This window comes from Arvicola amphibius, chromosome 4 (genome assembly GCF_903992535.2).
Source record: "Arvicola amphibius chromosome 4, mArvAmp1.2, whole genome shotgun sequence".
In the NCBI taxonomy this organism is placed as follows: Eukaryota; Metazoa; Chordata; class Mammalia; order Rodentia; family Cricetidae; genus Arvicola; species Arvicola amphibius.
Genome location: NC_052050.1, coordinates 116932797 through 117076975, shown reverse-complemented (window position 1 = coordinate 117076975; position 144179 = coordinate 116932797).

Below are 144179 nucleotides of genomic sequence, written 5' to 3'. Positions count from 1 at the left end.
TGTCTTATATACATACAGAAGTTACAGAGTAAGACAACAGTGAGCAGAGAAGGAGAGATGGATTGAATCAAAATGGTTTGCAATCAAGTATTTATGTGGGGCAGTAACACTTAAGTCACAGCACTGGTTATGTGACTGTGGTTAACATTTCCTGATAGGTCAAATAAAATTGGATTAGAAAATGGTTTTCAATGGTAAAATCATTTTTGCTTTATAGTTGGAATCAAAGCTTCTTTTGAATACATTAAAGAGGTAGAGTTGAGGATAAATTAAGGAGTGTTTAGCGAATGTATTGAATAGCACACCCTCTGAAAAAGTAACAGAGAAACTCTGCTGTATTTTTATTATAAAACCCATGAAGAAGAGATGAGAATACACATCTACCTACACAGCAAAGTGGGTATATGATATTGCAATGAACCTGATTTAGTTCACAAGTTAAGAGAATGGCAGCACCTGCCCTGCCTAGGAAAGTTTAAAGCATTCCTTCCAATGCAGCAAGGAGAGGGCAGTAGGATGGAACATCATAGAAAAAAGTGGGTGGGTCTGTTTGTATGAGAAGTTTCTTTTTATTTTAAAATTCTATTTCTTTTCTCAGTAATATCAGAAACTAAGTTATCAGCCGAGACTGCTGGGTATGAAGATTTCCTGTAAAGACAGAGTGTGAAGAGGTCAGAGAATAAAGTGAGAATGTGAGGGAGATAAGAAGATGAAAAGCCATTGCTAGGTAACCCTGGGAGCCCAAAGAAAGGAAACATTTATGAACTTGAACACAGTTGCCTTCTGGCTTCTTCTGAAGCAATATAAAGCAGAACCAGAGATCTGTACAGAAAGCAGAGAGCTGGTGTTTGCCAAGGTGAAGTGATTCTAATATAATCCTAAAAGTGATAAAACAAGCCAGGTCATTTATTTTGAATGCAAAGGAATAATAAGAATGAATTATGCAGTCGGGCAGTGGTGGCACACGCCTTTAATCCCAGCACTCGGGAGGCAGAGGCAGACGGATCTCTGTGAGTTCGAGGCCAGCCTGGTCTACAAGAGCTAGTGCCAGGACAGGCTCCAAAGCCACAGAGAAACTCTGTCTTGAAAAACCAAAAAAAAAAATAAGAAAGAATGAATTATGCAAAATGAATAGTGCATGGAGATACAATAGGACATATATGATGATGAAACAAAGAATTTTCATAAGATTTTTTTTAAATTTGGATACTAAGAGATAGAAGCATTTTAAACCACATTCAAAGGTATAGTGATAAACAAAAATGTGACTTAAAATTAAATCGAGTGGTTTTGATACATATACAATAATAATTAAGTGAGAATTAATGAGTAAGTTGGACAAAGAAAAGTATGTAAAGGAAATCCAGAAATTTAAAGACTGCAATGAAAGTATCACTAAGATTATGATCAAACAAATGTTCAAAAATAGGAGTTAACAGTAAGATAATTACTAACAATTCAGGAAACTAAAATCTGACCATATACGGCTGCAGTGGAGAGGTGCATGATACAGACCATGTAATATGAAGAAGGCACGATAAAGTTCACAGTTTTAAAATGGCTCCATAGTCTGGCAGTAGCATAGTCTAAACAAACCCTAACCAGAGATTCTTCAGGATAAAGAAGATATAGTGCAGGAAAAACATCTTTAAAAAGAGAGTCAGGACATTGCAGGTGCAGGCTAAAGAACGCCTTGGAAAGAGAAAAATATAGTGACTCTTTTCCTGAGGCTCTCAATTTCAAAAAGATACAGAGGAAGATATGAGGAACTGAAATAATAAATTAAGGGCTTGCTACATCCAGATAATTGTATAACTAGAGCAAAGGACAAGTGAAATTGGGTGGGGCATAGCAAAATATTTCAAATATAACTGTAGTGGTATTTATTTTTTTTATTTTTGAAAAGGGAGTAGAAGTGTAGCTTTCATAGGCTATGGTGGTATTCATTTCAATATTAAGTTTAATAAAATAATCTGGGATCTTATGTACTTTTATTTTAGAAACATAGATTCCTATGTTTGCAACTCAAGTTATCTTTAATGGGAATAATTACTTAAAAGTTTAATACCTTTGGCACTATAGTGAACACAAAAAAATCACTTTAAAAACAATGCTGCTCCAAAATTAGAGGTGGTTGATATTCCTTTTTAAATGAAAATTTCTGAATGAACATCTAATATTGGGTATTTATACTAAACATATTTCAGTCTTTCATGACCTTTTCAGCCACAGTAAAACCATCTTTACTTGTAATTTCATTATATTCTATAAAGGTCTTTTTTTCTATATCTTAAGGAGTTTTTGTCTCCAGAGATAGCAAAACCTTCAAAAGACAATATCAAAATTTGAGGCCAGTTTCATGTATGAATGCCAATGCAGAAATCTCAAATAAAATATTAGCAAACAGAAGGTTTTATATTCAGAACATACTTAAAATTAAGAAATCATACCAAGTAAAATTCACTTCAAAAATGCAAGGTGCATCAATATCAGTAACTATTTACTATAGTTTACTATATTCATTGTCCTAGTATAATAAAATTTATGATTATTGCTGCAGATTCTGCAAAGTTATTGGTATAATTCAATATATGTTCTGAATTAAATGACAATAAAATGAATATTATACAATTCTATGAAACAATTTGTTTTGGGTATATATCAACACAAGAGCTACAATAATATTTAATGAGGCATCCCCACTAATATTTAAAGACAATTTTCTCAGAAACCAAGTATTTAAAGCTACATTAAATTTATTAGCTATTGAGTCTAAGGTTTTGCTTATATTTCTAGCAAGATAAGAGGGTTATCTGGTACTGTTTCATGAATAATTGGAATATAAATGGTATTAAAAGTAACACATACATTGTAAAAAAACTATAGCCCAGTAGTATATGACAGAGGCATACATTTCTCTGTCCCTCTTGTCTACCTTTGGGTGATCTTGTGTGATGCATACGATCTCACTTGGATATACACTGACTGTTTTGCTAATGAATGATAAACAGATCTACTCTTCTTAGAAAACCCACCATCACTGTATATGTAAAAACTGCTTCTGTTCACAATTAACACTATGCAGGTAACAAGAAGGCAATCCCTTATTTCTCTACCGTAGTCAAGAAAACATATGGAAACAAGGGGAATTGCAAATGGCTGTATCACACTAGGCAAGAGAAAAGATGCACACCATATTTGTATTTTTGTCTGTGTTTGGTTTGCTTTGGCTTTAAAGACTCACTGTGTAGCGTACAATTCCACCTAGCCTTGATAGCCTTTAGTTTATTGTCTTCCTACCATAGTCTGTGGATGACAGACTTGCTACTAATCCTGACTTCACATGAGATTTTAAAAAGTAGAACAAAATTGTATCCATTTAGAAGATAATAAAGTTTGCTTGGATAAAGAAGAAATAAAAGGGTGTTAAAGGGAACATATTTAGTATTTTCAGCATTTGTCTATAGCAATAGCACTGGGCAGCACATGTCTGAAGAATCAGCAATTTGTGGCTAACATGGGCTTTATGGAGAGTGTGAACACATCTGAAAATATCCTAAGAAATAAAATGAGATAAAGAAAGGGAACCCCCGTTTTGTTAAATATTTGATAGCAAGTTATGCAACTTAGTTTCTAGGTATTGAGGCAGTGGTTACAAAATACACCATCATTATCATTAGTGGAGAAAAATTCACCTTTAAAAACAATAAAATATTAAATAACGAGGTCTTTTAAGGAATTTGCAAAATATGAACAAAAACTGTTTTGTTACTGTTCAAATATTCCAAAATATACTAAACAAATATAACAGAATACTATGTTCTGTTTCATGAGAAACATACCCAGCTCTGTAGCGATAACAATGTTGTGTAAGTTAAAATATCTTTATGACATCAGTTTTATGAAAATAACTAGCTTTTTTTTTCTCCATGCTTTACTACTTAACCATGAAGCTCATCTGGAAAAATTAGCAAAATGGGAATTTTTGTTTTAAAGAATAAAGAAAACAGGGCTATATTAGGGAGGCTCAGTCCAATAAGCTTAATAATAAAAAGTTTAATGCTGTACAATTAAAAGCACATCTGTGCACAGAAATACCCTTCTTTTTCTCAGTCCTTAACTCCAAGCACACTGTCCTTCTATATCAATACGGCTTTATTTACCTAGACTCTGGCAACTGTTCTATAAGACTACAACCCCTCTTAAAAGCTCCTAGGCATGGATGTTAACCTTATTTTGACCTTACTGGCATAATGGATTTAATTCCTAACTTTCAGGAAAGGAAGAAGAATAAACAAGAATGATACAAGGTCAGAGGTCAAATATAAATGTGAGATAAATTCTACAAAGTGTGTTTAGTTACACAAAACGTGGTAGTAAAGTCAAAACTGAAAATTCTGCCTGAAACAATTCCTGCAATTCAGCAAAGTTACGGTTGTAGGAATACATTTCTATGAAAATAATATTTACATGCTCCCAATCTAAAGAATTTTCCCCTTGGAAAATTATTCCTTGCAGCTTTGTAGAAAAGTTCATGAGATGCCTTCAGTACTGTGCTTTTCTGCTCTCTCTTTAACATTGACTTCATCTGTTCTTGAATTTTCTCTCCTCAAACTGTATTTTGGTTTATTATAATTTAACAGTGATCTAGAACACAAAACTAGTGCTAATGAAAATTATTGAAGTATCAATCAGTGTATTCTGCCGTGATAAGGAGAAGGGTAGATCAGGCTAGAGGAATCCAAGTCCTCCAAGCTTATCTAGTATTCTGAATGTAAAGCGAGAATGTTGTTTTTACAGGATTTCATAGTATTTTATAGGATTAGCTTTTTGCAAGAAGCTTGCAAAAATCAATCATGAGGTAAATAGTTAAATAACTCCACTTTCTTAGAAGCATTTAAGAGATATTGAATAACTATTCAAAAATAGCATTTCTTTTCTTCAAAATCCTCTTAAATGTGGATATTAGTGCTGTATTCTTTCAGCAATACAACATTGCCGATTTTTTGTGTTAGCAATTCCTTTAGCATACAATGTTAAAATAAAGACTTGTGTACCAATTGTCTTGGTGATTAAACCGAAAATATATTTTCTATAGATGAAAAGAAAATTCCTACTTGAGCATTTGAAGGAATTACGGGCAGATTCAAATGGTAAAAGGAAAGGATAGAAAGCTTTGAAAGTACTAAAGGGATACCTTAAATTGTCTTCAGCTTTGAAAATTGCTCCTTCTTTTCTGACTCATGCTTTGCGACCAATTTGGATATGAGTCTGATTCTGATGATTCTTCTCTTTAAGAAGTTTAAAGTTTCCAAAACATAGAAATGTTTAGTAAATATAAGAATTATATACAATCACAACAGCTACAAGAATTAGGAAATAGTGATTAAGATGTAAACTATTTCAACTCTTTGAAAGCTTTTTATGTGACATTTATCAGGCATATAAAAACCACAGTGCGGATAACTGACATCATTGAAGATAAAGTCTTAATTGCCAAGGGGCTTAATTTCAGCCTTCTGCTTCATTTGATTCTCTCTGTAAAATGCAAATATTGCAATTGCCTGTCCTTTTGTCCAAGGGTATGGCCATTTCTTCCCCTGCAATGCCAAAAACTATGAAGCTTAGAAGTGGCTCTAAAAATTTTATGAATATAAAGAACATTGAAAATTTCATTAAAAAGGACTTATTATTTCAGAATGTATAGAGAATATAAAGTTCCCATTTTCCGTGGAAAACAACAATACAAAGTATCAAGCAATTAACTCTTTTATCTTCCACCTTTCCTCCCTTTCTTGTTCTCTTTGTTTCTTCGTACCCTCCAGCTCCTATTTAAAATATATTTGTAATTTATTTTAACTCCAAAATGTTTTCCTTTGGTCAATTAAAAAAAAACAACATAGCAAATGCTGCTTATTTCTGAGATGACATAGAAGAGAGGTTAAGATTGTTATACACAGGTTGCTTTCATTTAGTGTGATATATTTTATTGAAAAAAGCATACAATTTCCTTAACTACTGAATAGTTCTGACATATTTGCGTGTCATAATAATTTTTATTATAATCATATATATCATATGTATTATAATTATTTATTATAATATGTTTATTATAATATATAAATAAATAATATGTAAATATCATTATCATAGATTGCTTCCCTCCTTTGAGAGCTTGTCTGACACCATCTGGTACCCTGATACCTAGTCCTCAGGAAAGAGGCATTCAGATCGGATCCAGCTGAGAACCTCTGAGTCCTGTGTCTGCAATGCATGGTTTTTTGAGCCAGGTAGATTTATCTTCCACCTCTGAAAAAGGGCAATAGCAATACACTGAGATTATTTGAAAAGTCCTGAAAAAGCAATTAAGATGAGGCCTTCTTTTACTGATGTTGGGGTTTGTGGAGGCATTTATGGCTCTTTAGTTATCATCATTCATCTATAAAGGATATTGCCTTTTAAACTACATGTATGTTTATAGACAGATGTACATGTACATAAATATTTTCGTTAAGTAGTTAATAGTATATTTTATGACTTTTCCAGATATGCTTATAAGAGACCATTAGGAAAAAAACATCACTGTTCTAAATGTAGATTTATTTGATCAAATCCCAAGTGATATGTCTCCAACACAATCCTGCACCTGAAGCACAGGGGTCATTATAGAAGAGGAAACAGAAATATATATGTGCCAGAGGAAAGTGTTCTGTGAGTTTGCATTTCTTAAAAATGATAGAGAAGTTATTCACATGAGTCTCCCCAACAACTTGAACAAAAAAACCAGAAATAGACAGGCTAATACAAAAGGGGTAATAAAGTGTTGTAATAGGGCAGCTTGTTTATTTCCTGGCTGCCCAGACTCCAGAAATAATCACACAGAAACTGTATTAATTAAAACACTTCTAGGCCCATTAGCTCCAGCTTTTTATTGGCTAACTCTTACATATTAATTTAACCCATTTCTATTAATCTGTGTATCGCATGTGGCTGTGGCTAACCAAGAAAAGTTCTGGCGTCTGTCTTCAGCAGGGCAGGCTACATGACTTCTTTCTGACTTGGCATCTTTTCTCCCAGCATCCCACCTAGTTTTCCCCACCTAGCTCTGTTCCCTACAGACTCAAAGCAGTTCCTTTATTGACAAGTAATATTCACAGCATACAGAGGAGAATCCCACATCAGCAAAGTTCAAGAGATCTCAGTCCAAGACAAAAGACTACGTGCAAGTGAGAAATCAAGAGAGAAACAGAAACAGTCTTCCTAAGAAAAGATCACACTATTGGTGTTCCAATATCAAATGAACAGCCCTGAAAATACACATTTAAGTAACATTATATGACTGGGCTTCTTAATATAAGAGTTATTGCACTCTGGTGAGGCCTATTAATTACAAAGGGTTTTATGCTTAATGAATAGTCAAATACTAATTTATGTGTGTAGAAACAACACAAGTTGTGGAAAAGCCGGACATTTAAATTGATGCACATAGTGTCTATGATTATTCTAGAGAGTGATAATTTGTTCCTACTTAAATTGCATATAGGAAAAATAGAAGGAAATGGCAACTGACTGAAACTTAAAAATTCACTGAACTATTTTTTTAATGAAAAAATCCTGGAGGATTATAGTAACATTACAACACATTTAATGTTGACTTCATCAGCTAATTAAGAAGACTTTAGATGTCTTAATCTTAGTTGAAGTTGACAAGGCAAGCATAGTAACACATAATTTGGAAAATAAAGATGAATGTAGGCAGCATTTTACATAAATACTAACGTGTTTTTTAAATGTTTTAAATTGATTTTATTGAGCTATACATTTTTCTCTGCTCACCTTCACTCCTCACCCCTCCCCTTCTACCATCACCCATTGTCCCCATGCTCCTAATTTACTCAAGAAATCTTGTCTTTTTCTACATCCTATGTAGATTAGATTCATGGATGTGTCTCTTACGGTCCTCATTATTGTCCAGGTTTTCTGAGACTGTGAATTGTAGGCTGGTTTTCTTTGGTTTATGTCTAAAAGCCACCTATGAGTGAGTAAATATGTTTGTCTTTTTGAGTCTGAGTTACCTCACTCAGTATAATGTTTTCTAGATCCAGTCAGGTGCCTCCAAATCTCAAGATGTCATTATTTTTTTCTGTTGTGTAGTACTCCACTATATAAATATACCACATTTTCCTTATCCATTCTTAGGTTAAGGGACATTTAGGTTCTTTACAGGTTCAGGCTATGAAAAACAATGCTGCTGTAAACTTAGCTCAGCACATGTCCTTGTGGTACAAATAAGCAACCTTTGGGTGTATACCCAAAAGTGGTATTGCTGGGTCTCAAGGAACGTTGTTTCCTACTTTTCTGAGAAATCACCATATCCAAAGGTGACATACCAGTTTGCACTCCCACCATCAATGCAGGAGTGCTCCCTTTACCCCACAACTTCTCCAACCTGAGCTGCAATCAGTGTTTTTGATTCTGGCCACTCTTTTTTTTTTTCTTTTTTCTTTTTTTCTTTTTTAAATTTTTTTTTCTTTATTAAAAATTTCTGCCTCCTCCCCGCCTCCAATTTACCTCCCCATCTGCCCTCCATTCCCCCTCCTTCTCCTGTCCGAAGAGCAATAAGGGTTCCCTGCCCTATGGGAAGTCCAAGTTCCTCCCCCCCTCCATCCAGGTCTAGGAAGGTGAGCATCCAAACAGGCTAGGACCCCTCCCCCCCAAAAGCCAGAACATGTAATAGGATCTAAATCCAGTGTCATTGTCCTTGTTTTCTCAGCAGCCCTCATTGTCCGCCATGTTCAGGGAGTACGGTTTTATCCCATGCTTTTTCAGTCCCAGTCCAGCTGGCCTTGGTGAGCTCCGATTAGATCAGCCCCACCAACTCGGTGGGTGGGAGCATCCCTTGCAGTCCTGACTTCCTTGCTCATGTTCTTCCTCCTTCTGCTCCTCATTTGGACCTTGGGTACTCAGTCCGGTGCACCAATGTGTGGCTCTGTCTCTATTTTCATCCATTGCCAGATGAAGGTTCTATGGTAATATGCAAGATATTCATCAGTATGGCTATAGGATCTGGCCTTTTCCGGCTCCCTCTCCTCAGCTGCCCAAGGAACTAGCTGGGGATATCTCCCTGGACACCTGGGAACCCCTCTAGTGTCAAGTCTCTTGCCAACCCTAAAATGGCTCCCTTAGTTAAGATATATACTTCCCTGCTCCCATATCCAGCCTTCCTGTATCTCAACCATCCCATTCATCCACGCTCTCCCCATCCTCCCCTTCACACTTTTCTCTCCCCATCTCCCCTTACCCCCATCCCACCCCACCCCCAAGTTCCCATTTTTTGCCTGGCAATCTTGACTACTTCCAATATCCAGAATGGGGCACTGAACTGAACAGAGAATTCTCAACAGAAGAAGTTCAAATGGCCAAAGAACACTTAAGGTCATGTTCAACCTCCTTAGCAATCAGGGAAATGCAAATCAAAACAACTTTGAGATACCATCTTACACCTGTCAGATTGGCTAAAATCAAAAACACCAATGATAGCCTTTGCTGGAGAGGTTGTGGGGTAAGGGGTACACTCATCCATTGCTTGTGGGATTGCAAATTTTTGCAACCACTTTGGAAAGCGGTTTCTCAGTAAATTCGTGATCAACCTACCCCAGGAACCAGCAATTCCACTCTTGGGAATTTACTCAAGAGATGCCCAATCATATTACAAAAGCATTTGTTCAAGTGTGTTTATAGCAGCATTATTTGTAATAGCCAGAACCTGGAAACAACCTAGATGCCCTTCAGTGGAAGAATGGATGAAGAAACTGTGGAATATATACATATTAGAGTACTACTCAGTGATAAAAAACAATGACATCTTGAATTTTGCATGCAAATGGATGGAAATAGAAAACACTATTCTGAGTGAGGTAACCCAGATCCAAAAAGATGAACATGGGATGTACTCACTCATAATTGGTTTCTAGCCATAAATAAAGGACATCGAACCTATAATTCATGATCCTAGAGAAGGTAAATAAGACCCAAAACAAAACAGATAGTTATCCTCCTGGATTCTGGCCACTCTTACAGGTGTAAGAAGGAATCTCAGAGCTGTTTCTATTTGCTTTTTTTCTAATGGCTAAGCATGGTGAAAATTTTCCTAAGTGTCTTTTAGATTTTTCTGTTGAGAGTTCATTGTTTAAATCTGTACTCTATTTTTTTCTTTTACTTACTAGATAATTTGTTCTTTTGATAACAAATTTCTTCAGTTCTTTGTGTATTTTGGAGATCAGACATCTACCTGATGTGGGGTTGGTAAAGATCTTTTCCCATTCTGTTGGCTGCCATTCTGTTGGATATTCTCCTTCTGCCTTTCGGTTAGTTTGTGTAAACGTTTGTCCATTTTGCTGATTTTTCTTGAAGAACCATGTCTTTGTCTCATTGATTCTTTATATTGTTTATATTGTTTATATTTGTTGATTTCAGCTCTCAATTAGATTATTTCCTGCCATCTAGTTCTCCTGGGTGTGTTTGATTCCTTTTGTTCTTCAAATGATCTGTATTCAAATGATCTGTTAACTTACTTTTATGATTAAGATTCCACTCTGTATGCTGTCAATAACATTTGTTAATAAAGAAACTGGCTTGTCCTGATAGGGTAAGGGGGGGGGACTAAATTGAATGCTGGGAAAAAGAAGGAAGAGTCAGGAGAATTCATGGAGCTGACACCAGAGACAAACACACCTGAACCATGCCAGTAGTGTCATGGTAAAGTATAAACTAATGGAATGAGTTAAATTAAGATGTAAAAGCTAGCCAATAAGAAGTTACAGCTAATAGGCTAAGCAGTAAATTAATTAATATAGTTTCTGTGTGGTTATTTCAGGTGTCTGGGTGCTAGAAAATGAACAAGCGGACTCCTACTACACTGGTGTGGGATCTTTCTAGCATCTCTCTATAGACATTTAGTGCTATAAACTTTTCTCTTAATACTGCTCTCAGTGTATCCCATAAATATGGGTATGTTATGAGGTTATTTTCTTTGAATTTTAGAAAATCTTTAATTTTTTTATTTATTCCTTGATACATTGATGATTAATATGTGCATTGTTTAATTTATGTGTGTTTGTGGGATTTCTGGAATTAGTGTTGCTGTTAATTCTAATTTTAAGCCATGGTGATCCAACAAGTTACATGGGATCATTCCAATATTTTTGTATTTCTTGAGGTTTGCTTTGTCACCTAGTATGTGATCAATTTTTGAGAAGGTTCCATGAGGTGCTGAGAATAAGGTATATTCTTTTATGTTTGGATGGAATATTCTATAGATGTCTGTTAAGTCCATTTGAGTCATAACATCTGTTAGTTCTCTCATTTCTATGTCCATTTTTTGTCTGATGGACTTGTCCAGTAGTGAGAGGGGAGTGCTGAAGTCTTCCACTATTAGTGTGTGGGGTTTAATGTATGATTTAAGCTTTAGATGTATTTCTTTTACATATGAGGGTGCCCTTGTATTTGGGGCATAGATGTTGAGTATTAAGATTTTGTCTTGATGGATTTTTCCTGTCACTAATATGAAATGTCCTTCTTTGTCTCTTTTGATTGATTTTGTTTTGAAGTCTTTTTTGTTAAATATTAGGATAGCTACGCTAGCTTGTTTCCTAGTCCATTTTATTGGAAATTTTTTCCCAACCCTTTACTTTAAGGTGATGTCTGTCTTTGAGTTGAGGTGTGTTTCTTGTATGCAGCAGTAAGGTTGATTCCTTTTTCATATTCAATCGGCTGGCCTGTGTTTTTCTATAGGTGATTTGAATCCTTTTATATTAAGGAATATTAATGACCAGTGACTGCCAGCTCCTGTCATTTTAGTTTTCATCATTGGTGATACTATTGTGTGTGTGTGTTTTTCCCTTTTTTTTGGATTTGCTGCTATGAGATCATCTATTTTATGTGTTTTTTGTTGTTGTAGCAAACTTTCTTGGGTTAGAGTTTCCCTTCTAGTGCTTTGTGTAAGGCTGGGTTTGTGGTTAGGTTTTGGTTAAATCTGGTTCTGTCGTGGAACATCTTGTTTTTTCCATCTATGGTTATTGAAAGTTTTGCTGGTTATAATAGTCTTTGTTGGCGTCAGTGGTCTCTTAATGTCTGCATAACACTTGAGGAGGATCTTCTGAATTTCATTGTTTCCATTGAGAAGTCAGGTGTAATTCTGATAAGTCTGCCTTTATATGTTACTTGGCCTTTTTCTTTTGCAGCTCTTAATATTCTTTCTTTATTATATATATTTAGTGTTTTGATTATTATGTGGTTTGGGGTCTTCCTGTTTTGATCCAGTCTTATGATGTTCTGTAAGTTTCCTGTATCTTCATATGCATATCTTTCTTTAGATATGGAAAGTTTTCTTCTATGTTGTTGTTAATTATATTTTCTGTGCTTTTGAGATTGACTTCTCCCTCTTCTATACCTATTATTCTTATGCTTGGTCTTTTCATGGTGTTCCATATTTCCTGAATATTTTGTGTTAAGATTTTTCTTAGATTTAATGTTTTGTTTGACTGATGACTCTATTTCCTTTATTATATCTTCAATATTTGAGATTCTTCTTCCATCTCTTGAATTTTGATATTTATACTTGCACTTGTGGTTTCTGATCATGATATCATAATTTCTTTTTCTATAATTCCCCCCATTTGTGTTTTCTTTATTGTCTCTATTTCAGTTTTCAAGTCTTAAATAGTTTCTTTCATATGTTTCCTTAGTTTTTCTTTAAGGGATTTGTTGGTTTCTTCTAATTTTTTTGTCTTTCCCTCTATTTCTTTGAGAGAATTAATCACTTTCTCTCTCTTTAAAGGTTAAACATTCTCCTAAAGTTATTTTTAGATTTTTTTATGCTTCACCTATATTTGGTTGTTCAAGTCGTGCTGTTATAGGGCCACTAGTTTTTATTGGTGTTGTCTTTGTTTTTACCTTTCCTATCCATCTTTTTCTCTGATTGGAGTAGTTGGTACTGTCTCGGTCTTTGGGTATCAGTTTTCCAGGTGCCAGTGGATCCAGGTCTCAGATGGTTGCTCCTCATGGTACAGTCAAGGCCATGGTTCCAGTCACTCCATTGGTCACTCGGTGTTCCTGAAGGTCACTCAGCATTCCCAGGGGTCACTCTTAAATACAGGGGGTCTTTCAGGCATGCTCCCACAAAGGTTTCTTGCTAGGGGCTGTTTCTCCTGTGGTTGCTGCCTTGGGTCTCCTCTTGCAGAGGTCGCTGGCTCAGGCCTGCTCTGGTGAAAGTCACTGTTTTGGGCCTGCTCCACTGAAGGTTGCTGGCTCAGGCCACCTACCTCAGAGGTCACTGATTCATGTCCAGTCCCTTGGTGGTCTCTGGCTTGGGCCTGCTCCCTGTAGGTTGCTCTCTAATACCTGGTCCTGCATAAGTCTAAGATTCAGGGCTGTTCCCTCAGTGGTCACCCCCTTGTACCTGCTCCTGTGGAGTTCCCTTCCCCAGGCCTGCTCAGGCCCAGGTTTCTGGTTTAGGCCTGTTTCTCTAGATGTTCCTGTCCTTGGCCCACTGTTGCGGGGGTTCCTGACTTGGATCCGCTCCCATGGATGTCCAACAGAGTTCCCTGGATCAGGTCTTCCCTCTTGGAGGTCCAGGACTCTCTTGTACCTAGACCCACAGAGGTCTCAGGCTCCTGCCTACTTGAAAAAAATAGAGCACTTTGTATCTAAGAATGATAGTAGTATGTTCCCTTGTACCTGCTCCTGTGAGTTTGCTGCCTCAGGCTTCTAAATACTAACTTGTAGAATCATATGTAAACTTTCCCTACATATACACTACGTGCTATTATAAATATGAAAATTTTATACATATTATATATACTTTCAGAATTTTAGTGAAATTTTATATTTTTCACTTTGACATTCAAACACTGGATTCATTACTAATTTCACATTCCATATGATGAGTGTATATTATTTCTTCTAGATCACCAACATGTTTAACAAAATACACAAATAAAATGAGTAAAGCCACATTCATATAATGTGAAAAATTATTTGTCTTTATTTTAATTTTGATAACGTGCTCAGCTAGACAGGCACTGCAGTCTGCTACAATGGGAGATTTTAATATACAAAATATAGGGCAAATAGAGTCAGAGATAATTTAAACTCTATGGCTACCCTCTAATCTCACAGGACACAAGGAAATTTTAGCATGCAATCAGTGTGTCTCATCAGAGAACAGACTAGAGAACACCTGAACCTTATAGTAATGAGAATTAGAATCCATTTATGTATCCTGACAGTATGGATGTGAAGAACTGGCCACAGTTTAGCCAAGGTCAGCATTTAATGCTTCATGATCCCAACTTTTTTTTTCAATTTCTTTGTATAAATATGCAAGGCTTTGAGAAAACAAAATATCATATGGATATTTGAGACAAAATTAATGGGAATGTCTGAACAATTAACTATGGGATAATGCATAACTGCATATTAACAGTTAATGAATTATACATAGATAATTTTTATAATTTTTAGTTTTCATATTTCAATCTCAACTTTTTCATGTTAATTACCTTTGCTATTTTTTACATACTTATGCAAACATAAATTGGATATGTAAATCTAACAGACTTCAAATACATAATTTCCAACAATAGTATCCTGAGGGAGGTTCTAAGTCTGTACTTTCATATACTAAATTAAATTTATAATTATAATTCATGGAGAGAAGTATTTCTTTTATGAAATACCCAACCTTTAAAAAGGCAAGGATAGCATCTGTAGGTAAATTATTTGTTATAGACCTTTCAGACGATGAATAACTTCTTTAAATATCAGGAAAGTTCATTGACACATTATTTGCAGGGATTTGCTAAAGCCATTTAAGAGATTAGAAAATAGAAGGTGGTCATTACCTTCTCCTGGAGTGTGCTCTGCAATGGACTTTACTGTCCTTTTGAATGCATGACCACTGGGAATAGGCATGGAGGGATAGTACAGGTTATCATATGCTTCAAAAGTGTTGGGAGAAATTTTGAAAATAATAGAGCACTTTGTGTCTAAGAATGATGGTAGTATACATTACAAGTTATTTTCTCTGGTTTCGATATAATGTTCAGATGCAACTTAAAAAATAGTGGTGCCATCTGTGTTTGTGTAGATACAGATACAACACGGCTGCACTTATTTGAAAAACAACAAAGAAAAGATTTAAATCAGTCACTTCAAGGAAAGTGAGAAAGGATAGGTATTGTTTTATGATCAAAAATTTACTTAGGCTTATTTTTCCATAATGAAGACATGTTGTAGCATCATTAGTAAAAGCAGTGGTCACGAAGAATAAAGTTTTCCACAAGAATGCTTTATTCTACATGAATAGAATTGTGATCAATTTATCTTATAGGAAAGCAGGAATTTGTTAACAAACATATTAGGATCTATAAATACTAATTTAAAAAGCTTTCTTTGTCCATGCTGCCTACCTCAAGACTGCCAGGTTTGAAAAGCACAAATTCAATTAATCTTGCTATAAAATGCACTATGTTAAGAGAGATTAAGTAGGTGAGCAATGGCTAAATATCCATCTAGGGAAAGTGCCACATTCCCGAGAAAGCAAAGGTCAGGTATGCAGATCCTCAAAGTGGCACATATTCACATTTAAATAATAAATAAGTTTATGTATTTATATTACTACTCAGCTCCATTGTTTCTATTTGCTATATGCTAATATTCTATAAAATAACATTCAGTTAAAGTGGGCTATAGATTTAGAAATTAATATTGATTTAACACTTAGAAATACTAATATTTTAAAACAGTAACTTTTCAAAACATTAATGAATCTTTCCAATATAGTGTAGTTTTGATTTCCAGAGGAAAGTCAAGTGTGCAATGGGAAAGTTAAATCTGAGAAAAACACAAGACAGAGCTTCCAGTTCTATCTCTCATTAGAGAAATATGGTACACAGATAATACTTTTGGGGTGCAAGATACTACCTAAGATGAGGGTCCACAGAATTTAAATAACATAATTTGATAAGTTTAAGTAATTCTTGAAATGAGATAATCTCCTTTGTTTGTCATCCTGTCATTTAAAAAAAATCTCACTAATGGCTCTGGTGGCTTGTGACTTTAGTCCCAACACTTGGGAAGTAGAGGCAGGAAAATTTCTGTGAGTTCATGGCCAGCCTGGTCTACTGAGTGAGTTCCAGGACAGCCTCCAAAGTGACACAGAGAAATCCCTTCTAAAAAATATCAAAAAAATTTCTACTCAATTTTTCCTTTAATAGTAGAGTTTTCTTTCAAATTCTCATTCAAAATGTTTCAACAAAATTATTTTGAAATGCTCATGGGAAACATTTCAGAGTTCAATCAGGTTCTATGTTGAAAGAGCTTGTACACTCAGTGCATCCCAACTCATGGTATGATAATGGAAAAAATTCTTTTTGTGAGCAATATAGCAAATAATAGTAATTAATATTGCTTTACTCCTGAATAACACCTCACATCAAAATATTTCCAAATTTTACAATGACTTATTGAGTGATTTGTAGAATGTTTCATACAGAGACATAAAGACAAACTCATCACATTCAATACTTGAGAGCTATGGTTCAGTGCCTCAGCCTCAGGATACACACCATACATGTTTATGCAGAATCTTGCATTTGGAGTATAAGTAAAATTGTAGCATGAGATACATGGTTAAATTAATAAGAAGATTTATACATGAAAATATTATTATTTCTCAGTCAAAAATCACAGGAACAAAATTTGGAGTCTATGTTCACAGTTTGGTATTGGTTTTTAAACATATTGCACCTCAGGAGTGGATTTCTTTTGGTGAGGGGTGGGTATGATTGAGGAGGAGTAGGGGGAAAGGAACTATGATCAGAATATATTGAATGGAAAGTACAGAAACTATTTGAATAAGAATTAAATTCTAAAATAAAAATTCCCTTCTTTGAATTCAATTTGATCTTGATTTGTGCACAATATACTAAAAGAATTATATAAATGAATATGACCAATTCATATTTATAAATGGACATGTGTGTGTGTGTGTGTGTGTGTGTGTGTGTGTGTGTGTAACATATAGCAAACATTGGTATCTTCTCTTAGATCTGTTTTCAAGGCATGTTTAAAAAATAAATACATGAAGGACCTCAAGTTTCTCTGAGTTTTAATAAAGAGCTGAAGTGGAAACTGCCTGCATCTAATCTTCCTCACTTCCTGAAGTGCCTATAGAAATCATGACTTCTCAGATGGGAAACTAAATTTTCTGCCTCAGCTCAGTTCAATTTGGGAGTTAAGAATAAATTTGTCCATAATTGCTTCTTTCCCCTGGCCTTCTATTCTAGATTGCTGCTGTATGGAAAGAGCAAGAACCATCCACGGCAGCACAAATACAAAGTTTGTGAAGCGATAAGCTCTGTTCTTGCTTTCTATTTTGTAACTTCTAATTCTAGCATACAAGGGAAAATTTTAGATAAGTTTTACAGAGGAAAAGCATTGGTTTACTTTTAGATATTTTGGGGGTAAAAATAAATGCTTTGGAGATCAGAAATAGGGCTAAGAGCTTTAAAGATTAAAGCTGTTGTAGGTTTTTCTGTTTATAGGGCTGTTGGCTATTGACGAAATTGATGTGAGTTTTCTGGATAGACTTTTCATGAACATTTTCACTGGTTCTATGAAAATATTAATATTAAAGGAGATCCATAGATTTATTGATGTTCATTTATGTTAGACACCAATGAAAGTTCCATTTTTTTTTTTTTTTGGTTTTTTTGAGACAGGGTTTCCCTGTAGTTTCTAGAGCCTGTCCTGGATCTAGCTCTTGTAGACCAGGCTGGCCAAAGTTCCATTTTATCTCCACAAAACTAATAAAATCCAATGCATCGTGTTAATAACACTGTGCCCTAAGAGAAAAGATATTGTGATTTTATAATAGCTAAATTTATTAAATAATGAGTCTATGGCATACATATGACAGGCGTCAATATGTGCAAAGGTAATCTAGTTTACATATAACCTTTTAGAAGAATTTGAGAATAAGTATTTAAATTTTCTGACATTTCTAAGTGACTTGCATCCTTCCAATCCCTGTGCTATCCACAGAGAAGGTGGGAAGAGAATAATCAAGCCCTGGTGACTAGTGATTTCCAGTTAGAGTCCGTTGAGTAATCATGATGGCAAATAAGTGTCATCCTACAAGATGCTGTATTTTCCACAAATAGCTAAACATTAGCGACTGTGGCTTGATGATTGACTATTGACATCCACATATATGGCAGGTCAGTCTGTGCAACTTAATTTGAGAAATTTACATAAAAATATTTCATTTGTTTTTTGAGAAGAAAAATAATTTCTTTGGAAGACATATTCTCAGGTCCAGAGATATTGAAAGTCAGAAAGTGTACAGTTGTTCTTCTTGCAGCAATAAACGGTACAATATGAAGATATATGTAAAAATTATTTTAGATAAAATCTTCCCATGCTGAAAACACACATTTTAAGCCCATGCAATGGAATAATGCTAAGAAAACAAGCACAGACTTACTGTTGAACAATGATCCATTTATGCAAGAATTAAAACTTCCAATTATTTTTCATAAATGCAAAATGAATAATATTTTGATGTAAGAATAATTCCCCATATTTTGTATTTTATATTTCTGTTGATTTGAGGCAAGTTGTGTGGAGCAAGATTTATTTTATATGCACATCAATACATAAATCAAACATTTCATAGACATTCTGATGCTCTGTAAAGAATCAACACCCTCCTGGGCAGTAGTGGCACACACCTCTAATCCCAGTACTTGGGAGGCAGGAGGATCTCTGTGAGTTTGAGGCCAGCCTGGTCTACAAGAGCTAGTTCCAAGATGGGCTCCAAAGCTACAGAGAAACCCTGTCTCAAAAAACCCAAAATCCAAAGCCAAACAAACAAAAAAAATCACAAGCCTGAGTCAAGTTTGTCTTGGCCACTGGTACAATTTCTAAAGGTGCTAGAGGAGTGTCAACCAAAGAACTAGCCAAAAACCCTGAAGAAACTGAGACTGTCTATTGTATACAGGTTTCCTACGCAATCCATTATAATTCAGTTGCAGCAAGTACACACTTCCCCATCATATTCATGGCCAAAATCTCAGCCATAATAGAGCTTCCATTCTCTCTACATTTCTTCATGTAGCAGGAAAAACACAGAGAGCGAAGAATTATGTTTAGCTTCCAAATATATTGAGCCAGTTATATTCTTCTTTTGGTGATTCTACACACTAAAGATTTTTGATAGTTGATTGTAGAAATAGAAAGAAGTTGCCCTTTTCAGTAAGAATTATAAGTTTACATACATTTACATGTTTCCCTTGTTTCTTACACTAGATTAGAAACTATTTTTCAATAGTGTAAGAAAGACACATATGAAGGGTATCAATCTCTCAGATATTGTTTTCCAACTTACCTGTAATTGATTTTCCTTTAGTTCATCTAAGGTTCTGTCTAGCTAGTGGTTTCTAATATAATATGTACTAACATCAGGTATCTACATAACTAACAGTCATATTGCTATTTCTTTCATTGTAAGCAACAGTCCCTCCTCAAAGAAAATCTTCCATAGATTGTACTGGCCATGTCCCAAGCAGATCTGTGTACAAAGCAGTGACATGGGGAGAGGTTGTTGGGAAAATAATTGTAATAATTAATGTATATTCTTAGGGGAACTTATTACTCTTTTTTTCAATTTTGAATATTATATAACATAATAAAACTTTTAATAGATTGACAACAGTCCCTCGTAGTGACTGGTATTCTATTAGAAACTCAATAGTGTATTTATTGGTGTTAATAGCTAGAGCTTAGATACAGTATTAAATAATTCTGCTAGCTATTTTGTGCCCGGGTTTATTATCAGGGATCAGCTGCTTTGAGAAAGATATTGAATGATACACTATCTGCTATAATCCATATGTAACTACACAGTACACCATGTAATGGTATTGTTATTGAGAGTTCTATTTTGGAAATATCAATTTTAAATATTCATGCAAAACATATAAGCACATGTATGCCCATTGCAGTAGTTATTTTCTGTTATCAATCTTTTAATTTTTTTAAAGTTCCTTATAAGCCAAACAGCCCATTAAATATAACCCATTAATCACTGTGAATGTTGATCTCAGGCAATCTCTTTTCTTATTAAATTTGTTTAATCAGATATTTTTGAAGCTATATTTATTAAGAGAATTTTCTTTACTCTTGTCATTCTGAATAGAGTTGCAATGTAGCAATTTCATTTTCAGAATAATAGAAGTGTATTGAACAGGTCATTAGATAAACCAGGGATGAATTTTTCTTATTTCACCTTGTCACATAAAATCATATGTAGCTTTACATGTGAGATAAAGAATAAAGAGCTAAGACATAAGTATTGCCAGGAGATCATTTGGTTGCTTGTATGTAGTGATCATAGGATCAGCATGTTGTATGTCCTTGAAATCTATAATATCCAGTTAAATATATAATATGATTATCTTTGTCTACCTTTATGATTTGGCAGATATGCTATCAACCTTTCTCACTGGAGTTTATGTGTGCACAGACTTTTAATCTTCAGGACTGAAATTCCTTTTATGTAAAGGTCCAGTGTAACATTGTGAATTACAAACACATCAAAAGAAGGTGTACAATTATGCTAAGATCCTGTCTATTTCAACTGGAAGTTTTCTCTTACTTTTAGCCAGACACCTGACCAAGCATCTTTACTTATCCAATAACTTCTATTAATTTTACTTTGTGTCTATGAAATAACTGCTTGAAACCAGGACATGTTTGTGAAGATTCATTTATTTCTAACATCTACTGCACACAGGAAGGTCATGGACTCACTTAGGTACTATCAGAATTCCAAATGTTATTCTTACTGCTTGAACATCTAAATGTATCTATGAAGGTTGTCTACAAATTCGGTACATCAAAATAAGATATATCAATTGCTCTTCTAACAAAATGCTGTACTTCTGCATCTTGGAAACTCCTCCCTTGTTTCAAGTCCCTGAACTGTCATGGGATTTTGTAAGTGTCCCATTTCTGACTCATATTTCTTATGAAAGATCTTAGGGTGACTATAAATTTTTACTCATTAGCATATTATAATTTAAAAAATTTCCAGAAATGGACAAAATCTCTTCAATATTTTAACCAGGGTAAAAATCTGTGGAAAGGAACACATTCCTCCAGTGTATATTTTTAATAAAACAAAAGAATTTATAACCATGACACAAAAGACTGTTGGTATAATGTTATATTTCATACAAAAGAAAGTGTTTGTGATTATCTTTACTGGTTGGAAAATAAAATAATATATTTTCTAGGATAGCTAGTAGATCATTTTCTATCTGATATTCTCCTTCCAAACACCAATGTATTGTCAACAATAAGCAAATATATTAGAATCTTATAATCTGTAGTTAATTTCCATTATTATAATCTCTGGGTATCTGGCGCAGTCAAATATGTTAATTGGGCAGGAATTGGATACATATATATGGGTATATGTATCCACTATATACATATGTATCTAATGTATACATATTTAAAATACAAGAGGAAGTGATATTTGCTATTTTGCTAGAGATTCACTATGGATTTATGTTTCTTTTTGCTGAGACAATTTCATGTCTTTTGCTAGGTCTCAACCCTAAGAATATCGCTCACACATCATCATGGAAATAAGCCAGTAAACTGATATATTCTAGCGATATAATTTGCGTATAAGAAAATGATCACTGGATCTTTTCAGTTTTATGAGAAGCACAATGAAACTATGTTCAGACTAAGGTTCAGTACATCACCTTAGCCTTGTCCATAATTAGTCTCATAGACTATCAAGTCCTGAGTGACTTTGGTTCATTGGTTCTAGGAGATACTGCTTGGGGTATGTGGTTACTTATTTTCCAGGCCTTTGCGTGAGCTGTGAAGCTATTCACAGAGAAATCTTGTTGACTGAGAATTCACTTAGCTTACGTTTAGCTTAATTTTGGCCAAATATTTTGTGACAGATGGACCAAATGACTCCTTATGAGGCTTCCAGCATTTAATTCACATAGATAACGTCATCATTGATCCAGGGCTACAGAAAACCAGAACAATCTGGTAACCAGACTTATACAGTGGTGAATTGAACTAATCATGTTAGATTTATTCCTGTTGAGAGCCTAACAGTTTAAATAACATAAAATACAGTTCCTTTGGTTTCTCAGAATTACAGTCTTCAGGAAATTATCTATCTTCAAGTGAGATTTTTAAGGATGCATCAGCTTTCCACACAGACTCATTTTAAGAGTTTTCCAATCCTATATTATATCAACAAAAATTATTTGTAATAGCCAGAACCTGGAAACAACCTAGATGCCCTTCAGTGGAAGAATGGATGAAGAAAGTGTGGAATATATACATATTAGAGTACTACTCTGCGGTAAAAAAAAATAACATCTTGAATTTTGCAGGCAAATGGATGGAAATAGAAAACACTATCCTGAGTGAGGTAACCCAGGCCCAAAAATTCATAACTTAAAGATAGCTTATTGGATTTTCAGTAGGCAAATATTTGACCATATTAGTAATCTTGATCAAGAAATATACACATATTTTGCTTGTTACCATCACTATAATCTCATTGCTTCCTACTATCCTTTTTTTTTTGGTTTTTCAAGACAGGGTTGTAGCCAGGCGGTGGTGGCGCACGCCTTTAATCCCAGCACTCGGGAGGCAGAGGCAGGCGGATCTCTGTGAGTTCGAGACCAGCCTGGTCTACAAGAGCTAGTTCCAGGACAGGCTCTAGAAACTACAGGGAAACCCTGTCTCGAAAAACCAAAAAAAAAAAAAAAAGGACAGGGTTTCCCTGTAGTTTCTAGAGCCTGTCCTGGAGCTAGCTCTTGTAGACCAGGCTGGCCTCGAACTCAGAGATCTGCCTGCCTCTGCCTCCCAAGTGCTGGGATTAAAGGGCTTCCTACTATCTTAAGAAAATAATGTGTTTAAGTGTCTGCAATTAGTATACTAAATGCTTGTTCAACAAGTTTGTAAGTAGCAGAGCTATTCACCAGGCCTTTAACTTACCTTTGAATATTTTCTCTAAGTATACTAGAAGGCATGTGAGAGAATTTTAACTTCATCAAGTATGAGCCATAAGTGAACTTAGGCTTTAATTAACCAACCTAAGTGTCTGATAAAGATCTTTCTTTATGTTGAGAACAGATATTGACAGTCAAAATCATAGATAAAGAACAGAGTTGAATAATTTTTTCTGATTTAATATCCCTGTTTAAATATCAGTCATATTCTAACATGCAGAATAATTCAACTGTATTTGTTCTATTCTTTGTGCCATAAATTGGCAAGATGTTATAGTTTATTTTATGTAAAAATTGTCTTCTCCAAAATTAATCCTTGCTCTTCTCGGTATAGGGTTGACTATAACTACACATTTGTACTAAAACCAAAGCAAGTGAACAAAAAACAGATAGTGACGTAATGTTCTCAGGAGTACCCGGACCTGTCCCAACAGAGTCACCAGTCCCAAATAATATCACTAGTGACTTATGTGGAAAAAAAGGAGATAAAACATTATTTTATTAATAAAGTTTTGGAACACTAGATAATATGAGGTTGAATTCTCTCTGTTCCGGGTGTTTATAGATTTGTGTCAAGTTAACAACAAAAGCTAAGTTGACATCCAAGAGTACATTTAGTGATGACTGTATGTGTGTGGATGTATGATCACCCACTTGAGCATACACAACATACAAGGGGCTAATGACCATTTAAAGCAGTTACTGTACAACACTAAGAAGAAAATACATAGTATTTTAAATTCACAATTGAGGTTTGTTTTATTTTTTCCCATAAATCCATGGTTGGAAATCCGTGGTTGTAATCTTAAACTGTCTGCCCTCTTTTTGAAAGTTACATATAACACATTGAAACACTTAGGCCTATATCTTGGTTATTTAAATTGCTGAAGTCCACCAGTCACTTGACAAATTATATTCAGCTATGTACTACCACTGAAATAGTTTGTGTCGTTGAAAGAAATAGATCACAATGACCTACATCTTCCTTATTTTAAAGTTACATATATTATATATATGAATGGCATTTATATGATATAAATATTTACCAGACTATCAGTTTAAAAAAATTACTGAGATATTCTCTTAGGACACTGTCCACTAGTGTTCTGTAGCTGGGAACCCTGGGAACTACAATGGTAACCTGACAGCCAAGAAAAGCATACTTGTATAATAATTGTGTGTTAGTGTTTAGAGTAACCAACCATTCTTTTTGAAGTTGATACCCATTCTGAATGATGGAATTTTATGTGTTGTCTTTAAACATGCTCAAAAACTCATGACTGGGAAAGTCATAGACCTTGTAGGAAAAACTGTTACAGCCATTTAACTGACTTACTAAAGTGTCATATAGTCATATAAATACCTTGGTTAATATCCTTAGACAAATTCTATCTCAGCCCAAATCAGACAAGCTTCTCTTGGCAGTGAGCAACAGTAAAGGCAAAGACTTATTATTAAGTTATTAAGATTAAGTGATGCTGGAATGCTCACGTTTTTATCTGTAGACAACTGCAGGCTCAGGGATGATCATGTAGACAGAATGGAAAGAAAGTATGAGGTGGGGGACAGGGAAAAGGGCTTAGAAATGACCCCTTCTGACTATGATATTAACATGGAAATCATGAACTCCCATATGACTATGCCCATAGGACTTTGGTGGATTGAAATTCGTAGCATTTTCTGCTGAACTCCTGGTTACTTAAAGGTTCTGTGAGAGAAGCAATAGCTTTCTTGGGTGGACTATTCACTAAAGAGCTCACCTGGCTCCAATGGGTAGTTACAAAGCTACAGTCAAAGAGAAAGTTTTGGATAAACTCAGTGGGCAATAGTATGAACCATAAAGACATAGACATATGTAGTAAGGAGGCTGCTTATTCATTTCCCGGATACGCAGACTCCCAAAATAACCACACAGAAACTGTATTATTTAATCAATGCTAGGCTAATTACTTAAGCGTATTGATAACTAGCTCTGAAATCTAGAATTAACCCATCTCCATTATTTTATATTTTAACATAAGGTGCATGGCCTAGCGCAAGGGTTCACTGTGTCTGGCTCTGGCAGCGGCTCCATGGCTTCTCCCTGACTCTGCCTTTCTTCTCCCAGCATTCAGTTTATTTTTCCCTGCCTATCTCTCTACTACCCTATTAGGCCAAGCCAGTTTTTTTATTAAGCAATGGTATTCACAGCATACAGAGGGAAACCAACATCAGACATAGAAAGTGATTTTTTTTTGTGGAGGATAAGAAGTTGTCAGGGGTGGAAGGGAAATAAAAGAGCATGCAGGATTAGAGCAATCAATGATCTCAGTGTTACTCTCCTATGTGCACTGTGAGATAAGGAATAAAACTCTTGAAGTGCCCTAATTGCAGAAGCTTGTTTATAATTTGTGGAGAGTTAAAATAAGGCCTATGGACTAAAATATGAGTTAAGTATACTAAAAGTCTGTGCTTGGGTGCCATAAGGGAGCCAAAAATCAGAAGCAAGATTATCCTAGTTTGTTAAGATTCTCTAAAAGACCTTTGCTTCTGTAGGCATTCTTTAAAGCTAAAGACACTTATTCTAAAAATGTTTATGGTCAAAAAATGAAATCAGTAGTGTGTTAGAATTGGTAATTTGTACTGTGTAAGCAAGTTCAACTGTTCACTCTGGAAGTAGACCTGCTGGGCAGTTTCAGAAGAGATTAATCTAATTTCTCCAAACTCTTTATATTTTATAGTATAACTTCTTATAAAATCCTTTGTATACTATTGTATAGCTTATAAAATCCTTTTACGCTATTGCAGAAAACACACAATAAACACATATTTTATTGAACTTCACAGGAAGACTGATAATGTCATTTGGTGACATGACATAATTCTGCAACTGAGTGAAGTTTTGAATCTAGTAATGTCATTTCCATCAAATTTCTGGATTGTCCATGACAAAGCCCACATTAGGGTAATGACAACAGGTTGTAAACCACCTAGCCATGGTTACACGGATGTCGCTATATATTTGTGTGTGTTTACCGCAATGTAAACTGAGAAGTCAGATAAAGGCTGTTGGTAAATATTTGCAGTCTGTTACATAGATAACTACTACATCCACATTTGGGTATATTTTTAGATTTCTAACAAAATACACATGCTCACTTACCATATTACAATAAGAGAGGTTTATTTAAAGCAAAAATCAAGTATGATAAAATATGCATTTATAGTCTCACATTAGCCCACACTCTGGCTTACATAATTACCCAAATCATTTTTCTTTGAGCATTATTGTGGTTTGTATTTGTACTGAGTATTTTTTTCATGGTTGCAACAAAGTACACAATCAAAGCAACTTAAGGGGGTGGAACTCATTTTGACACACAGCTCGAATGCACAGACCGTCACGGAGACACTATATCAGTGGCAGAAACCTGAAGAAGCTGGTACATTTCATCTGCAGTAAACAACGTGGTTGTTCAGGTAGATTTCTCATTTTAAATCCAAGATCCAAACCCAGGGAATGGTGCCATCCACATTTATTTTTGTGGATAGTCTCACTTCAGTTAACTCAGTCTAGAAACTCCTTCACAGACATGCCTTGAGGTTTGTTTCTAAGGTGATATAATTACCATCAAGATTACACTCTGAATTAACTATAAAAACAAGGCTGGCCCATTTCAGTCAGCTATGTGCTTCTTTAGGCCATGCAAGCCATTATTTCTGTTGAATGCAGACAATTGGGTGGGCTGTGAATTTTGTTCTCATTTAAAGGAAAGTAGCAGTGTTCCGTGCCTGTGTGTGTTTCTCCAGGCCAACACGAGGAAGTGCTGAAATGAATATTCAGGAGGATAAACAGACACAGAAGGATCTACTTAGTATGCTATTGTTTGTGATTTAAACACGTTATGAGAAAGAAAGAAAATGCATAGTTGCACATTATAATTATGCATAGAAGAGAGAAAACCATGAAAATACACCAAAAACTTTGTAAAACACAGTTAAAATTCATTAGAAAAAAATATAAATAACAAATGAGATAATACAGAATAAATAGCTAAAGGATAAATAAATCTTTAGAGTTGATTTGTTTCTTTAATAGATTTTTATTGATTTGCTTTGTGTAATTAACTAAAGATTATTCATAGCGTTGAGAATCAAAGCTAAGACTTGTATGTAGAAGGCATGCACTCGGTTACTGTGGTACATCTTCGGTCCTTTGTGTTATTTTTTTCACTTCTTAGAGACAGAATTTTGGTAAAAATTTAAAGCAAGTTTGGAACTATGTTGCTGAGAACAGATGATACTTGAATTACAAATCCTATTGTCCCTGTCTCACTGGAATTATAAGAATACACTATAATGCCTGGTCAATAGTTAGATGTTTTAGCTATATATGTATATGTCTTATACACACATACACACATATATAAGCAAACATATATGTGTGTATGTGTGTATACATATATATGCATGCATGTAAATGTGTATCTTAACTAGCATAATAATTTTTAAGATAATGTGGTCATATATATATTATAGTGCTTAAAATTTATGATTTAATGTAACTCCTGACTAATAAATCATTATTGACTCTTTCCATAGATTAACACTCAACACTGAAAATAGTGAATGAAAGACCATATTATATAAAGCAGGACAAAATTATTCATATTGGAAATATGGCTTTAGAATTTATAATAATTTTCCTTTATTGGTTTATTAATCAATTAGTTTTGTGACAGGGTTGTAGGTACCCTAGGATGAACTTAAACTAATGATTAATGATTCAACTATTTATTTATTTATTCTGTGTTTGTGTGTGTGTGTGTGTGTGTGTGTGCATTTATGTGAGTGCATAGCACATGTGTTTGAATACCCACAGAGGCCAGAAATGAATCACATCTTTTGAAGCTGGGTTCTAGAAGTTATGAGCTGCTCAGCCTGAGTGCTGGAAACAGAACATTGTTCCTCTAGATGATCAACATGCTTTCTTAATCATGAATTCTTCTCCAGCATCAAGTCTTAAATGTGTGAGATGACTAAGGGTTTTGAATCCCTTATCTTCTGGCTTTTGCTCCCACATGCTGAGATCATAGACTCTCAATTATTCATTGTGGAGGTTCAAAAATGTGAGCTTATTTCCACCTTATCTGAAGGTTGAGAACTTTAGCTTGTTCAAAGTTGTTGACAACAAGTATGGGTATAAGCCTGACCTAGGGTGTGCTTATGTGGTATTTTGAACATTTAGATTGCCCAGACTGATATATTCCCCTCCATCCTGACCAAAAGTCAGAGAATTTAGGCATATTTCTTTTCCTTCTTTTGAATTAGGAGTTTTGACCTAGGGAGTGTCTGCTTTCAGGAGACTTGGTCTAGGGTGGGTTCACTGCCTAAACAACAAAATGCTTTTCTCAAAATTTAATGACTTGATATGGCAAGTATTAAAGAAAGTAACTGTTCTATTTGTTCTTGGTACCATGTTAAAGCAGTCTTTTGACTTCTCTCCCATGTTCTATTGGGGTATAAAAGTGTATGGAAAAGTAAATGCAGGTAAATTTCAGTTTTCACTGGAACTCCTTCCTAGCACTATACTTTGCTTGTTTGTTATATTCACTCTCATCTTGGAACTCTTTACTTATTTTTATAATCCCCATGATCCATATCCTGGTAAGTGGTACGCTTGACAATTCTCATTATTGAGAGGTCTTATAATTCTTATACTTGTATGTAAGAAATATTTAATTTTGCTGCAGGGGTTATTCTCCCCGGATACTGCCTCTCTCTTCCTGTCCCTTCCCAGCTTGCACCCAGAATCCTCCCCCCCTCCCCCTGCCTCATCCTCCCGTCTTTGGGGCCACAAAATCCCACAGCTCAGCCTGTTTGGGCTCTGGGGACCTGGAATTGAGTGCACCCAGGCCGGTGGGAGGTCCCCTCCTTCATTTGACTGCCCGGAGCAAGGTAGGCCTTTGTCTGAGAGCTGCTTGGCCTGCAAGGGGACCTGAAAGTCTGCAGGAGGATCCATCGTTCTTTGGGGTGAGTGAGGAGTGAGTGCCCGAACCGCGGCAGCTGCCTGGAGAGGGACCACCGACTCTCCACAACTCCCCCTGCCACCAGCACACTTCCTGCTCTTCCTGCAGGGGTTATTCTCCCCGGATACTGCCTCTCTCTCCCTGTCCCTTCCCAGCTTGCACCCAGAATCCTCACCCCCTCCCCCTGCCTCATCCTCCCGTCTTTGGGGCCACAAAATCCCACAGCTCAGCCTGTTTGGGCTCTGGGGACCTGGAATTGAGTGCACCCAGGCCGGTGGGAGGTCCCCTCCTTCATTTGACTGCCCGGAGCAAGGTAGGCCTTTGTCTGAGAGCTGCTTGGCCTGCAAGGGGACCTGACAGTCTGCAGGAGGATCCATCATTCTTTGGGGTGAGTGAGGAGTGAGTGCCCGAACCGCGGCAGCTGCCCGGAGAGGGACCACCGACTCTCCACAACTCCCCCTGCCACCAGCACACTTCCTGCTCTTCCTGCAGGGGTTATTCTCCCCGGATACTGCCTCTCTCTTCCTGTCCCTTCCCAGCTTGCACCCAGAATCCTCCCCCCCTCCCCCTGCCTCATCCTCCCGTCTTTGGGGCCACAAAATCCCACAGCTCAGCCTGTTTGGGCTCTGGGGACCTGGAATTGAGTGCACCCAGGCCGGTGGGAGGTCCCCTCCTTCATTTGACTGCCCGGAGCAAGGTAGGCCTTTGTCTGAGAGCTGCTTGGCCTGCAAGGGGACCTGAAAGTCTGCAGGAGGATCCATCGTTCTTTGGGGTGAGTGAGGAGTGAGTGCCCGAACCGCGGCAGCTGCCCGGAGAGGGACCACCGACTCTCCACAACTCCCCCTGCCACCAGCACACTTCCTGCTCTTCCTGCAGGGGTTATTCTCCCCGGATACTGCCTCTCTCTCCCTGTCCCTTCCCAGCTTGCACCCAGAATCCTCCCCCCCTCCCCCTTCCTCATCCTCCCGTCTTTGGGGCCACAAAATCCCACAGCTCAGCCTGTTTGGGCTCTGGGGACCCTGGAATTGAGTGCACCCAGGCCGGTGGGAGGTCCCCTCCTTCATTTGACTGCCCGGAGCAAGGTAGGCCTTTGTCTGAGAGCTGCTTGGCCTGCAAGGGGACCTGCACAGTCTGCAGGAGGATCCATCATTCTTTGGGGTGAGTGAGGAGTGAGTGCCCGAACCGCGGCAGCTGCCCGGAGAGGGACCACCGACTCTCCACAACTCCCCCTGCCACCAGCACACTTCCTGCTCTTCCTGCAGGGGTTATTCTCCCCGGATACTGCCTCTCTCTTCCTGTCCCTTCCCAGCTTGCACCCAGAATCCTCCCCCCCTCCCCCTGCCTCATCCTCCCGTCTTTGGGGCCACAAAATCCCACAGCTCAGCCTGTTTGGGCTCTGGGGACCTGGAATTGAGTGCACCCAGGCCGGTGGGAGGTCCCCTCCTTCATTTGACTGCCCGGAGCAAGGTAGGCCTTTGTCTGAGAGCTGCTTGGCCTGCAAGGGGACCTGAAAGTCTGCAGGAGGATCCATCATTCTTTGGGGTGAGTGAGGAGTGAGTGCCCGAACCGCGGCAGCTGCCCTGGAGAGGGACCACCGACTCTCCACAACTCCCCCTGCCACCAGCACACTTCCTGCTCTTCCTGCAGGGGTTATTCTCCCTGGATACTGCCTCTCTCTCCCTGTCCCTTCCCAGCTTGCACCCAGAATCCTCCCCCCCTCCCCCTTCCTCATCCTCCCTTCTTTGGGGCCACAAAATCCCACAGCTCAGCCTGTTTGGGCTCTGGGGACCTGGAATTGAGTGCACCCAGGCCGGTGGGAGGTCCCCTCCTTCATTTGACTGCCCGGAGCAAGGTAGGCCTTTGTCTGAGAGCTGCTTGGCCTGCAAGGGGACCTCACAGTCTGCAGAAGGATCCATCATTCTTTGGGGTGAGTGAGGAGTGAGTGCCCGAACCACGGCAGCTGCCCGGAGAGGGACCACCGACTCTCCACAACTCCCCCTGCCACCAGCACACTTCCTGCTCTTCCTGCAGGGGTTATTCTCCCCGGATACTGCCTCTCTCTTCCTGTCCCTTCCCAGCTTGCACCCAGAATCCTCACCCCCTCCCCCTGCCTCATCCTCCCGTCTTTGGGGCCACAAAATCCCACAGCTCAGCCTGTTTGGGCTCTGGGGACCTGGAATTGAGTGTACCCAGGCCGGTGGGAGGTCCCCTCCTTCATTTGACTGCCCGGAGCAAGGACGATCCATCATTCTTTGGGGACACCAAACACCTCCGCGCTCCTTTTGAAGGAAGAGATGGGCAGGCGCCAATGCAGGAGCTCCTCCAACAACATGAAAGGCAACATGACATCACCACAAGCCAGACATCCCGAAACAACAAGAATTGAACACCCTACCCCAGAAGATATAGAAGAAACCGACATTAAACAGTACTTTATAAAAATAATAGAGGACCTTAAACAGGAGGTAAAAAACTGCCATAAAGAAATGGAGATGACAAACAAAAAGGTAGACGAAATAAATAAATCTCTCAAAGATACCCAAGAAAAACAAGAAAAACAAGAAAAAGCAATCAAACAGGTAAGGGAAACAGTACAAGACCTGATAAATGAAATGGAGGTATTGAAGAAAACACAATCTGAGGGACGACTGGAAATGGAAACTCTGAGTAAACGAACAGAAACTTCAGAGACAAGTATTTCCAACCGAATACAAGAGATGGAAGAAAGAATCTCGGACTCTGAAGATACTATAGAGGAAATAAACTCACAGATTAAAGAACTAAACAAATCTAACAAATTCTTAACACAAAACATTCAGGAAATCTGGGACACCATGAAAAGACCAAACCTAAGAATAATTGGGGTAGAAGAAGGAGAAGAATTACATCTCAAAGGCCCAGAAAACATATTCAACAAAATTATAGAAGAAAACTTCCCCAACCTAAAGAAGGATGTTCCTATGAAGGTACAAGAAGCCTACAGAACACCAAATAGACTGGATCAAAAGAAAGCATCCCCACGCCATATAATAATCAAAACACAAAACATACAGAATAAAGAACAGATATTAAGAGCGGCAAAGGAAAAAGGTCAAGTAACATATAAAGGGAAACCTATCAGAATTACACCTGATTTCTCAATGGAAACCATGAAAGCCAGAAGAGCTTGGATAGATGTGCTACAGACACTTAGGGAACATGGATGCAAGCCTAGACTATTATACCCAGCAAAGCTTGCATTCACCATTGATGGAGAAAACAAGATATTCCAGGACAAAAACAGATTTAAACAATACGCAGCCACAAATCCAGCCTTGCAGAAAGTAATAGAAGGAAAATCACAAACCAAGGAGTCCAACAATGCCGACAATAACTCAGGCATCTAGCGACCCTTCACCAGCACAACTAGAAGAAGGGAAACACACAAACTCTACTACTAAAAATGACTGAAGTTAACAAGCACTGGTCATTAATATCACTTAATATCAATGGACTCAATTCACCTATAAAAAGGCACAGGCTAAGAGACTGGATACGAAAACAGAATCCAACATTTTGCTGTTTACAATAAACACACCTCAACCACAAAGACAGGCACCTACTCAGAGTAAAGGGTTGGGAAAAGGTTTATCAAGCAAATGGCCCTAAGAAACAAGCGGGTGTGGCCATACTAATTTCCAACAAAGTTGACTTCAAACTAAAATCAATCAGAAGAGATGGAAAGGGACACTTTATACTCATAACAGGGAAAAATCCATCAGAATGAAGTCTCAATCCTGAATATCTATGCCCCTAATATAAAAGCTCCCACTTATGTAAAAGAAACACTTCTAGAACTCAAGGCAGCCATCAAACCACACACACTAATAGTTGGAGACTTCAACACTCCTCTCTCACCAATGGACAGGTCAATCAGACAGAAACCTAACAGAGAATTGAAAGACTTATTGGAGGTAATGAACCAAATGGACTTACAGACATCTATAGAACATTCCACCCAAATAGGAAAGAATATACCTTCTTCTCTGCGGCTCATGGAACCTTTTCGAAAATTGACCATATACTTGGTAACAAAGCAAACTTCCACAGTTACAAAAAAATATTAGTAACCACCTGTGTCTTATCGGATCACCATGGATTAAAATTAGAATTCAACAACAATGCTACCCCCAGAAGGCCCACAAACTCATGGAAACTGAACAGTCAACTACTGACCCACACCTGGGTCAAGGAAGAAATAAAGAAAGAAATTAAAGTCTTTCTTGAATTTAATGAAAACAAAGACACAACATACTCAAACCTATGGGACACAATGAAAGCAGTGCTAAGAGGAAAGTTCATAGCACTAAGTGCCCACTTAAAGAAAACGGAGAAAGCGCTCATTGGTGACTTAACAGCACACCTGAAAGCTCTGGAAAAAAAAGAAGCAGACTCACCTAGGAGAAGTAGAAGACTGGAAATAATCAAACTGAGGGCAGAAATCAACAAAATAGAAACACAGAAAACAATCCAAAGAATCAATGAAACAAGAAGCTGGTTCTTGGAGAAAATCAACAAGATTGACAAACCCTTAGCCAAACTAATCAAACGGCAGAGGGAGAACACGCAAATTAACAAGATCAGAAATGAAAAGGGGGACATAACCACAGACACAGAGGAAATTCAGAAAATCATTAGATCTTACTACAAAAGCCTGTATGCCACAAAATTGGAAAATGTAAAAGAAATGGACAGTTTTTTAGATAAATACCATATACCAAAGTTAAACCAGGACCAGGTAAATGCTCTAAATCGTCCTGTTAGCCGCGAAGAATTAGAAACTGTTATCAGAAACCTCCCTACCAAAAAGAGCCCAGGACCAGATGGTTTCAATGCGGAATTCTACCAGAACTTCCAAGAAGACCTAATACCTATACTCCTTAAGGTATTTCATAATATAGAAACACAAGAGTCACTGCCAAATTCCTTCTATGAAGCTACAGTTACCCTGATACCTAAACCACACAAAGACTCAACCAAGAAAGAGAATTACAGGCCAATCTCACTCATGAACATGGACGCAAAAATTCTCAATAAAATACTGGCAAACCGAATCCAAGAACACATTAAAAAAATTATCCATTACGATCAAGTAGGCTTCATCCCAGAGATGCAGGGCTGGTTCAACATACGAAAATCTATTAATGTAATCCATCATATAAACAAACTGAAGGAAAAAAACCATATGGTCATCTCATTAGATGCTGAAAAAGCATTTGACAAAATTCAGCACCCTTTTATGATAAAGGTCTTGGAGAGATTAGGGATACAAGGGTCATTCCTAAATATAATAAAAGCTATTTACAGCAAGCCGACAGCTAACATCAAATTAAACGGAGAGAAACTCAAGGCTATCCCACTAAATTCAGGAACACGACAAGGCTGTCCACTCTCTCCTTATCTCTTCAATATAGTGCTTGAAGTTCTAGCAATAGCAATAAGACAACATAAGGGAATCAAGGGGATTCAATTTGGAAAGGAAGAAGTTAAACTTTCATTATTTGCAGATGATATGATAGTATACATAAGCGACCCCAAAAACTCCACCAAAGAACTCCTACAGCTGATAAACTCCTTCAGTAACGTGGCAGGATACAAGATCAACTCCAAAAAATCAGTCGCCCTCCTATACACAAAGGATAAGGAAGCAGAGAGGGAAATCAGAGAAGTATCACCTTTCACAATAGCCACAAATAGCATAAGATATCTGGGAGTATCGCTAAACAAGGAAGTGAAGGATTTATTTGACAAGAACTTTAAGTCTTTGAAGAAAGAAATTGAAGAGGATACCAGAAAATGGAAGGATCTCCCCTGCTCGTGGATTGGGAGGATCAACATAGTAAAAATGGCAATTCTACCAAAAGCAATCTATAGATTCAATGCAATCCCAATCAAGGTCCCATTAAAATTCTTCACAGAGATTGAGAGGACAATAATCAACTTTATATGGAAAAACAAGAAACCCAGGATAGCCAAAAAAATCTTATACAATAAAGGTACTTCTGGAGGCATTACCATCCCTGACTTCAAACTCTATTACAGAGCTACAGTATTGAAAACGGCTTGGTATTGGCATAAGAACAGAGAAGTTGACCAATGGAATCGTATAGAAGACCCGGATCTTAAACCACAAACCTATGAACACCTGATTTTTGATAAAGGAGCCAAAAGTACACAATGGAAAAAAGAGGGCATCTTCAACAAATGGTGCTGGCATAACTGGATGTCAACCTGTAGAAGAATGAAAGTAGATCCATATCTATCACCATGCACAAAACTCAAGTCCAAATGGATTAAAGACCTCAATATTAATTTGAACACATTGAGATTGATAGAGGAGAAAGTGGGAAGTACTCTACAACAAATGGGCACAGGGAACCGTTTCCTATGCATAACCCCAGCTGCACAGACTTTAAGGGCAACATTGAATAAATGGGACCTCCTGAAGTTGAGCAGCTTCTGTAAAGCAAAGGACATTGTCACTAAGACACAAAGGCAGCCTACTGACTGGGAAAAGATCTTCACCAACCCTGCAACTGACAAAGGTCTGATCTCTAAAATATATAAGGAACTCAAGAGACTAGACGGTAAAATGCCAATTAACCCAATTAAAAAATGGGGCGATGAACTGAACAGAGAATTCTCAACAGAAGAAGTTCGAATGGCCAAAAGACACTTAAGGTCATGCTCAACCTCCCTAGCTATCAGGGAAATGCAAATCAAAACAACTTTGAGATATCATCTTACACCTGTCAGATTGGCTAAAATCCAAAACACCAATAATAACCTTTGCTGGAGAGGTTGTGGGGTAAGGGGCACACTCATCCATTGCTGGTGGGAATGCAAACTTGTGCAACCACTTTGGAAAGCAGTGTGGCGGTTTCTCAGGAAATTCGGGATCAACCTACCCCAGGACCCAGCAATTCCACTATTGGGAATCTACCCAAGAGATGCCCAATCATACAACAAAAGCATATGCTCATCTATGTTCATAGCAGCATTATTTGTAATAGCCAGATCCTGGAGACAGCCTAGATGCCCTTCAGTGGAAGAATGGATGAAGAAACTGTGGAATATATACATGCTAGAATACTACTCAGCGGTAAAAAACAATGACATCTTGAATTTTGCAGGCAAATGGATGGAAATAGAAAACACTATTCTGAGTGAGGTAACCCAGACCCATAAAGATGAACATGGGATGTACTCACTCATATTCGGTTTCTAGCCATGATTAAAGGACATCGAGCCTATAAGTTTGGGATCCTTGAGAAGATAATAAGAAGAACCTCCACCTGACGATAGATGAAGAAAATGACAGAGCCCCACCTTGGAGCACCGGACTGAGCTCCCAAGGTCCTGATGAGGAGCAGAAGGAGAGAGAACATGAGAAAGAAAGTCAGGACCGTGAGGGAACCTCCAGCTGGCGACAGATGGGGAAGGTGACTGAGCCCCACATTGGAGCACTGGACTGAGCTCCCAAGGTCCCGATGAGGAGCAGAAGGAGCGAGAACATGAGGGAGAAAGTCAGGAACGAGAGGGGTGCGTTCACTCATGGAGACGGTGGGACAGAACTAATGGGAGATCACCAACTCCAGTTGGAATGGGACTGATGGATCATGCGACCAAACCCGTCTCTCTGAGTGTGGCCAACAGCGGGGGCTGACTGAGAAGCAAAGGACAATGGCTCTGGGCTCTGATTGTTCTTCATGGACGGGCTCTGTGGGAGCCTTCTCAGCTTGGTCGATCACCTTCCTGGACCTGGGGGGAGTTGGGAGGACCTTGGTCTTAGCATAGAGTGGGGAACCCTGATGGCTCCTTGGCCTTGAGAGGGAGGGAGGGGAGGTATGGGTGGAGGGGAGGGGAGGGAAGGGGGAGAAGGAGGGGAGAGAAAGGGGAGAAGGAGGGGAGGGAGGGGGGAGGAGGAGGGAAGGAGATGGAAATTTTTAAATATAAAAAAAAATAAACCATGAGGAAAAAAAAAAAAAAAAAAGAAAGTAACCATTGATGGGGGGGGAGCATGTTCCAGCTCTAGCAAGCAGCAGAACTTGGCTGTTTCAATCACATGGTTTTGACTGTTGAGTCAAGGATACAAGAAAGGGGTTACAAACTCTCCCTCTGATAATAAGGAAAACCACTGAGGCCTGGCATGTGGCAGGGGTTCCCACTATATAAAGGTGAAGCCTGGATTTCCTTGGGACCCAAGACGTTAAAGATGCCAGAATCTTGGGATAACAACTGAGAACTGTTAACAGGGAGTGAAATCAGTCCAAGAGAAAGAAGTGTGTTGCGGTCAACAAGTCAATGGGAACTGGAAATCTGAAGAGTGTTTTGACATCAGACATGGAGATGCAGAGTTTGGAGTTTGCCCAGCTGGTTTTTGGTCTTACTTTGATTCAGTATTTCCTCACTATGTTCCCTTTCCTCCATTTTGGAGTGGTTAATGTATATCCTGTGCCATTATATATTGGAAGTATGTGATCTTTTTGATCTTGACCTTATAGGAGATGTCAGTTAAAAGACTGCATGAATCCAAAAGAGACTTTGAACTTTTAAACATTGTTGAGACTGTGATAGATTATGGGGACTTTGAAACTGGACTAAATGCATTTTTTTTCCTTTTTTTGTTTTTGTTTTTTCGAGACAGCATTTCTCTGTCGCTTTGGAGCTTTGTCCTGGAACTAGTTCTTGTAGACCAGATTGGCCTCGAACTCAGATATCCGCCTGCCTCTACCTCCCAAGTGCTAGGATTGAAGGAGTGTGCCACCACCACCTGGCTGGACTAAATGCATTTTTCAATGTGTTATGTATGCAAGTCCATGGGAGCCAGGGAGAGGAATGTAGTGGTTGAACAGATATGGCCCCCAAAGACTCATGTGTTTGAACACTTGGCCCATAGGGAGTGGCACTATTAGGAGGCGTGGCCTTATTGGAGGAAGTGTCTCACTGTGGAAGCAGGCTCTGGGGTCATATATGTTCAAGCTACACCCAACACACTTTCTCCTTCTGCTATTGGGAGATCAAGATGTAGAACTCCCAACTTCTCCAGAATCACGTCTGCCTGCGCACCGCCATGACCCTCCATGACGATAATGGACTGAACCTCTGAAACTGTAAGCCAGCCCCAATCAAATGTTTTCCTTTATAAGAACTGCTGTGTTGACATTTTGAAGCCCATTCTCTTTGGATGAATACCTTGCTCAGCCTAGATATAGTGGGGAGGGCCTTGGTCCTGCCTCATAGCAATGTACTAGATTTTGTTGACTCCCCATAGGAAACCTTACCCTCTCTAAGTGGATGGGGAGTAGGGGAAGGGGAAAGGGAGGAGAGGGAGTAGAAACTGGGATTGGTATGTAAAATGAGAAAAGTTTTTTAATTAAAGGATTTGGATCCTACTACGCATACTGGCTTGGGGGTGGGGCTAGCTAGCCTGTTTGGATGCTCACCTTCCTGGACCTGGATGGAGGGGGAGGAGCTTGGACTTCCCACAGAGCAGGGAACCCTTACTGCTCTTTGGACAGGAGAGGGAGGGGGAGTGGAGGGGGAGGGGGGTAAATGGGAGGCGAGGAGGCGGAAATTTTTAATAAAAATAATAATAAAATAAATAAAAACAAAAAAAAACAAAAAAAAAACAAAAAAAAAAGAAATATTTAATTTTATTATGGTTAGATTATGTGAAAGTATACTATTTTAACTAACATTAATATATCATGCTAAATGTGTTTTGAAGGTAAATAAATGAAGGTGTCACTCATATTGCCTTGTGCAATTATTGCAATCACTTTCATACTAAATAAGTACCAGAGTTTGTAATTCTATTGTTTTTACTTCGTATTTTCTTGAGGCACAGTTTGGTTATTAGTTTGGAATGGCCAGGAACTCACTGTGTGATGTATGCATGTATAGTACGGAGCAATTCAATATTTGTGCCCTAATCTTTCTGACTCTGTCATGTGTGCTGGTCCTATACACATCGTTGCTTATAATTAATATTCTATAAATAAAATACTGTATATGTTTGATATTATATAAAACTAAACATCTGATTATTCCCAAAATATGTAGTACATAGATAATATTATATGCCTTGGGATAACTTTAATGTTTAAATCTATTTAGAAAGAAATAATAGCTAGATTAGTAAAGAAATTATTGTGTTTGGTGGTCAAGCTAATACTTTTTAGTCTACTTCTATTAGTTTCATTTTATTTGTTTACAAAATATCAACAAATTATGAATTTTGAGAATTTAAAACAGGTACAATTTCAATATTTTATGGTTTTCAAAACTGAAGAGCTAAAAACAAAAACATTTTTTCATGTATCTATGAGCAAAGTGCACTTCAGAAAATTAGATATGTATAGTATCATCATTTGTATAAAAATAACTTCTCAGAACTGGGTGTCTTAATGGTTAAGAGAACTGACTTATCATCAGGGGTCCCATATCTGATTCCCAGTATCTATAAGATGCCTTAAGACTATCAGTGACTCAAGTACCAGTATACAATACCCTCTTCTGCCCTCTGTGGGCACCATTGTTGTGAACAGACATACCTGTAGGTAACATTAATACAATGAGGTATGTTATTAAAAAATAACATTGCATTTCCAGTACTGAGGATTAAACCAGGGTTTTCCATGTGGAATGCAAACATTCTATCTTTGTGTTGTGTCTAAGTCCAAATCAGACCACATTTTCAAATCTTTTTTTGTTTGTTTGTTTGTTTTTTTTTGTTTTTCGAGACAGGGTTTCTCTGCAGCTTTTTTAGAGCCTGTCCTGGAACTACCTCTTGTAGACCAGGCTGGCCTCGAACTCACAGAGATCCGCCTGCCTCTGCCTCCCGAGTGCTGGGATTAAAGGCATGCGCCACCACTGCCCGGCTTACATTTTCAAATGTTATATCTTGTGTCATGAGAGTACTATACTTTAAGGTTATAAGAACTCATTAATTATCATAAATATTATATTTCTTCTTACAGAACATCTCCAAAATTAGAGAAGATAAGCTCTATATTTTCATAACTGTTAAAATAATAGACTAATTATGACACCAAGTTACAATAAAATAAATATATCATAAGGATTCTAATGTCATATATATATATATATATATATATATATATATATATATATATATATATTAGAAATGGTTTCTTTGTAAAATATAGTGAGTAAAATCTGATATTTGTGGATGTAACACAAATTCAACCCAGGAGGTTATCTGATGCAACAAAGAAGAAAGGAAGACATTGCCAGTATGGATGTGTTTAACTATTAAGTCAGGAGATACTGATTTTATCTTACTAGTTCACGAGTCATAAGTAAGCACAATTGGGAAAAAATGGAAAGATATAATTAGAGTAATATTCCAAAACACAACATATATGCTCTATTTTGGCTTTTTCATATTTTATTTCTTGTTATACTGAGACTTTCCCACTTCTCAATGAATTTAGTACAAGTATCTGGTGGCAAGAGATCACATTAATCTGCCTCAAACCTCTTTGCAATATACGACATTTCAACCAGTTCTGGGGGTGGCTGGAGCTTTGCGGAGATGCTCTAATCTTTTCTAAAGGAAGTAGATTGAATTTTTTAGCTGACTAAGTTTCTAGTCTCGTTCATGATGGATAGATGTTTTTTGAAGAAGCCTTTGAATTCTCCTACTTGAATTTTCAGCGTGAGAAAACAATAGAACCACTCTTTCAGTAGGCTGTTTGGGGATATTTTGATCCTGATTCTCTCCGTCATAAATCAATTTTCAGTAATAGTATACAGAAACCTTTGAGCACATCATGCTCCCCAATGTGTAGAATACATGCTCAGAAAAGAAAATTAATTGAGCAATATCCTAGACACTGTCACACTCATATTGCTTAATAAGGTGAGCCTCTGCCTCTGGAGAACTGGGGGCTTCCTGATGCTCCCTGAGTTCAGATTACCTGAGCGAATCTACTGCTGCAAAGAAACATAGCAATTTTATCAGGGAAATTACATCCCAGGAAGAAGAATTATTGCACTGCGTGCTGTGCTTCCTCTGTGTTGCATGATTTATATAGAATTTTAACACAATATATCCCACACATTACTTAAACAGTGTTATTTGATCTTCAGAAGAAATTAATCTACATGAAATGTAGAAGCCCCTGGCAGTATGACTTTTCCAGGGAAAGTATTTTATGGCCCAGGTTACAGATTGAGAATACATTGTCCATTTTTACAGTGTTCCACAGTCGACAACCTATACTGTGTTCAAAACAGTCAATGAGATGTGAATATAAAACCTGCTTTAGTGACTGAAGCAGTTTGGCATAACATCGTAAAAAAAAACTCATTGGTCCTGTCAGAGCTAAAATGTATGTGTAGAATATCCTGAAATTTAGGCATAGTCTATGATTCTTTTATTTTCCTAGCCTGACTTAAGTTATTATATTCCTTGGTATCGTTTGTTTAAAAATCACTTTTGGGTTGTGTGCTTTGTTTTCTTGACCCCCTCTGCGTCTTTACCCAGTTTCTAAATTGAATATCTTTGAAAAAAAATATTTATTTCTCTTTAGAAAAATGCCTCCATGTGTTATATATACTGCAGAGTATATAATTTTTATTCATTTATTCTTCACAATACAGCACGGCTTTGGACTCCTGATCCTCTTACCTTGGCTACCTGAATGCTGGCATTATAGACATGTGTCATTATAGCCTACCTAAGAGTTACCTTGTGTAGTCTATAGAGGGTTTTTAAATGGCAAAAGGGTGAAGCTGAGTACGAGGAGTGAGAAGTAGTGGAGGTAATTGGTGATACCATGTCTGCATGATACAAACACCATCATTTGCTGATATTAGTGATGAGCAAACCTCACCAACTTTCTTCACATAGTCTCCTGAGAAGATATCACTTTATTCCTATTACAGGTGTTTATTCTATAAAGACAATAAATCAGTGTTTATAAAAGTGTGGGGAAAGGAAACTCCTATTGGACTAGTGTGCGCTAGTCTCCGCATTTTATTAAATGCTCTGGTAGTCCTCTGCAAAGCTACTAACATCCTTTTTACTGTAAAGAAGAAATGAAGGCACAGAGGGAAATACAACATTTTGAGTGTAACTGAATGGCAGAACTCTGTTTCATAATGGAGCGGCAGTATCACTCAAATTTTGACCACTAGGACTATGTCATCTCACACTGACATTCAGTAATTCCGCTTAAAATTGTTGTATTTGGTTTATGAACTGAAAAGAGGTTTTCAGTAGAATTGTTGAGAAGAATAAATAATATGTGCTTTTTTAAAGATCAAGTGTAACACATCATTTTTATTCTTTAGCCCTTCTATAGGGCAAAGTGAAATATCTAAGGGAGGTTAGTAGGCTATTGCTGTAACTGATAGTACAAGAGTTCACTTTAAATCTGCAATTTTATTTTTAAGTAACTCTGTTTATTTCTTTTAGACTTTTTAATAGCAATGAGTATATTTTATGCAAGAAAGTAAATAAAAAATAAAATTACATCTATTATAAGAACAAACTAGAAAAAGTACTTTAAATAATGCTTAAAACATGTATGGAAACTCTGTGTTAGATAAGTACATGAAATTAATAGAGTCGTGTTGTCTTATAGATCCAGGAAAATGTTAAGGGACTTTTCTTTTTTAGTTTTGTGCCATTTTTAAAAGCCCAAGTAACAGAAACATCTTATTATCTGCAACATTCAAATTAAGATTATGTTTCTTAAAAGTACAAGTAAAGAATACAATGAAGAGTTGTTAGCATCCATTATTTTTTCTGGTGAAGTATTATATATAATATAAAATTCAGAATAATTTTAATGCATTATAATACATATAAATCTAAGCATCTTGGATTAAGTTCAATAGAGTTTATAAGTCAAATTGTTCTAAAATAATTTAACTGGGGAATATATAATATATATTAGGTTATATAGTATATATTATATATAACAAAATACTTTTTGAAAATTACTAGAAAATAACTAAGAATTTCCTAATTAGTACTAAATAGATAAAAGAAAATTAGATACTTTCAAGAAAAAATATTTAATGAGCTCATATTCACTTTCATATGCCCACATTTCTCTTTTATTTAATAGTTTTCATTGAGTTATATATATTCCTTCACTCCTGTTCTTTTCTCTCCCCTCCCCTTCTACCCTTTCCCATGGCCCACATGCTCCCAATTTACACAGGAGATCTTGTTTTTTTCTATTTCCCATGTAGATTAGAACCACATATATCTCTCTTAGGGTCATCTTTCTAGTCTAGGTTCCTTGGGTTGTAAATTACAGGCTGCTTTTTCTTTGTTTTATGTCTAAAAGTCACTTATAAGTGAGTACATCTTATATTTGTGTCTCTGGGTCTGCATTATATCACTCAATATGATGTATTCTGGATCCATCCATTTGCCTGCAAATTTCAAGATGTCATTATTTTTTTCTGCTGTGTAGTACTACTTTGTATAAATATACCACATTTTCTTTATCTTTTCTTTGGTCAAGGAGCATTTAGATTGTTTCCATGTTTTTGCTATTAAAAATAATGCTGCTATGAACATAGTGGAACATATGTCCCTGTGGTACAACTGAGCATTCTTTGGGTATATACCAAAAAGTGGTATTGCTGGGTCTTGATGTAGGTTGTTTCCTAATTTTCATCCAAAGAAGCTGTACCAGTTTGCACATCCACCAGCAATGCAGGAGTGTTCCCTTTACCCCACATCTTCTCCAGCGTAAGTTGTCTTCAACTAGGCCATTCTTACAGGTATAATATGGAATCTCAGATTTGTTTTGATTTGCATTGATCTATTGGCTATGGCTGTTGAGCACTTTCTTAAGTGTCTTTCAGCAATTTTAGAGTCATCTTTTGAGAGTTCTCTGTTTAGGTCAGTATCCAATTTTGTATTTGATTTTTTGTTCTTTTGATAACCAATTTTTGAATTCTTTGTATATTTTAGAGATCAGCTCTATGACCAATGTGGGGCTGGTGAAGATCTTTGCCCATCCTGTGGGGTGCCATTTTGGCTTGTTGACTGTGTCCTTTGTTTTACAGAAGCTTCTCAGTTTCAGAAGATTCCAATTATTAATTGTTTATCTCAGTGTCTGTATTACTGGTGTTATATTTAGGAAGTGGTCTCCTGTGCCAATGTGTTCAAGTGTACTTTCCACTTTCTCTTTTATACGGTTCAGTGTGGTTGGTTTTATGTTGATGTCTTTTATACATTTAGACTTGAGTTTTTTTTTTTTTTTTTTTTTTTTTTTTTTGGTTTTTCGAGACAGGGTTTCCCTGTAGTTTCTAGAACCTGTCCTGGAACTAGCTCTTGTAGACCAGGCTGGCCTCGAACTCAGAGATCCGCCTGCCTCTGCCTCCCGAGTGCTGGGATTAAAGGCGTGCGCCACCACCGCCCGGCTAGACTTGAGTTTTGTGCATGGTGATAGATATGGACCTACTGTAATTCTTCCATGTGTTGATATCCAGTTTGGCCAGCACCTTTTGTTGACTATATTTTCTTTTTCCATTTTATATTTTTGGCTTCTTTGTCAAAAATCAGGTGCTCATAAGTGTGTGTACTGATATCCAGGTTTTCAGTTAGGCTCCATTGATCCTCTTTTCTGTGTTTATGCCAATACTGGGTTGTTCCAATACTGTAGTTATATAGCAGTATTTGATGTCCGGGATAGTTAAGACTTCAGAAGTTCCTTTATTGTACAGGATTATACTGCTATCCTGTTATTTTGTTTTTGTTTTTGTTTTTGTTTTGTTTTGTTTTTGCTTTTCCATATGAAGTTGAGTATTGCCTGGTTATGTCTAGGAAAAATTTTGCTGGGATTTTGATGGGCTTTGCATTGTATCTGTAGATTGCTTTTGATAGGACTGCCATGATAGTTACATAAGTGATTCCAAAGATTCTACCAAGGAACTCCTATAACTCATAAACACCTTCAGGAATGTAGCAGAATACAAGATTAAGTAAAAAAAAATCCAGTAGCCCTCCTTTATATAGATGATAAATGGACTAAGAAGGAAATCAAAGAAACATCATCTTTCCCAATAGCCACAAATAACATAAACCATCTCAGAGTAACTCTAACCAAATAAGTGGAAGACTTGTATGACAAGAACTTTAAATCTTTGAAGAAAGAAATTGAAGAAGACACCAGCAAATGGAAAAATCCCCATGCCTTTGGGTAGGTAGAATTAACATACTATCCATTTTTAATACCCAAATTTCCTTCTTAAAAACCAGACAGAGATTATTACATTTTACTTTTGAAAACTTAATGCCATATATATTTTCAATGTGATGTTTTAGTCAACAGCTAGTACAACACTAATTCAATACCTCTGTCATTAAAGCAAGTATTAACTCCTCAGTTTGGGTAGGCAGTGCCGGACATTCCTACTCACCTATTGGTGTTGTCATCTTGGGCATATGAAAAATCCTTTTTTTTTCCACTAGGAAAAGTGATATTTTAAATAACAGCAAATTTCCTAATTTACAGACAGAATGGAATTGAGTTTATTTTGAAACACATACATTTGGTTACTTCTAGCGATTTTGATTTTGACACACATTGGGCCTATAGAAATGAAAGGGATCATAGGTAGAGAAAAAGAAAAGAGATACTTTGTCAGCTTTGTTAAGTGTAGCAACATAAAAGTTTTCTTTGAAGCACTGCCAGGCAGAATTTAGCTCAGTGAAACGACATAGGGCACATTGGTCCTAGACAGGACAGGATAATCTCATGCTCAGTGACCTCAACCTTATCCCTTTGTATTGGACACTGATGACAGCCTTGATTAACATAATTTACATAAATTAATAACATAATTTCAGATTATAATAAACAAAATACAGCATGTAAAACTTTATAATCAAAAACAAGTGAGAAGTAAACCTATGTTGCAATTATTTGAATGACTAATAGATAAAAGAAAATTTACTTTTAGAATATTTTTAGAAAAAAAAGTCAATTCCTAAACCTGAAATCATATAAACTACCCTATTGAATAAATCATCTACAAATGATGATGGATTCTGAATTATTATGTGAAATAGCTAAATATTCATATAATACAAATTCTGGATTATCATTTGCTGTTCTATTTTTATGTGTTTACGGTTACTACTTCATTCAAAAATGCAAATATATGCAATGTGATTTTACTATTTTGCAAATGGTGTTTACATTTTCTGGCTGCTTGGAATATTTTCAAGAACCTCTATTATCTTAGACAGTTTTCTAATATTTTGTTAGCTGGAATAAATTGCTGACAACCTAGAGCATCTAGATACAGTCTGAAAAGGACTCCAAGATAACAAATATGCATATGAATTTTAAAGGAATTATCATATAAAAATGTAATTAAAAGGTTCCACTTTTAGTTGGCCAAAGAAAGAAGTGCATGTATACTTTAAATAACTATTTTCACTCTCCCCCCCCAAAAAAAAAAAACATCTGAGTGGCATGAAAGTAAGTGGCATCAACTCACTTTGAACTTAGATATAAGTTGTCTTATATAAGTTATAAGCTTTTTTTACTAAATTCTATGTGCAGATAATGTAATTATTACCCTGTACATATAACTTATTGCCTCTACTCAAAGCTGCATATGGATTCACAATGTTTTCAATTAAACCAGAAGAAGCTACTTTAGGTCAATGTGGTAATTTTCATGATGTGATTAAATTTTACTAGAAAAATAGCTCATTAAATTACTTGTATTTTCAAGGGTAGTCCATGAAAATATTCCAGAATCCGAAATACAGTTCAAAACCTGAAACACTTCTGCTTGCAAATATTTGTCGTCAGCGATATTGCGTGCATAATAATTTTTTAAAACTACCATTGTGTTTTATTATAGGTCCCCAATGTGCACAAGGACTTCAATAAGGAATAACAGGTGCTGTCTCTCGTGTAAGAGATGCTGGAAAATTGGCTTAGGAGTTTGCCATTAGAGACAGAAGAGCTTTAACGAAGGGCTGGATCAGTTCTACGGTCCTATGAACAGCAAGGCTTTGAGTAAAGCCCCGAATATATATTAAACTTCTACGTGTAGTACACACTGTTGTTATTTAATATACAACAGGAGAGTTTTAATTTCTTCCAGTCTTTAAGATAATTGTTCATTAAATGTGTTTTTTCTACTATCTTATTTTCTGCATTTTATTTTATTTTTTACACTTTAATTTATTTTATTTTACATACCAACCCCAATTCCCCCTTACTTCCCTTCTACCACTCCCTCATCCACTTGTCAGAGGAGTTAAAGCCTCCCCTGGGGAGTCACAAAGTCTGGTATACCAACTGAGGCACAACCAATACCCTTCCCTGTGTGTCAAGCATGAGCAAGGTATCACACCATGGGGGAAGGGCTCCAAAAAGCCAGTTCATGAACCCAGGATGAGTCCTGATCCCACTACCAGTGCCCCTCCTCCCCTAATATATCAAGTCACATAACTGTCATCCACATTCAGAGGGCCAAGTTCATTTTCATGCAGGTCACCAGCTGTCAGTCCAGAGTCCATGAGCACCCACTAGCTTGGGTCACCTGTCAGTGTGGTTTTTCCAATCATGATCTTGACTCCACTTGCTCAGGAACTAGTGGTTCTACAACTGAAAGACTTATTTTATTTTATTTATTTTAAATACTGCCTTCTTTATGTATCCCTTGGTACCTGGAACTGGTTAAGTACCTGGAAGGACTAGAGCAGGCCTCCATCCTGAGCTGTAGGTCAGAGTGCTAGACCTACAAATTCAGACAACCATGACAATCTCTGGCCTAGTTTTGGAATTAGAGGATGTAAATGCCATGTTGGTAAGAAATAAAATGATACCTGTCCTGAAATATATTTCTTTCATTTACCATATTACCATTCTTATTATTATTTATATTATCTTTCTTCCTTATTATTCTCCTCATTTTTATAAAATCCATCTGCATTTCTCTCTGCTCTTTTTCAGTATACATTTCTTAAATTTACAGTAGTTTTATGTTATAAGCATATTACAAGTTTACTTTCTTAAAATGATTGTAAACTGATTATTTAAAGTTGTGTCTACTTATTGGAGAACGATTACTTTTATCTCAGTGTGGAATAATTCAATCAAAAAATTAACATATTCATTGCTTCAAACACATCTAGTTTGTTGAAAATATTTGAAATTAGCTCTTAGAAATATGTAATAATCTTTAAGTATATCATTCTTCACAATCTATAATTTCAGTAACTTTTGAAGAGAACAAAATAGTACAAGCAACATTATAGAATAACATTGCCGACATCAGCATTAAATAATAATATTTTACATTTTACATTTCTTCATGAATCTTAAATTTGGCTTTATTAGTTGGTAAGTTTCCAATACAGGTGGCTTGTTATACACAATTTATTGTCTTAAACTATTAAATTTCCATGGAAGTCCTATTGTTTCTAATCTTGTAACTATTAATGTAGCTTATATTTATACCCATATTTTTAATCTTCAATATAATGTTTTATACTTGTTTATAATTTTGAAATGCTGGGGATTTATTTGTGGTTGTAGAATTTCTACTACTATCTTGTTCAACAGGCACAACAAGATGAAACTTGTTCTAGTTTTCATAAAGTATAGAAGGTAAATAAAATACACATTAAAGGCAAAATTCATTATATCGTTTTTGAATTAAATTTTCTGGTTCGTTGTTATTTGTCCAGGGCTAAGTAATTAGTTTTCACATTCATTTCCAATGTGTAAATTAGTTATTTCAGATTTATTATTTAAAAAACAGAACAACAGAAGATGGAAGCAAAAATTTCCTTTTTTAATCAATGAAGGAAACTACATTGACCAGTACACTGTCGTGGCTTAGTATGATGGACAGAGTTTGTGAGACTTGACGTGCCATGTTAGAGGACAGGGTCTCACAGATTCAACCGTGTTTGGGTGACAATTCAAGTAAAATGCCCTGAAGACCATATTTTGAAGAAAAGAGGTACCATAAGGAGCACAGGATGTTGTGTCCCTATTCATTCAAGGGACATTTGCTGCAATGCTTGTACTCAATGAACTCCAGGGCTCCCAGGACCTTTACACTCATTCTGAGAAGATTAGATGCCTCTTAGTTGAGATGTGAGATCGGAAACACGGAAAAGACTCCATTCTTCTAGTCAACACTTCTGCTTTTGGGGGCATCAACTAACCATGGGTCATTTGCTCCTGTTTTTTTCCTTGCTGCTTAATCTTCGAACATTAAAACTGCTTGTTTAACTTGCATGACTACTGTCTTACTAGACACCAGCAATCCATATGGTACTTCTGCAAATATATCAACAACAAAACCAGCCTGTACAATGTTTCTTAATTACAAGATTCATAAACCAAGATCTGTTAATTCTCTCTCTCATATTTGGCTAAAATTTACAATTTGCTACTAAAAATTGCTATACACAGACATTTTTAAACCTAAAATTTCACTTCAAAGTCTTGCTAAGTGTGTATTTTTTTTTGTAATTTGCCTTGTAAAAATGACAAGTTAGCAGATATTTGCTCAAGGCTTACAACGTCCTACATGGTTAACTGTATGTTCTGACAAATTATCTAATTTAATTAATACTACTTTTTGTAAGAATTCATCGTATTTTGTATTAATAAAACTCAGAAAAGGCAAACCTTAGAGAATCTCTTTGATATGTCATTATGTAATGTTGAAGAGCATGAGAAAATGAAATTCATTCAGTCATAAGTTGGCATTGGCATATTTCATGATTACTGTGAGGCATTGCAGACATTTTATTACTGAGCAAAATTGTACTGACTCATAAAATAGCAAATGTAATATATAATATGAAAATTTAGGAGCTCAGGCTTTTAATATTTTGAGCCTTTTATTTGTTCATTTAACGATAATTTAAACTATGTATGTACAATCACTGAGTAATTACGCCCCATTGATCTTTTGTTTATAAATGTCAAATTATAGAAATGTCAAAGTTTTAAATTTCCAACATTTTATAAATGACTTTATAAGAAATATTTATTTAATAGTGAACTAAGGAAAATATTTGAAAGTTTGGTGACAAAACAAAAGCTATTAGAAGATGAGAAGAAAAGCTTATATCATCCTTAAAGCATGTTGATTTTGAAAGAACCTGATTTTCTCAGCAGGGTCTCAGTATCACAGAGACCAATATGACTGAGAAACACATGGTGGCCATCTCAGGTAATTACTGAACTTTACCGTATGAGCTTGTTTTCATGTCTCTAGTATTCACACATTGAATGCTATTACCATCATAAATCTCAATATAGATATGTTATATCAGGAGCATATGAGAAGTTCAAGGAAAAGAGACAGTAGTGTAGATATTGTGCCGTCTTTCTGTTAAACTGTACTTCTAAACACATTGTCAAGTGTATTCCTGTCAGCACATAAGTAGAAAACACAGTGCTTACTAATATCTCTTCTAAGCTGCAGCAAGGAAAAAATTCTTCCCAAACCTAGGTAGTGTGTAAGTGACAAAGAAATGAATGTAATTTACAAATAAACTTGACAGAGATGTTATAATCTGTTTACTCAGTGAATTATCCCAACTGTCCCATTCCCCCAAGCTCTCCCCATCCACCCTTCTCACTTCTCTCTCTCCAACTCCCCTTACCTCCATCCCACCCCCAACCTCTCAATTTTTTCCTGGCAATCTTGTCTACTTCCAATATCCAGGAGGATAACTACATGTTTTTCTTTGGGTTCACCTTCCTACTTAACCTCTCTAGGATCATGAATTATAGGCTCAATGTCATTTGTTTATGGCTAGAATCCACTAATGAGTGAGTACATACCATATTCACCTTTTTGGGTCTGGGTTACCTCACTCAGGATAGTGTTTTCTATTTCCATCCATTTGCATGCAAAATTCAAGATGTCATTGTTTTTTACCACTGAATAATACTTTAATGTGTATATATTCCACACTTTCTTTATCCATTCTTCCATTTAGGGGCATCTAGGTTGTTTCCAGGTTCTGGCTATTACAAATAATGCCACTATAAACATAGTTTAACAAATGCTTTTGTAGTATGATAGGGCATCTCTTGGGTATATTCCCAGGAGTGGTATTGCTCGATTCTAGGGTAGGTTGATTCCAAATTTCCTGAGAAACCGCCACACTGCTTTCCAAAGTGGTTGCACAAGTTTGCATTCCCACCAGCAATGGATGAATGTTCCCCTTACTCCACATCCTCTCCACCAAAGGCTATCATTGGTCTTTTTTATTTTGTGAGGAGTGGAGGAGGTAAAAATTTGTAATAATAATAATAATAAAATAATAATAATAATAATAATAATAATAATAATAAATTTTAAAAAAGAGTTTGCATCTCTACAAACAGAAGCATATCAGAAAAGTAGATCCAGGTCACAACATAACAATGAAACTTTCAGAAGCTTAGAAAAGATAATATATTTATATAAGGAAATTTTTGGACATCATAAAAACATCATAGATGCAATAACATATGAAAGATAAGAATCAAAAATAGTGTATATGATGATAAGTATCTGAATAAAATGAGTACTGGAAGAATAAATGGTCAGGAAATTACTCATCTTTACTCCCAGAAAAAATATTAAAGAAAATATATATATAAAGATATTAAAATTTTCATAGTATAAAAGTCACCTAATTGAGAAAGTCTAAGAAATGTCTGATGATGAAAAATAAGCTCACTGAAGCATATCATCACAACCTAGAAAACGTATTCATAAAAAGAATAAGTAAAAACTTTCAGGGTAACAGCAATTCTTAGAAAGTTTAAAAGCACACTAATTCACTAAAAGGTTCAAAATATATCCTAGAGTTAGCCTTCTAGTTATTACTTGAATATTGGATATATTTTCTTACAAAACATGTGACAATTTCACTTTTTTATTTGTTTTTTGTTTTTTGTTTTTGTTTTTGTTTTTTTGGTTTTTCGAGACAGGGTTTCTCTGCAGCTTTTTTTTTTTTTTTTTTTTTTTTTTTTTAGAGCCTGTCCTGGAACTAGCTCTTGTAGACCAGGCTGGCCTCGAACTCACAGAGATCCGCCTGCCTTTGCCTCCCGAGTGCTGGGATTAAAGGCGTGCGCCACCACCGCCCGGCTTATTTGTTTTTTGTAAGACAGGGTTTCTCTGTAGCTTTGGAGCCTGTCCTGGAACTAGACTTTGTAGACCAGGCTGGCTTCGAACTTACAGATATCTGCCTGCCTCTGCCTCCCCAGTGCTGTGATTAAAGGCATGTGCCACCACTGCCCAAATGACAATTCTACTTTTATACAGTGAGAGAAAAAATACTATATGTATGTGTGGGTGTGGTCTAGAGAGAGAAGAAGGGGATTAAATGAGAGATAAAATCTGAAGAATTTGTCGCATTGTATGTCTATGGATATCATGGAGGCAAAGGTTTACATTAAGTCCTGATACTGTTCTCAAGTGTCTGACCTTATTCTCCAAGGTCAGTGAAAGTTTGTTAGTGTAAAGAACTTTAATTATTAATTCCTCATTGTGTAACCGTCATTGTGCTCAGAACTTTACACCATATATTACCAACTTATTTATAATATCCTTAACCCATGAAGTAAGATTACACATGCCATCAATAAGTTACCTCTACAATAATGCTTGAGGAATACATACTGATGAATCAATTATTGTTAAGCAATAGGAGGCTGATGGAGTGAAAATGGGCTTCAGTGGAGCTGCTGAGGATCTTGTGTTTCTAGAGCTTTCCCTGCATTCCATGGCAGACTTTGTACACTGACAAGCTTTGACTAGAGTCTGCAAGGGAACGAGAGTTTTTCTTTTGCAAATACAGTTGTACTTCAATGCAGATGTAAAGGACAAACCCCTTGGTAAGACATTCAGAAAGACGGAAATCTTATTTTATGGACAGTTAAGAAAATGACTGATTATGCTATTTAACTGACACGAGCTATATAGGCCTTAAAATATCTTTAGATATAAACAAGTGTGATGTTTTGAATAAAAAGTGTCTCTCATAGATTCAGGTGTTTGGACACGTGGCCCCTACCTGCTATGGACCATTTAGGTAGGAGGTGGGTCTTTCCAGTGTTAGCATACCTCCCCGGGATAGTTCTTGAGAGCTGGTAACGCCCCCTACTTCCAGTGCCATTCCCTGCTCCATTCCTGTGGATAAAGTTCTTATCTCTCAGTTTCTGCTGAGGTGACCTGCTGACATACCTCCCCCAGCATCATGGACTCTCCCTTTAAATGTGCAAGTCAAAATAACATCTTTATCCCTAAGTTGCTCCTGGCCATGGTATTTCATCACAGCAAACGCAGTGTCAACCAATATAACAAGCTAGAATAAATAGTGCGGGAAGATGATGGCATGGAAGGAGAGAGGTGTATATGAAAGGCTGAAAAACAGACTTGGGTGTCAGTGCGTATAGCCTGGAGTGATTGAGAAAAGAAGGTGGGCAAGCTGGGTGAGAGAGAAAGGTGTACACTTCTATAAAGATAGCTCTTGCCTTCCAGCCAAATTAGTGAAAGTACATGAAAACATATCTTATGTGTTATTAAACATTTAAATTTTGATCATCATATAACTCATTTTGTTTGCAGCAAAGGGAGTCAGGATATGAGCAATAGCACTAAGTGATAAGCAGGATTCAATGATTCTTTCTTTCTAAGGCCAAAAGGCTACTCAGTCTACATGCATGAATGTCATCTATTAAGAAGGATCAGAACTCACAAGATTAATCAAATGGCAAGATGCAATAAGCCTGCTTTGTGGTACAATGCTACTATGTAGGCAGATAAGTTAGGTACATTTAAAATTAGAAATTTATTTTTCATTCAAGATGAAGAGTATTTACTTTCAAACCTTGGGGTGGTTTTGAAAATATGTGCATTAAATATGTTTCAGTTTACTCTTCTTAAGTGTACCCACTTCCATTATACTTATTCCTTACAGTTAAATATTAAATAAATTTGAAAATTTTTTATTTCCTATTATTATGTATGTAAATTATATGTTTATATAGTGCAGGAGTACGTGTGCCATGGTCGGCTTGCAGAGATCAGAAAATAACTTTTCAAACAGCATTCTCTCCTTTTAGGCTGCCATGCCAAGTGTTCTAACCACCAAGTGACCTTGCCAGCACGATAGCAATTTCTTGATTCCAGAATTTTACATTTTAGATCTTACAAGTGAATCCAATTCTATATAATTATTTGGAATATTACTTGTTTTTGTATTACTTTTCTAAACTAAGATTGTTGGTCTTACTTATATGTCATGACGAAAGTTATTTGCCTATGTTAAGGTTTATGGAAAAACTGTAATAGAGGAATTCCTATTACAGATATATAAATAAGGTTCTTAAAACCATATAGCCTTTTTCAAGCTTCAAAATTACAGTACAGTATACTAAGTTTACTTCCCTTAAAAGAAAATATAAAAAGTTATTATATTATTACTATTGTTATTGTTATTTTCTCTGTGGGGTCTTAAATGCTATCACCGTGTTAATGTAACTATACTATTATATTTGAAGAAGTGGGACAAACTATATATTCCTTTAAAAAAATAAGATAGTTCTGAAATTTTAGTCCCTGATACTGGCTTTAAATGTTCCAAATTATAAAATTGATTCATCAAACCTAAAACGAAATATCAAAGGTACATGACCAATTATCTCTGACATTTCATTTGTAGTTAAGGCTATAAATTGTTCATGATGAAGTCCTGAGAGAGATGCTTAAATGTCAAATACTGGAGTTCTGGGTTCTATGTTAATTGCTACTTTCACCCGCACACTCTTTCACACTTGTTATTCTCTGCCATTTAATATTATCTTAGAACGTTTGACTTTTTAAGTCTTAATTTAAATTTGGACAAATAACAGAGAGAAGAATGGTACATGTAGAGGGAACTGAGAACAAAGAATTAAAGTGAATATATTGTCAGCTCTGATTATAATTTCTTTCATTCAGTCTTATGGTCAAGGAGCATAAGATATTCAGTTAGGTTTCAGAATGTGTAACAAGATCTATAGGCTTCTCCACATTTACATTTGAACTGGAGATGGATTTTCACTTGTCACTCCAGTTTGAATATTTAAATAATCCAGTATGAATATTTAAAGCTGGTTGTTTGACATTCACTTGATTGATAAAGTTCAGTATAATCAGTTAATGTTCAAAGAATATGTAGCCTGAACAATTAGCAGCTAACATATGTCTTAGAAAAATAACCATACCTAACTAATTATTTGACAGAAAGATTAATTTATATATAATAATACATTTGTCTATATACTTAAATATTGGATAGGTTCATTTTTATATTTGTATCTATTGTAAATTCTGTATTAAATATTTAATTCAGAAAATCAAATTGAATCTCAATTTTAAGAGTATTAAAAGATTTTATAAGTCTGTATGAAATGGCATGTATGAGAAAATTTCCATATAACTTTAAACTATATTTCTGGGATCATGGATTCGCAATCAAAAAAATACAATATATTATTCTGATGTAAGCAAAATTTTTTTCATCAGAGAAGTAAACAAAATAATGAAATGGTCCAAATGATCTCAAGCATATATAAGACTTTGGATTGCAGAATATGTCAAGGATTGTTTTGTATAATATCTACGGCAAAGCTTGAAGTTGATAACATTTGTATAACAAGGATTCCTCCTAGAAAAATCAAGTTTACCAACTATACACAATGTTTTCCAAATGAGTTAATTTTTCTTTCTCAATGAGTTAATATTCTAAACAAACATAAAATGTAAGTAGTATTTTCATCTTTGAGAAGTCATTGCTAAGTAAATCATAGTCCAAACCATAATAAAGAAAAAGATTAGCAAGAGAGACTGCATAATTCCTGGAGCATTAGCAGCGCTTTAGAGTTCATTGTAACCCTGTAAAATATACACAATAGATAGCAAAGATACAATTGTTTCAAGGGAAGGAAGTAAGAAGGTCTTTGGGAACACCACACTTAAAATTAATTACCTATCTTTAGTGACTATGGAAAATGTAAAATGGTTCATAAACATTTATCACTGAAAGGCTGAATATAAACCAAGTTATATCAAAGAGTGTTGTGAAGACAACAGGGTAAATTTGAAATGCATGAAAAAGTCTACTGCAATTGAATGGAGTGAGATGCCATCTTTAGGCAGGATTAATGTTAAAGTAGCAGAAAAGAAAGTTTGAAATGATAGAAAGAGTTTAGGCTCGTAGGCTTTTAGATAAAATAGTGGCGGTTTTTCTTGGGCTATAAATGAGAGAACATATTCCAGATCAGATCCTTGAAACAGATCAACAGTAGAACATTTCTTTTAGTCTTATAGATTCAGCTATGTGTTAATAAAAAAAAATAAGGCAGAAAGATATCTATACAAATGTAATCACTCCTTTAGTGTCTGGAATTAATGCTTCAAGGAAGATATATTTCTGACCATAATATGACTTCATTGTGAAAAAGTGACTCATTATCATAGGATCAGCTATGGGACTCGTTCCTGTGGTTACCTTGCTCAAGAGCTAAATTCCGAAAGGGCTTTTGGGGATGGTAAAGTACCCATCTGTATAATCAATATGCATGAGTCTGGAACAATTCAATTTTAGACAAATTTCTAAGATTCTCTGAGCCTGATCTGTCATAGATCAAATTTTTCCTCACTCTCTTTCTTTTATATAAAGACATAAAAATGGGCAGCTATTACTTTCTGCTCCAGAAGGAGACAAATGGACCTTTTTTATTTTAAACTGCTTCCTAGCACATCCTTTTTAATGTAGATAGATCAAACTAACAAGGAATGAAATCTTAAACGCTTTCATGTACATCGACTTCCACACTGGTCACTGGGGTCTTCCCCACCATTAGTTTGAATGCATTAATCTGTTTTAGTTCTGGCTTGGTGCAGCAGAAATCCCACTCTGACTTTTCTGGGTACTCTTTTCTCTTACACTTGATTAGCAGGGCAGTGTTCCTACACGAGGTGAATGTGACTGTACTACTCAATGCAGACTTAAAGACATATTCCCCTCAAATGAGTTTTTGAAAGTTTTGAAATGTGAACATGTTTTAAAAATGAATTTGATTGATAGCATATAATTGTGTTACAGAGAAATTTCCAAGACATGTTATATTTACCTGTATCTAAATTTTGAGCTCAGAAAGGAATTTAGAAGGAGAGACAGTAATGAAAAAGTAAATCAGAGGAAAAGCTATATACAGTCATATAAAGTAGAAAGTTCAGATGAGGTTATTTCTCCACTTCCTTGCATCTGTGTGTGCATGTGTGTGTTTCTTGTGCATGTGTGTATACTAATGCATGCATGCCTGAGTCCAGGCAGTAATTTTCTATTAAAAAATACAGTTTTAATAATTGATGCAGAGTGTAATCATGCTTCGTTTACATCACTACAATTGCTGGATCTTTACCATAGCCTCTAAATATTGATACAGATTTAAACTACCAAAATTGCTTGTAATTGATACTGATATGTAAGAATATTTATAGGTTATATTATATTCATATTAAATATATTGTTTAATTATTATTTATTAAATATCAAACATTATTTTAAATGTGCTTCCAATTTTATTTTTCAATAATTAAATAAATCAACGCAATATGACAGTGGAAAACAAAATTAATTTGAGCTGCTATTACTTTGAACAATGATAATAGCAACGTGGAGCACACAACATTATAATAAGGTATTCAGTTAGGTTATGTGTCCTAACCATTTTCCTTCAGGACCATGAAACTATACCAAAGAAATTTATTTTGTAGTTCATGTTGATAATATTAATGAGCCTTGTAAGTATCTCAAGTAATGCTGTGGTAGACATCAGTTGCTTGCTGTAGAAGTGAGGGGATCTAATATAGTGCTAACAAAATGATCAACACTTAGATGGAACCGTAAAGTGTGAGATATCATTACACAAATCATCATGTATGACTGGCATATTCCCTATAAAGTTTTTCTAGAGAAGATAATATTTCTAGAGAGTGAAGAGGAGGTAAAATTATTGCCTATGTATTTTTTGTATATTTTTATTTATTTAAAAGTGAAGTGCATATCCAAAGAGTTACACATATTAATATATAGATTAATTAAATTCCAAAGAAAAATAGCCATACCATTTTTTTCTCTGTCTCTCTGATACTCAGGTCAAGAAATAAAAAAAAAAAAAAATGAGACCATCTCCAAAAACACCACTATACTTAGGGATAACACTTTTCAAAATTTCTTTTTACTTTTATGAAACACAAGAACATTTCAAGAAACAATATTTATTGTTTTTAACCTATATAATAGAGTATAGCTATAAAACTATACTTATTAACTAATTAGTGGCACATTGTTAGTCTCTAATTTTAATATTTCTTTGAGAAATATAGCAGTCTAGTCTATGGCATTTTTTTTTTATTAATTAAAATATAAAAACATTTTATTAAACTATATTTTTGCTTTTCTGTATATTTATTGTCACACTAAAATCATTATTCTGTAATTTCCAGGGTTTCTCTTTTGTTTTTTGTTTTTTCTATTATTATTATTACTACTACTACTACTACAAATTTTCCCCTTCTCCCATTTCCCTCCCCCTCCCCCCATTCCCTCTTCCCCTCCCTCTCCAGTCCAAGGTGCAGTCAGCCTTCCCTGTCCTGCAGGAAGTCCAAGGTCCAACCCACTCCATTCAGGTCTAGGAAGGTGAGCATCTAAACAGACTAGGCTCCCCCAAAGCCAGTACATCCGATAGGATCAAAACCCAGTGCCATTGTTCTTGGCTTCTCAGTCAGCCCTCCTCGTCAGCCACGTTCAGAGAATCCCATTTGATCCCATGCTTTTTCAGTCCCAGTCGAGCTGGCCTCGGTGAGCTCCCATTAGACCAGCCCCACAGTCTCAGTGGGTGGGTGCACTCCTCGTGGTCCTGACTTCCTCGCTCATGTTCTCCCTCCTTCAGCTCCTTTTTTGGGCCTTGGGAGCTCAGTCCTGCACTCCAGTGTGGGTCTCTGTCTCTATCTCCATCCATTGCCAGATAAAGCTTCTATGGTGATATGCAAGATATTCATCAGTATGGCTATAGGAAAGGGCCATTTCAGGCTCCTTCTCCTCCGTTGCCCAAGGAACTAACTGGGGGACATCTCCATGGATACCTGGGAACCCCTCTAGCGTGAAGTCTCTTGCTAACCCTAACATGGCTTCCTTAATTAAGATATCTTCTTCCCTGCACCCCTACCCACCCTTCCTCCATCCCAACCATCCCATTCCCCCAGGGTCTCCCCATCCTCCCCTCCTCACTTTTCTCTCCTCATCTCCCCATCACCCCTTACCACCACCCCACTCCCAAGATCCCAATTTTTGCCTGACAATCTAGTCTACTTCCAATATCCAAGAGGATAACTATATGCTTTCCTTTGGTTTCACCTTCTTATTTAGCTTCTCTAGGATCAGGAATTATAGGCTCACTAATTAATAATTACATGATTAATAACAACAGAAATTTTTTATAAATTGTTCACCTTAATAGATTGTAATTCTGGGTCCAACCAGAATTATAATAAAACATATAGCTTTTCTAGTAGACTTCCATATCTGAAAGTCAGTGGACGACTAGATCTACATCAGACATCACTATCAAATGACAAATGCTACAGTATATAAAAACATTGTTTTAAAGCTGTACTACACTACCGTTACAGTCTATTTTCATTAAAATTCCTTAAGAATAATTTTATCTAGCATAATTCATTAGGCATAATTTATTGTAATCTTATAATAAGATTTTTATATTTGAAATTGAAAACAACTTGTATAAAATTTAAAACATACTTCTCATGCTCTGGCTCCAGGCAAATTAAGTAGTTTAGCATACAAATAAATTCTTAGACACTTGAATGAAGTATTTTCATAAAATCAACGTTTTATATCTCGTATTAATCCTACAATAGAGTTGATACATGTTACACAACTTTTAGAAAGCATTAGCTTAGTTTAGGATTAAGAAACAAAGTTTTGTGTCAGCTTTGTAGCCCAGTCCATAGAATGCTTCTGAGGTTGTCAAAAGCCCTAGGCTCTAAAGAGGTGTGATAATACATGTCTACTATCATTTGAGAATCAGAGGCATGAGAGTTAGAAGCTTGAGTTCAAAAAAAGAATTGGTGCCAGGAGACTGGTTGCTCTACTGAGTACTCAGATTTGCTTCCCTGTACCCACTTGGTTACTGGCAACCTTCAATAACTCCAGCCCCAGGGTATCTGGCATCACCTTTTAGTCTCTCAATGTGCTTCCTGAGTGTGGTACACAGACATAATATGCAAGCAAAACACCCATTCATACAAAGTAATAAAAATAAAATTTAACCTATCAAAAGTTTAAGGTCATTTTAGCTATATAGTGATTTCAAGAGTAGCCTGTGGTACACTAAACTCTGTTTCAAAGAGTAAAGAAAAAAAACATTGTATTTCAATGATCAGGTTATGTTAAAACAACCAGATTAACCTTAAAGTCTCAATAGCATGTGGAAAATTTTATTTCAACCTTTTTATCAGGTAAAATACCATAGTGGTTATGAAAGGAACTGATCAGGATGACTACTAACATCAAATTTCAATCTTATTTTAGTTGTGAAGTAAGTAAAACATGTTTATTCATCCCAATAGGAAGTAGGGATGGATGCCATGGACTCTCCTGACTTACTGCTTTCCTTTTTAAGGGAGTAACATTATTATACTAAATGGTTACACCATCCCCAGCAGTGGCAATTGCAAGCACATAGCAGTGACAAGGATACAGCATATCTTCTCCATCCTTTCCCAAGGAGCAGCATACCAATGGGTCATCCAGTCTCCAAATTGTTTGCTCTGGAAAGATTATATGGACTACAGGCCCAGCAGTGGTGGTACATGCCTTGAAACCCAGCACCTGGAAGGCACAAGCATGTGAATCTCTGTGAGTTCAAGTCAAGTCTGGCCTACAGAGTAAGTTCCAGGAAAGGCAGAATTGTTTTAAAAAGATACCCTGTCTTGGAAAACAAAAAAAAAAATGTGTGTGTGTGTGTGTGTGTGTGTGTGTGTGTGTGTGTGTACAGATATGGATGAAATAATAATTAGTGAAATAAGAGCCCATGAACTTGAGTAGTGAAGCCAGGGTTATATGGCAGGATTATGTATGGAAGAAAGGGAAAGGAGAAATATTGTAATTATTGTAATTATATCCTCAAAAAAGAAAACAATTTCTGCATTATTCCTTCTACGGATAATTTGCTTGAACATTGTCAAATTCCAAATTTATGGATAAAATCATTTTGATGTAATTTTTATTTAGAGAAACTATGTATATTTTTTAAAAATGGAGGACTCTATTACAAAAAATACAGATAGAAGTCTCTAGTACACACTGCCTTTTGATAATATGTATCTGTTCTCTATACGGAGAGATTCTCGCTGACTGTAACCATCCAAATACTTTATCAAGTAGCTTAATGCAGCAGAAAACCAAGCATGCCTAACAGACTTAACATTTTGATCCAACCACTTTAGAAGTCTGCCACAAAATATTAATGTATGATGAATGGGGAAAATGGTAAGAAATCATTCCCAGAGGATGTTTCCATTCAGACCAGAAATAAGGAAATATATCCCACCTTATTCAATCTAAACAGAAAAAAAAGTGAGGCTTGGTTTGTTTTTCTGTGTCCAAAACCTTATTCTGATCTGTAGATGGGAAGTTGTTCTTATCTAACTTGACTGATGGAATTGCTCTCTTAGAGACTTTTTCAAAGTTATCCATGACTAGCTCCAGAGTGGGATTAGACAATAAATCATCCCAAATCCTTATAAAGGATTCCACACTCCTTCAGTCAGATTTCTGTTCATGTGAGAAAACTCCTTAGGAAACTAATTTAAATACTGAAGGACTTTCAGTGACTCACAGATTCCATAAAAAAGTCCATGGTCACTTGGGTCTGTTGTTTCTGGGCCTGGGATGAGGTTCAACATCAAGTCAGGATGTATGAGACAGAGCAAATCTACTCAGATCATTGTGAATAGGGTGGAAAGGAAAAGACAGAGGGAAACTTGAGAAATATACTAGATGATCAATTGCCTCTAATGATTCCCCTTTAAAGGTCTGATCACCTCAAAAAGCCCATTCAAATATGAATCTTTAAATGGATCAACCCATTAAAGAGGTCAGAACTTTAATGATCCAAAAACCAGCCATTGGCCGCACTTCTGAGTATTGCCCAACTGTGGGATTAAGCCTTAAACACATATGATGTTGTGGGACATTTAGCATCTAAACCTTAAGAATTCTATATCATAGACCTGTTTTTTCTATGATTCTAAGATGTATTATTGGTTGTTAGGAGCTCTGACAAAGCAGTTACCAGTAATTTCAAAATTAAAGTCTAAAAAGTGAGGTTTGCCAAATATTCCCTTTACTAGGTTTCATGCCTACATGAACACATGACAAGTTTTATTCCTGAAAACTACTTTTGTTGCTTTGTTTCCTTGCTAGATTTGATTTTATTTTCATTTTATTAACTCTGATATGGGTATGTCTTTCTCTCTATATTTAGTGACCACAATTTGATAGTTTAGAAGAATACTTAGCATTTCTCCCTCAATAAAATTTTATAAGTCCTAATTACAGAGTATAATTTCAGATTGAGAAGTGAAAAATTGTAAAAATGTTTTTAAAAATCATTTTTAAGTATGTTCATACATTTGCGTCTGTGTATAGGTATGTTCACATGTGGAAAAGTATCCACAGGAGCCAGAGGTAATGGTGCTCTCTAGACCACGAGACAGGCATTTCTGAGCCACCCTGCCTGTGTACCAGGAAACAAACCCAGGTATTCTGCAAGACTGAGCCATATCTTCGGTCCCCAGGGAATATAATATATGGAACATGGTTCAGGTATGAAGTGGTTTCACTGATGGTATTTTCAAGTAAGATGAGGGATTGGTGCTCATGTGTCTATAATGTCTTTCTGGAACGTTTAGTAGGAATTCTAATGAGTGAGTTCTAACAGAGATGTTAAGTCTATATTTTTCCCTGAGGTATTATTCACAATATTAGGTAACACTTAAAGTAACAAACTGAGAAGAATGTGTTCATCAATTACAGAATGCATAACAAAAGGAGTGATTTATTCTGAATGTTCAAACACAAACAGGAATCACCTAGTTTTATGAGAACAGTTGAGAACATTAAAAAAAAGGAAGACACCTAGGTATGGAAAAAGTGACTTATCATTTCATTGTAAACATTAAGTATGAAACGTAACAATGGTATATAACTCAAAGAAGTTCAGAATGGGAAGTTATGAAGGCATGGTTTCTCCCAGCATGAGCTTAAAGATGGACACACAGGCTGTAGATCTTAGCTGATCAACTATTATGTGTATTTCCAGAACTGAATCTATTAGGAAAACATTGTCGTATCTGTAGCCATTCTGTAGATACCTTATGTGCCTCCTTTTCTAGGACTTGATCACATTGCCATGTAAATATACATCTTCTGTATTATATATTTATGGAATGTAAATTTCATAATATGCATGTTTTCCAGAACTGAAACTACTAGGAAAACATTGTTACATCTCTAGTCCTTCTGTAGATACCTTATATGTCTCTTTTTCTAGGACTTGATAATATTATAAATAAACATTTTTGTTATATATTTTAATGCACATTTCATTAACTTTGATTATTTAAACACTTCCCTTCTCTTTCTTAAGGTTCAAAAACATATTGAAAAATATTCTTGTGCTAACACACAGAGGAAGATATGATATGTTCCAATATTCTCTTCTTTCTTAGGCATTCAAGACAGAGAAAATGCAGCTTTTGGAAAGACAAATGATATTATACTTTCTTTGTTGCTTACTTACAGCTCACATCATAAATTTATTTCAGGACAGAAGGACCAGGTATCTTGGCTTCAGACAATGATTTTCTGTGTAAAGCTATAATGTACATTGTTATAGTTTTAACAGAAACTCAGTATTCTAATGTGGATGTTTCCTCCTGCCATTTTGGTGTACAACGGGTCTCTGCTCACTCTCCAAAGGATCAGTTGTTCAAAAAAAGACCTTAATATCATGTTCTGGAAAAATAATCTTCTCCAAGAGTACATTATCGTCCCTCGATGGCATGAATGAAGAGAAAACAAAATGAAGAAATTGAGAAATTTAAGTTACTATTTAACAAAGACATTAAAGTAAGGCTACTAGCTGAACCAAGTTAAAGTGTTTTACTCTTAAACTCTATATTAAAGCATCACAGTCATACTTATCTTTGCACAGCCAAAAGTTCTTGATAACTACTTTGATTTCATTGAGGTCTGTGTAAACATATTTCCACACTTGATCTACATAGTGCCCTGGCTGGCTGCAAGATAAGTCACAATGATATGAAGATATGAAAGAAATCTGAAAGGATTTTAATTCATGATTGGTATATGAAAAGATAGTCTTTAATCAGTTTCTAAACTCTCACAGAAAAAGAATATCTCACAAGAATATATATATATGTATCTATATATACATATACACATATATATCAGAAAGAGTCCTTAAAATTAGTGAGAAATAAGTTGGCAACCGTTATAAGTAACCAAAGCCTTTAATACCAAAAGAGTGAAGCCTCTGTGTTTAAATACATGTTTGTAATATATTAATATTATACTAGACATAAATTATTTTTAATGATAACTTGATTGCATCAGTGAATATTCTTTTCACTTAATGTTTTATCTGGTATAGCAAATATTAATATAGATTATAATATATTAAATTTCTATTTATCACTTTTCTCTTTTAAATGAGTAAAGCCTTAATATTCAAACCGTGAACTTTTCAACCACAGTTTGTCAATAAATACTTACTAGCTTATGTTGTATACTTTTTATTATTTTTATTGCATGTGAGTGTGTCCATGTGCTCCTCCTGCAGCTTGTGCCTGCAGATTAGAGGACAACTAAAAAGATTTGGTCTTTTCCTTCCAAAAATGTGCATCCTGAAGATGGAATTCATACCTTCCTTCCCACTTGACAGCAAGCTCCTCTTCACACTGAGTCATTTCACTGACCCTTAAAATGGCCAAATATGATCAGAAAAATAAATAAGAAGAAATCCCATACTCATTGATTTGGTGGAACAACAGTAAATATTTCTGTCAATATCCAGCAGTTTAATGACCTTATTAATAAAATATAGGCAAGAATTTGAGCAACAACAAAATGGAGTGCTTGTTCAACACAAAGGAGACTCTAAGTTCAACTCTAAGCACTGTAGTAGGGTGAATTCAATAACTTAACATTTAAATCAATGGATCAGTGGACAAAGTACTTGTAAGGCAAGTGTGAGGACCAAATTTCATATTCCCTAATTCATTGAAATGTCAGGTGGGTTTAGCCACTCAGCTATAATTCCTACGCGGAAGAGAAAAATAAAGGAATCCCTCAGCAAGTATACTAGAGAACTCAATAATATTGATGCTGTAGGTTTACCTCAATGAATAATTATAAGAGTAAGAGAGATAATGACCTTGGTCTTCCACATGTGTGCACATGAACACATATATTTCTGCCAAAACACATGCAAAAATTTTATAAACACATACATACTGTATTCACATGTGAAGATGAAAAAAATAAAGGTGTAGGTGAGAAGAATAAAGAATGAAAAAGTTATCTACATAATTAAATTATTTGACTATTTTTTCTTATGTGGTTTGCTGAAAACATTGAAGTATTAAGACTTAAATGTAACAAATTAAAATTTAATTCTTTAAGATGCAAGACAAACTTACTTCTACACATCGATTAACTTCCCTGAATTCTCAAAAGAAAATGTGTTTCTATAATAACAGGAAAATATTTCTTTAATACGAAATGTGTTTTCATAAGATAAACATTATCTTTTCCTTTGCCAATTAATTGACCTAGCTTTTCAAAGATAAATCCAAAAATATGCTTTATTTCTTGCATGATTAAGAAATGTCAAGAAATTAATTCATAGAAAAAGGACATTTTCTAACATGGTAGTTTTTGAAGGGATAATTGTAGATTAAAGCTTTATAAAATAACATTTAGAGATAGAGAAAAGTTAAACATAAATTGGAAAGTAGTAATTGAGCAACCAATATCTCAAATATACTCTTTTTGATTTTACTCTCTAAAAAGACAAATGTAGTATATTTAGCGTATATCTTTTGAAACTCTATTTGCTTTGTCAAGTTTGCTCTCATTAGTTGGACTGTGAAATACACAATTCATTATTGCCTTTAAAAATAGCTGAAGACATTGGTGTCTCCATGATTCTCTCCAATCTGCCTTCAGCTATAAATCTGGGTGACTGATATCTTCATTTGCTACTGCTGTTTTATAGGCAATGTTCTAAACTTCACTTCTAAAATATTTTAATTTTATATCTCATCCTCATGCCCTTCACAATTGCTTGTTCCACATAATGTGTTGGGAATGGTGGTTATGCATCATCTTGCCATTTAACTCTCATCTGAAGTTCTTTCCTCAGTTACTTCTCATTGTGACATCTTATCCACAACCTTACAGAGAACATGTTCCATGCTAATATTCAGGGATACCCATTAGATTCATGCTACGGATACTCAGGAATTACCAAAGCAATGTGCTCTAACAACATTATCCAAGGAACTAAAATGGCCTTAAAAATTATGAGATAATCCTCTGACAGGAGACAGCATATAAAATCCACATCCAAAAAAATCTGATGAAATTTTAATGCAGAATTTTGTGCTGAGCTTAATGAGAAACAGGAATGTTTGAAAATAATATTAATGTTGGTTTCCATTTTTCTGTTAATGCTTTCTTACTAATATCTCCAGAAATTATTTTCAATAAATCATTTGTATGGATGTATTCTATCTGCTTTTGAAAGTCTTGTGCCAAAAAATGATGAAACAGCTGATCCAATATTCTATATTTCCCCCACAGCTGTTAATATTACCTGATGGGGAAACATACCATCATATACACCTAATATATTTTTCTATTTTTTACTAATATCATTTACTAATTCTTAGATTAAGCACTTAAATTTTCTTTGCTCTCACCTGAGTTCCCTCTAGCAGTGACTTTAATGGAATAAGAAACTCATATAGTCATGGAGACTCACCTATCTAAATGTAGCCATATTTACATACAAATATAGCTACATGTACTTACAGATTCTGAAGAGATCCAGAACTGCCTATGTGGATACAGAAGCTTATACACATTGCTTTATAGCAAAATCAAGCTTTTTCATGCAGTATATGCTTTCCTTTAAATGTTCTATGTATAATCTATGTGTAATTGGGAAAGTTCAAGGCCTTTGGCCTTTAGCACTCAATCAACACTGGATCCCCACAGAAACTTTACAGATATCCTGCTATTGTTCCAAATCTTGTAGACCATGCACTCCAGCAGATCATAAAGGGGTAGATGTTGGGGTGTGCTGGTTCAAAGCCCTGAATTTCTACCTGTTTGTATGTTGAAATGTTCAGACTGGGATGCTGGGACAATTACCTTCAAGTAAGGTTTAGGACTAGCTCCCCCACACTGTTATTTGTGGTGAGACCATCTTTCACAAGTATGGGCATTGCAAGAAGCGAGTGCCCCTTATTTATCCCTGCTGCCTGGCTAGCTGAGCCCCTGAAATAACCATACAGAAATGTATTCAATTTTTTTTTTTTTTTGTTTTTCGAGACAGGGTTTCTCTGTGGCTTTGGTGCCTGTCCTGGAACTAGCTCTTGTAGACCAGGCTGGCCTCGAACTCACAGAGATCCGCCTGCCTCTGCCTCCCGAGTGCTGGGATTAAAGGCGTGCGCCACCACCGCCCGGCTCAGAAATGTATTCATTAAAGCAATGTTTGGCCCATGAGCTCTAGTTCCTTATTGGCTAATTATTACATCTTAATATAATCCATCTCTCTTAATCTGTGTATCATCATGTGAATGTGACTTACTGGAAAGAATCTAACCAGCTTTCATCTCTGGAAGAAGATCCATGGCATCTCTCACTCTCCCCTTCTTCCCGAGCATTCAATTCTGTCTTCACCCCTACCTAAGTTCTGCCCTATCAGGCCCAAAGCAGTTTTTTATTCATCAACCAATAAAAGCAACACATGAACAGAAGAATATCCTATACCTTTTCCCCTTTTCTGTTTAAACAAAAAGGAAGGCTTTAAATTTAACATAATAAAATTATATTAAATTATTTGACTATTTTTTCTTATGTGGTTTGCTGAAAACATTGAAGTATTAAGACTTAAATGTAACAAATTAAAATTTAATTCTTTAAGATGCAAGACAAACTTACTTCTACACATCGATTAACTTCCCTGAATTCTCAAAAGAAAATGTGTTTCTATAATAACAGGAAAATATTTCTTTAATACGAAATGTGTTTTCATAAGATAAACATTATCTTTTCCTTTGCCAATTAATTGACCTAGCTTTTCAAAGATAAATCCAAAAATATGCTTTATTTCTTGCATGATTAAGAAATGTCAAGAAATTAATTCATAGAAAAAGGACATTTTCTAACATGGTAGTTTTTGAAGGGATAATTGTAGATTAAAGCTTTATAAAATAACATTTAGAGATAGAGAAAAGTTAAACATAAATTGGAAAGTAGTAATTGAGCAACCAATATCTCAAATATACTCTTTTTGATTTTACTCTCTAAAAAGACAAATGTAGTATATTTAGCGTATATCTTTTGAAACTCTATTTGCTTTGTCAAGTTTGCTCTCATTAGTTGGACTGTGAAATACACAATTCATTATTGCCTTTAAAAATAGCTGAAGACATTGGTGTCTCCATGATTCTCTCCAATCTGCCTTCAGCTATAAATCTGGGTGACTGATATCTTCATTTGCTACTGCTGTTTTATAGGCAATGTTCTAAACTTCACTTCTAAAATATTTTAATTTTATATCTCATCCTCATGCCCTTCACAATTGCTTGTTCCACATAATGTGTTGGGAATGGTGGTTATGCATCATCTTGCCATTTAACTCTCATCTGAAGTTCTTTCCTCAGTTACTTCTCATTGTGACATCTTATCCACAACCTTACAGAGAACATGTTCCATGCTAATATTCAGGGATACCCATTAGATTCATGCTACGGATACTCAGGAATTACCAAAGCAATGTGCTCTAACAACATTATCCAAGGAACTAAAATGGCCTTAAAAATTATGAGATAATCCTCTGACAGGAGACAGCATATAAAATCCACATCCAAAAAAATCTGATGAAATTTTAATGCAGAATTTTGTGCTGAGCTTAATGAGAAACAGGAATGTTTGAAAATAATATTAATGTTGGTTTCCATTTTTCTGTTAATGCTTTCTTACTAATATCTCCAGAAATTATTTTCAATAAATCATTTGTATGGATGTATTCTATCTGCTTTTGAAAGTCTTGTGCCAAAAAATGATGAAACAGCTGATCCAATATTCTATATTTCCCCCACAGCTGTTAATATTACCTGATGGGGAAACATACCATCATATACACCTAATATATTTTTCTATTTTTTACTAATATCATTTACTAATTCTTAGATTAAGCACTTAAATTTTCTTTGCTCTCACCTGAGTTCCCTCTAGCAGTGACTTTAATGGAATAAGAAACTCATATAGTCATGGAGACTCACCTATCTAAATGTAGCCATATTTACATACAAATATAGCTACATGTACTTACAGATTCTGAAGAGATCCAGAACTGCCTATGTGGATACAGAAGCTTATACACATTGCTTTATAGCAAAATCAAGCTTTTTCATGCAGTATATGCTTTCCTTTAAATGTTCTATGTATAATCTATGTGTAATTGGGAAAGTTCAAGGCCTTTGGCCTTTAGCACTCAATCAACACTGGATCCCCACAGAAACTTTACAGATATCCTGCTATTGTTCCAAATCTTGTAGACCATGCACTCCAGCAGATCATAAAGGGGTAGATGTTGGGGTGTGCTGGTTCAAAGCCCTGAATTTCTACCTGTTTGTATGTTGAAATGTTCAGACTGGGATGCTGGGACAATTACCTTCAAGTAAGGTTTAGGACTAGCTCCCCCACACTGTTATTTGTGGTGAGACCATCTTTCACAAGTATGGGCATTGCAAGAAGCGAGTGCCCCTTATTTATCCCTGCTGCCTGGCTAGCTGAGCCCCTGAAATAACCATACAGAAATGTATTCAATTTTTTTTTTTTTTTGTTTTTCGAGACAGGGTTTCTCTGTGGCTTTGGTGCCTGTCCTGGAACTAGCTCTTGTAGACCAGGCTGGCCTCGAACTCACAGAGATCCGCCTGCCTCTGCCTCCCGAGTGCTGGGATTAAAGGCGTGCGCCACCACCGCCCGGCTCAGAAATGTATTCATTAAAGCAATGTTTGGCCCATGAGCTCTAGTTCCTTATTGGCTAATTATTACATCTTAATATAATCCATCTCTCTTAATCTGTGTATCATCATGTGAATGTGACTTACTGGAAAGAATCTAACCAGCTTTCATCTCTGGAAGAAGATCCATGGCATCTCTCACTCTCCCCTTCTTCCCGAGCATTCAATTCTGTCTTCACCCCTACCTAAGTTCTGCCCTATCAGGCCCAAAGCAGTTTTTTATTCATCAACCAATAAAAGCAACACATGAACAGAAGAATATCCTATACCTTTTCCCCTTTTCTGTTTAAACAAAAAGGAAGGCTTTAAATTTAACATAATAAAATTATATATAACAAAACAGGTATCAAACAAAAACTACAGTTATCATATTTATATCTCCTTTATCTTTTATTATAACTAAGGAAAACCATAACTATAAATTCTTCAACTCCATCAAAGATTCCAGAGGGATATAATATTACCTAAATAAACATAAAGTTCATTATAAGCAACTTCCAAAACTCTAGAACTGACAGAGACATCACATTTCTTGGACAGTCACCCAAAGTTTTTCTGTAGCATTGAGGCATCTATCTTTAGCTTACAGACACATAGTATCCAGCAGATTTTTTCATAAAGCAGGAATTTTCAAAGACAGTTCAGTCATTTTCTTCTGTATCCTGTGGAATGTCTCACAGACTCTTACATGAATCAGGAACCCTGAAGGATCATTTCACCTTTTGGCAAGTTCAACAGTCATCTCTCTATGGGTTCTTTATGTCCAGCTTATGCAACAGTCCAGGCAAGAGCAGTTTCTTACCCAAATGTACCAACTCCATAAGGAAACTCTTCGATGCCCATCTTCCTCAGGAAGTATCTTGGTGCTGCCAGGAGCAAACATGTCTCATTGTCATGAAAAGTCCTAAGTTATTAAAACATTTTAAATGCCGTATTCTGTAGTCTTTGAAAGATATGAAGAATGCCTATCCATCGGAAATATATCTATGTATATCTAGAAAATCTAACTAACATGACTGCAAACTTGACTATTATAGATGATTATCTATAATAATATATTAATATATTGTATTATATAATAATTTCTTAATTATACATTACATTTTAAAATAAACTACACAAAAACAATACCTTAATCAATGGCAGAAATATACATATAACAAGATTAATCTTAAGTTTGCATCAATAAACCAAGATCCATACCAATGCAAATTATTCATATCTATATCATATCCCCCTTTAAATGTAAACAAACATTTAGAAACAATATTTTTGAATATGGTGCAGTTCTGTTCAAACTCCTTTCTTCTGATTAGGGTACTGTAATCAGGTCTTTTATGGTGTATCCTGTGTCCTAGGTTCAACTCAGTCAGTAGTTCAGTGAAGTAATTTTTTGAGGCTGTTCATGGCAACCTTTTAGGAGGCCTTAGTCCATGAAACGATATTTACCTGGATGCAATCCACAGGTTCTTATCTTCTGAGAAAACAAAAAGAACCTCTTTTCCAAAGCATCATATCCTTAGACCCAAATTCTGACATCATAACACCTTTCTAATATACATGCTGGTTTAGCTTAAGAGCCCATACAATGAAATGTCTCTCTGTACTTAGCTCATTCACAGCCAAAAAATTCAAAGAAAACACAATAATATACATAATATAAATTCTCTCTGAATTTTCCATTTTTACATGGCTTATTTTCTTTACTCACTTTAATCTATGAATATCTGTACTATGTCTCTTGAAAGACTTTACCCTTTTTTTAAAAAGCATTAATTTATTTTATGACTCTCTATACTCTTTTTCTTTTCTCTCCCAAACCTACATACATATATCCAACACTGTGACTTATTTAGAGGTCTTTTATGTTTGAATCTGTCCTAATGTGAATCTGTAATTCTTTACTGTCCATGAGCACTTTGGCTTTGGGCTTTTAAAATGCTAAGTGCTTAAGAATCTAAGCTGCAACAATCCTAGGTCAAATACAAGTACTGTGGGCTTGTCCTGCCCAGTCCAGCATGGCAGAGCCACTGTGCCTCTGGGAGCCAAGCATACCTCCTACTTCCAGGAATAAAGTTCATCCACATTGCCATCAAGCAAGCTGCAGCAATCTGCTCACAAACCCCATCCAAATGCTATGTCTCACACAAGAGCCAGCGGTCACGCTAACAGCACAACCCAGAAAGCCGGCATTTTAAAACCACCAACTTTTTCCTGCTGTGGCTACTGAGTCAGGAAAATCTCTCTGTGTCATGCCTTGATCAAACAGCAGAAAGCTGTGTTAAACTATGTCTTTATTTTTTTTATATATAGAATTCCTTTTTCAAGCCCTCTCAGGTTTTATGTGGATTTAGTTGACCACGTTGGAGCATCAAAGAAAGCAGAGTCAGAGAAACACCATGGAGATGCCAAGTCAGACATGCTAAATCTTTCCTGGTAAACCACAATCTCATGGTAATATACAGATAATAGAAATGTGTGAAATCAAGATGTGAGATTTAGCCACTAGGTGGTTAGAGCTAATGGCCAAGCAGTGTTTTAATTAATACAGTTTCTGTGTAATTATTTCTGGTGTAAATAGCCGGGCGGTCGGAACAAAGGGGCCAGCACTCTCCAACAATTGGCGCCAAAGTGGGGCTCAAACATACGCCCCTGAGATATAGAGTTTGATGCTCTAGCAACTGAGGTAGCCAAGGAGCCAGGACAAACAAGGGCCCCTTTCATGTAACATACTGGGGAATCCAATTCTCATATTAATGGTGAGGCCCGTTTTTTTGTGCCAGGTCATTGGTCCCTTAACCTAGGTCAGGTGAGAGAAGGAACTAGTTCTCTACTTGGGGTGGGGGTATTCCTGGACCACTGAGTTTTGGGATCATCTCAGCAAGGCCCTTGTATTTCAACTCATGTTTCAACATATGTTTCACATGTGCCCTGTGATAACACAGGCAACTAGACAGCAACAAAAATCCCAGCTGTGGCAAGGCCATGGATCTGGACAAGGAAGCAGCAACTCGAGTCCAGATGTCACCATGGACTCAGGTGGCAGCATATGCCTCTCAGTTCCCAGCACACAATAGTACGCAATACCACTAGGATGAGTAAAGAAGAGATGAAGAGGCAAAGATGGCCAAGAAGAGGGAAGAGGTTTTCTTGGTTTGTTTAGTTTGTCTGCTTGGTTTTTATGTTAGTTAGTTTGTTTTTTAAATAAAAATGATATTCTTTTGGGGTTTTTATTTTCTTTTTTAATCTTTATCTTTTTTTGTTGTTGTTGTTGCATAGTTTTCCTTGAGGCGATACTGCAAGTGTGAATGACAGATGTGGTGGGACTGGGAGATTGGTGGGACTGGGGTGCATGATGGGAAATTCCAAAAGGATCAATTCAAAATATTATGTTTTTTAAAAAAATCAAGCTCTTTTATTCACTGAAAATAACCATTCAGGTTCCAGGTAAAGAAGGACTGTTTTTGGCTTCTCACATTCTTCTATTCAGAAGTTTCAGGTTTCTCACTGACACTAGAGGCATCCATCTGCTACATTTTGTGATGTTTATTCTTTGAATATATTTGTGACTAACTTAAAAGTGAAATTTACTGTGGGGAATACTATAATTTTAGTCTAGTAATATGTCAGCAATTATTTATTACTAAGTATTCTAATCCTGATTCTACTGTACTTTAGTCTTGCCAGTTGGAAGACACAAAGACCACCAAAACTATACCAAAGAAAATTTATCAATGTTATTAACACCATTGCTTAACTAAATGAATGTACATATCTTAATTAACTACATGTGATTTTATTATCTTTAATTATTCTATTGGGATGCAATGACAGAATGAGAGGAGACATGAGGAAGAAGAGAAAGGACAGAAAGAGTAGAGAGAGCTTTAGAAGACAAATTGAAGGAAGAATGTAAGTATTTTATCTGTGTGTAGGCTTTTAATATGTTGTAAATATATGGGAAAGTAGGATGTTGAACTTAAAATATTGTTTAGAAACTATGCCCATGATACCACATTTGAATGGGATATTAGTAAAGCACTATAAATACCCTAATATATTATTGAATGGTTATAAACAATTAAATATTTTAGGAATAAAATTGTATAACATTATAAAGTAGGTCAATTTATTAAAAGTACCAAATTTAGTATACTACTTTCAGTACATTCAAATGAGAATTGTTTAATATAAAAATATCTAACTATGTTGGTACAAGAATCTCCTAAAATAGGAGATAAGTAATGAAGAAGGACATGGAACTCATTCTTTTCAGAGCAGGAACCTGAGGTGTCTCTTAACTGTAGGACCTATACTTCCTTAAAAACATAGGTGGTTCCATTTTTGTAACTATTACATAAGTTATATCTAACATATTATAAGAAAATTAAGCTATAAAGAATCCATAGGAAAAATTTAAAATATTTTAAATAAGCACACAAGAAATTTGAGACTTTGTTAAGCTTCATTATATAAAATATCACATAGGAAATCAACCATAGTTATTAAAAATCTTTTTATGAAGTGATTAAAATTTACTAAATGTTGTTGTGCAATCATGATAATGGCAATAAAAGACAATTTCTTCAACAAGGTCATTATTGGACAATTTAACTACCCTAATGTAATCACTAATTTTAGAAGTTAGTTTCCAAATTATTATTAACCTTGTAAGGAATTGTCCTTTATTCTTCTGTGTTGAGTTTCAAGAAAATATATATTCATTTGAAAAAATGTTTATTCACTTTTAAAATTGATAATTCTAATATATAGAATGCTTGATAGATATATAAACATTTAATATTAAATATACATTTGCATGATACTTTCTATGTACATGACTTTCTATGACTGACTTGCAACCTGTGATTCCCCTGTATCATCTAGACTGATTGTTGGGGTGATTGTTGGGGTCCAGCCTTTATGGGGTTTTCACATTACATGGCAGGAGCATGAAGATTTGGATTATTAAGCAATAGGAACAGAGATATTAAAGAAATAAAGACAGAAACATAGAATAGCAGCAAGAGAAATTGCCCCATTTATTTTTCACAAGTTTATATACTCCACTCCAAAAGAGGAAAGGGGAGGCAATAGACTTCATCCTCAGTCATGCACTCTGTTGTTTGGACAGGACAGATAACAACAACCTCAATTCAGCCCAAGTATTCTGAAGGCAACCACTTCCTGAAACTTCCGCCAATCTTCTTTGAAAGAACAGGAATAGACTTGAATTATCTGACCTTTTGTCAAGGTGGAGCAGATCTACCTCTATACTTGAAACACTAATTAACCACACCCTAGGTCAGGAACTCTTATTTGTAGCCATATCTTTTGTCAATAAATATTAGAGAACAATAAAAAGCTCATATTCTCTGATCTTTAGTCAAGGTGTAAGGGATTCACATCTGTGGCCCCTAGCAACCTATCAAACTGATAAAATTATAATACATCTTCAAAGTTTGAAATACCCATTTTATCTATATGAAAAACAACCACAGGTAATAATAAGATTGACTTAAAGGTAAATGTTTTAATGCCATTTCTTTTCCACCATCCCTCTTTCTTAGTTTCCCAATAAAGCTACCATGGTTTTGAACTCAAATCTGGACACTGATCTACACTGGTATTTCCAATTTTTCTGGCCATAGGCAGAGGTTTTCTTCTGGACTGCCAGCTTCCCAAATAATCACAAAGAGACTTGTTATTCAATATAAATAACCTTCTAATAATTTGGGCTTGTTACTAACTAGCTCTTTCAACTCAAATTAACCCATGTTTTTAATGTATCCTCCACCTCTTGGCAGTGCCTTTTGTCAGCACTACATGTTCATCTCATGCTTGTTATAAGTGTGGCTGGCAAACCCATGACTATACCCTTCTTCCCAGCATTCTCTCAGTTTGACTTTCCTGCCTAAACACTTCCTGCCTAGTTATTGATCAATCAATGATGTAGGTGTGTCTTCTATCTATCTGATGATTTCATTGGTTAATTAATAAAGAAACTGCCTTGGCCAGCCCTTAGATGGGTGGAGAAGACAGAACAGGAAGAAGGAAGTGAGGTAGATGGCTCAGTCAGATGCCACGCCTCTCCTAAGTTAGTCAGACCACCATGCCTTGCCTCTCTGGGGCAGAACGCCATGTCTCTCCTCAGGAAGACAGTCACGATGAAGCCAGCCATCAGGACAGATGTGCTGAATCTTTCCTGGTAAGATACCACTTTGTGGTGTTACACAGATTATTCGATAAGGGTTAGTCAAGATGTGAGTAAGAGGCTGAAAATAATGGGCCAGGCAGTGTTTAAAAGAATACAATTTGTGAGCAACCAAACTGACAAGGCTCACAGTGAGCCCATCCATGCTGTAGAAGGACCTTGGACTTAACATAGGGAAGGGAACCCTGATGGCTCTTTGTCTTGGAGAGGGGTGGAGTGGGGGTATGGGTGGAAGGGAGGGGAGGGAAGGGGGAGGAGGAGAGAAGGAGATGGAAATCTTTAATAAAAAAATGAGGAAAAAAATAAAAAAAAACAAAAGAAAAAAAAGAATACAATTTGTGTGTTGTTATTTTGGGACACAAGCTAGCCAGGCAGCCAGGAGCCTGGTGGCGGGAAGCTGCTCACAGCTCATCACTAAAAATCAACTCTTTATTAATAATGAAAGCAAGACATCTTCACAGTTTCCAAAAGAATTATTCCAACAGCACCTGGCATTGTCTTCCAGTGGTTTCAAGGATTTTGATGTAGGGGCATAAATGTCTTTCTCATCCCTCCAAAGTATCAGTTGTCACCTTCAAATCCAGATATCAGGCAGCAACATGATAGGAGTCTAGCCAGCTGAAGCTCTTCTGGGATTGTGGCTTGCGCCATCTACCAGAGGAAGGGCTATGCACAAGACCTGAAATTTTTTGACAAGTATCTTTCATCTCTAGGTAACTCATTGCTATTTTTAGATCTTTGCAAACTTACTGCTTTTACTTTGAGTGAAAAATGTCCACCATAGGTTGATGTCTTAGAGCACTGGGTCTCTAGGCAGTAGTGCAAGTGCTGTTTAGAAAAGTTATGGTTTCTTTAGGAAGTTAGGCCTCCATGGAACTGGATCACTAGAGGTGGGCACTGTGACTTTATAACCCAGTCCCACTTACAGTTCACTCCCTACATCCTGTGGGCAAATGAAACACAGCATCCAGACTCCTGCTTGTTGCCAGTTATCACCAACATGATGGCCAGCATTCCCCAGCAACTATGAACCAGAACTATCTCCCCAAGTTGGTTTTCCCTGGTATTTATAAAAGCAACAAGAAAGTTCCAAAGTCACTATTGCTCCTACTGTTGAAATTTAAAGTAGAATTCTAGCATCAATTAAAGTAATTGTGTGGCTAAAGGCAGATGAAAACAGTTCTATTACTAATAGTTAAACATAATGCAACACTTGGAAAAAAAGCATAGTTTTAGGCAAATTAGAATATCAATAATATATTAACTATATTGTTCATGTTGTGAAAACAAGACAATTAAGAAATGTTCTCCTGAACAAGTCTTTGTCAGAGGCCATGTTTACAATGATAAGAAAAGTCAGATCTGCCGGGCGGTGGTGGCACATGCCTTTAATCCCAGCACTCGGGAGGCAGAGGCAGGTGGATCTCTGTGAGTTCGAGGCTAGCCTGGTCTACAAGAGCTAGTTCCAGGACAGGCTCTAAAAAAGCTGCAGAGAAACCCTGTCTCGAAAAACCAAAAAAAGAAAAAAGAAAAAAAAGAAAAAGTCAGATCTTACGGAAGTATCATTTAATTTAAAACTACCAATATTTTTACAATTATAAGCTATCTGAATGTTAACTTCATTTTATTATATTTTTTAATTTAAACAGAAATCCATTACATTCATTGCTTAATTTCAAGCCTCTAGTACTTCTCATGCCCCTACTCTGAAGCTGATAGTCTTTTTAATAGCATTATTATGGTCAATTTTGTATATACATATACAAATAAATAAATAAAGTACACTATCTCCATTTGATTTGTTGTATGTACACACACACACACACATATGTGTGTGTGTGTGTGTGTGTGTGGTTTCAAGGCTGACTTCTCTGTATTAGACAACCAATAAGGGTGCTTATCCCTGAGACAGCCTAATTCTCTTTCTCCTGGCAATCATTAGTTGCCTGTAGATTTTTGTCTAAGAATGGGGTCACCATGAAAATATCCCCCTTCTGTGTTCATATCTCCATTGATCTTGCCTTGTTTAGGTTTTGTATATGTAGATGTTTGGGGGAGAGACAATTTCAGTGCTTCCTGGTATTCTGATTCTGACAATCTTTTTTTTTTCAGTTTATTTATTTTTTTATTAAAAATTGCCATCTCCTCCCCTCCTCCTCCCCCTTCCCTCCCCTCCCCTCCACCCACACCCCCACTCCCTCCCTCTTGAGGCCAAACAGCCATCTTACTGTAACTTTTCTCTAAGGTTTCCTGAGCCAAGTGTTGTAACATAGATGTACCCATTTCTAGACTCCATGAGTCCATTGATCTCTGCATTGTGTGCTGTTGTGGTGTGCTGTGTTGTTTTCATATTTCAGGAAGTAAGTTTTCTTAAGGAAGGATTGTAACAACACTTTATCCAGCAAAGTTGGTTCATGGACAAAATGTGTAATTTTAATCATATAAAAATGTGGTGTCGACATATGTTTCTAGACAAAAGATAGATACTGTCAGCATAGAAAGGCAGAAAAGGTGTGAACAAACTGATCCATGAAATACGAGTACCTTCAATGGCACAAGAGGAAAGGATGTCTGTTGAGGTGATATTGAAGAACTCTGCAGCTGCCAACTTAAGAAGAAGAATAAAGGATATCACACATGTTTAAAAATGATAAACATTTTTGCTTATTTAAACAAAAGATGATTTTTATTATAAAAAATATCCAATATAATTTACTTTAGATGACAAATACCACCTTGTCATGTGTACTAATAAAATGCCAATGCACATGCGTATGCATCTCTCTCTCTCTCTCTCACACACACACACACACACACACACACACACACTAAAAACACTAAGAAACATGTACATATACATCCACCCATACCAATGAAGGTTCTTTCTGATCTGAATTTGAAGTCCTTATTATCATATACAATTTCTTCAAATACTTGAAAAGTATGTTTGTAAGTATATATTAGGCCAATATGCAGAAAATTTAATATATCAATTACAAATATTTTCAATATAAACAAAATCATAAATTCTGATTAGAAAATCATAGCAATAAAATAATATCAGTGTTTTTTAAATTGTTTACTTAAAAATCATTATAAAATCACAGCAGTATTTTTAAAACACACATAAGCTTATTCTAATATTTGTTTAGCATTGCAAATACCTAATAAAATATTTTGAACGTTTTATTATTCTTTAATTCTATTTTATTATTATTCTTTAATTCTATTTTACTCTTTTGTAAATCACATTTTCTTACTGGAAAATAAACCGTGTCTTCAAAACTTGGAAATTTCCCTGATGTATCAGTCAACAAATATGAGACATTATCATTGCTTGTATATGAACTGAGAGGAAAGTTATCACCGTCTCAAGAAACTCAAGAATTATGCAAAAATATTCATGGGTAGAGTATTCCTTGGTTGCCATGCCGCTGATTTTCAACTGTGAACCAAACTAAGCAACATGTTTGATGATACCACTAAATAATTTTGCAAGAATATATTTGCTGAAATTGTTGAAGAGATAAAATTCTGCTATACTAAATAAAAATGGAAGGTTACCTCTGAAAGCGCAAGCACATTCACAAGTACAGAGGTTGGTATATTCTAGGTGGTTTTAAAATTCTTCTTTATGAAAAAAACAAATACATATGGAAACACATATGCAAGAGGAAGGTTGTGGAAGTAGCATGATAAGAGAGACATAGATAGTTACACACACAGAGAGAGAGAGAGACAGACAGACAGACAGAGAGAGAGAGAAAGAGGGAGAGCGAGAGAGAGAGAGAGAAGGGGAGAGAGAGATGAGACTTTCATTGCTGCAGCTCAGCTTTTAGCTGAATGCAGCTGCATAAGCAGAATATTAGAGAGGAGACTACTCTGAGTGATTCTTAGATAGCTATTATACAGAATGACCCCCATGTCACACCAGTACAAATAAGGAAAAGCTTGGCTAGTCTTAAACTAGAAAGCTATAAAATATGTTGAATGGATGCCTCTCAAGTGTGCGATAAAAATGCATCTTCACCGCCGCTGGCAATATTGTCCCTGACCTCAAAACATTATTGAAGAGAGACCCATTGAATGTTTTAATTTCCTCATAAACTGCTGATCATGATAGTTCAGACATGCCAGATGGCAGCAGAAATGATAAATGGTGTTGATGCCTTAGGAGAGACAAACTGCTAAAATTATATTATATTCAGCTGCATTTTTAAAGTGTGCACTATAATTAAAAGTGTTATCACATATCCAAATGTTACACCCCTTTATTTAACAGTTTGTTCAATGGGAACAGTAAAAGCATGGCTTGTTTTGTTGAAGGTGATCTATTTTATTCTTTCCATATTGCTTCAGTGAACTCACCGCATAGGACCTCACCTGTGGCATGTCTCAGATCCTAGGGCTAAGAGCAGGTGAGGGAAGACCAACAAAACAAAAGTAAATATATTGTTTTATATATATATATATATATATATATATATATATATATATATATATATACTGTAATATAATATTAAGGTCAATTATAGTAAAACCAACTAATAAACTAATAAGATATATTTATTCTAGTGCCTGGAGAGATGGCTCAGTGACTAAGAGCACTTGTTGTACTTCCAAAGGACTGGGGTAAAATTCCCAGTCCTCACGTGGTGACTAAATGATGTTTTCTTCTGTCCACCATGGACCATGCAGGTGATACACTAACATGTTAAAGAAGAAGAAATATTCAATGAGAGAAGCTTAGAAAGCCTTTCTTTAAATTAGTGTTGTGAAAGCATGATGTTAATATTCTTTTAAATTGTGTTGTCTCTGATAAAATATTCTAATGTGTAAAATCTTGCTTTTAAGGAACACTTATTTATATTTATATTTCTTTTTATGAACACATACTGTGGTTAAGATTTCCATTCAGTGATAGTTTGCCTTGTAGCATTTCTTTTTTTTTCATTTTATTTTTTTTGATTTTTATTTATTTTTTTATTGATACAATTTTTTTTATTAAAAATTTCCATCTCCTCCCCTCCTCCTCCCCCTTCCCTCCCCTCCCTTCCACCCATACCCCCACTCCCTCCCTCTCCAAGCCAAAGAGCAATCAGGATTCCCTTCACTATGTTAAGTCCAAGGTCCTCCCAACTCCCCCTAAGTCCAGGAAGGTGAGCAACCAAACTGACAAGGCTCACAGTGAGCCCATCCATGCTGTAGAGTTCAAGCTCATCACTGTTGTCCTTGGTTTCTCAGTCCTCCTCCATGTCAGCCACATTCAGAGAGTCCAGTTTGGTCCCCTGTTCCATCAGTCCCATTCCAACTGGACTTGGTGGTCTCCTGTTAGATCTGTCCCATCGTCTCAATGGGTGAATGCACCCCTCATGGTCCTGACTTCCTTGCTCATGATCTCCCTCCTTTTGCTCCTCATCAGGACCTTGGGAGCTCAGTCTGGTGCTCCTATGTGGGGCTCTGTCATTTTCTCCATCCAATGCCAGGTGAAGGTTCTATGGTGATATGCAAGATATTCATGAGTATGGCAATAGGATCTGGACATTTCTGGCACCCTCTCCTCAGCTGCCCAAGGAACTAGCTGGGGGCGTCTTCCTGGAAACCTGGGAACCACTCTAGAGTCAAGTCTCTGCCAACCCTAGGTGAATCCAAAGAAAAACATATAGTTATCCTCCTGGATATTGGAAGTAGACAAGACTGCCAAACAAAAAATGCGAACTTGGGGTTGGGATGGGATGGGGGGATGGGGAGAAGGGGAGAGAAAAGTGTGAAGTGGAGGATGGAAAGAGCTTGGGGGAATAGGATGGTTGGGATATAGGAAGGGTGGATATGGGAACAAGGAATTATGTATATTAATTAAGGGAGCCTTGTAGCATTTCAATGTAACTTATTTGTAGTAGAAGGAGTGGCAGGCTGCGTTCCTGCCTGGCTTCCAGCTGCCTGACTAGCTTATGCCCCGAAATAACAACACACAAATTGTATTCTTGTAAACACTGCCTGGCCCATTAGTTTCAGCCTCTTATTGGCTAACTCTCACATCTTGATTAACCCATTTCTATTAATGTGTGTAGCACCACGAGGTGGTGGTTTACCAGGAAAGATCCTAACTTGCATCTGTCTCTGAGAGGAGAATCATGGCGACTGACTGAGGTGTCTGCTTGAAGCGTCTGCCTGAATCTGCTTTCTTTCTCCCACAATTCTGTTCTGTCTATTCTGCCTACCTAATTTTTTGTCCTATTAAAGGGCCACTGTAGTTTCTTTATTAACCAGTGAAGGTAACATATAGGCAGATGACTCTCCTCCATCACTTCTTCCTCCAACTCTTCTCTCAGCCCACTCTCCTATTTTCATATCATGCCAAAATAGTCGTTCTAGTCTGGGACCTGGAGTGACTGCATTGTATAAATCGCTCTGTAGTCAGTTCTTCAGTTGTTCCTTTGAGATGATCACAACACTGAAATGTCTCATATGAGTTTACCACACTCAAAATGTTAGAACATATAATGTATCGTGATAAGACACACATTTGTTACTCTGGTAGCAAGAAAAATATCAGTACTTAGAAGATTTTTTTCTTTATTATTGGTATTCAACAAAATTGACTTTTCGGGCAATTCCAATAAGGCAGATATTACAATTCAGACATGGGGTCTAATAATAATAAATTTGGTATGTTATCTGCAATGTATGTTTATGCTTACAGTCTGTCCTAATAATGTGGTTTTATTTTACTTAGATAACTGAAATTTATCTTAAATGTGGGAGTTCTGATAATGAGCTGAACAGTAAGCACATACTGCTAATAAATCATCTTAAGACAAAAAGGCAAGCCTATCCACACTTAAAAGTGTCTGCTCTTTATTTGTCAGAGTGCTAGTGAGTCTTAATTTAATGCATATTCTAAGCTGGGTAAATTCTCCCTCAAATGGAGGTTCCATCTCTGTGGAACAACTTAGGTGAATTGACAGAAAATGTGTGAATAAAATGAAGTAGACTCTTGGTCACTCAAGCAGTGTCAGAGAGGTGAGGTCCCCTACCCTGGAGTGGGCCTTAAATTCAATCAGATATTGGTTGGTTAGTCCCACGAGTTTTGTGCTACTGTTGCAATATTGCATTTTACTTAAAAGTAACCATGTAGATCAAAGGTTTTATAGGGTTTTGTTCACTTATCTCCCATGGCAGCATGCAGAGTACCTTCCAGTATCATGCACACTATCAATAAGAATGTAGGCTATAGGTGGCCCCTAGTTTGACTTCTCTATGTTCAGTAAGTTGTATAGATGTTGTCTTCATCAACAGGGCCTTACTATCAGTTGGCAAAGAGCAAGCAATAACTTTTATAATAGGCTGGACTGTTTGGGAGTTCCAAAGGGTTAATTTTGCTAACAAATTCTCAGAACTGGAATCTTCATTTGGCAATGTGAGGTGGATGCCCAGCTGAAGGTCTGTCACCACCACTATTTGCCGATGTGTGTGTGTGTGTGTGTGTGTGTGTGTGTGTGTGTGTGTGTGTGCAAGCTTCCGCTGTATTAGGTTTCCAGGAAACCCCTCAAATAACCTTTAGTTTTAACTCTCCTGCCACATATTCCTTTCCTCACCCTGTTTTTTCTTCCCACTCTCCATTTGATCTTTTATTACAATACTCCCATCATTTATCCATTCATAACTACATTTATTTCCCATCCCTATTGTGATCCAATTCCTGTCCCCTCAGTCATTTACTTTTTGTCTATCCTCTTTGGTTATATGAATTTCTTGTTGAAGATGTAGCAGATGACTTCCACATATAAATGAATACATATCATATTTATCTTTATGGGTGCAAATTAACTCACTGAGGATTTTTTTCTTGCTCCATCAATTTACCTGTAGATTTCACTTTTAACAGCTGAGTAATAGTCAACTCATAAATTTACCTCATTTTCTTTATCCATTCATTTATTGACAGAGGTCTAGGTTGTTTCCAATTCCTAGCTATTGTAAATAGAGCAGCAGTGAGCATATTTGAATGAGAAGCTCTCTACTAAATTACACACCCTTTGAGATTATTCCCATGAATGGAGTAACAAAATATTGGGGTAGATCAATTCCTAGATTTCTGATGAACTGCCACACTGATTTCTACATTGAATATTCAAGTTTTCCTTCTCACCAACAATGGAGGGGTTTTTCACTTACTCTATATCTCCACCAGCCTGAGAAGCCACCTGTATTATTACTCTAGCAGGTAAAGATGCAATTTCAAAGTACTTTTAATTCCATTTCCCTGAATTCTAAAGTGGTTGAACATTTCTTTAAGGGTTCCTCAGACTTTTGTGTTTCTTCTTTTGAGAAAACTTCTTTTGTTTATACCTGTACTGCTTATTTAAATTGAATTATTAGTTTTCTTTTTGTCTGTTTTTTCTCTTCAGAGTTCTTTATGTATATTTAGGTATTAGCCTCTATCAAGTGTGTATTTGGTAAAAATCTTTTATAGTTCTGTAGACTGATCATTTATCTAAGCCATGGCATAGTTTGCCATATGAAGATTTTCCATTTCCTGGGTCTTATTTATTAATTGCTGTTCTTTGTGCCTTTCCCTTCAATGTTTGTTTCAGGAATTCATTTCTTATGCCTATAAGTTCATTGACCATTCCAATGAGTCCAATATCTATTCCCCAATTTCTTTTCTGTTAGATCTAGTATATGTGGATTTAATGCTGACCTTTTTGATTCATATGGTGTCATGGGAAAACCAAATACCACTGTTCTCCTAAAGGAAATTAGCAACAAAATGGCTCTTAATTACATTCTACTATATTCATTAATCAGTGTCTTGCTCAGCCATCATTAAAAAGCCTTCCTCCTGCAGCATACAGAAAAAATACACAGAGAGAAACCTAGACAATGTGCATATAGTGAAAGACATTGGAATACTCTGTCCTAAATGGGATGTTGCCATCCATTTCCTTACTTCACAGACCAGGGAACTGTGGGAAAGATGAGGTGGGATGGATGTAAGAGACAGAGGGAATGGAGAACACCACAGGAATAAGCCTTCTAAACACAGTGGGACCAGAACACATGGAACTCACAGACTCTGTGAGAATAGGCAGAGACCCTGCACAAGTCTGGGCCTGATGGCCTAGGAGAACTGAGAGTAGGAGTGGAAACAAGTCTCCATCCATAACCCAAGAAATACATCCAATTGAGAAGTGTTTGTAAAAGGAAAATTAGTTTTCTCCAATCAAGTATCACTGAGGTCACAAGATCTTAAATCCAGGTCCCATGCCCGTGAGAATATGACTAATACAAAATAAACTAAATGGTATTTTTGAAGGGCTTTTGTTTTTCCCATAATGCTTCATTTGGGCATTTCTTTTATTTACTTTTTTATTGTTCTTAACATACATGCATTTTGCTTATATATTATGGCCTTCAATATTGTTATATTATCTATTTCAAAGAAGCATATTTAGCTCTTTATATTAATGTTGACTGTTACTTGGAAACTCAATGGGTTACATTAAGTCAAAGTCATTGATTTTCTTTTCTATATGTTCAATAAAATAAAAAAAATACAAAACGTAGTATCTCTAGTCATGAGTCTAATATGAATATACATAAAATTGCTAGAATTATTGGGAACCTAAGATATTAGAAAACTGCATATTACAAGGATTTTAGCACTTATAAAAATATAAATATTTTGCTTTTGATAATATTTAAACTTTCTAAATTATTTAAATTATAAACTCCCTGTAGATGACTGAACATCTTTTTTTTCCATTGTTGTATATTACCTAAAACATGTATGGTACCCAACAAACAACACATCTGTAATAATGGCTAGAGTAATATAAAATGTATTTATATTCTGAACTCAAATACAGTTTGGATGAATTGCTTATAACCTGTTTATCTCTCTTCCTGGCACTATAGGTGACTCAGGTGTTTTTTTGAGGTTTCATTCTTGCCTGACTTAGTTAGGAAAGTCTACTTGCCAATTTTAAATCCAAATAAAATAGATAGCATTTCTTTGCTATGAATATTCTGGCTATTTTATTTTCATAATAACTTAAAATGTGATTATTGTCTTGAGAAAAAATAAAGAATGAAAATTTCATCTGTTTCATTGAATTGTGTTTAGTCTATTATCATTTCTTTTTTTTCAAAAATTATTTCTGAGTTTTCTTTAAGAGTTCTAAAACAATACAGATATCTATATTGAGTACTTTTCGGGAAAGTGGCAAAATTAATATACTTCATAATGCAAATAAGATGAAATATTCACAGGACATATAATGAGATAAAAAAAAACCTCTCCTTCCATTTCTGGCCATTTCTCATTAGAATTATCCAGGTTCTTATAAAGACACCTGTTTTCAAAATTAAAGTATTGTTGCCATGGTGACATGCATATTATAAATCATGTACAAAGGTTGTCTTTATTTCCACTGTGCACTTAAATAATAAAGAAGATTATTAAAGTCAAAGACTGAAGCAGAGTTTGGAGAAATGAAGCATTAAACTTGAAAAGCAATATTTCAAAAGAACCTAGGAAGATCTCCATAAGTCTTTCTGGTAGCCTTGGGGTCATACAGTGAAACTTTGGTTAGTATTCAGAGTTTCTCTTGAAAGATAAAATGTTTATGACTGTTGATGAATTGTTCATTGATATTTGACAATACTGTCAGTTTTTCTATGTGATTTGGGATTATTTTTTCTCACAAGGGATGAATGGATTGGATTATATGTGTAAGAATTTCAAACAAAGTATATTCTCCAAGGACTGGGAGCACTCTACACATTTTCTCTCAGTCTTCACTGTTTTGGAGGCATCTGTAGTCTATTCATATTTCTTTAAACATGAAGAAAATGATCTCTACTTTTCAGTCAAAATTATTCATATTCAAGTTATAGCCAAACTATGTGGAAGAATTTTGCAACCTGCCACTGTTTCAAAAGTGATTTTCTTCTACATCCATATTTACTTTCAGTTCATGTTTTTTTTTTCACTGTGCTCTTTGGGACGGAAAGTTTCAGATGGAAGACTTTAGATACATTTTGCTTTGAAATACTAAATAACTCCAGAGAAGAGATCTGGAAAATCAATAGCAAGGTTGTCTTTTATTGAGAACTTTTATCAGAGAAGCTCCTGTGCAATTAATCTTTTTTTCTATAGCATTTTAGTTATAATCTTTTACTGTGGCTCTATTTTCAATCATCAACTGTGTGTTCTGTGGAATAAGACTACAAATACATTTCTAGAAAGCAGCAGGATTGAGCAGATTATAAGTACAATGCCCCAGGACGTTCTGACCAAGAGAATTATAGCCAATCCATGGCTGATGATTGTTCATAATGTTTCATAATGTTAAATGTTTAAAGTGAGAATTAAAGGTACCTTCATCTAGGGTGCCCCATTATTCTATGGACAGCATGTAGTTTAACAATGCCTAAATCCAAAAATTACCACCCCAGAATAACAACCACCTACATGGTTGTAAAGTATTGCAGTCAGTAGGAACAGTGACTAATTTGATGAGCTTTACTCATAAAGAGAGATGGCACCACTACCTTCAACTGTGTCCATTCCCTTTAGCTAGTGAGTTTTCATCACAACAGACTAAGGCAAGTGGCCTTCAATCTCCTCCCAAGTTTTTCTAAAAGCAAAATACCCCATTTTTCCCACTATTATATTGGTTACAATGTACTGGGGTTGGGCAGATACTATATGCTGCAAATGTTTACACAATTTAAAAACACACCTTGAATAAAAAGTATGCTGAACAAGTAAGTTAGTCTTGTGGAGGTGGCGTGCACTCTTTCTTTTTTGCTAAAAAAATGTGTTATAGACTGGAAACTCATCTCAAGTTGCCAAGCAAGGTTAATAGGCTGTTCACATGGCAGTAGTTTTTCAAGCATTCTCACTTATGTTTTTATTAAGCTACCAAAACAGTAAATAAAACTAATGATCCTAATACTAATATTTCCCAGCTCATGTTTTCAGCAAATTCGGTAAGAACATGATTATCCCACTATTTGTAAATGGAATCCAACCACTTCTACTATAGAAAAGATTGGAAAGAATGTTTAAGCCTCTAAAGCAGATGATCTACAACCATCAAACCTCAAGTATCTCAATTCAGCTAACTAAATGCTATAAATGAGTCAAGTAGACTCTATAGGCACACAGATTTGTCTGACCTGAGGTCTACTACAGTGTTTCTTTTTTGTTTGTCAATTTGTTACTTTTTATACAGTAAAAGTTCTGGCAATAATACAAATGTCTCAATGCTTCATCAGCACATCACTGAAGACTTTGAGATTACCATTATCCCCTTCACATGTAATTTTGAAGACCTTTAGCTTTAAATGATTTGATGGAGTTCTGACTCATTCTAAACAATCCAGGTCGCGTGTTACTATGGATTCTTAGATGAGAAGCAATTTAGCCTAAAATAATAAATGAAATTTTAATTAAATCTGCTTCTATACAAGTCATCTGAGCTTTTTTATTTCAAATCACTTAGCACTGCCGCATCTTCCATAGAAACAAAGTGGTAACTTATTGGTCTTATTCTTATTGGACTTAATAAACCTATTAACACTGAAGAAGCTTTTCTTCAATAATTGACAGCCACATGGGATATTTCTCCAATTCTTGATCTACATCTTCAGTGGAGGATCACTGCTCTTGTTGCTTGATCAAATATTTTTCCTCTTGATTGTACAACCTAAGAAGCATGTCCACATCATAAGCTGATTGATGTATTTCTCCTTAATTTTCCTAGATGCCAAATTATGAGTTTTAGGTACTGGCAAAAGAACCTTCATGTTTTCTTATTCCAGACTCTTTCTCCCATTATATTTATGTTGCAGAAAAGAAAATATTCAGAAGATAATATTGCCTATAAGTATGAAACTTGATAGAAACTTGATATCATATCAGATAAAATTAATTTCAAGGCAGAAACATGTAAAAACATCTGTTTATTAGCATTTTACTTTCACAAGCATAAATCACTTAGGTGTTTACCTGGACATTCAGGCCAGCCAAGTTCAATTGATTTGAATAAGTATGACACTGTCAAAGTTCCCCTTGCTGAAAATCAGAGTGTTATTTACAAATGACTTCTATTAGTTAGATAGACAGGATACTTGGTAAGTTAAAATTTCTGTTGACATTCAGGTTATTATAATCTATGTTTCCTCATTCTGAGGCAAAAGTGAGCAAGTTCTCCTCAGGTAGTAAGAGAAAGAGACCCGCGATCAAAATTATATTTGCCCACATATGTTGTACTGAGAACAGTGGCTGACATACAGAAGAAGATTGAGTTAAAATGTCAAAATCTGAGTCATTTAGAAAAATAAACAAGAAGGCTATGATTATGATTTACATAACCATATTAACCAGATATAACGAGAGACATCTGCATCAGTGGAAGTAGGCTACCTATTCTTCTGGAATACATAGCTCTTGGGGAATCTATTTTAAGCAATTATTACTCTTTAATTTATTCTTAATTCTAATTCAGTTAATTGTAAATGATAAGTTGGAAAAGCTGATTTAAAAAAGCATCTGCCTATTTTTTGGGTGATCTCATAGACAAGGAGTCAACTAAAAACAACTGCTACCCCATTTTGTAGCCAGGAGGAACAAATAAAGCTTCAAGTAATTAATAGCAAGCAAGACCCTGCGAAATTGCAGAGTAGAAATGTCAACCAAGTAACTAGCATTCAAGGTCAATAAGCAACACACCTTGAGCCGGAGATGGAAAGGGAATCTTCTACAATACAGGGAAGTTAATTAAGACAAAGGTAAACAGCTCAAAATAGTTTTTGGAAATCTTTTAAAACTCACCAGTTTCTCTGTGCTCCTCATTTCCCAAGAGTGTATAAAACAGGAGAAAATGCTGAGGGTCACTCTCAGATGAGCCAAACTACAAAGACTCTCAGCCAAGCCAGCTGCCTGGAAGAAGCAGAAAACAGTAACAGAAAGAAACATCCTAAAGGAAGCAAAGGCGAAGTGCAGCCAGAGAAGCTGAGTTGTCTGGAAAGACATTCTCACCTGCCTGAACTCTGTTCCGTGTGTCCCAGGTCTTCATCTTTTGTGAAATGCCGCCCATGCTGAGGTGGGGTTTGACTGTGCAGCTGTCTGGATTACTTCAGCTCCTGTAAATTACCCTTCAGCCCCATTGCCATAACTCCAATAAACTCCACTGACTTACCAAGTTGGACTTTGATGGTATCTGTACTTTGAAGTTCTGTGTTTCCCTTTCTTGAGTGAGAAGCCTTGTGTGTGTAGTGTGAAGCGGCAGGCTGTGTCCCGCCACCCGGCCGCCGGCTAGCTTTACACCCAAAATAATTACACGGAAACTGTGTTCTTTTAAAACTCTGCCTGGCCCATAGTTTCAGCCTCTTATTGGCTAATTCTCATATCTTTCTTTAACCCATATTTAGTAATCTGGGTAGCACCACGAGGTGTGGCTTACCAGGAGAGATCTTAACCTGCGTCCATCTCGGAGAGGAGCAGCATGGAGACTCACTATGGCGACTGCCTCAAGCGTCTCCCCAACTCTACTTCCTTGTTCCCACAATTCTGTTCTGTCTACTCCACCTACCTAATTTTCTGTCTCTTAAAGGGCCAAGGCAGTTTTCTTTATTAATTAACCAATGAAAGAAACATAGACAGATAACTCTCCTCCATCGTGTGTGTGTGTGTGTGTGTGTGTGTGTGTGTGTGTGTGTTGTGTCTCCCCAAGAAAAGCCTTGTCACACAACAGGGGCCAGCATTTCAACCATCCCTATCTGCTTGAGCTAAGAAAACATAACATTATATAGTGTTGTAGACCTTTTATTGGTTTAATCCATGAGTGTCGATAGAACTAATCACTCAAAGCCATTCACTATTTCATCCTTTGTCAGGTTTCACCTATAGACCTCTAAAAAGCAGTTAGCACAGAATCTCAATGGCTTTTTCCTCTGTAGGAATATTTTTTCTCTCAGATGTTTTCATTTTTCCTTAATTTTTCATTTTCCTTTACTTTTTACTGTTTTTATTTTCCTTCATAAAGCTTGTATTTTTGTGCATTGTTTGCTCATTTGAAGTGCCGATGTTGAAGTCTTCACTAGACTGATACAGTAAACTTATGATCCACTGTTCCATGTTGAGGTTTGGTGTGTGACCACATGCCTCTGATACACTGTGCCCTTTAGTAATGCACAATTCGACTATAAAAATGGACCTGTCACATTCAAATTCTTGTACTAATTCTGTTTCTCATGTGGCTCCATTCTAAGCTATAGGAACATGCTCAATTCCATATAACCTGTGAAATGAACAATCTGCTCTGATCAAATTAGAATTATGTTAGTTTATCAATCCAGGCAAGGCAGCAATTTTCAGTTACAAGAGATGCTTTTATAACTATATAGTGAACTATAATTGTGGTCCTACTCCTGGAGTGTGTTTGCATCTGTGGGACACTATTAGAATCAATGGGTAGAAACTTTGGGTTTTATGTACCCTATTTCTCCTAATAGTCTGTCCAATAATAGTGGCACAGGTAGATACATTGCCCTTAACACAAGCAGTCAAATCAAAAAGTTCTCGTTTTGTTTTGTGTTTGTCTTGAATGTCATTTTAGGTTAAAAGCAAACCTTTATCATTTACAACAAGCTATGAAATCCTTGCATTTATACAAGGAAAGCTTTGTGTTTCCCATTATTGATTTGTCAGTTAGCAGATTTCTGTCAGTGCCCAATAGCAGGGTAAGAACTTACATTTGCAAAGTTTATATGTGAAGGGAATCTTTAAAAAGTTTAAACATTAAATTTGAAGAGGTATTTTGGTAGTTGTCTCTATTGCTACTGAACCTAACGTGCATAGAGAAGAGCCAAGAAAAAGTGTAGCACAATGGGACTAGTGAGCCCTTTCCCCTAAAAAGGAATAGTACCAGTACTGTGTGCTAAATAGTTGTTTGTAGAGCACAGTTTAGGAGTGGATATGCTATGAGTGATGTCAACAAAAAAATATAGTGTGTAGGTTGTGAAAAGTAGCATATGTTTTAGTTAAACAAGCCTATTATCTGTTGAGTCTCATTCTGTTGGTTGGTACTTCTAAAGATAATCATATTAGGGCTAGAGAGTCAGGTCAATGACTAAGAGTCAATTCTTTGGAGGGAAGGATGTAACACTCTCATATGTGTTTTATAGGCAGTAACACTTATAAAACACACATATATTTTATGAATATAATCAACTGCACTATCTCTGATTCCTCTCAGAGTTCATCATAACTTTGGGTTTTGATAAATATGTATTTATACATAAATAATTCTATAAGGTAGATGATATAACAATATGCATATAAAATATGAATTTCATAGAAACTGTTTTGATGGATATATTGTCCTTAACAGATCTGTTTCCATTTTCAGAATATGAAGAAAAATACCGAGACATAGAGTTTAGGATTTAACAATTCAAAAATATTGCTAAAAGTCTGTTGAGGCATAACATTTGACACATGCTTTCTGGAAACTATGCTTTGTTTCCTGGTGATTTATTCAGGTGTGTGTGTGTGTGTGTGTGTGTGTGTGTGTGTGTGTGTGAGAGAGAGAGAGAGAGAGAGAGAGAGACAGAGAGACAGAGAGACAGAGACAGAGACAGAGAGACAGAGAGACAGAGACAGAGAGACAGAGACAGAGAGACAGAGAGACAGAGACAGAGAGACAGAGAGACAGAGACAGAGAGACAGAGACAGAGAGACAGAGAGACAGAGACAGAGAGACAGAGACAGACAGAGAGAGAGACAGAGACAGACACACACACACAGAGAGAGAGAGAGAGAGAGAGAGAGAGAGAGAGAGAGAGAGAGAGAATTTTTGCAGCCATATTTGTGTTCTCAATATAATATTAACAGAAGTAATAAAGGCAGGGATGACAGTTTCAGTTTAAACAAATACCCATGAGAAATCTTCCTGGACTTTTCTCCACTGGCTGGTGAAAGAAAACTTGACATAGGAATGTGAAATTTAAGTATAGAAAAGTAGAGGGACCCAAAGTCTCTAAGAACCACTCACTGAATATGTCACCACTTCACTCTCTGTTTCTAAGTAGCAAACACATGGCTATTATGCACTCTGTTTTTTCATTAGTATTTCATCTGTCAAGGTCTATTTACTTTCTTCCACCTCTCATTTTTTGACAGTCTAAAGCAATATGCTGAATGAATGGGATGATTGAGTTAATTATATAAACTTCGGTACTCCACAAAAAAACCCCACATTTTAGTAGATTCTATAAGTCCAATTCCATTATTTGAACTTAAAAATTGTAGGGTTGGCGTCTCTCTGAGTGTGGCCAACAGCAGGGGCTGACTGAGAAGCAAAGGACAATGGCTCTGGGCTCTGATTGTTCTTCATGGACGGGCTCTGTGGGAGCCTTCTCAGCTTGGTCGATCACCTTCCTGGACCTGGGGGGAGTTGGGAGGACCTTGGTCTTAGCATAGAGTGAGGAACCCTGATGGCTCCTTGGCCTTGAGAGGGAGGGAGGGGAGGTATGGGTGGAGGGGAGGGGAGGGAAGGGGGAGAAGGAGGGGAGGGAAGGGGGAGGAGGAGGGGAGGGAGGGGGGAGGAGGAGGGAAGGAGATGGAAATTTTTAAATATAAAAAAAAATAAACCATGAGGAAAAAAAAATTGTAGGGTTGGAATTTTGCTAATCTAGATCCAAATTATGTTCGGCTGACTTTAGTCTCTTAACACCCTCCATTTTTAATTTCCCTGTCTGACCTTCATATTTGTGACTATCGTTAGAACCATATGAAATGAATTATCTTAACAGATCACTTGTTTCTACAAAGACTCACTTGAAAAATTTTGTCAGAAAACATGTGAGACTATTGATGTGGGAGTCCTTCTTTGTGCTGTCATTACTATTAATGAATAAGGAAACAGCCATGGCTTGTCCATAGGGCAAAAGTTAGGTAGGCATGGAAGATAGAACGGAATTCTGGAAGAAAGAAGGGTGGAGTCAGAGAGACACCATGGAGCTGCCAGAGTCAGACATGCCAAATCTTTGCCAATAAGCCACTGCCACATGGCGATATACACATTAATAGAAATGGGTTAAATTAAGGTGTAAGAGTTAGCCAATAAAAATTAGAGCTAATGGGCCAAGCAGTGATTTAATTAATATAGTTTTTGTGTGGTTATTTTGGTTCTGGGAGGCCACGATGAACAAGCAGGCCCTTCCCCTGCAGACTTTGCCAAAAATTTTCCATTAATCCTCCTAAGAGGGGTTTATACCAATATGTTTAATAAAGCATGTGCTTATTATTTTATATGAATTTAATAAAAATTCATGAAGTCATGCACATGTAAAAATAAACGATTTTAGACAACTAAAATCCATATTTCTGGGACATTGTAACTCATATTTAACTTAAGAATATGCTACTGCTTTTCTTTATAAGGTAGGATTTGTATTTGATACTGATTATGTCACATGATTATTACTGTCAGCAAATAATATTTCATGTTGTTTTCTTATTTACATGTAAATATGTATGTTTATGCTGTTTTTGTTTGATTTACATGTACATGCATGCATATGCATATTGTTTTGCTACTGTGCTAATAACTTACACACAGTATAGAATAAAAATGTTTGTAATTATGGATGATACGATAAAAAGAGTATGATCTCAAAATTATCTTTCTTTTACTCAAGTCACCTGCAGTATAGCTCTGTTGTACTCTACTAAAGATACATAATCCATACTTTCACAGTGACCTGTTTTGACTAATGGGTGATAATTCATGGGATATAGAACCAGAGTATCATGGGTGTCTTTTTACTCTAGCCATTACTGTTTTTATTTGTCTTAATTGTTCCTCAGTACTCCTCAAACAGAGACATTGCAAGCACGACTTTCCATACAGCTCAGTTGGTAGAATATTAGCATAGCATCGGGAGTGCCCTGGGTTTGAGGCCCAATACCTTATTAACTGAAGTTAGTGGCCTATACTTGTAATCCCTACAATCTGTTGGTGAATGCAGAAAGATCTATGTTCACTTGCATCCTTGACTGTGTGGCAGACTGAGGCTAGCATGGCCTACATGAAACCCTGTTCAAAAGCAAAAAGTATAACATGAAAATCAGAGACATGAGACCCTGTTCAAAAGCAGAAAGTATTACATGAAAAACAGAGACATCAAAATAATGTCCAAATGCAAACCATATCCTATCTGACCTGAAAAAGTATTTTAATTTATTAACAAGTTTAGATTATCAGCAATGTCTTTGATTCTGATAGCAATCTATTTATATGATTTTCTTATTTATATGATTATATTATTTTCTTATTGATATTTTATTTTAGGGTTATTGTATATATATTTATTTTCTTACAAATATATTAAACTTTAATTATAATTGTATATAAATCTGGCTACATCTCAGATTAATATTTGAAGTTTTTATATTCCTCATTTCTAAAGCACACATGAGTTTAATTTTGGTTTTTAACCTGGGAATTATTTAGAAAGCTGTATGAAACTCTATGTGTGTGTTTATTTTGCAAACTTTATTTTAACTTACAGTGTTTTATTTTATTTTTTTTCTGCATATTTGCCTTTAATAATTTTTTCTCAGGTAAGTGATACATCCTTTATTCATTTTTCTAATTTTATTAGTTATTTGTCACTTAGCTTAGATTTATCACTTTATAATCACTTTAAATTGTACAAAGTATATGTAAAACACATTATATTTCACCATTAGATAATAGAAGCTTGATTTTTAAGTAAGCACTCTAACTCCTTTTTGTATTCTTAATATTTACGTTTGTGAAATTTAAATGTTGTTCTTAGAAATATAGACTGGTTGTTACTTCATTCTGTCTACCTATCTCATCTACCTATCTCCCTACTACCTACTACCTATGGCTCTCTCCACTGGCTGTTTATTCTGATGTTTTCTTCTCATACCATTTTGAAAATCTTCTTGAAACCAGCATTATTGTTCTTAAAGTTAAAGAATAAACTGAGTTTGTTCATTCTGGAGGACTGAAAATATTTTTTTTATCATACTGAGCTTCTAAAAGCTGTCCATATGCTTTGAAATCTTGTTTATTCTCTGTCTTCAAAGTAGTAGCATCCTCTCTTATCTTTCCTCCCTCTGTCTATTGCTCCTAGTCTTCTTTGTAACTATTTCACTGTTTTTACATTGTGTTTTTTCCTCCAATAAAGATTGTCACTGTAGTATATCTGTATGAATCAGAATAATGTCTCTATTTACTGATCTTTAAAAATTTGACTATGCAGCCTATTATACCTTTGTAAATGAAGGCAATATATTTACAAGTTTCACGGAGTTAAATAATTGAAGTGCCACTATTCTTTGTATTTTCAAGAAATACAAATCTAATAAACATCCTCTTTATATTTTCTTTGAGATCATTGTCCTTTGATGTTAGAAATACAAATTTAAGTTACTTGTACATTTGGATTCTTTCCCATGTATTTTACAATGTTGTTATTTTCAGAATTGTTCCTTTCACTTGCATGGTCTGTTATTTTAATCTTTTGTTCACTTTTCCTTACTGTCACAGCTAGCATCCATAATCAACTTGACAGTTTTTGGAAGAAAGAAGCTTTGGAAGAAAGAAGAAGTTATTACCTGCATCAAGTTAGCCTGTTATTATTTCTTTGGAGAACTTTTAAAATAGTAGCTAATGCAGGAAAGCGTGGGCCACTGTGGGTGTGCAACCCCAGAGCGGGTGGGCATGGATTAAATATGGAAAGTAATTAAGTAAATTAGGGAAGTCAGCCAGTAAAGAAGTTAACAAACCCTGTCCTCCTGGAATTACTATTGGCCTTGGTATTTATCACAGCAAGAGCAAAACAAAGAGAGACAGAGTTTGGCACCAGAGAGTAGGCATTGTTGGTGCAGACCTGATCATGTGACTTTCATGCTTTGGGTTGTTTTATGAGAAGGAGGTCTAGGACTTGGAATTTTTGAACAACAAAGAGGCAGTCAGAGAGAGATTCATGAGCTCTTCTGAAAATATGTGAGAACTAATAACAAATTATGCACTGGAAGCCTGGCTTGTGAAATTTTAGAGAGAAGTTTAAAAATCTGTCAGAAACCCTACTGGAGTCATTTTTGTAGTACTTTGAACTAGCTCTATGTGGTTTCTGTTTACTGTGGCTGAAGATTCAGCTATAAATAACAGCATACCAGCATTGTTTTGGTCATTTGAATGGGATTGGTTCTCATAGGTTCATGTTTAAATACTTGTGTCAAGTTAGTAAAAATGTTAAAGAGGGATTAGGAATTATGGCTTCATTGGAGAAGGCATGTCACTGGCAATGACCTCTGAGGTTTCAAAAATCCATACCTGACCCAGTCTTGTTGCTATCTATCTATTTATCTATGCATCTATCTATGTACCTATCTATCTATGTATCTACCTATCTACCTACCTACCTACCTACCTACCATCCTACCTACCTGTCTGTCTGTCTATCTACCTGCCAATCGATATATCTAATAACTTTTCCAGCTTCTTCTATGATCATACTCCAGTCTAACCTTCTGACTCCACTAATCCTCTGAAACTGTAACCTCTAATTAAATGTTTTCAATATTGCCTTGGTCATGATATCTCTTCACACCAATAGAAGAAAAACAGAAACAACTACTAAAGTAAAGATCTCATATTATTGAGGTGATTGATCCTGGTTAGCTAAAGCTGAAAAATCTGCTAAGATTAATAAATGACCAGCTACTACCTTTCTGTTGTAGACAAACACAGATGAACATATGAGTACACATATACTATAACAGCAAACAAACATCACATAGCTTTCATTTAAATTCTAAAATTATTTTTTCTATTTGTGTGGATCCTGACAAATTATCTATTCATTCCAATTCATTTTATTACATTCCATTCCATCTCCCAACATTGTTTCTTTATCTATATATAATATGTATCACAAAAGTTCTGTGGAAAATTCTCTTGTACCCTGCAAAAAAAATTGTCACTCATATTGGTTTAATAAAATGCTGATTGTCCAGTAGCTAGGCAAGAATTATAGATGGGATGACCAGACTAGGAGAATTATGGGAGGAGGAAAGGCTCAGTCTGCAGTCACCACCCAGATACAGAGGAAGTAAGATGAAAATGCTCGCTGAAGAAAAGTAACCAAGTCATATGGCTAAATATCGATAAGAATTGTGGGTTAATTTATGTTGCAAGAACTAGTTAATAATCCTTAGCTAATAGACCAAACAGTTTATAATTAATATAAGCTTCTATGTGTTGGTTTGGGTTTTTTTTTTCTGAGTGCTGTGGGACCAGGCAGGACAGAAACTTCTATCTACATGTATGTTACCAAAATGTTTAGAAAGAATAACCACTTAAAGCCTGAGAAAACTTCATAAAAAAGGATTCTAGACAGACAAAAAAAAAAAAAACAAAGTCAAGCATAGCTTCTTGGTAGCAGTATTGTCTTGGGTGGACTATGTGGTAGAGGCAAGTAGAAGTAAAGCTCCTTTAAAGTTTCCTGATTAAGCTTTAGTGGCAAAAAACCTTGCAACTGTTTTTTTGTTGTTTTGTTTTGTTTTTTGTAGGTGGTGAAAATCTCTTTTTTATTGATTTTTGTTGAGTTCTACAGTTTTTCTTTGCTCCCCTACTTATTTCTCCCTTCTCCTTCAACCCTCTCCCAAAATCTTCATGCTCCCAGTTTACTCAGGAGATCTTGTCTTTTTCTACTTCCCATGTAGATTAGGTCTATGTATGTATCTCTTAGGGTCCTCATTGTTGTCTAGGTTTTCTGGGGCTACTTAATAATACTTAATAATAAGCCTGAGCTAACAGCCCAAACAGTTTATAACTAACATAAGCCTCTGTGTGTTTCTTTGGAATGGCTGACTTCAGAACCAGTCAGCATAGAAACTGTCATCTACGTAAATGTCTTTGGAGACTAATATTAGGTAATGTATGAGGAAAATAATAAGAAGTTAATTGCTCATATACAGTAGTAAACAAAAATAAAAGTCTTGGTTTTTTAAAACCATGACTTTAAACAAAATATTATAATGTTTTCCTACTTTAATAATCTCAAGGACTTTATGACAAATCATACTACTATTAAGAAAGTGGCCATGGAATCAATTGAATTATTATAACATACTCTATGTTTATTTATTGCACAAGACTCATTAATGTTTCTGCTACATTTCAGTATATTTCTAGCAATGAAACCATTATATCTCTGATACTTTAGATCAAATGTTCACAAAAAGATAATTTCAGAAATAAGTGTACAGTAATTTTATATTTTTATGTCTTTTCTTTGTATTTTTACCTTTTATTTTTTTGAAAATTTAGAGAATTGGAGTTGGTAGGTTGTGATTTAAAACATGTCTTGAGGTTGGAACTATAGCCTAGTGGTAGAATTCTGGATTATATGCACCAAGTCCTTGGTTTAATCTCTAATTCTATAAAAACTAAAATCTGATACCACATATGAAGCCAAATCAAGATCTTTATATAAATTTCACATTTACATAAGAAAATATCCTTAAAAAGTGTGGCTTAAATAATGCAAATAAAATATTTTAAGCTAAAGAGTCAGAATTCTTTCTATCAAGTTATCACCAGTCCAACACTTTCTTCTGTCCATCTAATCCACAAATAATGACCCCTTAATTACATTATTCATTTCAGTGTATGAGTGAATGTCTGGCTCTATATAATTATATACATGAGACTGTGAATGCCAGTGGAGGCCAGAAGAGGGTATTAGACCCTGTAGGGTTGGACTTACAGACAGTTGGGAGCTATCTACACGAGTTCTTGGAAATGAACTCTGATCTTCTAGAGGAGCAGAAACTGCTCTTAGCACCTGGACCATCTATCCAGCCCACTGTTTACAAAATTCTGACTTGTGTAATATAGTACAATGTTTGTTTTAAGGTACACTGGTAATTATTAATTTTAATTCCATTGTTTGAAGGTATTTTTGGTGTGCAATATGTAATATTTTTAGGTTTTGAATCTTGCTGATTGTGTTGGAATCCATTGGCTTTCAAAATTCCACCACAGGGGGAAAATGGAGAAAGGGAAAAAAATGGAAAGGACAGTATTTTTCAATTTTAATTTAGCTTTTAGTTTTATTTTGCATTCCATCCAGTCTTCTCCCCCCCACCTCTCCTCCTAACTCCACTTTACCCCCATTCCAAACCTCATCCACTCCTCCAAACAGGTAAGGAATCTCATAGGATGTAAATAAAGTCTGCCATATTACACTGGGACAGGGCCAAGCCTCTTTTCCCTGCATTAGCCCTGAGCATGCATCCCACCATAGGGTATGGGATCCAGTGAGCTAGCTCATGCACCAGAGATAGATCCTGGTCCTAATGTCAGGTACCTCACAGATAGTCAAGATTCACAACTGTCTCCCACATATGGAGTTCAGTCCATTCGAGGCTCCACAGCTGTTGGTCTAGAATTCACGAGTTTCCACAAGCTTAAGGATAAGCCTTTTTATTAGTTCGATTTCCAATTATACATCTCTATTGCATGGTAATATATTCTGAATAACTGCTTTGTGATAACTTTAATATAATTAAAACCAAATAAGGATATACATATAGATTATACATTATCAGTCACTATTTATTTACGCTTCAATAATTATTCAAAACTGTTGCTAGCAATCCATATTTACTTGAACAATTATTCAGTGTCTCTTGTCTTCAAAGCACAAATAAATAGATGCTATCAGATCTTGAAATATAAAAATAAAATAATATTTTGCCCTGGGTACTCTTAAAACAGATATTAAAAACTATATATAAAAAGCTTGATAATACAATCTTCAAACCTGTTTCCCTATACTAACAGCATACATTTTACCTTATGTTTTTCTTTCAAAAGTTCTGTACACTCTCAAATTTGGGTTAAAGGTATATATTAAAGTTGTTTATGTCAATTAAAATCACATTTCTTTTTTTGTTTGTTTTCTTTTAGTTTTTCAATAGGGCTTCTCTGTAGCTTTAGGAGCCTGTCTTGGCACTAGCTCTTATAGACCAGGCTGGCCTCAAACTCACAGAAATCCACCTGCCTCTCCCCCCCAAGTATTAGGATTAAAGGTTTGTGCTACTACTGCCCAGCTTAAAATCACATTTCTACCTGAGTACAGTGTTTTTACAAGGATTTGATGTTAATTATTGTTGTAAAATCTGGTCAGAGACAAGATTTTCAGGAGGGATGTTAATTCTAAGATGATGCTAATTATAGTGTTCTTCCTGTAGAAGATAAGAGCAAAAATGATTTGAAAGAGTATACTTAGCAGATGCTAATTAATGTGCCATTTTCAGCACATGGTGAAGTTTGGAAATATAAAACTAAGATACTTGTGAGGATAGACAATTCCTGGCATTGAAGGCTGTGTGTGGGCTGTACTTGGGTAAGAATACAGACATTTCCAAGCTGGCATTTTAATTCAAGTTTAGAAAGTTGGGTTGTAAATTTGAGAGATATTTGCAGACTAGAAAGACAGTTTTTAATAACACTTGACATGATTAAGGTCTTGAAACAGAAAAAAAATTAAGTAGTATAAATTTCTAACTATGGAAGTAATGCCCAGAGACATTTTTTCTTAGGCCAATGTGACATAGTACTTCATCTTTGGCACTTCACTGCAGTAGTCTAAGCAAGACAAAAAAATGAGAAGCCAGTGTAGCAGGAAAAAAATAAAATTATAATGACTAGAAATGATTTTTTAGTATAGAATTAAAACAACAAGAAAAAGACAAAACATTATGACAATGTAAACAGTAGAGAGAAAATTTTCAAAAGACTGTTTAGGACAGATAAAGTTAAATAAAATCTAGGTAGTTGTTAAAATAGCCAAAATAAGCATTTATTACAATTTATATCAATGTAGATTGAGTATGTATCACAAATGTGCACCAAATATCCTACCTAACCTGTCATAGCTGTAGCTTATCAGACACTGCAAACTCATTTGAAAAGGGAAGAAAATGAGGAAGAAAACATTAAACAAAGATTAACAAAACTGATATCTGATCATTGGCAATCAGAACTGAACATGTGTTTTCACTATTATGAATTGACAGACCACTATGTTTAACATAATGGATGTCCCAGAAAAGAACTATTTCTCTTTAGTCAATACAACTTCATGAAGTTTTTCAATGGGTTATCCTTATGAACAATTTAAACATATCATCATTTAATCTTGAACTACTTGATCATTCAAGCATTATTTTTAGACTCTGTGTTTCTAAAATCAGGGGCAGAAGATTCTTCATGTGGTAGATTTGGGAAAACAAAAAGCATAGCCCCTGACTTTGCTTGTTTGTTGTTGCATGGTTTGCTTTTGTTTTTAGTTTTACTTTTTGAGTGTTCCAAAAGGAATAATATTATCTTCCTCTTTTCCATACTCCTTCTTCTCCTTTCAAAAACATCTCAGATCATCCCCACCAGTTCATGTGTAATTCATAATATTTTCTTCTTTTTTTTTTTAGATTTAGTAAACTTCATGTTTTTAATTATTTGAAGTAAAACATCTATGATGTCAAACACGTTCAATGCATTCTTTTTTTGACATTTTAAAACTATAACCCACCCTAAAATATATTTTTCCCCAGTTTATTTATTTTTTATTAAAAATTGCCATCTCCTCCCCTCCTCCTCCCCCTTCCCTCCCCTCCCCTCTACCCACACCCCCACTCCCTCCCTCTTGAGGCCAAACAGCCATCAGAGTTCTCTACACTATGTTGAGTCCAAGGTCCTCCCAACTCCCTCCAGGTCCAGGAAGGTGAGCAACCGAACTGACAAGACTCACACAGAGCCCGTCCATGTCGTAGAGACCAAGCCCATCGCCATTGTCCTTGGCTCCTCGGTCAGCCTCCTCCATCAGCCACCCTCAGAGAGTCCGATTTGGTCGCATGTTCCATCAGTCCCATTCCAAGTGGACTTGGTGGTCTCCCATTAGTTCTGTCCTGCCGTCTCAGTGGGTGAACGCGTCCCTCAGAAGGACGGAGATCATGAGCAAGGAAGTCAGGACCGTGAGGAGTGCGTTTACCCATTGAGACGGTGGGACAGATCTAACGGGAGACCACCAAGTCCAGTTGGAATGGAACTGATGGAACAGGGGACCAAACCGGGCTCTCTGAATGTGGCTGACGGTGGAGGAGGACTGAGAAACCAAGGACAACGGCAATGAATGTGAACTCTACAGCATGGACGGGCTCACTGTGAGCCTTAACCTTCACCTGGCGATGGATGGAGATAGAGACAGAGCCCCACATTGGAGCACCGGACTGAGCTCCCAAAGTTCTGATGAGGAGCGGATGGAGAGAGATCATGAGAAAGAAAGTCAGAACCATGAGGGACGCGTTCACCCAATATTTTCATCTTTAATTATATATACAGACATATAGAGGGACAGGAAGGAAGGAAGGGAGGGAGAGAGAAAGAGATACAACCTCTGAGTCCATGTAATGGTGTGTTTGTGTGTGTGTGTGTGTGTGTGTGTGTGTGTGTATGTGTGTGTGTGTTTAGGCCCAGCTATACATTATTGATAACCTATCAGTGGTGCATCCCGAGGAAAGAGTGATTCTCCCTCTCAGCAGTCACTGATTTATTTTAGCTCTTCATCTTGGGTTGGGGCTTTGTGAGATTTTGTTTTTCTGCAGGTCTTGTGCAAGTGAGCATGGTTTGGGATTTCATAGGAGCAGCTTTCCTGTCACATATTGAAGACAGTATCTCACAGCAGATGTACAGATGCACTAGTTCTTATAATCATTCCTCCGTCTCTTCAACCAATGTCCCTAAGCCTTTTGTCAAAGGGTCATTTTTATATGAACCAGTCGGGACATCCATCCCAGGACACCCATGCACAGCTGTTTCCTTCCTTATGCCTCAGATAAATGTACATCTATCTAGTTTTTGATTTTTAGTTCCTAATTTTCACATGTGAATATATAACCTGAAGCAATCACACAAACAATGAAATAAAATGGATTATGGTAAAGGGTATAGACATAGAGAGGAGCTCTAGAGAAGAGATTATCTGGAGCAGATTCTTTGAAAGAGAAAAATACGTTGTAAAGAGAAGCGGGCTGCGTCCTGCCACCCAGCTAGCATAACCTCTGAAATAACCACACAGAAATTATATTCATTTAAACACTGCCTGTCCCGTTATCTCTAGTCTCTTATTGGCTAACTCTCACATATTAGTTTAACTCATCTCCATTAATGTGTATAGCTACTTGACTGTGTCTTACAGGCATGAGTCTAACCAGAATCTGTCTCGGGGAGGAGAACCATGGCATCTACCTGTCTCTGCTTTCTTCCTCCCAGAATTCTGTTCTGTCTTCCCCATCTACCTGAGTTCTGCCCTATCAACTCTGCCAAGGCAGTTTCTTTAATAACCAATGAAAGCAACACAAATACAGAAGGGCCTCCTACACCAAAAATAAAGGGGACTTTAATTCAAGAAAGAAAATGTAGAAGAGATGAGAAATAACATAAAAAATGCTTGAAAAGCCATAAGACAGCATGTGTGTGCATGTGTGTGTGTGTGTGTTACACTAATTTTGGTAATGATATTTTCCCCAAGAGTCAGAGAGTATCTAGCAAATCCTGAGTGCCAGGCATGAGGAACCACCCTTTTTGTTCTTGGTCTGGGGAGTCCAAGGAACTCCACAAACAATACAGACCATTTCCACTGTCATTTAGTCTTAATCTAAGAAGTCTTCTATATAAACTGAGGAATTAGCATTACATGAATAATCCTAAATTGTATTTACTCATACAAATGGGATAAATAGTAAGAAGGACATAAAATGTTAGAACACAAATTACAGACATAATATCAAATTTATAAATATTTTTCTCTAGTCAAATATTCTTATTGAGATCTGAAAGATGAATAAAACCTAACAAATGACATAATTTTTAAAAGAAGTTGTTTATGCGAGGGCTAAAAGACTTAGAGTGTTGTGAATGTGGGAGAAAAATGTATATTTAATGATAATCAAAAAGTTTAAATTTTATAAATACATTAATTGATTTTGACTTTACATAATATAACAAGAGAAGACATTTTCTTTTTTTTTTCCTCATGGTTTATTTTTTTATATTTAAAAAATTTCCATCTCCTTCCCTCCTCCTCCCCCCTCCCTCCCCTCCTCCTCCCCCTTCTCTCCCCTCCTTCTCCCCCTTCCCTCAAGACATTTTCAAATTTGATTGCGAGTTTGCCTATCTTAGTCTTTTACCTGAGGAAGAGACTTCTAGAAACAGATGAAAACATAGGAGTGTTCAAACACAGAGGAAGAGGATGTAGAAATGAAATGGAAATGAAGTCTGTTGTAACGAATTAGATGGTTGAGACATGCTTTATGAGCTCTGGTTCAGACAATTATGCTAATTATCTTAGGTATATAGTGAACATCAAAGCATGAAATTCATAAGAAAGGTATTAGTCAAATGGAGTTAGGAAATGTGGTCATAATATTTGATGTCCTTGGAATACATGAAGATCCTCTACAGGGTCATTGAGTGAGCAGTGAAAAAACAGGCAGACCTGTGAGATGAATTTAAAGTCAGACCCAGGAGGACAAAAAAAAATGGGGTTAAAAAACATGGGAATGGGATTTTTTTTTAAAAAATGGAAAAAATCTCCATGAGAATGTAGCATCACAGAACTTAAAGTGAAAGGAAAGTTTGTTGCTGGTGGCACAGTTTGGCATTGTGAATGATAGAGGCAGAATTTGAAGAGCAGAAAATAAAGAGAAATCTACAAGGCAGATATTCGAGGATAGGTTTGACACAAAATATAACAGCAGAGCATGCAAACACTTGCTTGAGAAGCATAAGTATAGAAGTAGTAATGAGAAGATGGGCATTGAAAACAATGGGACATTTTACATTGTTTGCTGGCTTTCCTTGCATAGTAGAGATACAGTTCACCAATAGGCTTCTTATTCCCTCTTCAAAGTAGACAAAAGGGATACAGGGGGCAGAGACAGACTGAAATCAGTACTGAAGAACTCAGGCATCTTCAGGAAGAACTATCAAGCTGAGTAATATGAATGTTAGTACTTGGGTAAATCCATCAGTTTCTAAGTCAGTCTTGACTTGTTTGTTAACATATAGAGATAAATTGGAGCATCAGAAGTGAGTAGTTTTCTTTAAGGTAATGCAGATTAGAACATGATCACACTAAGATTTGGAAATAAGATTATCTAATGCCAAACACTGTATGAACAAGTATTATGATTTTTCTTCTAATAGCTCAAAATAAATTATATATAGTTGAATAACAATATTTAAGAATAGCATATTATTTATTCAGTATTAATATATGGATAGTATGGTTAGTCCGGTTATAACAGATTTTATGAGTTTTACTTTACAAAATATAAAACAAAAGTATAGAACCAAAATAAAAAGACTACAAATTAATAAGATAAAAAACCTGACATAAATCTCTGTTAGGTAAATTGTATTTGGGTATAGGATTACTGTTGTAGACTATATTAAGAAATATACATTATATTACATATTTGGACTGTAATTTAGCTCTAAAGTTATGAGGATCTTTAAATTTCAGAGAACTCTATATAATTAACAAGAGAAAGTGAATTAGAGGGTATTAGGATACTCAAACAACAGCTACTTACATTTCTTACAAGGGCCTACACATATTTCAAACCAGTTACTTGACCTCCAATCAGAAACATTCAAATAGGAAGCAACAACAAAAAGTGAAGTAAAATACAATTTGGACAAGTTAGAGTTACCTGTGAGGCTTATATGTCCACAAATTAAAACACCTATTTAATAAATATAATTAAAATTTACTCTTACTCTTGTCAGTTTTGCATGATTAATAAAAATGTATTATTTAAAAAGAATACAGCAGCATAATTGAGGAGAAAATAGCACATTGCAGGAAAATAATGGTGATTTTGAGGGACAGACAATTAATTATTGCATTATAATTAATATGTAGTTTGGAATATTTACTTTTAGAAAGAGGTAGAAAAATGTAAATTGCTATAACTTAACTCGGTATGTATGCCATACTCTAATTACTTAGCCTACACCAACTTATCAGCTCTGTTTGAATAATAGTATCATTCTCAAACTAATTGAAACACAAATTTATTATCATAAACTATACTTGTGATGAAGAGATAAGTGCATTGAAGGTGACTTATTTTAAAGACAATGCTAATTAGCTAATCTTCCAACATACACAGGTAAAAAGAAGAAAAATTTAAAATGTGTTTTCAATTGTGTAGAAAATATAAAATCCTTATGATAATTATTAAACTGTAGACTATATCTAAAAATGGGAGAGAGCTATTGGAAAGAACTAGGAATGAGAAACAGCAAAGACACTGAATTCTGAGAATTATTAACATCGAATTGTTCATTGTTGGTGTCCAGCATGAATTACTTCTTTTCCCAAGGGCTACCAAGCATTGATTGAGGTGACTGTGACATCCAGTCCTTCTGATACAGTTTTTCCTCCTGCAAGGGAAGCATTAATTAAGTAAGGCAGTGATTAGCACAGCTCCTTTTCAGGTACTAATATGTATTTAGTTTGCTGTTGTCTTTTGTTTTACTCCTTTTATCTTAATGAGTTTTATGTTCTGTTACTGTGTGAAACCTCATAAACTCTATTTGAAAATATCGTGGATTTGAAAAGGTTAGTTTTCCATTAGTATCTAAATAAATATAAATAAGTGATACCTATCATTGTCTTCTGGCCATTTATAGTACTTTCTTTAATGAACATCCACACCTTAACACTAGTCTGTTGCTCTAGAATTGAAACATGCTTATCTCTCCTTTTAGCAGCTGTAATTCTTTTATTCACAAGCTGTCTTTTCTGCCTGCTTTGACTATAATAACCACCTGATGGTCAGTAAATTTAAAAATCACATTGATTAATAAACACATATACAATGCAAGTCTACCTTTTCATTTAACGCAAACAATTATCTCATGAAAATTTAATATTGCAAAAACTTTTTCACACTTCTTTTTGGCTTTCAAGAGATGCTGAAAGACTGTAATCATTGTCATTCATATTTATTTTCACATTACATAAAACTCGTAACTGGAAAAACTTACTTTGAAATCAGCTTTTGTCTGAGACATGTCTCAGTTTAAAGCAATGTGTTGAAACCCAAGGCTTCAAGATCCATCACTGCACATTAACTGGTGCAAAAGCCTCATGAAGAGAGCCAACAGAAAATAACACCAGGATACAGTATAAATGCTTCTCAAAAGGGGAGTGACAGGGGATAGAACAGAAGGTGGGTTTAAGTAGTCTTTCAAGAGCTCTGAAAACCCCATCTGGATTCAAAGATGTAGAGTCGCAGGCAGAGTAGCCCACAAAGCAAAACAGTGTGCAAACAATTAGATACAGATTCTGTCCAAAGAGAAGCAAGGTGTTATCCAAAAGGCAATAGAACTGCAGATAATGGAATCCACCCCAGGAACGGCTGAGACAAAGCAGCACAGCTTCTTGTAATAGCACTTCCAGATACACACATCCTCTTAGAAAATAACACTATTATCCCCAGCAGCACCAGCTAAGGGGAGCCAAGAGCACAGGAAAAGTTTGAGACAAAGACTAAAGTCTTATCTTCTTTCCAGCCCTTTGCAGCTATGACTTTATCAATGGGGAAGACAATCTGTTGATCAGCTTCTAATGCCTAATATCTACAGGATGCACCTCAGAGGATTTCTAGGCTTTGCTTTTAATACATTAAAGGTAACTTAATGTATTGTATTAAAACTTCAAAACTTTCCTGTAACGGGTCTATTTTTCCAAGCCATTGTTTTATTAACATGTGCATTCTATATAGCTGCCAAGATCCTTGGATGCAATATAAAATCAAGTGATTTATATTATATATGACATTACAAAAAGCAATCACGGTTGAGATGGGGTTAATTTTGAAAAACAAATTACCCAGCATGAAATGCATTAACATTAACCTTTTATTTATATGAATCACATAAGAGATGTTGGAAAATAATCTGATAAACTAAGTTTTCAATTCTCCTAGTTAGTAAACAATTTTCTTCTGACATAATACAATTAAAGTAATCCTTGAAAATAACCTTTATTTCTTGGGACCTGATCTCATGAGAAATCTATGACAGTGTTAGCTATTTAAAGCTTATTTTTTAGAATGTATTTTTTCTATATTTCCCTCTTTATTTCTATATTTTCTTCTTTAGTAAGAGTATTTATGTTTTCATTAATGAAAACAATTTTTTAAATTCAAATATATTTTGTTCATATTATCCCCTCACCCACACCCAAGTCCCTCTAGATACTATGGATCCCATCTTCCTCCCTACACACCAAATTTAAGTTCTTTTAAAGAAAGATACAACAGAACCCCCCAAAACCAAGAAAACAAAACCAAACACAAAAACAAAACCAAACACAGAAAAAAATATGGTGTCCAATTATATGGTCAATGACCCCTGAACATAAAGACTGGGTGACTGACACAACTGTTGCCACTCCATTGGGAAGCAAGCCAACAACAAACGATGCTCCTTCTCCCAGCCGGGCTGCACTTCAGTCGTGAGCTTTTAAACAGTGAGAAGAAGGAAGAAAGAAAGAAAAAAAGGTAGGAAGGAAGGAAAGGAAGGAAGGAAGGAAGGAAGGAAGGACAGGAAGGAAGGAGGGAGGGAAGGAAGGAAGGAAGAAAGAAGAAAGAAAGGGAGGAAGAGAAAGAAAGAAAAAGAAAGAAAGAAAGGAAGCAAGAAAGAAAGAAAGAAAGGGAGGAGGGAGAAAGAAAGAAAGAAAGGAAGGAAGGAAGGAAGGACGGAAGGAAGAAGAGAGACAGAACAGAAGGCGGAAGGGAGGAAGGCCGAAAGAAAGAAAGGGGGAGGAGGGCGGTGCCGGTGGAACGGAAGACGCAGGCATTCTTCTCCCACCTCTTCCCATCCGTACCTCTTCTTTCCTTCTTCCCTTTCTTCCTTCCCTTCAAAATATAACAAAATGTAATATAATAAAATAAAACAAACACTATCTCATCAAAGTTGGACTAGATGAACCAATGGAAAGAAAATAGCCCAAGAGAAGGCACAAGAATCAAAAACCAACTTCTTAGCACAGTCAGAATCCCACAAAAACACTAGACTGATGCCATAATATATTCACAGATGACCTGGTGCAGACCTGTACAGGCCCTGTACACACTTCTTCAGTTTGTGTTCATATGAAATTTGCTTATGTTGATTTAGAGGGCCTTGTTCTCCTGGTGTCCTCCACACTCTATGGCTCTTACACTCTTTCCTTCTCTTTCAGTGTTCTCTGAGCTCTTCTCAGGTAGGAATGCTATGGAAATATCCCATTTAAAGCTGAAAACCCCATTACTAAATAGTATTTGGATGTGGGTGTCTATATTTGCTTCCACCTGCTATGAGAGGAGTTTCTCTGATGATAGCAGGGATCTGCTCTAGGAGTATAGAATATCATTAGGACTCATTTTATCGTTATACTTTTTTTCCAACCAGTATTATTTGGTAGCCTCAGTTTCTGGTTTATCTAGTCTTAGGTTCTTGGTCAACCAAGCAGTGTCAGGTGTGAGTTCCCTCTTCTGGAGTAGCCCTTATGTCAAATCAGTTATTGGTCTGCTATTTCTGCAGACTTTGTGCCAACACTGTTCTAAAATACCTTGCAAGCAGTACACTATTCTATATACAGGGTCTATAGCTGGCTTCCCTGTATTCCTTCCCACAGCCCTCTTCTCCCCTCTTCCTCCCATTTGATCATTCCATTCTAGCTGCCCATCTATCTGTAACTGTGTAGTTGATAAAGCTAATGAGATTTGGTAGTTCTTTCTAGTATCTTACTCTATACTCACTCTTCTGTGACTCTATTGATTGTAGCTTGGCTATCAATGTCTTTACATATAATATCAACATATGAGCAAATGCATACCATATTGGTCTTTCTGGTTGTGGGTTACCTCACTCAAGATGATTTCCTTCTAGTTCTGACAATTTGTCTGCAATTTCATCATGTCATTTTCTTAACAGTTCGGTAATACTCCACTGTGTAAAAGCACTACATAGTCTTTATCTATTCTTCTGTGGAGGAACATTCATGTTGTTTCCAATATCTGGTTATTATGAATAGAGCAAGAATGAACATGGTTGAGCAAATGTCTCTGTGATAGGATGAAGGATTTATTGGGTATATGCCGCCCAAGCATGATATGGCTAGACCTTGAGACAGGTAGGTAGATTCTCAACTTCCTAAAGAACCATAACACTAATTTCCATAGTGACTGTATCAATTTTAACTGCTACCAGCAATGTATGGGTGTTCCTCTTAGGCCACAACTTCATCCTGAGTTCTTAATTATTTTGTTTTACTAGCCATTCTGACAGAAAAAGATGAAACCATGAAGTAGTTTTGATTTGCATGAACATGATGATTAATAATGTTGAACATTTCTGTGTTCCTCAGCAATTTGGATTTCCTCTATTGAGAGGAAACTGTTTCGATCTTAACCCATATTTTATTTATTGTTCTCTCATATATTGTATAGAGACCTCAGTTTTCTCTCTTTCAACTCCTCCCATTCCTTACCCCCACCTTCCTTCTGCCCCAGATAAGTTTTCCTCCATTTTCCTTCAGAGAAGGTCAGGTCTCTGGGGCTAACAACCAAACATGACATTCTTGAGAGAGCTGGAGGTGGGCTGGACAGATCAGGCTCTCCTAGTAGGCTGACAGAAATCTAAGCCTTGATTTCTGTTCACTAAAATAGGGCAGAGCTAAACAGACCATCCTCAGAAAAACCATAGCTTTCTGTTTGCTCAGAAGGCACCACCTTCCTTCACACTACCAAATATCACCAAACCCTTCCACATGTAAGAGAATGAAAAGAAGGGAATGGCCAAAGTGGTATTGAGAAAACCCTGGGTCCATGGAAAAGTGAGGTTGGTAGCCTCATGTCCAAAAAGCTGGATCCAGTGGCTTCTGGTTGGCCTCCTTGCCTCCATATAATTGCATCAATAGATTTCTTAGTTAAAGGCTTGGGCAGACTAACTTGGGGGAAACTCTTAGAGTGACCCCCCAAAATATTAAGGGGATTCATAAACATCTTCCTGATAGATGGCTCACTAATGCTTAGCTTACTCATTACCAGGCTTTGCTCTTAAACCCACCCAAGAGACAGTACACTCACAGCAGTGCCTTTGAACCCTGCCACTCTGAGTCCAGACCCAGATATGGATCAACCTCTCTAGGATTATCTGGACATACTGAGCCATCTCTATGGGATTAGATCAGACCTCAAGGATATCCCTTTGTCAAGGGCTGAGGTAACATGGCATACAGATGGCAGTGGCTTCATCAAAGATGGTACTAGGTATGCAGGGGCAACAGTTAAAAATCGAGAAAGAAGTCATATGGACATGGGCCCTACCTCCTGTGACATCAGCCCAGAGGGACAAACTGATACCTCTAACAAAGGCACTGCAGTTGGGAAAGAGAAAAAGACTTAATGACTAAATCAATAGCAGATATGTGTTTGCCATGATACAGGTCCATGGTGGCATCTAGAGGGAGAGGGAATTGTTGACTGCAGAAGGAAAGACTATTAAAAACAACAAGAGATTTTAGACAATTTACAAGGCCATATGCTGTCCCAGGAGGTAGCTGTCATATACTGTCCTGGGAAGCAGAAAGGAGAGGACCGAATCTCAAGGAAAAACAACCAGACAGACAAGGCAGCAAAGGAGTTTGCTCTCCAGACAGCAGCCATCCTGCTGGCCACACCACCAAAGATGGTAGCAACCACATTGCCAGAATTTCCACCTTACACTGACCAAGAGCTCTAAAGAATCCACTAGTACACCAACACTTACAAGGAAAAAGGATGGCTCATGACCTGATGAATGGATCATCCTCTCATAAGACTTTGTCACTCAGATAGTCCAGTAAACACACCAGAAGTACTAACTTGGGAGAAAGGAAAATACAGGACCTCTTGAGAAGGTCTTTCACCATAAGCCAATAAGAGCAGAAGCTATAGGCCAATGTTCCACATGTTGTCTCATCGATGCAAAAAGTGGAGTCATGAGAACTGGACACCAGGAAAGAGTAACTTGGCCCAGAGTCAGTTGGAAGATTGACTTTACAGTGGTAAAGCCAGGCCTATATGACTAAGTATTTGTTAGTTTTTATAAGTATTTTAGGATAGACTGAGGCTTTCCCAACTAAGCACATGATGGCTGGCATGGTGGTCAAGAAGCTACTGGAAGAAATTATCCTGAGGAATGGTCTCCCTGTGCTCTTGGGCTTAGATAACAGACCTGCATTCATCTCTCAGGTAACACAAAAACTAGTTAAGGCTATGGGGACCAATTGGAAACTTCATTGCACTTACATCACCAAAGGTCGAGTTAGGTAAAAAAGATAAACAAAATATAAAGGGGACTTTAACCAAATTAACCCTTGAGACTGACAGTGACTCTCCTCCCCTTTGCTCTCTATAGGGTTTGCAATTCTCCTTATTCTACTTATACCCTAGGACTGATCCCATTTGAGATCATATATACTACTACCCATTCTGCATAATCTTAGAGCAGAACTGCTGGCTGAATTTGATGACTGAAGATTTCTTTCATCCCTACAAGTTCTGTCTCAGATGTAGAAACAACTCTGGCCTCAGAGACATATTGCCCTAGCCTTTATTGATCATGTTTAAGTTGGGGCGTAAGCATCAGGGATTTAAAGACTAATTCTAGGTGCTGATACCTGTGCTTGTCTTTGTTGAGTGGCTGTTTTATTCCTTAGTTCCTGTTTCCTCTCTTGTTCTTAAGAGGGTATATTGACTGTGTGTTACCTGTATGAAAAGCTGTGCTTCTGATAGTTGTAGGCACAAAGGTTCCAAATATAATTTATTTGTGAGTTTTGAGATCTGAGACTCAGGAATGGGGTGGGCTTAGGGCACTGGAAGACCCTCACAAGGTGGAAGAGAGCAGAGTATTTCACCAGCATCTGCTTAGATAGTCCCACTGGGAATGGTGACAGCGAATAGAAGAGGCTCTAGCTGAAGGTCTGCTATAGAGATGGAGATGAGACTTGGGACTTAGACTTAGAGGAATGGAGGGACAGGTGAAGATTTGCAATTAGCCTACTTACTTCCCTGGTCAAAGTGGCCTATGAATTTAAGACTTGGAAGAGGCAATGTGTAGAGGGAAGTTTGGAGGGCGGGGCAGATGCATATAATCTACTGTTAGTGGGTGCAGGGCAGGGAGGGAGGCTGGAGCAGGTGTTTTCCTACAGAGCTTGGGATGAGACTGGGGAATTATTCAGAGGAGCGGGGGGGGGGGGGGGGGGGATCTATAATTAGCCTACCTGGTTCCCTGCCTGGAGTGTCCTGAGGTTTCCCAGAGAGTGGCTGCAGGAACTTGGTGGGGAGGGAAGATGAGAAGAGCTGTGGGAGGGTGAGGAAGAGGCAGACACTGCAGCAGAGCTGAGGAAGAGACTGCTGTATTGGATTTGGAGGGATGGAGGGAGAGATGAGGATCTGCCAGGTGCCTACCTGCTTCGCTGCACTAGTGGTGTGAGGGATCCAGGGAGCGTCGGAGGTAGTTAGGAGCCCAGGCAGAATGAGTAGTGGGGGGCAAGTGGAAGATCTGTGGGGCCCCTAGCTGGAGTCATACTTCATACTTTGCTCCCACTTTTCAGGCTCCTAAACTTCCTTTCGCTATTACAAATAGGTAGATATTTATTTTGCTCAAGCAAGCTCTATGGCTGCTTTGTTCCATGGCTGGTCAGGCCTGTCACGAGACAGAACATCATGGCAGTAAGTTCAGAGCAGTTCTATGTAACTCTCAGTGCCCTGAAAGGAAGGGTTAAAAAGAGCAGTGTCCCAATATCCTTTTCAAGGTCTGCTATCCACAGCCTGACCTAACTTCTTTCCAATAAGTACTACCATGCACTTTACTGGTCTCAGTAGCACAGGTCACAAGGGTTGCCATCCATCTCTTTAACACATTTAAGATTCATATATTAACATGGACTAAACTGCAATATAATCATACACCCATAGATGTATATTGAGAGCTACTGCTATTGTTTGAATTTTTCTATAGTGTTTCTAAAGTGTTTTCTATAGTGTTTCTAAAGTGTTCTTTGATTTTATTTTTGAATTGTTTTGATTTGTTATGCTTTGTGTGGGACTCTCTATCTAGTCATAGTTAGCTTGGAACTCACTATGTAGAACAGGCTAGTCTCTCACTCAGAGAGATCCATCTGCATCTGCCTTCTGAATTAGGACTGGAGGCTTGTACTACCGTGCCTGGATTAGATAACAGTCTTTATCAGTAATGATGAGGGAAAGTATTACGGTAAGCATTCCTGTTTACGTGTAAAACAGAAAGCACTCTATCTTTGATCACTTAATTTGTAACAGAATACTTTGATTGTATCAAACAATCATAATGTATTTCTCAGCATGGTCAAGATCTCAGCATGACACACTTTCAGGTTGCCAATGCTGATTCACATAGAAAGAAATTATCTCTTCTGTATTGTCTCTAATCTTACCCATGAGGACTCTAGCAGGACCTGGTCATTTCCCATATACGACCTCTCAATACCATGATATGAGGGTACTAAGTAATTTCTTGAGGTATACAGATTCCACTCTATATTAGACTCCATAGGAAGCACATTACAACATTTTCTTTGAGAGGAAATACTTAACCAGAAGTTGAAATTGATCTTTTATTTATCAGAATTTGGCCAGCAAATGATAGCCTTTCTTGAAGAACTGGCTTCTGTTCTCTCTTTCCTAAAATGTACCTATTATGTTGAAAACTAGGAGATAATGACATTAAGTTAAGCATCTCTTATTCTCAACTTTTAGGAGCATAAGTAGTTTAGGTATATTGTTGAATCTGAAAAGAAGAAAACATTTTCCTCTGATAGTAGTTCCAGCATAAGTAATTAGAAAATGTACTAAATAAAATTAAAATAAAAGTAATAGGAAGAGTTGGCAGTTTCCAGTATTCACATTGAGTGTTAAAGCATCTGGCTGATATGTAGAAATCAAACCCATAATTTTTATAGATTAATTGACACTCTTTTCATAATGGTATTTATATGACCACCCATTTGATTTTCACTCAAGTGTTACGACCTAGGTACAATCTTAATCTACATTTATAGATGAAGAAATGATGGCAGTAAAACTTAAAAAAATACTAGTAAAATATTTACTAAAAGCAAGTTAGTCATATGTAGTTAGTGGCTTATGCAGGCTTTTAATTCAGGCTGACTGACTTTTATTAGTAATATAAGGACATTTTAAGTACTGTTTAAAATATTACTGAGTAACAATTATCCCCAAGAGTGTATGCATCTTTAGCTAATTCAATTCCTGGTGAGTGGTAATTTTATTTAGCTTAAAGGAAATATATGTTCAAACATTTCAATTTAAAATGATTGTGCTTCCCTGTTGTTTAAATTATAAAAAGATTATAGGACCTTACAAGTCACTGGGCTGCAGCTCAGCAGCTCAAAGTTCTCTGGAGAATTTTAAAGCTGCAGCAAAGAACATTCATAAGAAAATAATTCTAGGTCTGTAAGAAGCAGACACCTGCCTGTGCATCTCTCTTTGCATGTATGTCATTCTGAAATACAAATATGGGATTCTTAGGAGCAGAAAGCAAACATCTCCCTGGATATCGGTCTGACCTGCAATTTCTACTAACTTCAGTCTTAGCTCAAGCTGTCCAAGTAGGAAAACATTAAACACTGGATAGCTTAGAAACAGTAGAGGGTTATAGGTAATAGGAAGAGAAATGGGAAAAAAACAGGGAGGATAATAATTTGAGAGGGAGGAGCAACAAATTGCACTAGAAATATTTAAGAAGGCCTTGGAGAAACAAATTGCTTTATATTTATCTAAAATTACCTATAATTCATAGTAGCATGAATTACACACACACACACACACACACACACACACACACACACACACACATATATATATATATATATATATATATATATATATATATATATCATAAATGAGGTAATTCTAATTGGGCTGACTGAAAAACAACAATCTATCAAAACCCAGTACATGGCATGAGAAACCTTCTTTCCGGGTCTTGGTCATAAGGTTCAATGTACTCCAAAATACATAAAACTAATGTAGCTCTAGTTAGCCTCTCAGAGCTTGAAAGTAACCCTCTTTTGCTGAAGAAGGCAGCCACACACTTAAGGCACCAGACCTCCAACAGTTTGAGCTGTATTTAACCTGGATGCCTCTTCTCTAAAGTTGGGGAATATAGAGGGAAAAGGAACAGGAAGATTCTAAGGGCCAAAGGCTAGACGTCAATTGTGAGATCATGTCTCCTAGAATTATAGAATAAGTATTCCCACAATGTCTTAATATTATGACTGCCTGAATAAGAAACAGTGACAAGACAAGTGGACATGAATTTGTGGGAGGATGAAATCTCCTAGTGCCCCATACCTAATCATATAGACAAAGACTGCTAAGAGAGAGAAATAGTCTTTCCCAGGAATGAGATCCCTAATCTTTTATTCAATAGCATTAGGTCAGGCCCAAACCATAACAAATAGACCTAGCAGGCTGTATTTGCATATTATGTCATATATATGTACATGTGTAGCAGTAATAATCAAACAAAAGATATCATGTATTTGAGAGTGAAAGAAGGGAACACGAGAGGTGTTGAAGGAGGGGCATGGGTGAATTCGAAGGAGTGCAATGTAAGGAAGAAATGATTTAATTATATTTTAAATACATTTAAAAGGTTGGAGAAAATCAGAAACTTTTTTTTTCAGTTCTGGAGCCTGGGATGTTTTGACCAAGTTTGGAAGCTGATAAAGTCTCTTTGCTTGGCAAGTAGGCAGCTGTTATTGCCCTGTGTGAACAACTGAACTCAAGTTCTCTTAAGTTCTTAAAGAATATTTCTGTGGTATCCTCTTGGATCACTTTATCCCTGTGAGTACCACAATCATGTCACCTATGAGTGTCATAATCATGTCCTCATGATTACTACATCATGACTCTCTATTGAGTATCATAATCATATCCCCTTTGATTACCACAATCATGTCACTCGTTGTGAGTGCCACCATCACACTGGCACGCTGAGTAGCACAATCATGAGTCCCCATGAGTACCACAATTGTTTATTCCTGTGAGTATCACAATCATGTCCCATACCTGTATCACAATCATGTCCCACACCTGTGAATGAGTATCACAATCATGTCCCACACCTGTGAGTGAGTATCACAATCATGTCCCACACCTGTGCAATCATGCTTTACCACTAGTATCACCATTATGGGCTCTCTAATCTTACGCACTTCTCAAAGGCCTGTCTCCAAATGTCATCACATTTGGAGTGAAGGTTTCAAAAAATGAACCACAGCACTTGCCAGTGTAACATTTTCTTCATAAAGGTACCATACTAACATGCACGTCTTGACAATAACTGACAGTTGTCAAATTGGATATAAAGCATACTCTACAGGATGGAAAACATGCCAGGTACTAGAACATAGTCAGCTTTCCAAGTCAGCAGATGGGCAAAATTCATGCAGTATCAAGTCTAAGGGGAAAAAGATTTTCAGTTCTGTATGTGTGTGCTTGTATTTGGTGTGAGTGAAAGTGTGTGTGTGTGTGTGTGTGTGTGTGTGTGTGTGTGTATCTGTGTGTAGATTTTATGTGCTAAAATAGTGTAACTATTTTCATGTGAATAATAATTCAAACTTTCTGAAAAGAAAACCCATACCTGGCACCACTATCAGGGCAAAAACATGTCATTAAGCAGGTCATAGGTTCTAAGGGGAACCAATACTAATATAGAATTATTCCTAATTGTCAATTACTAATCTCACAGATTAGCACATGCACATTGTTCAGCATTTTTTAAAACGCAGTTTAACTGTGTATTTCTTGAGTATATCTTATGCTTACCAATATCCTCTGTAATAGGAAAATTCGCTGATTTTTTGCAGGTGGTAATAGAGAAGCAACTGATGAACAGTACATAGAGAAAGATTGGAGTTTCTAACCCTAAATGAGAACTCTGTGTCACACTCATTTCTCTTTTGTTTCAGAGATTGTCTGAGAAGAGGTAAAGAAAGATGGTAAGAGACCAAAGCAGTGGACTACTAGAGCAAAGCAGTATTTACTGGACATATTGTGGCAGCTACATATGGGAGCTCACAATGGTTGTCACATCATGCACAAAAGATCAATCCATAAAAAGAAATCCAGAATGTAGAGAATGGGTGAGAATAAAAGCCCAACTATATCTGATAAACTATTGGCAATTGAAAGCTCTGGGACAGTGAGTAGACATCCAACAGTAAAAATAAAGAATTGTGAGAAAATAAGATTCTGAATTGACTTTATATGTATTTGTATGAGGACATTTAATGAATGAATGATGGGTGTTTGGAATCATATATAGAAGTAAGAGGTTAGCAAGAGGGAAGAATTAGCTTCAAAATATTACATTACAGTTGGAGACATCAGTTAACACATATAGGAAGATGTTAAGGATACCATTAACATGATAGTGATGATACAATTATTGATGGGTGAATATATGTGTGAATTAGAATGTTCTTTGCTTGGTTCTAACTGCTTATAAAAGCATGGAAGTAATGGAATCTCGGGATCAATAGTGTTCCGTGTGCCAACTTTGTAGTTTCTAAGTACAATTAGTCAATCAATGGAACCAGCGATATTTGGAGAAATAGCTTGTTATAAGGGTAAGACAAGATGAGTATATAGCAGGAATATGGAAAGGGAGAGAGAGAGAGAGAGAGAGAGAGAGAGAGAGAGAGAGAGAGAGAGAGAGGAACCCCCATTCGCCAGAACTGGAAAATCCAAGCAAAAGCAACAAAGACAACATAATATTGGTAGTAATAAAGAAAAACATAAGACAGAAGCATGCTGTATTGATATATCATTAGATAAATACAAATTTGAGAACTGGAGAGCTAGATCAGTATTTAAGTTTTCACACGACTTTTACAAAAGACCTGAGGTCACTGCCGGGTACCTACGTTGGACATCTTATCTCCATCTGTCACTCCAGATTTAGGAGACAGAATGACTTTTTCTAGCTTCTGCTAATACCAGCACTGAAATACAAATACATACAAACAACTAAAAATTAAAGTCATAAGTATTACAATTATAAATATGTGATAATAGATAAATAATCTACACAAAACCTTTTCTAGGTTGAGAAGAAACTCCCTTACCTCCCAGCATCCCACCAGTGTTTAAACCACATTTACCGAGGAATAAACAGTAGCAATGAAAAAGGAGAAACAGTAAAGAGGCATGACACTCAGAAGTAAGAAGGAAAGAAAAGTCTGTCAGTAGGTATCATGCTCCTCCTAGTAGGATCCAATGAAAACAACACTTTACCTCTTTTGTTCTTTTTCTAAAATGCCCATAACCTCAGTTTTAGGGATATCCTATCATTTCCCTGGGCAGTACTTATCTAAATTGCCAAAATTGGACAAATTGTGAAAAGGCTTCCACACTGTAACAGAGCAGGAAAAATAAGCAGGCAGGACAGCTTCATGCAATGTAGTTTCTGGGATTTGATACCAGAACAAACATGGGGAATTACACAGAAAAATATGGGATTCAAGTTTGGAGCTAATACTAATAATGTTCTAACAACCATATTTTTTTGTTGACACAGATCCCATAGTGATGTAAGATGGGGCTAATACCACCCAAGACATTTGGCTATTGTTAAGCATTGTGAAAAAAAACTGTATTATGTCTATATCTGTTCTGCAAAACTCAAAATTAACTTGATAACAAATGGTTTATTTGGAAGCATGCAATAAGAGAGTGTTTAAAGTTGTTTTTGTGTATACTTACAAAGTCTGGTTCTCCAGACTTGGTAATTACATACTTGATACTTCATATCCACTACACCTGACATCGCCTATTAACATGATGTGTTCTTCCATCATGGTACATGACTTGACAGGCAGCTGAATGTGTGGACAGCCTTCTCTATGCTGAATGCTTGCTGTTCAAACTCATCAAGGTCAACCATGAGATCTGGCACTAACAGACCCCAGAGTGAATTGAAACAATTCAAAAATATAAGAAATTCAGAGAACACTAACCTGAGAGAAAAGTTGCATGCTCAATGGGTCAGTCTGTTCTGTGCAAAAAGAATTTCTACTACACGAGGAAAGATCCTGAACTTCTTCTAGAATTGCATCCTCTGTTTTGTGGTAAATGCTTTCACTCATTACTGCTGCAGAAAATTCTTGAAAATTTACACAGGAAAACAGCTCAGGTGTTTACATATAGGACTGACAAGATGTAAATTCCTAAAACAACACTGAATTTTGCCAGGAAATAAGTGTTTCTGATTTTTTTCATATAGTAAAAACTTAGTGGCCTTCTTGCTGACAGAAGATGGCTATGAAATGCCATAATTTCCAGCTGTTTATGATTAAATCCCCCCTTCACCTAATTATAATTATTCTTAAAAGTTTTGCTATCCGTGATAAGCACTTTTTATAAGCATTTTTTTGCAACAATACAAACACCCCACCACATACACACACACACAAGTAAAAGACAAATTATTGATTTAGTTAATAGTTGCTTAAGGTTCTCTGACAGCAGGTAGACCGAGAATGCCCAGACTATCTAGCGTCATTCTCCTTTACTCTGCCTGGTCATCTACCGCTCATATCAGGGTGGGGCTGCTCTCCTAATGCACTACTTGCAGAGCATGTCTACATAGTCATGTTAGGAAATGTCCTTTATCAGTGTCCAGTTCAATAAAATTGACCATAAAGATGAACCATCAGAGCTCTGTATGTAACAAGAACAATCTTAGAATAATACTGAATAAGAAAAGTGCATGTGGCCTCACCATTGTCTCTACGAGACGATTTGGCTAATAATGACTTAAGAATTGTGAATTTCCATCTTTATTAAGATAGTTCATTGTGTTTTGTTTAATGTTATATATGAACAAAGTATTCATATACATTACTATCTTTGTAGCAAAATTTATGAAACTCACATTAAGTATAGAAAATATTGATTTTAAAGATTAGTGTAGAACGTGTTTGAACCCTTTTGCGTTTTGCCACAGAACAGGTTCCAAACATTATAGCTCTCAGAACTTCTTTATTTTGACACAGAATTGCTGAAAAAGCATTTTCACCTACATAATTTTCCTCTTTCCTATTCAAAATATCACCTATTTGAGTTCCCATATTCAACTATCAGTTTTAAATATTCTATGGGTCTTAGAAAATTAGTCATATAGCTAGTTTTACATAGCAGATTTCCATTTTTCCTCAACCACATGAGAATACATTTTGACATTGTAAAGCCATCAATTTTGGTGATAAAGAGTATTATTTCTTCAGAGAAAAACTTTCTAGAAAAACATTGCTCTAGAAATGCTAGAAATGCTGGCATAAGAAAGATCTCAAACAACATATAGAAAAAAAAATCCTAGCCTATGATCTGGACCCGTGTCTCAATGTTAATGAGCAATTTATCATTGCTATTGATTTCATATGATCAAGAAACTAATATTCCTACCTAATTTAAACATCACATAATTCTCAAAATACAATGTTATTTGTGATATGTGCTCATGCTGTTTGTTCAACAGTTCTTTCCCCAGTTTCTGCTGTCCATATACATTTATAATATATAGTTATTCTATGCATTTTAAATATAGTCTGTCTCTCTATTTTAAACATTACCTATGTTTTTAATAGTCTACACAAAGGGCAAATTGGACTGTATGTTGGAATGTTAAAGTATTGTGAGTTAACATAGCAGGCACAGGTATCAGAGGTATAAGGAGATAGAGGATGGTGTGCAAATAAAATATATCATGGTCCTTGAGGGTTTCTATATCTATTCAACTGCTTTCTATTTTTTAAAAAAATGTACAATAAAAACTGGTATAAAAATATGATATGCTTGTATGAACTGTCTTCTTCATATTTAATTTAAGATTTAAGTCTAAACCAACTTATATGGATTTTTTAAGTTATCCATGTGTTTAAAAAATATTAGGCCTAGGGGCTGGAGAGATGGCTCAGAGGTTAAGAGCATTGCCTGCTCTTCCAAAGGTTCTGAGTTAAATTCCCTGCAACCACATGGTGGCTCGCAACCATCTGTAATGGGGTCTGGTGCCCTCTTCTGGCCTGCAGACATACACACAGACAGGATATTGTATACATAACAAACAAACAAACAAACAAACAAATAAATAAATATTAAAAAATATTAGGCCTATTATATTTTAAATGATATATTATGAATATTTATTTTTAAATAAAACCAAGTTTAGAATTTTGTTGCTGTATGTGGATTCTGAACAGAATTAGCTAAAAGGGCTAAGATTTCTCTACTCCAGTCCCTGTGATACTCTAAAAATCACTTATCTTTATAATTGTGAGATTGTTAATAGATATTTTTTATTCTGACATCTTTTTCTGTTTATTTATCTTCACACAAGTAGTATTCTATGTTTGGTCATTATAATTTACACATTCATTTCTATGTGTGCAGCTAAGTTCATGGTATATTTATTACTTTGAAGACCTCCAAATACCTTTTGATGCAAGCGTTTATCCATATTTTAAAGTTTCCATGTTATTCTTTTCCTTGGATTATATACTAATCAGATTCAACTAAAAAAAGAAATATATGATTTTTAAAAAATTCTGATTTCATGTATAAGGCAATCAGTGGATTTTCTAAAATCACTAATTCTATGAACTTAGAAGTTCATAGAACTTGCCTTGTAGTGTGTAAATTTATGTACCATGTATATGTAATCTCATGATTGATTATCAGTCTTATGGGCACATATATCTGTGGGTGATCAGGAAAATGACCTCTTAATCTGTATAATTTTGATGTATAGAAAATATACTAGAATATGCTTCATAACTAGATCTCTTGTCCCACGAGGAGTTTAAGACATTGAAAAGTGTGCTTTGCCACTTTTACTCAGACTAACACAAGAAAACAACAAAAAACACAAAAAATCTCTCCCCAATCTAAGACAAGCTACACACAATTAGTTCATTTTCGCCCCACAGCAAGTTCAAACTAGACTGAATGTTTTTGTAAATGGTTCATAAGTTTAAAAAATTTACAGGTATGTGCAAGGTCAAATTTACAGGTTTATAACCAAGGTTATTACCATAAAATAAAAACCATAATATATGGTTTATTACCATAAATTGACCTATAACATATGGCCAGTTCTTCACTAGCCATATGTGGATGATAAGACCTGACTATGTACAGATATCTCTGCAACTTGTCTCACTAGGCACTGTGCCCCCAACCTCTTACACCAGGAACTTTGAAAACTTGTGCTGATTGTAAATGCCTTGGCTCCTTATCATTTACCCAGGAAATGTGCTATGACCAACAAGATATAATTCTTGTAACTTTGTTTTTCTTTTTCCCTTAAGACCCCTGTAAATAATGTATTTAAGCTAGGTGAACATAGAAGCAAGGGAGAATTGTGACAGAATTGAAACAAAGAATTATAAAGAGATTTAGAGAATAATAAAGAGAATAACCTTCAAATCAAGAATGAAGTTATTATAGAGATCGTGAGAATTCTTCTCTGAGTTACACTGGGTAGTGGCTAGGGACTTGAACTTTCAGACCACTAAATCAAATTATGATCCCTTCATATAGAATTATTTAAGCCATGCAGGCTTAAGCAATTAAGCCACAAAGCCACATTTTCCCTCCTTCTTACTTCCTACTCATTTATCATTTTATCTATTTTGTTTTCATATATGACTGGTAAAACTAGATGTATCCTTACTCAAATCTTTTGATTTGTGGCTCAGCAGCTGTACATGCAGAGCAAGAGCTTACTGTCAAACCCAGTTAATTCTGCTAGATCCTTCTACAGATGTGTTCAGTTAAAACGACAAAATCACTATTCTTTTCAATTAGTATTGTTTAAAATTAACAGATTTTACTGACTGGTTAATTTGGAAATTTTTATCTTTTTTTCTATTGACCTCAGTAGAAATTGAAATACTATTTAGACCAATATTTTTAATAGACAAGATATTCATAATCACTGGAAATAGGTTTATAAGTAAAATATGGCATCTACAATTCAGAAATGATTTGGTGATATAGAGGAAAAGTATTTATATAATGTAATAAACTCGGCACTAGAGGTAAGTACCATGATGCTTGAAGAACCTTGATAAAGGATACAGATTACACAAAACTGTGTTCTTACCAAGAATATAGCCTTAGAGAAAGAAAGGAGAGGATGGATAACAATGAGGATCAATAAACATAGGCATTAATTAGAATAGAGAGATTATTATTATAATTTTTTTTAGCTCTAGCTTCTTTTTTTTCTCCTCATTTTTTTTATTAAAGATTTCCATCTCCTTCTCTCCTCCTCCCCCTTCCCTCCCCTCCCTCCCACCCATACCCCCTCTCCACCCCTCTCCAAGACAAAGAGCCATCAGGGTTCCCTTCACTATGTTAAGTCCAAGGTCCTCCCAGCTCCCCCTATGTCCAGGAAGGTGAGCAACCAAACTGACAAGGCTCACAGTGAGCCCGTCCATGCTGTAGAGTTCATGTTCATTGCCTTTGTCCTTGGTTTCTCAGTCCTCCTCCACCGTCAGCCACATTCAGAGAGTCCGGTTTGGTCCCCTGTTCCACCAGTCCCATTCTAACTGGACTTGGTGGTCTCCCGTTAGATCTGTCCCACCGTCTCAATGGGTAAACACACTCCTCACGGTCCTGACTTCCTTGTTCATGATCTCCCTCCTTTTGCTCCTCATCGGGACCTTGGGAGCTCAGTCCGGTGCTCCTATGTGGGGCTCTGTCATTTTCTCCATCCAATGCCAGATGAAGGTTCTATGGTGATATGCAAGATATTCATGAGTATGGCAATAGGATCTGGACATTTCTGGCACCTTCTATGATAATTTTTTGAAGTAAAACATGGGATATGACAATGATATTAAAATAATTAATAAAACAGCAGTAGTTGTAACTGCATACTAGTATTTTTGAGAAAATTATTATAGTAAATGTTATTAAAATATCTTTCAATGGCTCTAGTGGTTTACTAAATTTTATTTCTTTACATTTCAGTTCTCCATTATTTTATGAGTTAGTTAATAAAAACAAGTCTCTGTAGGATTTAAAAATTAATATTATCCTTCTTTGACTTTTTTAAAAATAAAATAATCTTTTCATTTTACATGACAATCCCAATTCCCAATCCCTCCCCTCCTCCCATTCCCTCTAATTTCCCCCCAACCCACTCCCCATCCACTCCTCAGAGAGGATAAGGCCCATTGCTTTGAGGAAGGTCCAAAGCCTTCTCTACTGTATCTACACTAAACAAGGTATCCCTCCAAAAAGAATGGGTTCAAAAAAAAAGAAAGAAAACCAGTACAAGCAGTAGTGGGAAATCATGGTGCCACTGACAGTGGTCTTGCAGTCTGCTCAAGCCACACAACTGTCACCCTGTCAAGTACATTCGGAAGGTCTAGTTGGGTCCTAGGCTGGTTCCTTCCCAGTCTGGCTGGAGTTGGTGAGCTCTCATTAGCTAAAATAAACTGTTTCCGTGGGTGTACCACATCATGGTCTTGATCCCTTTGCTCATATTCTCACTCCTCCCACTCCTCAACTGTACTTTGGGAGCTCAACCCAGTGCTCCACTGTGGGTCTCTGTCTCTGTTTCCACCAGTTGCTGCATGAAGGTTCTATGATGACATTTAAGATACACATCAATCTGATTCCAGGGCAAGGCCAGTTAGGGCACCTTCTCCACTGTTGCTTAGGTTCTTAACTAGGGTCATCCTTTTGGATTCCTGGCAATTTTTCTAGTGCCAGATTTCTTATTAGCCCCATAATGGCTCCCTCAATTAAAATATCCCTTTCCTTGCTCTCTGTCTCTGTCCTTCCTCCATTTTGAATTTTTATATATTTATTATATTTAATAAAGAAGAATTATAAGTAATTTTACAGTGATTTTAAAGTTAAAATAATTAAATATGTTTCATTGCACAAACAAATGTAATTTTTGGTGGGACAAGTAATTCATTTGTCTTTCTTTTAATTATGTCCTTACTAAATAAAACCAAACCATTGATTTAAGGTTGTAGATAAGGTTGAATTAGCTATACACAACAACTTTCTATGTTAGACAAATTTTAATAATTAATTTCTATGCATAAAAATACTTTTAATATTGTTTACTCACCACCGCCTTAACCCAGCACTCGGGAGACAGAGGCAGGCAGATCTCTGAGTTCGAGGGCAGCCTGGTCTACAAGAGCTAGCTCCAGGACAGGCTCTAGAAACTACAGGGAAACCCTGTCTCGAAAAACAAAACAAAAATAAATTGTTTACTCAAATTGTTCAGGATTTGGGGCAGATTAAGAAGAAGAAAACCTAATAAGGCATGAAATTCCAATTCTGGAGTAATAAAGAATGGTGCACAAGAACAATAACAGTGTCTGGTGTACAATTAGAGGTCAGAGAGGCAAGTGAATGCAGAGAAAGTACACTGAAATCAAAGCTCACTTTGGTAAGAGGATCATATATATAAACAATGATTCTTGGTTCATTTCATTTTAGACTACTTATATCTGCTTAAGGTTTAGATAAAGAGAAGAATTAGACAATTAGACAAGATGTACACCTAGTTACCAGTCTCTGTCAATGTGTACTCTGGTTCATGAGCACCTCTAGTTCTACAAAATTGTCTGAAAACATCCTCATTGCTTAAGGAAGAAAGCTAGTTTTTAAGATGCTCTTCCCATTCTAGGAACGGGTCTCATCCTCATGAATACTTCCGTTCTTGAGAAGAGGGTTCTATTTGGTGACCTTCATTTTTCCTGTGAGTCACAGTAATAGATTGAAAAATTTAGGCATCATTTGAAGTCAGAAACAAAGTAGTATTAAAAGTTGATATCAAGAACCCTCAGTTATTCCCATCTTTGCGCAAAATAGTTCTTATATGTAGACGTTGTGAAGAAACACAGCGGAAAAGAAAGGGTAAAACATAAGCAAATTCTGGACATAGACTTGGCACAATGTTTACAAGCACTTAACTTGTGGAAGATGGATTGAGTTCTCAGCCTCCACAATGTGATTCACAATCACCTGCAACTCCACTTCCTAGAAAGCCTATGTCCTCTTCTAACTTACCTCCGGGGCTGCTGCATATATGTGGCACAAATGTGTACACTCTAGCATACACATTTAACATAATTTTTAAAACACATTTCTGCTAATATCACTGAAAATTGATATTCATAGTATTAGTAATATGCAAATTATATTAAAGTAACAACAATACATGAATGTTGCATGAAATTAAACTTAACTAAATAAAAGTAATTCAAAACCAGGAGCTGTAAAATGAGGGTTGCTTAACATCCATGTTAGGCACAACCATTCAAAAATTATTCCAAAGGAGTTGCTCCACTCCTTTGACAAAAAGTTTACCAGTGATCAATAGTGAATTAACAATGTTTAAAGTAATCTGCTTCTTGTGTAGAATATTGACCTGTGGATTTAAGCTTTGCAATTAATCAAAAAATACATTTGCATAAGTTTTAAGTGGAGAGTCTTATAGACATAGAATTAACTTTTAAGAGGTGAGATTACCCCCTCAACACACTAGACAGAATTATGTCTGCATGTAACATGTACATAAGATATTATTTTAAACTGCTGCTGAAAATTTATACATATATATATATATATATATATATATCAGAATGTTACTTTCCTTAAAAAACCATGAATAACTAAGAATTGGTTACTGTATTTCCACAAATTCTCTTTAGGAATTTAATTAGAAAATTTACATATAATGATTTTGAGTGATAATAAAGTTTAAAAAGTAGGAAATATACACCAAATACATCTATAAGTTGATTTTTCTAAACTTAGAGTTGTAGTTATTTGCTATTTGTTAAGAAAATATATTTCACCTAGGTTGATTTAAGACTCTTTTAATATATCTCCAAAGAAAAAACATCATTTTTATATCTTTGCCTCAAATATTAAGAACACTTAATTTACTCTGAACCCTCAGGAAAAGTAAATATCATCTTTGACCAATATGTTCAAAGATGACTTACCCTTGAAACAGACAAAGCCACCAAGTTTGTTCATACACTGATGTTGCTGACTCTGTGGGGAGTTTGAAGGTTTTAGTCTAAGGAGAATATACTCAAGAGAGTTTTCTTTGAAAGTCTTTGTTCCTGGACAGTGTCCTGAGCTCTAGGCTTCTGCTCAATCTCTATTTGAGAGATGATGAGGATGACAAAATAAAGTCTGGTGTCTGTGATTAGCAGATTCACCCAGGAACTGATGAAATGTGGGCTTGAATCTGAATGATACATGAGTTCTAACTTATTTTGTAGATTCAATTCAATTATTGACTCTCTTCCTCTTCTTTATGCAGTAACTGGAATTAAAATATTTGAATTTTCCTGCAATATTCTTTAATCCTCATTTCGTATATCATATCTCAATTCTAATATAGCTTAGAGAACATAAATGCTCACCCCTCTGTCTTCCTCTCCTTCCCACCTCTCTCTGTCTCTTTCTATTTCTCTCTGTCTCTCCATCCTTCCATTTCCTCTCTTTCTCATCCTCTATCTCTATGCATTTGGGTACACATATATGCATATTTGCAGATGACCGTCTTTAGTTTCATTTCTCAGATATTCCTTTTGTTTTTGCCAGAGTTTCCACCAGGCAGGAATAAAATGATTAGGCAAGGCTGACAGTGTTGTTTAGATTGCAAGTAAACACCCTCATGTCCATGTTGGTTTTGTTTAATGTCTGAAATTAAATCCTGCATATAATGTTTTCATCATTTGCTTAATGGCAATGAGTAGTCAGAAAGAGAGATACATACAGTGTATAGAATATAATTAAATATAAATCCATGCGTATTAAATTAGAGAGTTCATCGCTATGGAATTTTGTCTTATGACTGCAGTATTGTTATATGACCTTCTTTATTGGCACCAATAATTTGTTTAGGCAAAAATGCAATAAACATTAAGCTGGCCTCTTTGTAATGGTCAGTCCATATTTCTTCTAGTACCTTCTTATATCGATATTAACTCCTTTTCTCTTGCTTTGATAAAATACCTTCATCAAAGAAAGTTATAAAATAAACTACTTAATTGGGCATATAATTTCAGAGGGTTATAGCCATGATGGTCACAAAACCTTGGTGTTAAGAACAAGTAAAAACTCACATCTTGCTCAAGCAGAAGGAAAAAAAGAGTGTACTGGGAATGGCAAGAAGTTTTTGAAGATTCAAAGCCTTCTATTGTCAGATATTACCCCGGATGGCCAAACCCTTCCTTCCTAACCCTTCCCAAACAGTTCTACTATCTCTGGACCAAGTGTTCAATTTTATGATCCTTTAGTTGCCATTCATAGCCAAACTACATACTCTTATTTATAGCTGAAGCTTCTCTCACTTATAGGAAAATATGGAGAGATAGTACTCAAAACTAATGGTATAAAAGGAAAGTAAATCTTCAATATTTCTTTCAAACTTAATTTTGTATAGTAGTCCAACATTTAAATTTGATAAACACACATATATTTCATTTTTACCATAGGTAGATGCACAAAAAATTTATAAAGCCACCTATATTGCTGAATCCCATCTGTACCATGATGCTTAGTAACTTCCATGAATCAGAAGTTAAAAAAAGAAAATGGATATGGGACAACTTCTAGCCTTACATAAGCATATTTGTACAGTTATATAGAAATAAAAAGGAAAGATTATGTAAAACACCTCATAGTGAACCATTCCAATGTGCTTGTGTTCTTGCTCAGCATTCTTCTAAGAAAACTTAAAACTTTTTCCATATAAGTGATCCCATCCATAAAAACAACTTAATTTAAAATAGCAATTATTTAAAATGGAAAAGAGATGACTAGAATAACTGATTATTTCTGTCTTCTTTGTTTTTAGATTTGTATTCTGTTACATTCCTGTTTCACAATAAAACATTGTTGAGCTAATGTGTGCCAGATGCTATGTTCACAATGTCGGTAGTTTTCCATAAAGAGATTGCCTCTCTTGCCTTGGCTTGTTATTTGCATCTTCTGATGGCAAGTTGATACTGATGTTGTTAAAATTGATGGCTCCTGGTGGATGAGGTGTTCAGCATATTCCACACGACAGCTGAGGACTGATGTTTGTAGTGGGATTTTACTCCAAGTTTTCTGTCACATTGGCATGAAAATTTTACTAATAAATACTAGATGCATTTCTCCAAACTCTGTGACTGTGTATCTAAGAGCTTTAGAATTGCTCATAAATAATTCTTGATGCATCGTTTGGTTCCTTTGGTATCTCTGCAGTGACTGAGTAATTGTATTAGGATGCTGAGACTCATCTCAAACTAATTCAAACAGCAAAGGAAAGTGCTATTCCTTCAAAGGTCAAACACAGTGATGTGGGGGGAGCTACTACCGGCCTTTCAAAATTGCCTTCTGAGGCTTAAGAGCAATTTGGACTTTTTCACATTGAATTTAGTGACAAAAAGTAAATACATAAATAACACTCGTATTTAAACTGAGTGGAAAAGCTACAAAAGGCAAATAATGAGAAAATGTTGATGTTAATTATGAAACCCCAAGAATATCATTAAAAACTTTATCTTTTACTTCTATCATGAGTTAGATATTTTATAAACTAAGATTATATTTTAACTGTCTTAAGAAATTGTATGGATAAATAAGTGTGCATTTCAAAGATAAGTCCCATGTGTAGATGGCTGTCTTTGAACTTGATATATAGTTGAAGCTTACCATGAATTCCTAATATTCAAACCTACACACCCAAATGATTTGATTACAAGTATATGTCACCACACACAAGTGAGAGACTTGCACTTTGTATGACGGTTCTGTTAAAATGTGCCTTAATGTGATGCCATTTTTATGCCCTTAGACAAAAGCTATCATGGGAATATTCTGAAAAAAAAAGAACCATATAAGATCGAATTCTCTAGAAGTATTATATACAATATTTGCCATTATATTAAGAAAATGACAAATAAAGAATATTGCCTTGCAGTGTCGTTCTCTGAGGTCTTAAGTATTGAGCTCTCTTGCCTATAAAGATAGAACCACTAGGATAAAAAACCTGACTTAGATTAAATGCAATTCTATAAACCATATCTAAATTCCAGAGGTAAATGATAGGGATGCTGTAAGTTTAAAAGAACAATATCAGGAAAAACATGTTGTCCTGGCTTCAGAGGTCAGTACACATGATGTAAGCACCTCACAGTGTAAAATAGAAACTCATTTCTCCATGCAATTTTGGCTCACCTGCCTATAGGCTTAGGTAACTTGTAAAAGGCTTATGTAACCTTTACTTTTCAATGGTATTTTTTCAAGATATAGTTCATTCTGGAGGCAGATTTGGGTGAAGAAGACCTGAGAACACATATTTGCTACCCCCAATTCTACTTCCAATCATTGGTCCCGTAGAGATTTATGAAACCAAACTGAAATAGCCATGGTGTAGAAGAAGGACCTGAGGTAAAAGTGAAAAAGACTGATTAGTTAATTCAATGTAGAAAATTTCCCAAATATATAGGAAGAAGTCAACATCCAAACATAAAATGCATTTAGAGCCCTCAAAATACACGTAAATATAACATATTCGTAATATTAAAATTATGCAGAAATGATCCAATACTAAAAACTGAAAGAAAAGGCAGGAAACATCAGAGTTAATCTAGATTTTTCATTAGCAACTTTAACTGTCAGAAAATCCTGGAATAATATATTTCAATCCCATAAAGCAAATAACTGGCACCTATGATTGTTATAACAGAATTATTTTTAAAAATAGGAAAGTGGGGACAATCTACAGCAAAATTGTAATGCTGTTATTGGAATAATTTATTGATTTTGGAGTTCTGTGTTTCTTCTGTATCTTACAGGAAAATTGAAGTGAAAGGCTTACAAATTCTTCCCACTTCAGCCATTTAATGATTTCATATAATATTTAATATCTGAAAATGTAGTAGTAGGAGTGGGCTGTGTCCCACCACCTGGCTAGCTTAACCCCCAAAATAACCACACAGAAATTGTACTAATTAAATTACTGCCTGGCCCATTAGCTCCAGCCTCTTATTGGCTAACTCTCACATCTTGATTAACCCATTTCTATTAAATCTGTATATCACCACGTGACTCTGGCTTACCAGCAAGATTCTAACCTATGTTCATCTCAAGCCAGAGATTCATTGTGTCTGCCACACATCCCTTCTTCCCAGCATTCTGTTCTATCTATTCCACCCACTTAAGGGCTGCCCTATCAAAAGACCAGGGCAGTCTCTTTATTCAACCAATGAAAGCAACACACAAACAGAAGAACCTCCTACACCATGAAAGATCTCAGGCAGTGAAAGTTGAAAACAACTCATGTTAACTTAAACTTGGAAATTTTACTTTTTGCAACTTTGTACCAATTAGTACAATTCATGAGAGCAAAGAATTAGCTGAAGAAATGTGTGTGTGTGTGTGTGTGTGTGTGTGTGTGTGTGTGTCTTATATGCTGTCACAGGTCATAGTAATTGCATGTTAATTTAAAAATTTAATGCCATCACATCTCATATTTAGACAAGTGATTAATTGTTATGGTTTTACTATGTCACCTATGCTAGTATCATTGTCTTGGTCTGGGTTACTTCCATAGATAGCTGTAGAATATATGACTCTCATATTCACATCAAATGAATGTTGGAAAATATTACTTCATGAAATATATATTGGGTCCTATAGTTTTAAGGTTTTCTTAATTAAGATGCATTTTCTTTTTTCCCTCAAAATTATAAAAGTGAAAAAGAAGAAAAAGGGGAAATTTTCTTCAGGTGTAGTCCTTAAATGATGTTTTTCTCAGGGTAACATGTAAAATAATTCACTAAAAGAAATTCCATTTTAATTTGTATATATATTTATACTTACATGCCAACAGATAGATTTTTGGGAAATTCTCTGCATTGAATCATTCAAGGAAAGACTTTGATTGAACCATCTATCTTAGAAATTGAAAATTGGAAAAAATAGAAAAATCACTGTGAGCCAGATGGCGTTCATAAACCCAGCTGGTGATCCATGAGTTTGGAGGCCTTCGGCTGGATTAACTGCCTTAAATTTTTTAATTAATTGCTTTAAGGAATTGATTTATAACCACCAAGGACTGCTGTGTAGCAACCAAGTCATTTCAAAAATGACTACAGAAAATACACACTTAGAATCAACAACTTGAATGGTGTAGGTGACATAAAACACCGCTATTCTATTCAGTATGAAAAGGGCAGGGTAGAACTACATTACCTTCATGGAGAAATAAATCTATATAATGGTATTTACAAAGAAGCATTAAAAAGATCTACTTTCATTCTAATTCTATGTGTTAATTTAGTTTGGCATAAGTGGTAATCCAAGATAGATTATTTTTGCAGGTTTTTATGGAACATTTACATGAAGTGGGTCGTAAAGAACCTTGGTGTACTACTAAGTCATAAGCTATTGTATCTCTGAGGAAAGGTGACCTACTTTTTACTGAGGTCAGTTTTCTTGGACTCCAGTCTTCATATGCTTCTTATTCTCAGGAAGGGAAAACCTTGAAAGCATTTGATTTGTCTTCACACAACATCCCAACTACTACTGAAAGCAAAGGGTTGGGTCGCAATGTAGGAATTCTGTCATTTGTCATTAGAAGATCATTTATCTGTTCATTAAAACATATAGTTTTATGTGTCCACTTTTGACATATATCATACATGTCATGTATATTATATGTGTATATTATATATAATACATAAAATAATGTGTATATTATGTTTTTAATGTATAATATGACATATATTATCTGTATAAATACATATAATACTTTTTCTCTGAAAGCAACCTATGCTTACTGTTAATATTGATCTTTCATAAAGAATGTTGTTACTCAACAAAGATATGAATGATCCACAGAGAACAATGAAAGAGCTGCAAAGGGTTTGAATACATAAATTAAACTCAAAAGACATCTAATGTCTGCAATTGTCTTTGTCTTTCTTCTCTCCCTCTTCTTTGTCCTTCCTATTGTTCGTATTACTTTCTTCTTTTACGTCTAATTGTTGAATCCAATCAGCAGAAGCTGATTATTAATCTCTGGTGTGTTTACCCGTCTTCAAACAACTATTAACTATCAATACCATTTGAAAGCTCGTGGGGAAAATGGAATGTAGAACTTGGGTTTAAAATAGCATTTTTTTATCAGTTCCCAGTGAGTCATTAAAATTAGCACCAAATCATTATGGATCCAGGAAACATAGACTGGAGGAAATTAAAAGGAAAGAAAAAAGGGTAAAAACACATGAACATCAAGAAATTCTAGGTTTAGTTTTCTAATTTTAGCCACAATTTCTGTTCTATTTGTAAAATATAAAAGGACCAGGAATGAGAAATGAAAAAGGGAAAATTACACATATAATTTCTTCATTATTATTATTTTCAGTTTTGGTAGCAGTTGTTCTGTGATAAATGGTTAGAAACAAGAATTAGAAACCTATTGAGAAGACATATAAAGATATTTGATATACCATGAGCTACTTATTTCTGCTTGGATGCAGCAAACTAGGTCAGCATTTCTACATTGTACTGTGAGTGTGTTTAGTGTGAGACCTAGTGCACAAGTCATCTACCCTAGAGAGGATGAAAGTTTTTCTAATCACTAGGGCCTGTCCTGGCTTTGTAAGTCAGGCCTTGGTGCTATAGGCATCTGCTCCTCCTTTTACAGTAAGTCCTTTAAATTCTATTGGATTCCAGTCATTGGCTTGAACCCTGACAGTAGACAAGGCTATAGAAACAGAAATAAGGTAAGTAAGTTTATTATGGTGAAACACTTTTTTTCTCCCCTGGACATGATAGAGCCCCTGCTATCTTGAAACTACTGCAACTGTGAATACTTACAGGAGATCTCAAAAGTTCATACCTATCAATATTTCCTCTTATATTGAAAGAGCCTTAATGATAAAAACCATCAGTGAATCTAGCCGAATGTACTCCATATAGCACTTACTTAACTACATACATAACTTTCTGCACTAGCTACATCTGCTCTTGAGGCTGCTAGAGTACATAGGAGCTTCCAGGTTGAGTAAAGACAAATTCCAATGATACTGCATTTGTGAGTCATTGATCACCCGTGCTGCCATGGGACGTTTGATAACAGCTCATGCTGTTGTCATGCCTCACCTAGGCAATCAACACCAGTAAATTCATGCCTCACCAAATGTGTGTACTGAATGAAATGTCTTGGTCTGTTCATGAGACTTCAGAGGTGAACTGAGAAACTTTTATATCTGTTTCTGAAAAATAATCCAATATCCATACTTAGTCAAATAGCAGAAACACTTGACATGACCTCTTTAAAGATAATATAATTGCTATTTATTTTCCAGTTGCAGATTTAGCCTGATTTAATTTTTCTTCTCTTTTAAGATTTAATTGTGCACTTTTTAAGATAATTACATTTGCTTTATACAAAGCAGGATTTCTACCTCTTTAGATCCTGCTTAATCACTTAAGCTTGATTTTAGTAGCCAGAAACCATTTCTTTCTTATAGCTCTTGTGGAAATTATCAAAAGTTACCTAAAACAGAGAGAGTAGCACCCCACTTAGGTATAGTCTGAATAGAGCCTGTGTACAAGGGTAATCTCCAGTCAGCCTATCTAGAAACAAAGGCTATCTGCCTTGTGATTATTAGGGATATGCTACTGTCTGAAGGTATCTCCTTAAATTTTATGAGTAGGAACTTCTTTCCCAAGCACAAAGAATTTAGATTTGGGACCTAGTGGGAGAGGTTTTAGTCCTGGAGATAACATTTTTTTTTTTTTTTTTTTTTTTTTTTTTTTCGAGACAGAGTTTCTCTGTGGCTTTGGAGCCTGTCCTGGAACTAGCTCTTGTAGACCAGGCTGGCCTCGAACTCACAGAGATCCGTCTGCCTCTGCCTCCCGAGTGCTGGGATTAAAGGCGTGCGCCACCACCGCCCGGCCGAGATAACATTTTCTTATATGGAAGGATTTCTCTCCCATAGGTGAATTTTCATTCTTTCAGAGGTAATTGCTTCCAAAAAAAAAAAAAATGGTTTCTTGTAGCAGGCTTTCCTTTGGGCCAGCAATCAGCTCTTAGATTGTGACATGGAGACGTATTATTAGTTATGAATGCTTGGACTTATCTCATGTTGGTCCCACTAGTCCTTATAACTTAATTACCACGTTTCTCTTCATTTACATTTTGCCTTGGGACTTCTTACCTTTCTTTCATTCCGTATGTTCTACTCCATGTCTGTCTGCTGCCGGGCTGCTGGCTGGCTGGCTCTCACCATCTCTCTCTTTCTCCCTCATTCTTTCCTCAATTCAGACTAGGTTTCTCCTCCTATTCAGTCTCCCTGCTGCCATCGCAGCCTAGCACGCTGCTGCCTAACTCTTGGCCATTCCGCTTTTAATTAGACCAACCAGGTGCCTTAGGCACAAATAAAGCATAAATAAATGTAACACAGCTTTACATAATTAAAACACTATTCCTCAACATAAATGTAACGCAACTTTACATATTTAAAGTAATATTCCATAACAGTTCCTTGCAGTTTTCATTTATATTAGCCCCTTTACATATTTCCTTACTGCCATGTGTTGAGGCATGAGTTGAGATTTCAAGAATGAATTTCCAAGCCCCTGGAGCTGAAAGACAGAATGAACCCTTTCTTCTCTTTTGAATTACAATCATTTATTCTCTTATTCCTAGAAAAGAGATTTATTCTCTCCTCTTGATCAAAAATTTGTAGTATAAACATGAAGTGGAAGGGTTCATTTTCAAGATAGTTATCAATGACTCCTCATTTGGGTCTCATTGCTACAGAATCATTCTCTGAATCACTGATGAAAGTCTTCAAACTTCCCCAAAGGCAGTATTACAGTTCTCGCTGGTTTCCTGGTCTACTCTAAGAGAAAATGTTTTGGTTACCCATGTCTGCTGATTGTGAATCAGAGTTTATTTTTCAGTTTGTCATTCATGTCTAATAATATTTCAGTTTAGGTGCCCTTAGCTTCCCAAGTGATAAAAAACTATTTAAGTTTGCATTTATAAACAAATTATAGCAATGCGGCTTGGGGTGGGCAATATGTAGTTATGTGCCTACCAAGTATTTATAGAAACTGAGAATGTAGAACACCAGAGGGGAAAAAAGATGTGACTACAATGACTTATGTAGCAATGTTAACTCCTACTCTTTATGTCCCTGACTTCATGCAGGAGGTCTTTATATCTAGATAATTGAGATGTGCAATTTTCAGCATTTTATACTGCATATACATATTTTAACCTAAAAGCAAAATCAGTAATTTCAAAGGAAAAATTACTCTTGTGGGCCAAATAAATTCTCTGTAAAATTTTAATTTTACAAAGACAGAAAGTTAGAGAAATGGTAGAAATAGAACCACAATTCTTTTTATTTTATTTTTATTTCTTTTATTTTTATTGTTTTATTGAGCTATAGATTTTTCTCTCCTCCCCTCCCCTCCCTTCCTCTTCCCACCCATTCTCCCTCTCCTATGATGATCCCCATGCTCCCAATTTACTCAGGAGATCTTGTATTTTATACTTCCCATGTAGATTAGGTCCACATATGTCTCTCTTAGGGTCCTCTTTGTTGTCTAGGTTCCCTGGGATTGTTAATTTTAGGCTGTTTTTTTTTTATTTTTGGTTTTTTGAGACAGGGTTTCTCTGTGGCTTTGGAGCCTGTCCTGGAACTAGCTCTTGTAGACCAGGCTGGTCTCGAACTCACAGAGATCCGCCTGCCTCTGCCTCCCGAGTGCTGGGATTAAAGGTGTGCGCCACCACCGCCCGGCAGTTTTTTTTTGCTTTATGTCTAAAAGCTACTTATGAGTGAGTACATATGATATTTGTCTTTCTGGATCTCACTTACTTCACTCAATATGATGTTTTCTAGATCCATTCATTTGCCAGCAAAGTTAAAGATGTGATTATTTTTCTACTATGTATTTTTCCATTGTGTAAATGTACCACACATCTTTTTCCATTCTTTGGTTAATGGGCATTTAGGTTGTTTCCAGGTTCTAGCTATGACAAATAATGCTGCTATCTACAGAGTTGCTCAACATGTCTTTGTGGTATGATTTTAGCATCCTTTGGGTATATACCCGAAAGTGGGATTGCTGAGTCTTGAGGTAAGTTGTTTCCTAATTTTCTGAGATATACCCATACTGATTTCCAATATGGCTGTACCAGTTTGCAATCCCACCAGCAGTGGAGGAGTGTTCCTTTTACCTTACATCGTCTCCAACATAAGCTGTCACCAGTGCTTTTGATCTTAAAACTGCAATTCTACATGTTGTACATTTTTTTTCAGTCTGCAGTAAGTAAATAGATTATATTTCCTTGACTACAGGTACATTTCCAATGATTTTGCTATTGACAGAAGTGAATGTTCACTGAGATTCAATCTAATTTTTTTAATGCAACAATGTGTCTCACACCTCTTTCTTCCTAAGGCACCCCTCTTTAAGGGTATATGAGAGGTAATTTTCACTTGAATTATAACATTATATGTCAGATGCCTTTATTTGGGGGTTAATTTATCATTTTTATATGTGACGAGTGACATTTGACTAAGTCCTTGAGATGGAGCCTAGCATATTCTGAAGTGCTGTGGTATCTATTCAGTTAAAATGAGCTCCTTCAAAGGTGAAAAACTGAGTTGAGGTCAGGCAAACCCAGAATGGAGCTTATTCACTTCAGGAATTTCTATACAAGCTGTCTAGAAAAAAAAAAGGCTGTCTTCATTGTGATTGCTTATGGGATATGCCATGGTGTTAATGTCTCCTTAGAGAGTCAGATTACAAAACTGTTGGGGATGTATTGAGTGGGAGATGTTTGGATCATCAAGATGAAGACTTCAGACCAAGGTTGATTCCCTTCCCATGCACTAATTTTCTTTCTTGCATGGCTAGTTTTATTATTATTAGTTCATATATTTGTCAATCACAACTGTATGCATCTGCATTGACTTTTATAAGCCAAGTAATTCTACCCTCAATTTATAGACAGGGAATCATTACTGTACAGTGATGATAAACTCACAAGTGCTGACCTCCTCCAAATTCCGTTCTCTTTTTATTCCCTAGTCTTCATTATTCACTCTGCTAATTGACTTGAAAGACAGACTAATAAGAGGCAAGTTATTTGTCATCATATAAAAGTTTCTTGTTTGTCTACTCAGATGAAGGTTAATAATCTCTAAATAGAAGAAAGAAGGCATTTTTAGTAGTGAGTGTGTTCCATGTAGAAGAGGTAGCATTCACATAATAGTCATAGTTATAGTGACAAAGTATAGAAGAAAAACCATGGTAACAGGATTTGTTTTAAAAGGAGTATAATGCTCATATAAATTTTGCCATAAATTAGCTTCTTTGAAATTCAGTTGACTATGTAAAATAATACTATCACAATATTTTGATTTTTACAAGACCAAGGTTAATTTTTTTTCAATGCCTCAAATAATAGAATGTCTTAGCTAAAATTATGACTTACACATATTTAATTTTGGGCCCATAGACAAAAGAATTAATCATTAAATACTTTTCATATGACTGGATGGATTCATAGAAAGATATTGATACAAAACAGTGAACATTAAGTATTACTTTGTTCCTTTTTTCATATGACAAAACATGCAAGTTCTTTTTCATGTTAAATTCATATGCCCATACATGCAAAATTATATAAATATGTGTGTGTATGTATGTATGTGTATATATATATATATATATATATATATATATATATATATGTAATTTAAAGTGCACAGTATCACATACTAATAAGATATAAGTATGCTTTAGCTCTGAAAGTTGGAAAACTGGGAGTACATTTATACCTTTTATTACATTTAAGGAATCCCCTTGTATTTCTAATCTCTCCATGACTTTAATCATGAAGGCATGTTGAGTTTATTTTTTCAAAGGCTTTTTTAGCAACTAATGAAATGATCAACTATTTTCTTTCAGATTGTTTATAGGATGAATTACATTAACATATTTTCATTTGTTTAATCATCTAAGTATCTCTGGGAGTACATTTAAATTGAAGCTTTTTAACAGACAGATAAAATGCACAATATTATTTTTTGTGTAGATGTCTATGCATAACACTCTTTTGAAATCATAGAGTTTCATGGTGGCATGTCAATAGACTTAAAGTATAATACTCTACATAAAATATGGTGGTCTTTCACATTTTTATTAATTCCTTGACAATTTTGTATAACAGATTTTGATCATATTCACCCCTCTCACAAATACCCTGAGATGCAACTACAGTTGCCCCATACCTAACTTTCTGCCAACTTTAACAGGAATTCTACTGACTTATAGCAACTATTAATTTCCAAGAGATCCTTTCTCATCTAGGGATGGATTTTGATACAACCCCAACAGTGCTGGAGTTTTCTCTGTTTCGAGCTTGAACAGGTTTTATTTCACACATTGTCTCAAAAGTTATGAATTGGAGGATGTATTAGCTGTTCATTCAGCAAACTCAGGTACAGGTAAGAGTACTTTTTTCTTTTCTTTTTTTATTATTAAAATTTCCATCTCCTCCCCTCCTCCCACAACCACACTCCCTCCCTCTCCAGGCCAAATAGCAGTCAGGGTTCCCTACACTATGGAAAGTCCAAGGTCCTTCCAATTCCCCCCAGGTCCAGGAAGGTGAGCATCCAAACAGACAAGACTCACACAGAGCCCGTCCATGCAGTAGAATCAAAACCCAGCACCATTGTCCTTGCCTTCTCAGTCAGCCTCCACCGTCAGCCACATTCAAAGTGTCTGGTTTGATCACATGTTCCATCAGTCCAATTCCAACTGGCCTTGGTGATCTCCCATTAGATCTGTCCCACAGTCTCAGTGGGTGAACGCACCCCTCATGGTTCTGACTTCCTTGCTCATGTTCTTTCTGCTCCTCATTAGGACCTTGGGAGCTCAGTCCAGTGCTTCAATGTTGGTCTCTGTCTCTATATCCATCCATCACCAGATGAAGGTTCTATGGTGATATGCAAGATAATCATCAGTGTGGCTATAGGACAAGGCCAGTTCAAGTACCCTTTCCTCTGCTGCCCAAGGAACAAGCTGGGGACATATCCTTGGATACCTGGAAACCCCTCTAGAGTCAAGTCTCTTGCCAACCCTAAAATGGCTCCCGTAATTAAAATATATACTTCCCTGATCCCATATTCCCCCTCCTCCATCCCAACCATACCATTCCCTCAAGCTCTCCCCATCCTCTCTTTCTCCATTCTCTTCCCCCATCTCCCCTTATCCCCACATCACCCCCACCCCTGTGCTCCCAACCCCTGCCCGACAATTTTGTCAATTTTCAATATCCAGGAAGATAACAATATGTTTTTCTTTGGGTTCACTTTCTTATTTAGCTTCTCTAGGAAATGGGACCTCCTGAAACTGAGAAGCTTCTGTAAAGCAAAGGACACTGTCACTAAGACAAAAAGGCAACCTACTGACTGGGAGAAGATCTTCACCAACCCCACATCAGACAAAGGTCTGATCTCCAAAATATATAAAGAACTCATGAAACTAGACTTTAAAATGCTAATTAACCCAATTAAAAACTGGGGCATTAAACTGAACAGAGAATTCTCAACAGAAGAAGTTCGAATGGCCAAAAGACACTTAAGGTCATGCTCAACCTCCTTAGCGATCAGGGAAATGCAAATCAAAACAACTTACACCTGTAAGATGTGATACCATCTTACACCTGTCATAATGGCTAAAATCAAAAACACCAATGATAGCCTATGCTGGAAAGGATGTGGAGTAAAGTGAACACTCATCCATTGTTGGTGGGAATGCAAACTTGTGCAACCACTTTGGAAATCAATGTGGCAGTTTCTCAGGAAACTGGGAGTCAACCTACCACAGGACCCAGCAATTCCACTCTTGGGAATATACCCAAGAGATGCCCAATCATACTGCAAAAGTATTTGTTCAGCTATGTTTATAGCAGCATTATTTGTAATAGCCAGAACCTGGAAACAAACTAGGTGCCCCTTAATAGA